Source organism: Drosophila takahashii, chromosome 3R, assembly GCF_030179915.1.
Source record: "Drosophila takahashii strain IR98-3 E-12201 chromosome 3R, DtakHiC1v2, whole genome shotgun sequence".
Taxonomy (NCBI): Eukaryota; Metazoa; Arthropoda; class Insecta; order Diptera; family Drosophilidae; genus Drosophila; species Drosophila takahashii.
In genome coordinates this window covers 34935508-35079686 of record NC_091681.1, presented here as the reverse complement: position 1 = coordinate 35079686, position 144179 = coordinate 34935508, and the positions used below count along the sequence as shown (strand labels likewise).

At 38.9% G+C, this 144179-nt stretch overlaps 11 protein-coding genes across 22 annotated transcripts in view; 5 read left to right on the top strand and 6 right to left on the bottom strand.

Annotated features, from left to right (window-relative positions):
* The window catches only part of Ptx1 (pituitary homeobox homolog Ptx1), a 19260-nt gene extending 4117 nt beyond the window's left edge, over window positions 1–15143 (top strand). Inside the window, exons 2-4 of the mRNA XM_017141004.3 lie at window positions 5302–5445; window positions 6277–6530; window positions 13602–15143. Coding sequence (XP_016996493.1) covers window positions 5302–5445; window positions 6277–6530; window positions 13602–14207 — 1004 coding nt within the window. The 3' untranslated portion in view covers window positions 14208–15143. The remainder of the gene's footprint in view (window positions 1–5301; window positions 5446–6276; window positions 6531–13601) is intronic.
* Window positions 15144–20076: 4933 nt separating this feature from the next.
* LOC108056934 (uncharacterized) lies at window positions 20077–21336 on the bottom strand. Its single transcript, XM_017140976.3, has 2 exons — window positions 20688–21336; window positions 20077–20624 (listed from the first exon to the last, which is right to left on the bottom strand). Exon 1 carries the CDS (start codon window positions 21231–21233, stop codon window positions 20817–20819), a length of 417 nt encoding a protein of 138 aa, XP_016996465.2. The 5' UTR covers window positions 21234–21336; the 3' UTR covers window positions 20077–20624; window positions 20688–20816.
* Window positions 21337–21560: 224 nt separating this feature from the next.
* LOC108056927 (uncharacterized) lies at window positions 21561–22151 on the bottom strand. The gene has a single exon (XM_017140967.3). The coding sequence runs from the start codon at window positions 22149–22151 to the stop codon at window positions 21717–21719; it is 435 nt and encodes a 144-aa protein (XP_016996456.2). The 3' UTR covers window positions 21561–21716.
* Window positions 22152–49639: 27488 nt separating this feature from the next.
* LOC108056933 (uncharacterized) lies at window positions 49640–52677 on the top strand. Its single transcript, XM_017140975.3, has 2 exons — window positions 49640–49785; window positions 50032–52677. The coding sequence occupies exon 2, from the start codon at window positions 50050–50052 to the stop codon at window positions 52516–52518; it is 2469 nt and encodes an 822-aa protein (XP_016996464.2). The 5' UTR covers window positions 49640–49785; window positions 50032–50049; the 3' UTR covers window positions 52519–52677.
* A 2291-nt stretch (window positions 52678–54968) lies between these two features.
* On the bottom strand, window positions 54969–55898 carry Ctr1C (Copper transporter 1C). The gene has a single exon (XM_017140977.3). It carries the CDS (start codon window positions 55810–55812, stop codon window positions 54970–54972), a length of 843 nt encoding a protein of 280 aa, XP_016996466.2. The 5' UTR covers window positions 55813–55898; the 3' UTR covers window position 54969.
* Window positions 55899–61047: 5149 nt separating this feature from the next.
* 5-HT7 (5-hydroxytryptamine receptor 7) lies at window positions 61048–133607 on the bottom strand. Of its 7 annotated transcripts, none has more exons than XM_017140998.3 (4): window positions 132929–133607; window positions 116701–116737; window positions 77605–77683; window positions 61048–64691 (listed from the first exon to the last, which is right to left on the bottom strand). In XM_017140998.3, exon 4 carries the CDS (start codon window positions 64428–64430, stop codon window positions 62820–62822), a length of 1611 nt encoding a protein of 536 aa, XP_016996487.2. In that variant the 5' UTR covers window positions 64431–64691; window positions 77605–77683; window positions 116701–116737; window positions 132929–133607; the 3' UTR covers window positions 61048–62819. The 7 variants fall into 7 exon arrangements, 6 of the variants coding, with proteins under 6 accessions (XP_016996487.2, XP_016996485.2, XP_070073167.1 ...); XM_017140996.3 differs by having other exon boundaries at window positions 77609–77683; XM_070217066.1 differs by lacking the exon at window positions 116701–116737.
* On the top strand, window positions 85712–88520 carry LOC138913471 (uncharacterized). 4 transcript variants are annotated; one of them, XM_070217288.1, is made up of 7 exons: window positions 85715–85877; window positions 85937–86061; window positions 86375–86425; window positions 86499–86708; window positions 86985–87320; window positions 87396–87552; window positions 87756–88520. In XM_070217288.1, exons 1-7 carry the CDS (start codon window positions 85823–85825, stop codon window positions 88247–88249), a joined length of 1428 nt encoding a protein of 475 aa, XP_070073389.1. In that variant the 5' UTR covers window positions 85715–85822; the 3' UTR covers window positions 88250–88520. The 4 variants fall into 4 exon arrangements, 2 of the variants coding, with proteins under 2 accessions (XP_070073389.1, XP_070073390.1); XR_011419237.1 differs by lacking the exon at window positions 85937–86061 and having other exon boundaries at window positions 85712–85877; XM_070217289.1 differs by lacking the exon at window positions 86499–86708.
* Window positions 100991–101589, bottom strand: LOC108056949 (coiled-coil-helix-coiled-coil-helix domain-containing protein 10, mitochondrial). Its single transcript, XM_017141002.3, has one exon. It carries the CDS (start codon window positions 101483–101485, stop codon window positions 101141–101143), a length of 345 nt encoding a protein of 114 aa, XP_016996491.2. The 5' UTR covers window positions 101486–101589; the 3' UTR covers window positions 100991–101140.
* Window positions 103390–104088, bottom strand: LOC108056948 (coiled-coil-helix-coiled-coil-helix domain-containing protein 10, mitochondrial). Its single transcript, XM_017141001.3, has one exon. It carries the CDS (start codon window positions 103972–103974, stop codon window positions 103465–103467), a length of 510 nt encoding a protein of 169 aa, XP_016996490.2. The 5' UTR covers window positions 103975–104088; the 3' UTR covers window positions 103390–103464.
* Window positions 133608–135446: 1839 nt separating the features above from the next.
* On the top strand, window positions 135447–136945 carry LOC108056929 (uncharacterized). 2 transcript variants are annotated; one of them, XM_070216240.1, is made up of 4 exons: window positions 135447–135532; window positions 136355–136504; window positions 136567–136734; window positions 136790–136945. In XM_070216240.1, the coding sequence occupies exons 1-4, from the start codon at window positions 135527–135529 to the stop codon at window positions 136943–136945; spliced, it is 480 nt and encodes a 159-aa protein (XP_070072341.1). In that variant the 5' UTR covers window positions 135447–135526. The 2 variants fall into 2 exon arrangements, 1 of the variants encoding a protein (XP_070072341.1); XR_011418919.1 differs by lacking the exons at window positions 135447–135532; window positions 136790–136945 and having other exon boundaries at window positions 136400–136510; window positions 136567–136704.
* Window positions 136946–138200: 1255 nt separating this feature from the next.
* On the top strand, window positions 138201–139998 carry LOC123003316 (uncharacterized). 2 transcript variants are annotated; one of them, XM_070217735.1, is made up of 6 exons: window positions 138201–138309; window positions 138751–138906; window positions 138965–139132; window positions 139187–139327; window positions 139401–139821; window positions 139893–139998. In XM_070217735.1, the coding sequence occupies exons 2-5, from the start codon at window positions 138793–138795 to the stop codon at window positions 139425–139427; spliced, it is 450 nt and encodes a 149-aa protein (XP_070073836.1). In that variant the 5' UTR covers window positions 138201–138309; window positions 138751–138792; the 3' UTR covers window positions 139428–139821; window positions 139893–139998. The 2 variants fall into 2 exon arrangements, with proteins under 2 accessions (XP_070073836.1, XP_070073835.1); XM_070217734.1 differs by having other exon boundaries at window positions 138243–138309; window positions 138767–138906.
* Window positions 139999–144179: the final 4181 nt, after the last annotated feature.

The following is a 144179-nucleotide window of genomic DNA, read 5'->3' as shown; positions in this document are numbered from 1 at the left end:
TTTACGCTCTTGTTTAAATAATGGCCACGCAACGTGATTCTGTTCCTGCCGTCGGGAGGATTTTCATCAGACTCCAGGAACTGCAGTCGCTGCAATCGGATTTTCAATTATTGGCCAATTTAATGGTCAGCACACAAACAGAAATACAAACAGCGGGAGAAACACCCACAACCCATTCTTTTATAGATATTTATTTATGTGGATTTTTATACGTACGACCAGAGGTAATAATTTTTTACGATTGCACTTTTTTATGGGCCCTGTTCCAGCTTTTAGTTTCGACTCGACACTTTCGTTTTATTTTTGGTAGATCATTTTATGGCTTCGGTGCGTGTTTTTATTTCGCTGGCGGTGCTCAAAGGATTTCAAGTTCACGTTTTACACTAATTTCGAACGATTTTTATTGTCAAAACTGAGATGTAACTCTTTAATAGCTGGGGATTGTCTTCTGAATTATGTTGTCAGCAGCTGGTAGAATAGAACTGAACCGACCTTGTCCCTTCGACTTTTTAGTGTGCATTTCATATTTCACCATCGCGGCAATTAGGGAATTATCTCGACTATATCAACATATATCCACTGGCATCGTCTATTTGCCCATGGTAAACCAAACACAGAACCCGAAACGAAACCGAAACTGAAACCAAATCAGAGCAGTTTACATTCCTTTTTTGGTTGCTCGGCAAATAATAGTTTTTGGTTTCTATTCCCAGTTCTTTTTTGTTTCCATTTTTTATGGCCAGCTAGTCCTTAGCTTGTTTGCCCAGTGATACGATGAGATGTGGGACTATTTGCCCATGACAATGTTTGTGGCTGATGCCGTTGATAAAATTATGAAATTACCAGGGTCTCACTTCGCTTTGAGTTCGCTTTCTGGTGAAATCGTGTTGTTATCTGTTGTGTCTACACGAATGCCTAAATGTGTATGCCCATCTTCTCGCTAAGTGTTAATGGCACGTGCAGCTAGCCAAAAAAAAATACAGAAAGAAACACAACAGAACCACATAAACAAAAACCCCAGACGAAGAAATCCAGGGGATACACAGCGCTTTTTTTTTAATGGGGAGGGGTCCTCCAGGACTCGGGCTACTTTAAATTCCGCACCAACGCCCGTATTTGTCAGGCCTGGTCTTTATGAATATAAATACCTTTTATCGATTTTCCGCTCGGCTCTCTGTGGTTTTCGCCTCTTAAAGCCTTAAAGGATATCACAGCCACGTCCTGCGGTGGGTGAGCAGTGCATTGCCCGCAAATCTCTGCGAAATTGCTCACATATGTCATTGGGTGCTGGCAAGAACAGGGATCACACTCGCATTGGCAAAATGCAAGCAACCCGAGTTCCAACTTAAATTGCACTTGCTGACCGGTCAGGAAAATTATCATTGGCACAGTGGTTAAAAGTATTAAATAAATCATACATATATATTTAATTTGAATTTGATTTTGTAAAAGTATAAATGGAATGTTGTTGTCCTTATAAATACCTATCGAAATGTAAAATAAATTTTTAATTCATTAATAAGTTATGAGAAAATAATGAAATTTAAGCAGTGTCAAACTTTTTCTGCAGTAGGTTGATCTTCAGTGTAAAATAGGCCTTCCTTTATTAGATAGATTAACGTTTTAACTTCTTTGATTAATTTATTTATCAAAATATTTACCAAAATATTTAAAATTAAAAAAAAACTACAAAAGTTCTAAAAAAATTTTTATTGAATTTATTTCTCTCCTGGATTTTAAATGTTTTGCGCCACTGTAGGAGACTGTAACTACCGCAGAAGTTGCCATTTATCAATCCATCTGCACAGCTCTATCTTTTCGCTTTCGTCCTCGCTGGCACTGATTTCGTTTATATAAATTATAATGTCATTATGGCAACCAGCCACAGAATCCACAACCCTCAATCACCATCCCCAATCCTCACCGCTCCTCTCTCTCTTTTTTCCCCATTTTCCATGGAAGCAATTACCTCGTTGCAGAAGTTCTTCGTTCGTTGGGAGAGGAAAACTTGATTCTCTGTCCGCTTTTCCGCCTCTTTTCTCATTATCCGGGCATCGTGCAATTTCGTAAAAATGTCGCATTAGAGATTATCTGAGGAAACAAACTTGTCCGGCGGACAGGACTCCTTTGGCCTGGCTGGGTCCTTTGGCCAGCTTTTTGTTGGCTGACCCAATGGCAGGAAAGGAATTCGAGCTGACAGTCGGGCAAATTACTGGCCAAAGTCATTGCAGTGGAAAACTACAAGGGGAAAATCTAGTCTGGTCGGAAAAACACAACGCCCTTTTTTCGGGGGTCCTTCTCCCCTTTTTGTCTTATCTGCAGTCTGAACTAATGAGTCCGGGTTTTTGGCCAGGACTCTCTGGTCAGCCATTTGGCCAAGGGCTGCTCTTTATTCTCAGGACATGTCAATGTGATTTCCCTGATTTTTATGCGACTTTCCTTTTGGACAGTCAAGTGTATGGAGCTCATTATGGAGCCATAACATATGGTCAGAGGCCATTGTCTCGACCGCAAAGGATTAGTCCTGCGAGACATAAAAATTAACTTGCATGGGACGTTGCCTAATTTTCATGACTTTTCCGAATTAAGCTAATTTGCCACTAGGGGTTGCTTATGCGATTTTTATTTTGCGGCATATGGCCGGCAATTTCCACGGACATCAACACCTCAACGGCAGCAAATGTGGCATGAAATTGGAAAAATATATCATTTCATTTGCGGTGTGCGGAGTGTTTAACCCTTTGGTGGCCCAGCCAGTGGTTTAGTCTTGAATGAGACTAGAATACATTTCCAAATCCAATCTCAATTCCAATCCCAGAACACAGAACCCGAAAACCAATCCCCTTTCAACTGTCACATTAATCGTTTGTTTTTGGCCACCAACTAAACGTTGCTTAGCTTGACATTTTCCCTCCCTTTTTCCAAGGGGCCTGTCCTTTTGTTTTCGCTCGTCCTTTTTCCTTTCTCCTCTTTGTTTCTGTTTGTTTTGGTCTGGTGAGGTTTTCCTCCTGTGACAGTCTGTGCGTCTCCTGCCCCGGGATAATTTATTGCTCCGGCTGCCGTGTCGTGTGTCAAAAGTTTTTATGTGGAAATCTGTCTATGAATGAAACGTATGTGTGCAGGATGCTTAAATTTTGGAGGCGAGCAGAAAAAAAATAAGCAGAAAAATCCGAATCATTTTCGAATCATTTGTGCAGTTTCACTCGGGCAACCCTCGCTGCCCGCTTGATTAATTGTGAACGCCCCTCGGGGAGTGTTTGCCTTTGACTTTTGTTTGGGATCATCGCAATCACAATAGTCGCCAAGTCAAATAGATTTACCATTGCTCATTTGTTTGCACAGCGGCTAAATGGATGAATGGCTAAATGCCACTGCAAAATGGCTGGCTGGGAAATTGGAAAATCCGAAAATCGTAGAATCAGAAAATAGAAAATCAGAAAAGCGAAAGTGACACAAAACTCTTGCTTGACATGTGCAAAACGCTCTCGACACGAAACGCCCACCTCTATTGACACTTGCCACTCATCCAAACTCGATACCCACTCGAAAACCTTGACAACATTGTAAAACTCGGGCGACAACTGGCCGACAAATGTCACCGCCAGCTGACAGACGACGGCGATTTTTCCGAACGACCTGTCAGGCGGCGGGAAAACAAAACACCAGGAAAATCTGAAAATGAGAATCAAACTCAAATTAGTCGCTGGCCAAAATGTGATGTGCTCAGGAAATATTTACACAAATAAAAATCGCCTTGCTACGTGATTTTCGCTGCGTTTTTTCAAATTCTCCGTATTTATTTTTTCCCAAGTTTTGTGTTTTTAGAGCGTGTCGTTGGGAAAATATTTTTACGATACGAAGAATGGGCGGTGGACGACCCATTTAGCTCAGGTCGGAAATCGGATTTTGGGAATGCGAATGGGAGCATATCTATTGAGATTCATCCAGCTGTGTCTTCGAAATCAAAGGTTGCAATGAGGCATTCACTAAAAAATGAAAGTGGAATTGGTGCGAGAAGTGCCGTCTCATGTAGCAAACTGGGGGGATGATATAATAGATAGTTGGTATTAACAAATTAACATCTCAAAAAATATATTCTATTTTGTCCTAAATTCCAAAGAATAAATTTATCTGATTATTATAAAATTCAACTATTTAATAAATCGTGACAAATAATATCCATTAAAAATTAATTTCTCCGCTTAACTCTGCCACCTTGTTTATTTTTTCTTCCATCACCCAACACGCTCATAATAAGGCAATGAAATTTTAATTACCCCAAAACGCACTCATTAGAGGCCATAAAAATACTTTTCACGGAGAAATTTCGAATTTTCAACGGCATGTGAGGCTGTTGTCGTCGGCATAAATTATGCAACTGGCAATAAACTAATTGAGCCATGGGCCACTTCCGCGGGGGGATGGCATTTGTGACTCCTAGGGGTACCCAAACCCCAAAGTAGCAGGCTAATTGTTTCAAATGTCGCCGCGGGTGTTTCGTTCACTTTAAAAACCACATTAAAATGACAGCATGTGAGAAGGCCATAAATTATTTGGTGGTATGCAAAGGAAGTGGCCGAGAAGATTTAGTGGGAAGTTGGAAAGTCGGGACCCAGGGACCTCGGGACCATATGGGTGCACACCTTCTTAGGAAAACCCCCAGAAATCAATTGCCACGGCCATAAATCTGTGACGAAATGGGGAAATCTTGTCAATCGCTGAGTAATTAATATCAAAATAGGCGTGACTAACTACGGCAATTATTATGTGGCCGAGGCAGCAAATTACTTGACTCATTTGGCGCCGGTAGATTTATGGGGCCGAGGAACTCCGGGCGATTCCCTCGATTAACTTTTCCCCTTGGCAACTGCACTTTCAGCACGAACTGAAGTTTTTATAATCCCGCCCCTGGAAACAATTAAGTTGGCCTCCTCCAGGAGCAATCCGCTTTTTAATCGGGCTAACCAAGAGCCATTTCAGCCTGCGGTGTCATAAATCCTTTTATGAGCTCTTTTACGGGCTCCTTTTTTCTCGTCTAGAAAATGGGAGAAAGAAGTACATGAAGTTTTTCAATGGCTTGAGGTTTTTTCACAGGGCTTACAATTTTTATCCTAACTTTTTCAATCTTTAAATAAATATATTAGTGAGTAAGGAAGATAAGTGGAGTTTTTAATATTTTTAAATATTTTCAAAGAGCATATAATTTAGCCATAAATATTTTTGGGCCTTTCACAATCCCCCAGTTAAAACATAAATTTTTTTGTAATTTTTCTCTTGCCTGCGCTGGCTTGTTCTTTTCAGTTTGGGCCGAAACCGGCGATTTCCGTGATAGTCATAGCTCCATGACCGCCGTAGCAAATAGTTTGGATAGCACCCACTTGAACAACTTTCAGACGTCATCATCGACATCCACGTTAACGAACCGGAGTCGGGATCGCAAAGATGGTGAGTCCGCAACCGTAACCCCTTGTTTTAGAACCCAGAACCCCAAACAGCCCACCCGAAATACGAAACTATTCCCAGACCGTATCCGTTATCTCCGGGGGCCCCATCGATAAGGAACATAATTTATAATAATTTCGGAAAGCGTGGCCAACGATTCCACCTTTGTCGGCGAAATTTACTCGACCGGGCCTAGTTAGTTTTCGATTAGACTGCCTTTGATTTGCGACCTCACGACGACAGAAAAACCAAAAAAAAAAACAAAACAGAAACTCAGAATGGAGCCGAACGAAAATGATATTTCACAGGGGCAGTAATTTAGTTTATTTGATTAAGTTTTCGGCAGTTTCGATTTCGATTTGGTCTCGCTTTCTGGGCCCTACAAAAAAACACAAAAAGCACGCCGCATGATCGATGACATTCGGGAACATACATTAACTGGTTATAAATCTGTTTGTCGGCGGTTGTTCTTTTGAAGTTTCCTAAGGGGGTGGTGGGTGGTTGGGCGGTGGGGTGTTTGCTGGCGACGCCTGAAGGTTGCATGGCAATTAGTAACGGTGCTCCGGTGACGCCAGAAATCAGAAGCCGCTCAGGAGACCTTTCCCTATCAAACTGAACTGCCAACCGGTAACCTAAGCAAACCCAGACAGACGGTAAAGCAGCTTAGCAACTGCAACTGCTGGACAAAAACATTAGACAACTGATACTTACTTTCTTTATCTTTATTCAAATGTGGTAATAAAATAAAACACATTTTTTATAGGAAATATAGATACATTTAAAATTATGTTTAGATAGACAATAATATTTTTAAATAAATATTTTTCCCCACAGGCAATCGCAGTGTAAACGAGACCACGATCAAAACCGAGAACATATCAAGCTCGGGTCACGATGAGCCGATGACTACCAGTGGCGAGGAGCCGAAGAACGACAAGAAGAACAAAAGACAGAGGCGCCAGAGGACGCACTTCACGTCGCAGCAGCTCCAGGAACTGGAGCACACCTTCAGCCGGAACAGATATCCGGACATGTCCACCCGCGAGGAGATCGCCATGTGGACCAATCTTACAGAGGCTCGCGTCAGGGTGAGTTCAGATCTTAAAATTTTCCGTTCTAAATATCTTGATATCCAAATAGCTAAGGCAAAAGTTCCATAATCAAATAAAAAGTTCTTGAATAAGAAAGTAGGAAATTTAAAATTGATAGGTCATTTAAAAAAAGGGGTTTTTTAATTATTTTTCTTCTTTTTAAAGATTTTTTTTTTTGAAAGGTTATTTTAATTAATAACACATTCTGGTTCATTTTGAATATTTTGATATATTAAAATTTGTATTAAAAATAAAATTACACTCTTAAATCTTCAAGTAAAATGATCAAATCGTTAGTTCTGCGTTGGGAAAACTTCTCCTCCTCCGCGGACTTTTCACCAACATTACCGCTGATGCTCGAATTAATTGCCAACCAAGCCGCAAACGGCAAACAAACGACGGCAGTCCCGGCATTCCGGCCACATTATGCTACCATTATAGTCCGTTAGCCAGGACCCCAATTATATTACGGACCGCAGGAGTCGCGACCGCAATGCAGCCGCACAGACTCGTAAATATGTCGCCTCGTTTGGCGTTGGCTTAAACCCAATACGAATACGGCCAATATGGCCAATACTCGTCCCCAAAAAGCCGAGTCGATTTCCCTGCGCCACCGGGGATTTATGGGCGGCCAAAGGGGGGCGTGGCGGGTTGGGAAATGGGGGGCCGAGGGTGTTGCCATAAATTGACGCAGCTAAAACTGCAGTTGGCAGCGTTTGCAGCATTTGCTGTTTGTAAACCGCGGGCTTATCGAACGGCCGACCTCAACTGAACTGCAGCGGAGTGTTTGCTCAATATCCGTTCTATTGACACGGTCCCATAGCATTTGTCCATGTCCGAGATACAATAGTGCACGATGGTATTTGGTTAGCAAGGTATATTGTGTTCCATTTAATGGATGCCCTAATATGGTTTTCTGAATATAATAATCTTTTGATTAATACTTGAAAGGGATAAATAACACATACGGCTCGAAGGGCCTTTTTGTTTATACAATTCAATGTATAAAATTAAATTCTTTTATTAATTATACGAAGTGATTTTCCATGATTTCTTGCTTTTAATATTTCTAAAAAATACTAGTAATACCTTAAAGAAAACCAACATATCAAAAATCCGACTTCTTTGATCGACAGTGCGTAATGTGGAAGGAAAACTAACAACAGGGGCCTGGAGTTGTTCAAGATATCTTGGCCACACAACAGTTGTAATTGTTTGTAAACACGATAGTTAGTTGGGCAAACAATTGGAGTTGTGGCGCCAGCGCGGCAAATATACTCTCCTGATATCGAAGATATCATACGAGCCTATATCTACATTTCTATTTCCCATTTTCCACTTCCATTTCCATTCGCCGTCAGCGGAGGGAAAGACAATCAGCAGACAGGCCGAAGGAGATATGATAGACAAATGATCGATGATCGGCGATGATTGCTGATGGTCGATGATGATCGGGTTTGTGATCATTGTCATTGGACGTATGGCGACATCAGCGTGGCATTAATTGTACAGTTAGAAGTGGTTGCTGGTTATCATCTAAGTTCAATTAGCCGGGAGAAAAGAAGAGAACATCTGCGAGAAAGGGCAAATATTTCATGGTTTTCCTATGCAAATTTCAACGGACCCCGCATATGCCAAGAAAATTCCCTTTTGCACTTGACAATATTTATAAAGAAATTAGCTGCGGCCCAAAGTGACAGGGGGAAACGGCCTTTTCTTTTATGCCGGGAATGATGTCAATCTAAACATGTGTTCCTCGCATAAAGCAGCTAAATGCATAAAATATTGATACAGTTTGTTTTATGGTCCATTATATGATGATGACAAAACGGTTGCCTCAGTTTGCTTACTTCCCCATCCGACTTTTCCACCCTCTGAAAATGCAAAACAATGCCCAGACTATTTGTCATCGCCATCCGAGGGTTGTTTAATGAATAAGAAAACCGCACACGAATTAATGATGATCGCGATCATGCCTTTGCGAGTTTCTAAGGGGTGTTTCTCTCCGTTTGTTTCACATTTGACTTTGACTTCTCGGGATGCCCATTGTAATAGCGGAGGCAATAAAATTTATCAAATATACAAAAGGATTAGAATGCAACTCCGTATACCGGGTATACCGGGATGGGCCTTATAAATCTGGCCGGGGCTTTAAACTGTCAAAAAAGAGCAGCCCCGTTGGAAAAGAAGGGAAGGGAGAACTTCTGCTTCTGTTTCTATATCTTCGGGCCCTGATAGCTACTAATCCGGGGATTTACATGCGCCGGCAATTATGGCAATATGTTCGTCTGTTTCTCTGTCTGTCCCATTGTCCCCGTTCTTTCTCCTTCTCTTTCACTTTTTAATGTGTCAAATAGAACTCACTTTTTAATTCAATTACCAGCCAAAGACTGGCAAAAACAAGGCCCATAAAGGCATTCGATTGCGAGTCCGAAGGGGGTTGTATCGAGCTATCGAGTGTTTTTTCGCTGTGAGCTGCTTTTTATGGTCAGGTGTCGCCAATGGCCCGGAAATGGGAACAACATTTGCCAATCGCTGAAAGTGTATAAAAAAGCCATTGAAAGTGGCCACAAAGGAGCCACAATATGCTACGATGATTGCAGTTTGAATGGTTCAATGTGCTGGATAAAAAAGGTAGGGGAGTTCTGAAAAATAAAGGGGGAAATAAAAATATTTTGATTTTTATATAAACAATAAAAAAGGGATTCATGTATTTTACAGTTTTTAAAACATTGTAAATAAGGAAATCTCTAAATAAATATTTTAGTTTAAATATGAACATCTAAATCTAAGGATAAGCAGTTAAGGTTTTAAAATCAGGATAAATAGAAGAAAATCTAATAAATATTGGGTCTTAAAAATTAAAATTTTTATCTTAATAATTACTAGGAAATTCAGTAATGAGACTGCTTAAAATATAGTAACTCTTTACAATAAAATACCAAACCATCATAACCTTTTGACTTTATCTATCTCCGTAGTAGCCATGATTAGGCTACTTTTTTGTTCACATATGTTCGTATATATCCGCAGCTGTAGTCGGACATCGGAGCAATTAATGATATGGTGATACTCTGACTGGAGTATAGTAATATCAAATAAAAACACCTCTTAACGAGGTAAAAAACTAGTGACGACCGCACCTTCAACATACAAAAGTTCTGATATCAACATTTGTGACGAAAAATTATTACACTCGTCATTAAATAGACTTTCTAATATTTTCTCATTCGGCCCGCCCTAGCAAACTATTCCAACCTTTTTCCCTTCACAGGCATTTTCTATTGCAGCGTGCCGAATGAGAAAATATTAGAAAGTCTATTTAATGACGAGTGTAATAATTTTTCGTCACAAATGTTGATATCAGAACTTTTGTATGTTGAAGGTGCGGTCGTCACTAGTTTTTTACCTCGTTAAGAGGTGTTTTTATTTGATATCAGAAGTTTTTGTTTGTTTACTTTTGCTCTCATAGGAGCTAATATATACATTTAAATTTAAATTGGTCAATCATAATTTTTAAACTATTGTATTTTAACAAATTGAGTTAAAAAGGCGTTGAAGTATTTCAAAATACCTTTTAAACGAGGTATAGCACATGTCTGTACCTTTAGTAGTGTAGAACTTACAAACTAACGAAATTTAGCTATTTTTAGCTCTTTCCCGCTAAAGTAGCGGCTTTTTCCAAAAGTCGTAGAACAAAAGATTCCTATATGGAACTCTTAAGTGCAAATTTACAGATTCCATGACCCTAAAATACAGTTCGGATACCCTCCCACAAAATTCAATACTCAGGGAGCGTTAATTGTTCGAGCTGGCAAAAGTGGCTATTTTCGTATAAAAATAACTTTTAAACGTGACTTTTTACAGTAATGTGTTATATACCAAAATTTAAGGAATCTCAAGGGCTATACAGTTTAAGGTTTTAAAGAAAATCGTTAGAGCCGTTTTTGAGAAAAATAAAAAAAAGCTAAAAAAAAAGTTTTAAAAAATTGTCTTTTGTTCATATTTTTTTAACTATTACATTTACACAAATTGCATATAGAAGGCGTTTATAGCATTTCAAAATACCTTTCAAACGAGATGCAGCACAAGTCTGTAGCTTTAGTAGTATAGAAGTTACGGCTTTCCGAATTTTAGCTATTTATAGCTGTTTTCCCGCTAAACTAGCGAGTTTTTCCAAAAGTGGTAGAACAAAAGTTTTTTATATCGATGTGATGAACGTCATATCAAATTTTCAGAACTTAAAAAACATGTTTTGGACAAGTGGACAAGTGGACAAGTGGACAAGTGGACAAGTGGACAAGTGGACAAGTGGACAAGTGGACAAACAGAATTAAATTTTCATTTTGGGAAGAAGAAGAAAATCTTATTTTGGCTATAACTTTTGAACGGAGCGTCGGATTTTGACAAATGACCCCTCATTCGACGGGTATTTTCAAAAGGAATACAAGTAAATCATTGCGAGGGGGCATTTATCCCCACCGGCCCCAACAGCTCCAAATTTCTAAATTTTTACTTTTTCACTTTCACCGCTCTCTCTCCCAATCCAATTGATTTTCTTAAAGTCTTGGTATGCAATCCTTTAAGTTTTTGCAATACCTTTCGATTGGTGTATTACTCATTACGATCTGACTATCACAGCAGATTTTCATTTCTTCGTGTATATATAGTAGTCGCCTTCGCACACTCTCCTGGTGCGCTTCGTCACTACATGGACTGCCGTCCATAGTGATCGCCTTCGCACACTCTCCTGGTGCGCTTCGTCACTACATGGACTGCCGTCCATAGTGATATGTATCTGTGTAGTCGGAACAGACAGTTAAGCACACAAATGGACAGCGCTGCGTGGAGTAGTTCACGTATCGATGTTATCTGCTGATTTTCACTTGGCCCACGGCTATCTATATAGAGAAGAACCCCGGAAATGGGAACCCATTTCACATTTCAAACATTCGGCAAATAAAAAACGTATTTAGCTGCAATTTGCGGCCATCAATCATGAGAGCCGGCATATAAAAAAAATGAGGGCCTAACTTCTGCCACATGGCCACTTTTGGCCACTCATATTCTCCTTTCTATTTTTTTGTGTCCACAATTTACCTGATGAAGCGTTGCAGGAGTCGCCCATCGAGTGTCATTGATGCTTTCATCAAAACCAATTAGGATTTTCCACACAGAGAGTCTCTGTGCCACGTTGAGTGGAAAATTGCGCTGTTTTTTGCACTCTCTCATATTTCACTTTTGCGCAGAGTTTTCGCCTTTCCCTGCATTCTATTTTTTTTCCTGCAGGCACATCAATTTGCCATCAGCATTTTCCATTTTTCCGTCTCCCTGGGTTTTCTGTTTTTTGTATTTTTTGCAGCTTTGGCCACTTGCTAAATGATACGTGAAAATGACAGCTGACGAGATCGATGACGTTAGTTTTGCATCCTTGATGATGCAGGAGATCCTTGAGCTCCTGATTCTGCTGACGACGGTGATGATGATGATGATGGGGCTGAGCGATATACCTTGACAAATTGACACATTGCGAAGGCAGGGGATTTGATTCGGAGGTCCTGGGAAACTCTTACTTTCGCTCTTACTACTTTCTACTTTCCTGCTTTCGTTTTCCCTGGTTGCTTTCAATTAACTGCCGCAACTAATTAGATTACGGCAATTGCCGCACTAAATTCGATTTGCTGGCACGCGGCCATAGTTTTTCACTTGTTAATGTCTCAATTTGAGTTTTCCCAGGCGAAAACCAACACTTTTTGCATAGATCAACGCGTGTCGCAATTTAGTCACGGCAGTTAGGGGTTTGGGGAATTTACAGGACGAAGGATATGCAGGGTGCAGACCTGCATTGGCCATAAATCTGCAACCCCGCTAACTGGAAACGCGTTGATTTAGGGACAATGTGGCAATGCGGCAACAAGCCATGAAATTCGAATTTGCAGCTTTAATTGCATCTCTAACTGTGTGAACATTTCTAGATAGACCTACCAGATACATTTGTGTCTTAAAGCAGAAGAGAACTCCGAGAGCAAGAAACTCATCAAAATGCTGGGAACGTCTGCGCAGCTCTTTGTCATTTGTATCTGTATCTCGGGGCAAGAGTATCTTTCGTTCCTTCGGTCCCCAGCAAAAAAAACAACATCCGTATCTGTGCAAACTTCAGCCATAAATTACAAAGTTGCCATTTTGTTTTTATCTTCTTTTCTGTGCACTTTCTGTGTGCAAAATAATTTTGATTTATTTTTTGCGCCCTCGCAACTTTTTGCCCCGTCTCCCCCAGACTTTTTCGGTGGTGGCAAGCCGAGTTTATTTATATAAAGCTCTCCATTAAAAAAGGCTGCCACAGCCACGACGGGCTGGCTGGGAGTATTTATGTATATATTTGTATATTTATAATTACTGCACATGCGTATTGTAAAGGGGAGCGCTTTTTGGGGAAGTTTTGCCTTTGCCGTCGCTTTTGCCTTTGCTTTTGCCAGCGCAGATACATAAATTTTCAAGTAATAAATTATAAAAGAAAATGGCCGACTGTGCAGCTTAAAAACTGCGAATAAGTCGCGATGTGAACAAAGAATTTAAGTTCTAAATTTGGGATTTTCGTTGTCGAAACTCTGATTAAAATATATATTTTACCTTTAAATTATTTTCCTATTACACCTAAAAAACAAATAAATATTTTATATTGAGCACATTAAATGGTTTTTGAAAAACAAATTTACAGTATATTTCTTTTGCAAAATTATTAAACGTTTAGTAATTTTAGTCTAGTATACTAAAAATCAAAAAAATGTTTAAGAATTTTCGATATAACTTTTAAGTATAGTGGATGCTAGGAAATGAACTATTTTCTTAAAAATTCAGGCAATATATAAAGAATTTCAGTTGAAAAAAATTAGAAGTCAAAGTAAGGAACTAGATTTTTAGAATTGATGGTAGAAACTTTCTTATATGATAATTTCGCCCTTAAAATATATCTTTTATGCTTTTGGATATCCTATTATTGTATTTGATAAAAAAAATCCAATTTAATTCCTTTTAAACTAATTAATGTCTATATTTCCTCATCCCCAGGTGTGGTTCAAGAACCGCCGGGCCAAGTGGCGCAAGCGGGAGCGCAATGCGATGAACGCGGCTGTGGCGGCCGCGGACTTCAAGTCGGGATTCGGCACCCAGTTCATGCAGCCCTTCGCGGATGACTCGCTGTACAGCTCGTATCCGTACAACAACTGGACCAAGGTGCCCTCGCCGCTGGGCACCAAGCCCTTCCCGTGGCCGGTGAACCCACTGGGCTCCATGGTGGCGGCGGGCAATCATCACCAGAACTCGGTGAACTGCTTCAACACGGGCGCGAGTGGAGTGGCGGTGAGCATGAACAATGCCTCGATGCTGCCGGGATCGATGGGCTCCTCGCTGAGCAACTCGAGCAACGTGGGGGCGGTGGGCGCCCCCTGTCCGTACACTACCCCCGCCAATCCGTACATGTACCGCTCCGCCGCCGAGCCCTGCATGAGTAGCTCGATGAGCTCGAGCATCGCCACCCTGCGGCTGAAGGCCAAGCAGCATGCCTCCGCGGGATTCGGCAGCCCCTACTCCGCCCCCTCGCCAGTTTCCCGCTCCAACTCCGCCGGGCTGTCCGCCTGCCAGTACACCGGCGTGGGGGTGACGGACGTCGTCTGAGAAAACGCCCTGGGTGCGCTGCTCAACCAGCACCAGCACCACTTGCAGCACTTCTCGCAGGGATCGGGGGTGCATCCGAACGGCATGCAGCAGCACTCCTCCGCCGGCGGCAACTACTCCGACCTGGGATTGGGGGCCAATCACCATGCCGACGATCACAGCCACAGTTTGGAGGGCAGCAACAAGTCCCCCCTGGAGGCGCCCCTGGCCAACAGCAGCAGCAACAACAACAACAACGACAACGATGACGAGGACATCATCGATTGAAGATATCATATGATATGATATGAAGAAGAGAAATCAAACTAAGCGGCAGCGTTAGCCCTAAGCATTCATAAATAATTTTAGATGTTTGCCTAAACTAAAGATAAATATTATAAAAAACGAAGAAAGCCCTATCCAAAGATACAATTTTTTGAAGAACAATAATTAAATTTACTCCCTTTCGTTTGCATTGAGATTAAATGCCAGTTCGCCCCCCAAAAAAATTCAGAAATTAAGTGTTTTTGTAAATAAAAGCAAATATCTAGTTTATAAGAAAAGGCAAAACACCCTAAACTAATCAAGCCAAAAATAGCCAGCCCAAAGAACATATAGTCGCTCCTAGTTCCACTTTCAGTTCCCCCATCGTATATATCGTATATATATAAACCAGAAACGTATCAAGATTGTAAAACAGCCAAGGCGAAAAAATAAAGAAAACTAAAGCTAAACTATATATCAGAAGTAGCCGTTTTTAAGGAGTTGTCTAGTCGTATAGAGATCCGCATATGGCATATACCCAGTACTGTCTGTATATGTACCATGTATATCCCCACTAAAGAGCCCCGTATAAATATAAATAAAAACTATTTAATAATTGTACACTTAATATTACTAGTTATAGAAATTGAATCAAAAGAACAATAAAAAGTATGGAAAAAAACCGCACGCACATGTTATATGGAATAATGAATTACGAGGGCAAATTGCGGTCAACCGCTGGGATAACGAATGGCTTTTTTCCGGGGAAAGCGGGGAAGGGGAAATGGAAAAATTAAAAAATCAAATTGTAATTTACAGCCAGCCAATTCCGGGGGAAAGGGAACTTAATTTAAAGCAGCTTTTCCTCCCCCAAAAAAGCAGCGGGCAAGTGCTTAATTCCAAGGTGGACCTATGGACCTGGGAAACCAGAACCATCCATCAATTTATTCATTACAGGGAAATTATGTCGCATTTATATGCACCCCGCCAAGTGACAAAACCCCCCGGAAAATCACCGCACAATAAAAATAATAATAAAAGGACATCCGCGTCGAGGGGGTTGATTTCCTCTCCTTTGGGTTTCATCAAATTTGAATTTCATATGCTGGGACCTTGATTGAAGTCGGCTAATAAAGTGCCCAAAAGGGAGAGGGAAATCCGGAAGGGGGCAAATGGGATTTCCCGCTGCGCTAAGCATCCATTTAGGGGGTGCCGAAGTCAAAGGGGGGGCTAAACTGCGACCCGGCGACCATTTGATTTATTTTATTCTCCTTTGCCCGCTGTTAATGTTTTAATAAGATTGATTTTATTGCCGCCTCCGAGCGCCGAACGCCGTGTGGGTGGATTTGGCCCTGCTGGGGCGTCAAAGGGTTAATAAGTTGCGCTCCAGCTGTTTTTAGCAACTCTATTATTGTCTCCATTTCGGAATGGCTTTGAGTTTCGTTCGAAATTGGAAGTTGTTATTGCGAATTTAAGAGTTTCGGGTTTCGGGGAGTTTTCGCGCAGATAGGACGACTATCTGAATTCATTGCTCCGGCACATACACACTCGCGTAATTAACTTTTCGGCGTAATTAATGCCGAGCCTAATTATTGTTAATCAAGCTCAGGCCGTCAACCAGGCAGAGCAGCCCAAACAGGCCGCATAATGGATGAGCCGCAATTAAAATCAACTTCCTATATATATGGGTTGTGCGGGGGAAGCACAGCGATGATAGCAGTCACACAGAAAAAAAAAATAGTTAATTAAAATATATAAAAAAAAATACCTTAAAAGTTTAATTCTTAATAAATATTTTCCCAACAATTTAAATGCTATCTAATATATAGTTGAAATAACTTTGTATCATACTTTTACAAAGTCATTATACTTTGTTTTTAACCTATTCCTTTTATCAAATATAGAATTTTTCTGATTACTTGTATCAATACAAATTTGTTATAGAGTTTTTTCTTCATAGAGCTCACTTATTTTTCCTTCCCTTCTCAAGACCCCTTTTGCGATTCTCGTACTTCTGCTAAAGAAGCGCCATCTTGAAACTGTCTTAAGACACGACGCATGCTGTCAGCCATTATTTGCCTATCCCACCCCGTTGGATCCCGTACCTCTTATAAGTCCTCCCCCATTTGAAGCTCCCCCACCATTCCATATAGAGACAATCAGAGAACCAGTTCTTCTCTTGTTTCACTTCAGAACAAAACCCCCGACTCTTGGCTGATTCCCCATCATTTACTTTGTCAGTATGCGGCAGCTTCATCATTATTATTGCCGCTGGCCCGCTTCTTTGTTTGCAACATACAAACTCATCATCATCATCATCTTCGTTTCGTCGTAATCATCATGGTCTCCATCTTGGCTGCTGTATTTTTCCCTTAGGTACTTGTCTTTCTTAACTCATTGCGTTGGCAATAAATCTTCGACGCTCTTATCTGCCAGGCACACAGTTTGGGTTCGCTTGGATTTACCCCGGCCAATTCCCCAGTTATCCCCATTAACTGACTTTCACTTGGGCCATATGTCAGCTGTTTTTTTCTGTCGCCTTGAAGGATCTCTTTGTATCTATGGCACCTGCTTAGGGAAAGGGTTTTTAATTTACATTTAATTTCTAGAGCTTCGGCAGTAAAAGCAGCTTTAGGCCTCATTAAAATCGGGACTGAAATATTAACTCAGGAAAGCTAAATAATTGACAGAATTTCTCTGTCTCAATAAACAAGCCCCCAAAACGAAGATAATGTTGCAGAAATTTCCCAGCTGCTGGTCGAGACCCCCATTTATAACCGAAAGCAAAATGATGGCCATAAAACTCGTCTCATATTTCGACTGGCCTTTATTTATTCATTTCAAATTTACTTGTTGGCCATTTTATGATGCCAAATTTTGACCTAAAAATCATAAAAATTGTAATCAAAATGTTTTGCCCAGTTTATGGCCGACGAGAATGGAGGTCAGGCGATGGCAGAAGGAATTCTAATAACGTCTAAACGCGGGTCCGAAGAAACTGTAGGTTGGGGGTGGGCTCAACGCTTATGGCTTTTTAATGGTGCCGTGTGTCGGTTTTGTGGCAAATAAAATGGCGCACATTAAAAGCGGGCCAAAAGGAGCAGCCACAGCCACTCCACCAATTGCATCCCGGCCTCTGAACCCCGAACCCCGAACCCCAAGTCGCATATTGGGGTCATGCATGGCGGCCCTGGGTAAATAAAAAATACATAAAAATATTTTACGAGCCTCGAGTCCGGGAATAGAAGGAATAGATGTGCCGAGGAGCCCAAGGAGCTGAAAATTATAGGATAGTCCCCCGGAACAGAAGAACAGAAGCGAACATCGCAGCGAGATTGCAATAAAAATGGCGGCAAATAAAATTGACAATATTGTCATGCGCGCGATTTGATTTTGATGCCAGTGTGTGGGAGCTCCCGCAATCCTTAAACTTGGCAACAAAATGAGTCAATTTTAATTAACTTAAAAGGCATAAATATAACAGAAAAAGAGCAGGAGGAAATTGAAAAATATTAAATGAATGAAGACCAATTATTATAATTTACCATGATATTATATAGTTTTTCTTAAGTTCATAGATCTTTGATCATAAAAACCAAAGCAATAACTATCACACGATCTATAAATACTCGCTAATAAACGCCTCTTTGGTTTCCTAAAACCCTGTAGTTATTTCCCTCTTAATATACTTTGTCGCGAATCTTTACTTTTGTTTTATCTGCGATACTAACTTTTTATAGAGCCATCTTTGGTGTTGATAAAATGCGTAAATGCCGGCGGCAAAACGCTAAAAGGTTTGCCCTTTATCAGTTGTACCCATTCCCCTTTTACTCCAAAAAAAAACCCCACCCATCCTACATGTAACTTCAAGAGTGTGGAGCCAATGATTATTCCGGGTTTTGTCATTTCAATTCGCATTATCCTTTGCACTTATTTTACTACTTTGTGCGCTACTGCTTCTGTTTTTACCCCGTCCTATTCTCTTTTTCCCAACTGTAACTGTAATTGTGGGATGGTGTGGGTGGGGTGGCAGGGAAGAGGGTGTGTTTGTGTAATGGCGGGTTGCGGGTGTCCTTCCACCTCCCACCACCCCCCTTCTCCCTGTCGAGTAACTCGTATTGTCATTGTGCAAATAAAATATGTCACGAATCGCCCACTCCCTTCGAACGTTGCTTTTTGGGTCCACCCCAAACCGAATAAACCGAAACACGCCCCCTGCTATCTGTGTGTGTGTGTACCTAACCTTTTGTGCCCATTGTAGTCCTTTGTGCAGGACTCCCAGGACTCAACTCGTACAATGAGGGAAAATGTTTTGGTTGCTTACGAGCATCAAGAAATGAGAATCGCTTTTATATAAACTTGGCTGAATGAGGATGGGCGGTTGATGTGGTTAAAAGGAGTCAGTTGCCTTTGATTTAGCTTAGTGCAGAGAGAAAAAATATTAGAAAATATTATAAAATTCAAAACGTATACAAATATTTCTTAAAGAGAGAATTTTTAAATTTTTATATTTTTAAGTAATCTTAAAATATTTTGGATTCCATTATAACATAAATGGTTCACCCCTTATATTCTGTATGTATGCTACCTAAATCTAAAAGATCAACTTTAATTGCTCCTGCATTTTATGGCAGCCAAGCCCTTGCCCTTACTTTTCCCCCTTCCCCTTCCCAAAATTCATTCAAACGCTTTTCACTTGACAAGCCAGGGAAATAAACAAACTACATAGGAAAGCCAATGCCAAAGCCAAATCCAAATCCATGATTTCAGCTGCCAAATCCTTTTCAAAGCTGCAGCCAGGTGAAAAATAACGAAATATTGTATTTTTCATACATTTTTATCAAATATAAATACAGAGTCAGTCGAAAGTGTGCGGGGGGTTGTATCTGTATATGTATATTTGTATCTGTATGCTCCCATATGTGAACGGCGAACCACCAACTACACAAGTTTATAAAAGACACTCGGTCGTCTGCCCTCCCGTTTTGTGTCTTTGTGTTGAGTGCTTTTTGGCTAAATGCGAAATCGATTGGAAAACAATTTCCAATTTTTAAAGAATTATCGCCGCCATATTCGCGCATGCTGTACTAAATCACACATAAGCAACCTCTAAATCTGCTACCCGGGACCTGAAACCTGAAGCCCCCCCATCGCACACATGGCAACCTTTTCGCAAAGCTTTTCCTTTTTGGCTCGTTTATTTCCTTTTTATTTTCCCTTTTCCCAGCCAACAGCTAACAGCCACCAGCTCCCAGCAATATTTTCCATTTCATTTTCTGCGCGGTTGGCAGCGCGTTTAGCTTTGGCTGCATGCCTGACTGACTTTCAGTTATACTAAAAGTATATACATTTATATCTGAACAGCAGGGGTTAGGGAATAAAGTCAGAAATATATATAAATATTTTGGAAATAAATATTTTTATTTTGCAATAAATAATAAATAAATATGTGCAGTTGTTCAAGTTGTTCATATCATTTTGATATTAATTAAGATTATGTTTTTCTTATTTTAGAATAATTTTTAAAAAAATACTATATTTGACATTTTAAAGCAGTTTTTTTTATAGCTTTTTATGAAATGATATAATATCAAGTTAATAAGTTTGAATCATAAATTTGGCATTAATCTAATAGAAATGACCCCATTTCATATACAATTTTTTTTCTGTATAGTTACGAGTTCGAGTTATTTAATATTAAAGTTTATGGAATTTTTGTTTTGTTTTTAATTTAAAAAATTATAATCAAATATATATTTTCCCAAGCCATATTCACATGATTTTTCCTAGTTTACCATTCGCTGCTCTTTTAGTGAACTTGAGTGTACCCTTATGGGTGTTATCTCCACCGCAATAGCAACTGAATTCCAAGGGAAAGGAGTCGGGGGTTCAATGGTGGTTGGGGTTTTGGGTTCGAGAGGACTGCCAACGCAACCCGCAGCCATTTAGTTTTATGTGCCCCTTCGGTTGGGTTATTGCACCTTTGACTCGGCTCCGTCGCCATCTAAATTCCGGCATCACCTTCGACTAGAGAGGTGTCACCCCGGAGGGCATATATCCACATCCACATGCTCAGCCACATCCACAAAGCATTTCGCTTGCGGAGCCATTTATTATTATTTGCTTTCGGCAAATGCGAGCATCCCAAAAGCGAACCTCGGCCGCAAGTATTTCCTAATCAGGTTTTAACTACTAATAGGATTTCCGAGGTGGCGAATCGTAATTTACATGGCTTACATGGCCCGGGCAAAACCCAAAGAATTGAATTGGAATCCAGAGCAAAGCTGCCGCTAATGTATTGCAGATTATGGCCAAATCCCTCGGGCACTTCCCGTACTTATCCCCACACACACGTGCTGATTCCCCTTAGCACTGAGTGGATCCGATGGAGACGCCACTCAGGTCCCTGAAGCGCCTGAACCGCTCGACCCTCCGCTGCCGAAAGTAGCGCCTCAGCTCGAAGCCCACGTTGCACACCACCAGGCCCATCATGATGGCGGTGATGATCGCGGCAAAGATGAGCAGGAACCAGTGGAAGTAGCAGCTCATGGTCACCGGCTTCCGGAGCCAGGCGGTCCAGGACGACGTGCACTGCTCCTGGACGCATCTGCCCCGCAGGTTCCTCACGCATCCCTTGGCACAGCATCCGTTCGGGGAGAAACTGCCACAGGCGGTGAGTTCAGTGAAGGGATTGGAGCAGTTCGCTGCCTCGTACTCCCCCGATATCCCCAGGACGAAGTGGACCAAGAGGCCGAGGCCCAGGGTCATCAGGTGGACCAACATTTCGCACTCCTGCTCACAAACCGAAAGGCATGTTCTAAACTCTACACAATTTTGAAAATAATCACGAAATTTAAGGGTTGGGACAGAGCTTACTGTTTTAAGAAAAATATCCGAAAATGATATTTTAAGAAAAGGATCGGCAAATATTTTATATTCCATTATGAAATTATTGGTGTAAAATCACTTTTTTCTTGTTCATGTAGTATATTCTTTGTTAATATTTTTTAAATATAGTGTCTTAATTAAATATAATTTCAAAGACACAAAAATACCGATAAACATATGATTAATCTTTGCAAAATTAATTTGCTCCTTTCATAGCTTCCATATAATTAAGTGTTTATAGTTTTTAATGGTTTCTTTCTAAAAAAAATTCTTGAATAAATATATTTCATGTTATTTTGGTAGAACATTAAACCATTATTTCTTTTAACTTTCTACCATTATTTCTCATAGAAAAACAATGATTTTTCACCTTTTTCTTCACTCCTTTTCGCTGTTTCGGGCCTCCAGAAATGCCCTAGCCTTTTCGGCCCTTTCCTCCGCCTCGATGGCCTCCTGTTCCTGCTCCTGCGGATCCTTGGGCGGAATATACTCCGGCGGATTCTGCTCCCGGGGATTCGGGATGAAGGGAGCATGTGGCCAGACGGATGGCTTCGCCTGCAGCAACCAAAGTTCGTCGAGTTGTTTTTGCAGATACTGAACTGCCTTCTGGTGACGATTGGCCATGAAGTAGGCGCATCCCAGCCAAACAAAAGTCAGGACTACAACGCTGGACAGGATCAGCACTTTGGTGGAAATGGGTTCCAGTGTGCTGCCCAAGGAACTAGGGGAGTTTTGGAACCTTTGTGCCTGAGCTGGCAGAACTGCTCCAAACAGCAAAACGAGTACTAACTTCAAAACGAACTGGTACTCCATTTCACGGAATTTGTTCAACTAAAGCGGTTTTATCGAGCGAGCTGACTTTATAGAGGCCACTTATCGCTCCAAAGTAAAGGGTATTTCCCAGAATTATTCCCTTGGCTCACAAACAAACACAAGTCACCAATTAAGAACCCTGGAGAGTCTAAAAAAAAACTTAACAATAATTAATTTATTAATATAAAATATAAGTTTTACTCTCAAAGAAGAATTGTGATTTCTCTAAAATTAAATATTAAAAAAAATTTAATAACTGAAAGTTATTGAATTTCTTTATATATATACCTACTGTATTGCATTTCGCTATTCTTTATTTTCTAATAAAATATTGTTATATATATTTATTAAATCTACCAATAATTTTTCAGTTCAATTTCTGAAATATTTTCAATTTACCATCTCTGCGTTATTATTACATTCAGTTGATTATTGAATTCCAAAGGGCTTAATAATTGTGCCTGCATTCCCCAGGAGGTGGGGCCATACCATCTGAGTCTTGATTAGAAGTGCCACATCAGCTCGCAATTCACTCGAACTCGAGCTCAAAGCGACCGTAAACCAAATCGGCATAACAAAGTGATTCTAATGTAATTCGTGATTTTGCATAATTATAAAGTTAATAATTAAAATTGTTGCGTGCACAAAACCGAAATGAAAACATTAAAATTTAATGATGATTTCGGTCTGTGCAGGTGTGCTGGTTATTCGGCATTTACAGGGTGGATTTTGGGGGGTCATATACTTCATATATCGCCAAATAACTAATGCGTAAATATTAGCAAAAGCCACCCAAATTCCGCCCCTCGATTTCCCCCATAAATTTGAGGCACATATGCAGTGCGTTTGTAATAAGCAATCAATTATTATTATTGAATTTCGGGCATGGTCAGGTGCAAAAAGGTAGGAGGGGCAGTGGGCGGTGGGCGTGGCAGCTGGTCAACGCCACTAATGCGTCTAATGAGAATTTAAGCACACTTCAACCCTCTCGGTCCGATTTGAACCCCAGCCCCCCTGGAATTTCGGAATTTTGCGTGGATTTGCACAGCACACACATAACCCCAAGTACAGTTGTGCTCGGCCAGAATGCAAATGCAAATACAATTACATTTCGAGCCCATTTGGCGGCATTTCGGTTTTGCTTTTCATATATTTTCCAATTTGTTAGTCGAAAACGGCACAAATCTGTGATTTGTGGTTGGGCTATGGATTTCTGTAGAGTGAGTGGTTAGAATACTATTTTGAGGTAGATTTTGGGGGAATTTATATGACAATACCTATATATTATTTATATTTTTTTTGGAAATGTGTTAATATCTATTATAACCTCTTAGTTCATACAAATAATTTACAAGATCTATACAATTTGATGATATTACTTTATCCAAAAAAAAGATATATAACAAACTTTTTTTTTGCGAACTATAAATTGTGTAAAAACCAATATATATAAAGTAAATTTCAAAAATGTACATCCAAGGATTTCCATACCATTTTTAAATTAAAGTAATCCCATTTCATTACCAATTACAAGTGCATTAATATTATGTGAGCCCATTAAAAATCCCTAACAGGATAGATTTCCTTCTAGCCTCACAATAAGTGGATTCTCGAACTCCCCGCACAAATTTGTGCCCCGCTTAAATGGGGTTCCGTTCATGTGACCCTGCTAAACCGACATCGTTAATGATAATTTAATTATTGCCCGGCATTTCGGGCTTTGCGACTTACGCACTCCTGCGAAACGAGAATCCTGCGGCCTGGCTAATTGCAGCAAATCTGCTTTGGGTCAGTTAGTCGTCCTTATTAACTGATAATTGCAATCACCCGGCTTTCGGCCGCACCAGGTGGGTAGAATGCGATTCATAAAGCGGCCAAATCCGCGAATATCGCCAACCATTTCGAAGATACGACAAACAATGCAAACAGTGACAGTTTCAGTTCAGAAATGCGATTGGAACTTAACTCTTAACTCGCAAATGGATGGGGGCATTGTAATAATAAAACAAAAGTGTCAGGGCCAAAGATATCGCGAGGATATGCGGAATCCATATTGGAAATTGATTTAAATTTTTAATAGGCATCAGGCAGACGCTTTGATAAAAATGCCAGTCGCACAATCGCTGGCTTACCAGTCGCAGGAAGATATATCCAGATCCGGGGATCCCCAGATCCCAACTTCTGACGGCGGGGCTCTAGTTAAATATGGAAACAATATCGAATCGAATCGAACTGAGCTGAAATGCCAACTGAAATCGGCTGAAACTTGCAAGTGAATGCCGAACGCGATATGAATATCTATATGGCTATATGGCATCCAGCATTTATATTTGTTTTCGGAGCTGTCAAATCATATTTTAATCTGTTTTGATTGCTGACTTTTGTGCGAGGGATTTGGCTGCAGCCCGACTGAAATGCTGAAATGCAGCGGAAAATATTGCATTTTATTTTATTTATGCAGAAAAAAGACGGGCGAATTTATATGGAAAGCTCGTGCGAGTTTTTCTCCGCCCTCCGCCGCCCCCTTGATTTTTCCGCATTTTCCGCTCGTGACTCCAGTTGCTCTGCTGTGTGCGTTTTCCATTTGTTTCATTTGATGTGCCAGAGTTAAGCAGTAAAATCCACTTTTTACGAGTTGTCCCCGGATTCTTCCGGCGGCCACTCCCCCGCCCTTTTTTGGGAGCTTTGTGTTACTCATACGAGCGTAAGAAAAGAAAAACCAACGGCACGCATTCGGTCGCTGAAATTTGTCAATAAAATATTGCGGCCTAGAGGTGAGCAAGAAGTCTAAGGATTTTTCCCATCTTTATACAAAAAACAAAGGGAAAATTTAATTTAAAATTAAAACAATGGAAGCATTTTAAATTGAAAAAAAACCTACCAGATGTTTGAGTAAAGATAACATGCAACCAAAAAAATTTTAATTTGGATGATAGACTTTTTCAAAAACTAAATTACCTCCATTTAAAGATTCCTAATAAATTCTTAAGTAATACACATTTATGATATTTAATTCCTTAAATATAAGAAAATTTAACAAAAAGAATTAAGATAAGATAAAAGTTTCTTAAGCATCGGAGGATACATTTTTGGGTGAGTATCCCTTGGATAATATTAACACTGCTAACAACTTTGTATGCAGAAATCGCTGGTAGTGGATATCATCACTAGCAGGTCCTTTTCCTCCCGCCTTCGGACCTTCCCAAAATCCCCCTCCCCCCTTCCGTTTTCCACGCGGCTTTGGCAGTGACTTAAATACACATAACCATAGATGGTGCCACTGGTCCTCGTCCTTTCCTCGTCCTTTTCCCGCTCCTTTTCCTCCGGCTAGATTGTCAACATATTAGCTTCAAATTGCTAAAGTTCTGCGACTTTTGCTGTGTTGCCTCATTTTCTCACGCACGCACTATGCCCCTCTCTTTCTATCAGTATGCTCTGTCTCTTTCTGTTACACCAGTCCCGTCTCTTTCGCTTTCTTGTGTGGGCATCATTGTTTAATGTGGTGTTGCCAACTATTTTAGCCAAAAGCTCACACGGGTTGCGCGGCCGGGTGATTTGCTTGCTTAGCTTAACGTGGCTGGGGATTCTAGTGATTCTAGGGGGGCGGAAGACTGAGGGGCGGGGCTCTCTTCTCCATACTCCCTATATAGACCATCCAACCATCCGGCTGTCCACTGCCCATCTCACATCTCTTTTAGCGTTGAAGCGTTCGGTTGACACTCGTGAAATCTCTTTTCAAATCCCGAAGGTCGTTGCCAGGGATTTTCTCAGATTTTGCTAGATTTAAATGAATTAGTTGCTTTGGCCGGGCTGGCCGATTGATTTTCTGACCTTTTCTGTGGATTTTTCCGGTGTTTTCTTTTTTTGTGGGCAGAATGAGCAGGCCGAATGCAATTTGGCTTAAGAGCAATTGCAGCCATGACTCACCATTAGCTGCAGTTGACCCCTAGAAACCCCATAACTCGCCCCACAGAATGAGTACAAATGGGGTTTCCCCCTGGCAAAATAATATGGATGAGGCCAAATTAGACAGGGGAAAATGGAGAAAAATGTCCACTGCATTCTGCAAGTAATTAAAATATGAGAAAACAGTTTCAGCTGGCCCCATAAAATATTCCGGAGTCAACAAAGGATGTGAAGCCCGAATGCATCTGCATTTTTCCAGGGGATAGAGAGATGGAGATGGAGGAGCTGCTCCTTTTGCCGGGTTGCCTGGCTGGTTGGTCAGGCTGGTGGGCTTAAAAAAGCATCAAATTTCATATTCAAAATGGCACTTTACATGTTCAGCATAATTTATAAATGCACGCAGCGCCGGAAGAGCAGAAACGGAAGAGCAGAAACACCAGAGCCCAGCTACAACAAACATGAAATGTGCTGCGGTGGCAATATTTTTGAAGCAACATTGTCGACACTCCGGAAAAGAGGGCTTCAGGGGGAGGGAAGAGGAAAACGAGGCGGAAAAAGAGGCGAGGCAGTAGCAGGACATCGATGGCAGCATTGCCGTTGTCATTCGTCGCCTTTTATCTGGGTAGAGGGGTACCATGGCTATTGTAACCAGTTTGCACTGATGTGAGTTATTATTTTAGCATTACATTTTTTTTAAATATATATTCACCAATTGTCAATTTTTTTTTACGATTATTTGGATCATTTTTTCAAATATTTCGGGCAAAATACTTTTTGTTTTTGATTGGAAGATCACGGCTATGGTTTTTGATAATTTTTGGCTGCAACTTAGCCAAAAATTTCCCCAAATTAAGAATTCGTACCGTTTTAAATAGCTAAAAATATAAAAAATTGATCCATATCACTTTCCAGCTGATTTAGAAAAAATAATAATTTGACTAATTTTTACATTTTTGATAAGGGGTAACATCACAATTTTTTGCAAAATATTGATAAAAATTAAATTTTCTGGGTTTGAATGCCAATTGATAGTGATTTTTATTCTGAGCTCAACGAGGTACGTCACTCCATATTTGGGCAATTTGTGGCTTTGTTTTGGACCAAATACTTATTTTTTTTTTGGAAAAATAAATATTTTCTGATTTTTTTACGATTTTGTTGTATTTTTTTTTTGTAATAACATATTTATAATTTAGTATAACGTGTATATTTTTGCTAGGTTCTCTATAAGACTATATTTAGGACTATCAAATTTTTACCCAAATAAAAAAGAGATTAAACGTTTAAAGGCACCTTAATTTTTGGGTTAAGGCATTCGGGTTTCGTTTTGATTTCATGACTCGCGGCCAGTTTATCCTGGTGTGGACGTTGCAAACAGCAAACATGCCGCAGTCCTGTTCCTGCCACTCCCACCAGCCTCCCCCTCTCCTTTCCCCTCCCCCCTGCCGTTGAACCCTTTGTCCAAGGTGTGTGATGATTTTAATGGCCTCCGAGGAGCAGGAGTGGCGGGAGGAGCAGGGGGAGCAGGAGTAGAGCGGAGCCAACATGTTGAAAGGATTGCTGCGAGTTACGCCATGACCAGGCCTACACAGTGTCCTGCCAGCCATTCTACCCATGCTCCTGGTTATCCTGGCTTCCCTGGCCACCATGTCCTGCCACAGTTGATTGGCTGTTATTTTGGGTGTTGACGCAGCCGGAGGAGGCAACTGTTGAAATTTGCATATCAAAAACGGCCAGAACGTCCTCTTCTGTGTGTGTGTGTGTGTGTGTGTGTAATGTCCTTTTTGCAGGATCTCTGGCTGTGCGGCAGCAGCAGCGGCTCTATGAATTTATGAACATAATATAAATTTATTTTTGCAAACTTTTCATGTTTTTGTTTGGGCCACCGAAAATCTGCATGCCACGCCCCCACCCTCTTACGCCCACCAGGACAACAAAGGGATTGTTGTGTCAGTTTGCATATATATGTGCAAGGATGCAAGGATGCACACACATCCCGTTTGCATCTGTGTGCTTTCGAGCACGTTCCAAGTTTATTTATGCGTATGCAGAATACTTAATGAAAATTTAAATGTAAAAGTTACTCGTAGATTGCGGGCCCAGGAAAATGGAAAACGGGTAAAATGGTAGGATGTAATCGGTCAAGAGGAGATCTACTGCACCTTGGGGGTAATAGTAAAAATTCACAAAGCCCTGCCAGTTATGAATCTCCATTCGGATGCAGGATGCCGGATTCAGGAATATTTGAAATTAAATTGAAAGGAAACAGTGAGCTGATCCTTTGAGTCCGGCCATTCGAGCTGATTATGCTAATGCCATGCGACCGCATGCCCTGAAAAATCTGAAAAAATCTGGAAAAAATATCTGCACAAATTCCCTTACTCCTTTTAATGGAGCCGAAGGCAGACCATTCGATTTAGATGCAAATTCATCACAAAGCCGGACCCAAGAAAACAATAAAACTGACCAAAGCCGCCGTTAAACTCGGCAGACTCTGTTTAAATTAGATTTTTCCAGCGAGCAGAATAAGTTTGAAAAGTTCCCCCCAAAAACCCAAAAAACAGAGAGCCAAAAAAACATAACTCACAAATCCAATTGCCATAAATAAAAAGCCGGGGCCAAAAAAGTTTCACCAGCAGTAACTCCATCAAATGATGTACAAGTTAACACATTTGCTGTATAAATCTTGTTCAGAAAGTCTAAACGGCGCACGAACAATTCTCGCAAGTCGAGTTATTCAAAAATCGCTTCTAAATTGGCCAACCCATGTATATTGTAGATGGTATAGGGGTGGGGGTATACCCCTTCTATATCTCTTTTCAGCTTGTTTTTCTGTTTGTTGTTTTGGCCATGCAGCTTTCGATTGTGCACATTTATCTTGGGGCAGCTTATGCGAAAAGTTATGAAATATGCGCACGAGCATCGCACAAATTGTCGGGGGGGAAAGTGGGAAAATGGGAAAAAAAGGGAATTTCCCACTGGAAAATCGTGCTGAAATCTCCTCGCTCGTTTGCTTTACGACTGTCCGCGAATGCACTTGACACTGGTCGCAGGATAATCAAGTTTGTTCAGCCTGATTCCTTGATCCAGAATAGTGAGCGCACACATCCATATCCAGAGATTTTCCCTCCTCTAACCTCTTATTCTAAATAAGCCATTTCCCCGGGAAAACTCACCCTCGTTTCGGCTATGCATGCTATGTGTGTGTTAAAATTAAATAAAATAAAATTAAATGTATATAAAATTAGGTTAATGCCTTGGCAGCAGCATCCGCAGAAGGAAAAGCGCCTCTGCCTTTTATTTTATTGCTATGTAGATGAACCAGCGCACAGCAAGGAAGCAGGGGATAAGGGATCCTGCGGCAGGATGGACGTTCACGCACCCCAGCCACATACGTACACTGAGAAAAAGGTAGTCAAATAACTATGTTAATCTTTGAGCAAAAGGTTTAATTGTTACCAAATTAAACCAGCGGAAAATGTATTTAAAATTTAGAAGCTTCCTCTTAACTGTTATATTAAGTTATAAAATTGTGGTAAAATACAGTATAATATAAATACAAATTCTATAAATGTAATATTTAATTCAAAGAATTTCCTTAATATTTTATATTTAATTAATTAATGGCTCCATTTTCCCTTTTATAATATCTTTAATTCTATTTTTAATAAAGCAATTAAAGGGAAAAAAATCAGTATGTTTTGAATCCTCCTTTTAACATTTTTCTGACACTAATACTCTTTTTTTTGTGAGTGCACCCTCTGCAGCGGATTTCCCCTCCCCCCAAATGGCCGCAAAACAGGCGACTTAAACAGGACTTATGGTTATCTTCGCATTTTATGGATATTGCGCCCGGCCCGCTTTCCAATGTATTTCTCTTATTTTTTTTTCCACGGGGTGGCTGCCACGAAATAAATGAAGTTACTCGCAGCCATATGTTTGCTAAATGCTGTATGTAAATGTCGCCGGGGAAAAACACTTTAATTTCGGCAAAGTACAAGGAGCGAGAAACGAAGACAAGGACATTCGGGGCATTAACTTAATGGCGCGAATGGAGGAAAAGCGAAAGTGCCGGGCAAAACGGAGGAAAAGCCTCGGTGAACTTGAGACAAATTAAGGAAAAATCAACTGCAGTCGAGGCGATGGGAAATTATGAACTGCATTGGGGGAAATTCAAATAGAGAAATTCAGAAATTCGAAAACTCAAAAATCCAAAAATAAAACGCGCCTTCTGCTGCAGCGAGTTAAGCCTACTTAAGCCCACGTTGCATGTTGCATGTTGGATGTGCTGCATTCAGCAGTTGCAGCTAAAACATAAAACAGCTCCAGTGGCACGGGACACAGAAAACTCGGATGCCGCTGCACATTTGTCGAGCTGGCTAAGCCCACTTAAGCCCTAAAAAACAGAGCGGACAAAGACGGAGACAGCCGGGAAAGCGGGAAATGTGTAGGGAAAATGGGCAGCAGAACGTTTTTGGACTCTCGCCGTTCGCCGTTCGATTTGACTTATGGGTTCGTTCGCTCCGACGTCCGTTTATTAATAGAAGCGCCCTCGTAATCTGCCCATCATCCAGCCAAGATGCTGATCAAGTGGAGTGGATTTCGCCGGGATGGCAGGTTCCGCCGCAAGATGACAAGAGGGCACTGGAGGAAAAGTTTACATGAGGAGGGGGAAATATGCGTATATGAAGAAAATATTTTAAAAGATTTTTAGGCATTAAACAATAAATATATAAGTGCAACTTGAAATTAGTATTCCTACTTATAAGCCTTTATTTCTTTGAGGCATAATAATAAGATTTCATTAGTTCATTTTGTAATCCATTAAATTTAGTTTTAGTATCGTTTTTAGTATTTAGTATTAATATTTAATTTTCTATAAACCGACAGATTTTTTCCCAGTGAAAACCCTCGAGTTCGATGAAAGTTATGATGATTCCCCTTCCCTCTTTCCCCATAATTGGCTTCAATTTCACGCCCTGCCAGCCCACTGGCCTTCGCTCAATTGTTTCATTTGAAATACGATCGCGGTGCCACAAATAGACGGCGGGAAAATTCGAGTTTCCCCCGCTCTCCTAAGATTCCTTGATTTTTTCAATTTTTGGGTGAAATTGAAGCGTGACGTGGAGCAAATCACGGCACGAGCTGCTTCATTACTTCCCTGAGTTGTTGGGTAATTAGAAGATAGAAGAGCAGGAAGCGATTCGGGGATTAAGGATATTCAAATGGGTTTCTGTTCGCTTCACTCTGTTCTCTTCTATTTTGCTCTGCAGCAGGGATAACAAACAAACAAGAAATTAAATCGTGTCAATATTTTGTGCGTTTTCTAAGCTGGCGACACGCTCCAACGAAATGGAACGTGAGTGGTTCGGTTCTGTCGGAAAATCACGTCGCATGTTTGGAATATCCAAGTTCTGGAGCCCCGAAGTCCTGAAATCCTGAATTCCAGTTAAAGATACTCCCCGAAAGAGTGTAGATATATCTTTAAGCAGGCAGTCGAGTGCCACCATTAAAATGCCATTGTGTGCGCCATTTTGCCGGATGCCGAACAACCCCCCTTTTTGCCAGGGGTGGTGGGTGCTCTGCTGCTCCCCCCTTTAATTATGATTCAGTGCACACAAACTTTTGTTGCGTGCCTCTCCACCGTCGTTGTTGTTGCTTTTGTTGGTCTTGCTTTGTGCTAACTTTTCAATTCCTAATTATAATTAGAGAATCGGTTGTGTTCATAAATATTAAAAAGGGTCCTTTCCTGTCCTGTCCCTTTTGCACTGGCTGCCAGCGACATTGCATGAATAATTAACTCAAGTCGTTTTTAGGGTGGGTTAGGGGAGAGGTAGGGGAGGGGGTAGGGGTTCGGAAGCCCCATTTGCCGACTCCTGCCATGCGCCATTTTGTTTTGCCAAGAGGAATGCCATGTAACAACAGAAGGAGCAACAAAGGAGCTGCCAAATGGAAGGGGAAGTGAAAGGGGACGGGGGTTTGCCATGGAAGGGGTTTGGGAAGGGGTGCAAAAGGGGGAGCCTCGGCGACACGTCATGAATTTATGAATTTTTGCATTTTTAATGTAATTTGTGCGACGCTGCTTTCTTCTTCGACGAGTCACACAAGTTTCCTCTGTTGCTCTCGGTGGGAAAGTGAACCCCAAAAATAAGCAAGAAAAATTGTTCAACTCGAGAACTTTACATATATAAAGACAGTATATTCTTCTGCCCAGTTAGCATTAATAGTCAGGATATTCTCCGTGGTAATTAACACAAGTAGCCCAGATGCAACCCACTGAATTAGCAAGAAATACTTTATACAAATGTGTTGGATCCCATGGCAAGGGAAGTTTACATAACACGCGTCAGCGATCATTACCATGGTGTATTTAAATAATCATTTTTTTCGCAAATAAAGGAGAATAGAATTCATCTCGAAAGCCACCCTGTTTTTATTAACGTTCGCTCCGTCGGAAACTAAAAAAAAAATGTTTTTAAATCGATTGAGCATCGCCTGAAATTGCTGATCAATGCTCAAGTCGACAAATCTTTTCGATTTTATTTCACTGGCCGCCATGGTCTGGTCATGGTCAAGAGGTCTGGCCGATTTTTTGAAATTGGCGGTTTAAATAATGTCGTTATTTATCGAATTCCAGATGTATTTCCGGTTCCTAAAGAGCGTTGCCAGATGGGTGGAAAACATTTAGCAATGTCACAAACCCTTTTTGTAAGTCATTTTAAGAGAGCCATCTATTGGTGTCTACTTTCATGTATATTTTATTTAATTTTACTTTATGGAGGAGGTTCGTGTATCGGATAAAAAATAATATCGAACACCTAATCGAAATTAATATGTAATCGATAATTGGCGGCAAACGACATTTGATCAAATTTATATTTAAATTTATTAACGCACGCTATAAAAAAGTATTAAAATTGGGCGGACCTTTTTGGCAGGACATCGTCAGTAGGCCAGTAGGGTGCCACAGGCCGCCTTGCAACTGCCCAGAAACTTCCAGTTTCCGTTTTTTCTCGAGCAGCATCCTAGAAAAAACATAGTTAGCCTCCAGTTAAATTCGACCTAAAGGACACCTACGTCTCTAAATTTTGTCCATTTTTTGTAAAAAATTAAAATGGCCAAAATAATAGTATTTTAAATCAGCCGGAAAGTGGCAGGGATTGATTCGATATGTTGTTAGATGTTTAAAATGGTACCCATTTTTGATTTGGGCCCATTTTTGGCCACATTACAGCAAAAAAACCATTAGAAAAAATCCCATTTTACCAAAAACCTAGATTCTGATTTTCCAAAAGAGTTAATTAAAGTCTACTTTCTGAAGAACCAGTAAGACCCTTCGATTTTTGCCCTTATTGCTTTTAATTCAATATGTACCTCGGCATTAAGAGACCCGAATCAGATAATCTGTGGCCAAGTGACCAAAATGTCAAATATGCAAAGCCAAACCGATTCATCTTGCAGTTCGATTCGCTCCTTGTGCAGAGTCCTCCGCCATGATACTGGGGACTCTCGATGAGGGAATGGGGATACTCGATTCCCCTCGAATGCTGGAATGCAAAAACACCGAACTTAATGACACACCGAGCGGACGGACCCCATGAGACCCATAAACCAATAACCAGGAGCAACCAGAAAGTTAGCAAACACACAGGTGGCGGGAAAAGGGGGTTGGGTTTTCAGGGGTTCTCATGGGTTTCGTTTTTCGGAATGGGATGCAGTTGGCAAAGTGAAACTAAAGCTACACGATGCAGCTCACGCAGCAGCACACATGACCAGATCAGGGTCATAATCCGCTGGCCAAAAAACCAAAAAACCCAAAAAAGCGACCGAAAAATGAAATGGAGGCAGCACAATCAACTCCGACTGGGGGCCAGCGTTCCGTGAAACTGCCATTGAGTGGGGCGGCTGCCAATTCGGATTCGCATTCGAGTCCTCGTCCACGACAGGTGTATAGTTTTGCTGCTCCCCGGCTTTGGGATCTGGATGCCCTCCTCCTTTTGCCACGACCACAAATCGTACGCTAAAACCCATTTTGGCTTGACTCAATGCCTTCGGGAGGGGAGGGGGCGTGGCCAGGGCGGAAGGGTATCTGTGGTATCTGCGGTCAGGGGCAGGGCTACAAATTAGATTTCAACGCAGCTTACAGTCTCCTCAGCTCCCTTTTTAGACTACGACTAGGTACTAGGAGTATTAGGGGGTATATTCAATTAGGACAGATTTATGAGGCACCAAGTGGGTTACTTTTGGGATAGAGTTTTTACTAATTTATAAAGATTTATAGATGGATTTAGAAAAATATTTAAGCAATCAGCTGCTTTAAATCATTGATATTTGAATTTTTTTTAAAGATGTCTAAAAGTATGCAGTGAAAAAAGCTTGGACTTAAGGAACGAATCCATTGGATACTGCTGATATTAGATTTGTTGGTAAAATTCGATGGAATTAGATAAATGTATTAGCGATCAGTTGCATTTGCAATTTTAAATCTCTATTACAGGTGTATTAGGACTTTTAGGTTAAAAAAAATAATTGCATACTTTTGGCACCTTTATTGGTGAATTAACCTTTACTTTATTTACCCTACCTAATTTAAATCAATAAAAAATTAAACTGTAAAATTATTAATTCAATATTTTCGTCGCTATTAAGGGGTATATTCCGGTGGGATACCCAAATTCCCTGTCCTTCGTATCGTATTGGGCCACTCAAAAGGAGGAGGCAAGGCAAAGACAGGAGTGCCCAAAAGTCCAAAGTGACACTGGCAGCGCAGCGCAGTTGAAACGTTTTAAAAGCATCTTCATCATAAATCCGTAAAATGAAAAACGATGCATGCCGTTCACATACCCGTACACATATAGATATTCCCCAAGTGGAGTGTGGCTATGGCCCCATGTAAATTCTACAGCTATGTGGGGTACAAATTTAGTTACACATTTTGCTTGTTTGTTTTCTGCCACTCCTTGTGGCAGCGGCAAAGTGATATTGTCCCCTGGTGGCTTAACTTGTCATGTGGCCAAGGAAAAGGAAGTAGCAGGCAGGACCTTTTTGCATTCGGGCCAGCTCACAACTAGCAACTCTGCTGTACCAGTTACAAGTCGAAGGAGCCAAAGGACCCCACATAGCAGGCCGCATTTTATGAATTATTCAAAATGATCATAATAAATTGCTGCAGCCTTTTACGGCAGCTGGGAAAAAATGGAAGAAGGGTTGAGGATTGGGGTGCAAAGTGGCCACCCTTATCGGCTGCCATATTTTTTCGTTAGCCTGTGTGCACTTTTGGTTAAAATGTTTTACCGTCTTTCGGCTCAGCCTGCAACACTGTTTGGCCTGGTCAACTTTGGTTACTTTGTGATGCACTCAGGGAGAAACTTGGAACTTTACAGATTAAATACCTGATTTTTAAGAAAAGAGTATTGACAAAAAATTAAAATTAAAAAAAAAACAAAATGTAAATATAAATTTAAAGAAGGCGCATTAAAAATCACAAATGAAAACCATTTCACTTATAAAATTGCCTAAAAGTATGCTGTGAAAAACAGAACTACAACTTTTCTTCGGATTCCTGGTTATAAAAAATATTGTGGCATACCTTTAGACTCCTGAATAAAATATAAACGATTTCAAACCCCAAAGAATTTGTTTTCTTCAAATCTCAAGACATTTATACACCTAAAACTTGCAGTGTAAAAGTTTTCATCTTGAACTGGAGAACTGGAAAAAACTTTGGTGTGCTGCCTGGAAACCATTGCAGTTTGCTTTTGCAACAGAAACTTTGTGTTTCGAAGGGGAAGTTGGGGCAAATCGGACAAGCACCGAAGTATCCAAGGATCCAGGGATCCGAGGAGAAGGTGAACATCTTGGCAGGAAGTCAAACAGATACGCCACCACTTATTTGCGTAGCCTCAGAAGAAGGTGCTTTCAGCTCTCGGCTTTCGGAGAAGTGCCAAATGAATAATGCCAGTGGCCGGCTGAAATCTGCTAAAAGTTTCACTCATTAAGTCCTTGAACAATGGAAGTGCTCTCGAGGAACTTTGCCAACAGAATAAATCAATTTCTTGAGCCCGCCTCAAAACAAACCCTTCATCTCCTTGGCCGTGTTTATTTGCCATTGCCAGCAAACTTTGGCGTTTGGGGAGGCGGAAAATCACCTGAGGAAAGGAAAGGAAAGGTGTACTGCTGGCCGGAATGGCTTAAATGAATATTCAGCTGATGTATGGCATTCTGGGTGGGCGGAGGAACATGCACATTGATTGATTATCGACACCGTTTGCCACTCCGAATCGAGCGTTGAGTGATGCCCTCAGCTTGGCCATCTTGCTTTCAACTTAGTTTCAACCTGGCTAATGCCTTTTCCGGCGATTTGCGATTTGAAGATTTGGCGATGGGAACAGCAACAGGAACTCCTGCGAAACCGAAAACAGCCAAAAGCATTTGTGAGCGGCAATTGCCACGGTTCGGCGAATGCAATCTCGACTCCATCCGCCAGCGGCCTCCTTTCCATCTCCATCTGCTGCTCCAGCTGCCATCTCCTGTTCGGTTTCGGTTTCAGTCTCTGTTTCTCTTTTGCTTTCTGTTGCTGTTACTGCTGCGAGCTTTGGATCACATTCCCCAACTGCCGGGCAAAACGCTTCATCGCGCTACACTCAGAAAAAAGGATCTGCAAAGTCAAGCTTAAATTTAAATTCCATGTTATAAAATCGAAATATAACTAGTTCTACTCATACTTTGAAATCGCCTTAAAATGTTAATATAGGTGTCTAAATGTATGCAACAATATATATAACAATATATAAAAGTGATATGATTTTAAGCCAGCGGTCGGCAGCGTCCTATTAAGTGAGCATAGGAAATTGTTCTGCTCATTCTCTGCCTCTCACGTATACTGTAGAACAGGGGTCTGCACACACACACTGATGAGCTGAATTTACTCACACAAATATAAAACACAATTAATTTGTACGAGTGTACCGACCGCTGTTTTAAACAGAAAGACACATATTTTTATTAAATTTATAAGTATTTTAAAAATTTCGAAATATTTAAAACAAGGTTCAAAAAAATATTGCCGATAAAAAGAAATATTCTTATTAAAGTGTTAAAGTCAATGGTTTCTCTGCTGAAAATTCATTTATTTTTACCTATAGTTTTTTTCCTCAGTGCTGGAATCCCACTTACCTTTTGATGGGAAGGCCACTTGATGGGTTGGTACCGCTTCAATGCGCTGGTCATTTGTCGTGGTCGCCAAACGGAGCTCGTTGGCAACCGGGGGCCAAAAAAGAAGAATGCCGTCGAGCTGTTGCGGTTTTCATCTACCATCCACCATCCACCGGATGGATGTGCTGCTGGCCCCAAAGGCTATTCGCAATTTCAAGCCCGATGCCCCGAGGGCAGGGACTCTTGAAAATCACCACCAATTACTAGGCGAAAACAGCATTAACGGCAGCGCACCACCGGGCGTATGCGCAACGTTGTTTTGCACTACTTGAGGAAAAGTGCCTTGTGGTGGGATTTCAATAGCGGACGGTCGGTTGTCCTGTGGCCATTCAGATGTCCAGATACATGGCAGCGATGCCAGGATGCAGTGAACAGGAAGTCCGGCTTCCTTGGCACGCCTAATTAGAGCCGATTAATGAGCCAGTTGGCGATGGGCATCCATTGTTCCCACACTCCAAACCGCAATTTTCCATTGTGTACACAATTCGACTAATTAGTTGCACACCCAAGGGGAGGGGGTTTTTCCATCCCATCCCCTGAGCACAAAACAAAATTCCCCCATATGAACAAACTGTGTCCTCGCCTGCCTTTGGAATTTGTTACCTTTGTTACCTTTCCCCCTGTGGCGCATTAAAAAATTAGTGTTGTGTTGTGCGTTGGCCTGGTCTTAAGAAATCAGAAAGGATTACATTGCGATTTAAGCCCAAAACCGCCGGCGGCGGCAACAGGTAGCCATTGAAAGCCACAAAGGTCCGGGGTCCTTTTTGTTGCCAAACTAAATTAAAAGCAAATGAAATAACCTTCATCTGGTTAATACAAGCCGCAGACCTTTGTGACCATCCCGCCATTGTGGCCGGGACACAAAGGAAACGAAAGCGAAAGCGGCTCTTTGGGCCCAGGAACTCGATTAATGCAGGCGCCAAAAATTGGCAGCGCCCCCTGGTGGGCGTATATCTTTCCCGTGGTTGGGTAATCCAAAGGGCCACACCCACCGCCCACTGCGTGTGTGATGGCCAGTTGGCCAAATTGAAATTGCCAGCACGTCAAACCGAAATTAGATTATGTCCTGAACTGTCCGGGGCATTGTGAAAACGTAGCTGCTCCTGGAGGAGATAATTTGAGGGGATAATGCAGCTATTCTATCGGAAGGGAAAGACTAGACGATGCAAAAAATAACCAACTCGTTTATTCTAGAGATTTTTTGAGATAAATTACACAGAACATAAATTGTAAACTAAATACAGTTCGATCATTTATAAAGGTGTCTGAAAGAATGCAATAACAACGCTTTAAATAAATCGTAGCATACTTCTGAACACTTCTAAATATTTTTAATACTCTAGTAATTTTTTTTGACATTTTAAATTATTTAAGTTTATAACCCAAATACAGTTGGATAAGTCACTTATCAAGGTGCCTAAAAGTATGCAATGAAAAATAACCTTATAAATTAATCGTAGCCTACTTTTAAGCACCTCTTTATATTATTTCAAAACTCAAGTGATTTCTTTTACATTTTTAACAGATGTTCGAAACTATATATACTCGACATCTTGAGTAAACATTCCCAACTATCAGCATTTAAGAACCCCACAACCTTTTTACCCATTTTGCCCCTATTTCGTTAACCTATTAAATAAATTACGTTATTTTTTTGACAGTGTCCACTTACCTCGTTAGCATTCCACCTCTTCTTTCCCCCTGCAGGTGTCATTAGCATCCCTGATGGATGCATTATTCAGCAAACTCTATTAACATTTACGAACACTCGATGGCAGGCGCTTCTCTGCTTCGCTCGGTAAATGTTTAACGAAGTTTCGCATCGAAAAACTATAAAGCCCAATTAATAACAATTTGGCGAGCAAAGTTTGTCCAATCTGGGGTTCATTCTGCTGCAGCTGCCGTCCGAGGACGATGATGATTATGGGGCCACGTCTTCATCTACGGCAATTTAATGCCCGACATAAAGGTGACCAGGCAGCTGGCTCTACTTCGATTTACCTTTGTGTTTTATTACGCCACTGGGAGCCATACGGCAGAAAGTAAAAGCCATTTAAAAGCCAAAACTTTGCAGGGAAACTCTCGACATGTGGGCGCGTCCTTTGTATCCTTGTGCCGAGCAAAAGTTTCGAGCGCAGGACACACTTCCGCATTTATGGCGAGCTTCAGGCAGCCGGACTTTTGTTTTTACTGGAGACCGAGAGTCCACGATGCATTAACCAGCGAAGTGGAGAGGGGGAGGGGGCTTTAAGGATAGAGGACCATCCTACCCATATCTCATTTCGCATTCCGCGAGTGTCTGTCCTCCGTTTTGCTGTTTGCTCTGCTCACAGTTTTTCCTAGCCCGAAGCATAACTCTGCACTCAAGTGCACTTCGGGGGCTAGAAAACCCCAGCCCCATTTCCCAGTCACGATTTCCCACATTTCAATTACACCAGCCACCACACACCACACCACACCAACTAAATCAATAATCAATACATTATTCCGCGCAATTAAGGCAGCGGGAGTTTGTTGTTTTTGCCGATGCATAATTACACAGTGTGCCATTGAAAAATGCATGAGGCTTAATTGATAAACAAATGCATACATTATCCGAGTGTAACAGTTTTTTTTTGATTTGTCCGACATGATAGAGCAATTAAAGACATTTAATAAATTTTGCATGGTGTGATGTGAATTGATGTTCAAATTGCGCTAATTGAAGGTGATATGCGGTTATGAGTGGGGCAATCATTTACATGAGTCTCGTGCAGGATTCTTTACGCTTGCTAAATCAGGGAATTCGTTATTAATTGAAATTAATTTAATTAATTATATTATGCATGCAGAGGAATCTTGTGAATTTTGACACACAAATTAGCACACATTCAACAGATGATCTGATATAAATAAAATTACATATTAAAATGAAATTGAAAAAGAATTAGCGAATTTATAATAAGGAAATAAGTTGAGTTAATTTAAGTATGCATGCAGGAAAACTCTGCCATTTTGAACATTCGACAGTTTCATCCGACATATAAAAGCAATAATTCGAAAAAACATTGTTAAAGCGACAACAAAGAAAACGAAAAAACATGGAAAATATTTAACGAAATTATTTAATGATTGAAAACCAAGAATTATTTGTCATATATGTTGTATAGTAATTTTAATTAATTTAATTAGGCATATACTTCAATCCATTGAATTTGGTTACATAAATTAGCCATCATGCCAACGAAATCATTTTTAGAACATTTATAAGCCGATATATACTGAAGCTTTTTTGCCATTTATTTTCCAGAATATTTCCCCTAAAATGATTCGGATCCCTGAAGGCTTGAAATTCGATGGGCGGAATCATTAAATCATATCAAATGATGATAGAATTAGTTTGCCATCCACCTAATCCACACGAACTGATCATTTACGGCTCCCCTCATTAGGGAATCGCCATTTCGCAATGCTCGTAATTGAATTTGGCGTGCTTTGAATGTCCGCTGATGGGTCCAATCTAATTATTTTCCCGTACGAGTCGCCCCCGATAACATAATCCCCCTGTTTGCTCTTTCCTTTCCATCCGCCACCCATAAGTTCCCACATCCGCATATTCGACTAATAATGCAAGGGGCTGTGGCACTTTTTAAAATTGACTCAGGGAGGAGTTCGCATCCTTATTCTTTGTTGTTCGATGAGACAAATGCTTTTAGGAGCGGCACAAATTCCGCCCAAGGGCAAAGCGTCCTTTTCTTGGCCCAGCTACTTTCTCCAAAAAAAGAAGAAGGATGGGGCAAAAGTATGTCGCCAGAGGAAAAGTGAAAATGGGCGGCGGATGCGAAAAGGAAAGGAAAAGGGCGTTCGCAAGTTGGCCACTTTCTTGTGACAAGACAGGACATTTCATTGCGGCCAACAATGTTGCCTTTATTGTCCTTACTCCAAACTCAAGACCGGACATTTTGCACAGCTGCGAGCCACAAAAGTTTGCGAAATGCGAAACGAAACATATATTATTGCGGGCGACAAAAGTCTGAAATAACTGGAAATCCATTAAAATAATTCAACTAGCCTGGTCACCTGCCATTTTCCCAGTCGATGTGTGAATACCTCGAAGAAAACACAGCCCCCGACTGGTGACTTGGTGACTTACGTTCTCAGTCCCTGTGGACTCTATGGATTCAATGGATTCTAGGGCATAACAAGGCAAACATCACGTAGACGCAACGTGTGCCAGCAAGGCGTTCAAGTGCAGCCAGTGTTTGGTTTGTGCGAGTGTGTGAGTTGTGTGCGTGTGTGCTATATGGCACTACATATATTTATACAGGGGATCCTAAAACTTGTGCCTGCTGCGTTTTTGGAGGGTGTCACGCCAGCGAACCGGTGACCTTTTTAAAGCAGCGACACCGCCTTCGCCGGCATTTTAGCAAACACTTCCGTTCGCCCATGTCCTTGTGGTGGGTGGTGTGTGGGTGGTCTGGCCTGTACTCGCTGTACTGAATGTCCTGAATGTCCTGGCCCACGCACAGTAGGCGAGGAGCAATGTTTTTCCCTCCGCCTTTGACACGCCCCGAAGGCCTTTAGATGTGCAGATGCGCTGCAAGACACAGTAGCGAAAAATGTGCACTTAGCGAAACAATAGGTATTACTTTAAAATTGAAATGAGAATAGAAAAATAATTAAAAATCGTTGGAACTTAATTCCATTTATTTTTAAAATTAAAATATAATTATAAATTATTTTAGGTTTATTAAATTTGTAATATTTTAATTCCTATAAAATATAAAAAAAAAATTGGTTTAATAAAAACTTTAGCTAGTAATTATTTTCAAATTAAGGAATAATAAAAATTTATTTTATTTTTATTCCATATATTTTTTTCAGTTTTTATACCCTTGCAGAGGGTATTATAATTTTGGTCAGAAGTTTGTAACGCAGTGAAGGAGACGTTTCCGACCCCATAAAGTATATATATTCTTGATCAGGATCAATAGGGGAGTCGATATAGCCATGTCCGTCTGTCCGTCTGTCCGTCTGTCCGTCTGTCCGTCTGTCCGTCTGTCCGTCTGTTTCAATACCGTTTGCGAGCTCAGTTTAAAAGCTAGCGCCTTGAAACTTTCACAGTCGTCCTAAAACATGTGTACGCAGATCAAGTTTGAAAGCCGAAAGCCGAAAACCCGATCGGACGTCTATATCCTATAGCTCCCATAGGAACAATCGGATATAGCTTTCACAAAATGAAGATATTTCGCTCAGTGTAAGAGCTTTTGACATGAATCTTATTCTTTTACGCATACCTTGATCAGGGTAAAAGCGCGTGCCGATCGGACGTCTATATCTGATAGCTCCCATAGGAACAACAGGGTGAAAAATTTTAAATTTTTATTTTTTTCAATTTGGAATATTTTGTTGTTTATTAATTCATGTTGCTATTTTAGTCAAGTTTTCATTAGTCAAATCTGCAAGGGTATTAAAACTTCGGCTTGCCGAAGTTAGCTTCCGTCCTCGTTTCTTATTGCTCTCCTCCGTGATTCCGATACGAACTGGACTGCATTTCTTTTGCCATCCACCGGCGTCACCTATTCCTCGTCAGCTGCTGCCATTTGTAATTCCATTCGCTTTGAGCTGGTCACTCGATTTCTGGGTTCGCCTGAAGTGCCGTTTGTTCATCTGGGAGTTGGTATCCAAATGGAACTCTGCAATAAGTGAGTGACAAGCGGACCGAGGCCCTAAGCCAGTCAGGTTGTCCATGTCCTGCAGACGCTTCACTTCGCCTCACATCGCATCGATTGGCAACTGGAATTCCCCCTGAAACTTCCCATTCTCTTACAAAGTAGTATCTTTTCCCAGTTAAGTTGTTTTCTGCTGTCCCATCTGGAATTTGCATGTCTGTTCGTTGACATTCTGCCGTTCTGCAGCTGCTGCGGCTTCTTTGTCAGCTTCTTATTTATGCATTTGTATCTTTGTCTCTCTAGTTTTGTATATCTCCGTAGCCATTGTCTGGTTTGCGGTTTTGTGGCGGGGCGGCAAAAAATAAAAGGGATGGCGATGGTAAGGGATCTGCGGTTCAAATCCCCGGATTGCCAGCTCATTACAATGAAGTGCAACCACAGGAGCGGAATTTGAAATGCCGAAAAAAACAATTGCAAACGGAGCACATTAAGTGCAGTTCACGCTGTGCCGGCTAATGAGCTAAAGTACTTCCACCCACTTTTCCACAGGCGTTTATCTAACTTTCCACATTTTCGCATTTATAATGCTAATTCAGCAAGTTGATTACATGCCAGCCGGGCGTCCGTCGACCGGTGTCCAGGATGCCGGATTATAAAATACAACATTGTGTGCTGCGGAAATGGAACAAAAAGCACGAAAAGCACAGACCTCAGATAGTTAGGATCCCCATCCCTATCCCCATGGAAAACACTTTGCTTTAATGTGCATTTTGGTGGCAATTATGAGCGCATCAGCAGACCGACGGGGAGCACTTTTCGGCCAATCTTCTGCTGCTCCGCCATTACAAGTCTGCCACTTGTAATTTGCATGGTGGACGAGCACATTCTGCGTCCAAATGACCCACGCTGGCTTTTATTTATGCTTTCTAGTTTTCAGTGCACTTCTCACAACTCTCACTGTTGCCGAATAAAGTGCCCGCGGGTTCTGGGATGTTCTGAAAATAGTCCATATTTTATTTAGAGTCCAAGGGGGCTCCAGAAATAGACTTTTGAAATATATCTTTAGATTATCCATACGATTTCATGGTTTAAACCATGCTTAAAATTTAACAAACGCACGATAAAACGGCCTTAAATCTATGATCAATATTTTACGATTTCACCATCGGACAAAATGAAAGAAATTCTATTTCAAATTCTATTTTTAAATGTAAGAAAATAATAATGCTTTTTTGCACTATAATGAACTGTTTATACAGTTAAATTAAATGCAACATAATTTTGATCTTAATATTTATTCTACTAATTAGAGCTAGCTAAACTGTATTTAGAAACAATTGCTATTGAGTGCAAGCTTAAAGGAGTATTTAATAGCCTGCCAGTTGCATTGTTTTAACAAATTTGTATACATATTAATTTAATTCATGAGGTCATTCAAGCTTGCAAGACCAGTTGTGTGGCCAAAGATAATGCTCAATAATTAAACTGGTGAATCAGATTACAGGAACTCAGTGCAACCAGCCCATGGCCCATTATGAGATCCAGGATTGCCCACATGGGTTTGGGTTTGTGGGTCTGTTGTGTGGATCTCCGCCTCCACCTCCCCCTAGTTTGTTTGCATTTCAAATTTGGCGTGCTGCATAATTTACAATTTGAATCCATCAGCGAAAGCCCAGCAACATGGCTGCATACATATTTAGACATCGCCTAGTATTTTCGTTGGCCAAAACCAACTGCCAACTGATATGCCAGCTGAAAGCAACTTCTGCACAGTGAGAGAGCGGTCATTAAAATATGTATTTATTAATTTTTAAAAACATGTTAATATGCATAATAATTAATATTAATTCAGTAATATTTACATTTTAAAATGAGTTTTACTAAAGGTGTCTAAAAGTATGCAGTAAAAATATTTTTTTTTAGTTTAAAATGAGTTACGTATTTTCAAAATTTTGTTGCATACTTGTTGCCTAAATCTCGTATTTATATATCTGTTTCATCTAGTTTATCTTTTTTCAGTGCATTCACTTTACTCCCACTTCGACTGCTGCATTTTTCATGTTTAATTTCAGTTAGTGCCGCCTCCCTGCCAGCGGAAAACTGGAAACCTTTTGGCGCCCATCCAGCTCCAGTATGTGTGTGTGTGTTTTTAGGTGTTTTTGTTTGGCAATTGTTTGGAGTGTGTGTTTGGCAACACTAACCGCCACACACACGGCGCTCTATTTGCCATGGTCGTGTCAGCTTGACGCTCCTGTCAATTGGCCCCGAAAACTGTGCTCTATTCCCGGCTCTTTTCCCATTTCGTATGCCGTTGGTGATGCTCGTTGGCAACTGCAACTGGCTAAAACAGACAGAGGTATATGTAGACAAAGGTAACTCCTCTAATTGGCCTCTAGCTCTTTTCCTGGTCCAATATCTCCCCTTCCTTGGAGCTCCTAATGAGTAGCAAACATTTAACATATCATAAAAGTTTCGGGCTGTTAAAGAGTTTTCGAAACTTTTTAAGCCACTCGCTTATGAATATTATTCTCTGCAGGTTCTCCCTGCGGACCAGACACATGCCAAAAAAATAAATCCCACAGCCCCCGAAGACAAAAAACTAAAACTGAAGTCCCGGCTCAAGTGGCGTTTGCCAGCCCAAAAGCCTCCCCACGCCCTCAGACAATATAAATAAGCAAGCATGAGTTGCCTTTAAGTGAAATTCAATAACGCATAAAATTCCAGGGCACAAAGACCTCCATGCCAGTACACACATGTGTTCATATATTCAAGTATTCAAGTATTCGTGGGAAAGTGGGTGGTTTTTGGGTGATAGTTCGCTCAGGCTCTCCATAATAATGCAGGGGAATTTTGCATATTACAAATCATTGTTTGGCTCAAGTGCAAGCACTGAAAAAAATATTGAGAAAATGTTTCCTGCCATTTAAACAAGATTCTCTATAAAAATAAATTAATTTTTATAGGTTAATTAAATTAAACCCTAAGGAATTTATCCTTGAACCATCCACTTATTTTTAAAGCGATTTGTTTTTTAATTTATAGGCTGTTCTCTAAGATTTTTTCCTGTGCACTTACTGGCTTTACAAGTTGGCTACAAAATTGTTGAGTAAGCGCATTGGAAGCCTTATAAATTTTTGAGTACCAAGGACTGACATTGCTAACTCGGTTATGAATTCGCATTTACTTTTGCATTAAATCCTGGCCAAATATGCAAAACACATTTTGCCAGCTGGAAAATTAAAGGCGGGAAAGCGAAAGGAAAAGTGGAAACTTCACCCTCGATAAGTCAACAAGTCTTCGACGTCGCTGTCGCTGTTTTTTGCCTAAGACAAATTAAATTTATAAACAAATGGCGCACAGCAAACAGAAGTTGTTCTGGCGAAAAAGTTAAGCATCGTGCATTTGCGAAAGCCGCGGGGTTTTTGTTTCTTTTTTTGGTGAAACAACCACAGGATCTAAGGGACGAACTCGAACAGGAGCAACAAGCAAATGCCAGTTATTATTCTTGCCGCTTTTTTTCATGTATTTGGGGTTTTTTTCGCATTAACCAGAAACTGTTGTAGAGGGGGCACAAGAAGCACCGCCTTTAAAAATGTTTCACTTAAGCATGGAAGAGCTGCTCTCGAGCCCCAATAAAAACAAAATGTGTACACGAAAAACAAACATAAAGTTAGGAGCTCGTTAAATTACGCCAAGGGGTAAAAATATGCGAACATGCTTTCACTTTTACAGCTGTGTGTATCTGAATAATGTCAGTTGTCAAGAGAGATATATCTCCGGAACCTCTTCCCTCTGCGTTTCCAATATCCTTCCTAGTTCCGCCCACTCAGCCGAAAGATAGGTTAAGTGCGCCGCCAGCTATTCCCAAACATATATTTTATAATCCCGGCTGAAGTCGGCCCATCGCACGTGATGCCATAAAGTCAGTCGAACGCAGGAGCGACTTAGCATAAGCCTGACTTGCGGCATTTCCCAGTTTCCCATTTTCCCAGCTTCCAGTTCCGAGTCGGTGAAAATCCCCGCCACCTTTGGCTTTCTATATCTTGGGTCTATATATGTATGTAAAGGGTCTGCCGAGTTGCCGATTCAGTGGAGCGCAAATTTTTAAGAAAAGCGCAGAAGGCGCGAAAATCTGATTTGAGAACGGACCAAGCCGCCAAACCTAAAGCCAAAATAAGAAATATATGACTTGGATGTGCGGAAAATAAAGGAAAAAATGTTGACCTTTAACCTTTTAAATTGAGATTTAAAAATTCTTTAAATATATTTTCATTCACATTCAAATGTTATTGCTCTTTAAGTTTGGAATATTTTTCTTCACATTTATTATTTATTGTTGCTGCAAAGCTTGTTTAAATATTACTTTAATCGCATAAATCTTAAAAGCTAATCAAAAGGCAAAAAATGCAGAGCGGTAAATAAAATTCACACAGCAACCAATCAATTTAACTTTATAAATTTATGTTCACTTAAAGCTGCTTTTAAAAAAAACCGGAATTGCTAGCAATATAGCAACTCATAATGATTGATTGGATGCCCAAGTTCGGCAAGGCCAACTACATTCTATAAATAAGCGAAACGGACGGAAAAGAAGCGATTGCAACTGGAACATTCGTATTAATCGCTTTCCCCGCAAAAGAAAGTTTATCAATTCCGCCAGAGACGGGCGAAAAAAAAATGCTCATGCCAAGCGCGATATTAAAAAGTGCCCCAATTCATTTATGTGTACATATTTTTTTTTTATTATTTCGGGTACGACATCAATAACCGATGAGCTGCCATAAATCCAGGGGCATTCATTTTATGCGGGTCCTGTGGTAACACACGGTAACTATAACGATTTCAGCAACCCCAGCCCCCAATAACCCATAACCCACACAACCTGGTCACGCAATCAGCCAGGACTGCGAAAAAGAAGGAGGCGAATGTTGTCACTTTAACCACTTTAATTTCCTTGATATATGCCCGATGCGATAAGTTCCACCTGACAATGCGAGCATATCTATTATTAAGATCTGGCATCTGGAAAGCCGTTCGCAATGAGCAGAAACACATGCCGATGGCCGCAAAAAGGAGAACAGATTCTAAGCCTAAGTTGGGGTCATTAACATAAACAACTCTGCAGGCGCTGGATGCCCAAAAAGCACACAAGTTTTATACACTGATACAAAAATTATAGGAAATGGGGTTTGTTTTTAAAATCTCTTTAAAATGTTATACAAATTTAAAAAAAATTATATTGTTTTGTTTGAACTTCAAATATGTTTTTCTCACTTTAACCCACAAGAACTTCTTGTTTTTTTTTCCTCTTTCTTTTTAGATATCTAAAAGTCGCCATCTTGCTTTTTGCTCTCTTTTTTTCTATTTTTAAAAGTCGCCATCATGCTTTTTTCTCTTTTTTTGATTTTTCAAATTTTTAATTGCAAGTTCACATTAATAGTACAAATCAAAGGTTTAAGATCTACATAGGCACTTAAATCTGCGAATATAAAATTTACCACATTATTATACCCGTTACTCGTAGAGTAAAAGGGTATACTAGATTCGTGCAAAAGTATGTAACAGCTAGAAGGAAGCGTTTCCGACCCCATAAAGTATATATATTCTTGATCAGGGTCACTAGCCGAGTCGATCTAGCCATGTCCGTCTGTCCGTCTGTCCGTCTGTCCGTCTGTCTGTCTGTATGAACGCTGAGATCTCAGAAACTACAAAAGCTAGAAGGTTGAGATTTCCCACACATATTCTTTGGCTTCCTACGCAGCGCAAGTTTATTTTAGCCGAGCGCCACGCCCCCTCTAACGCCCACAATCGCCCACTAACGATTTTAAAATGGGTCCTGCGCCCACATCTTTAAAGATTTCCGAAAAGTATAAATGCAATTTTGTTGTGTATATTTATACCTATCGAAATGTAGAAGACATTTTTCAAATCGGACCATTCATTAAAAAGTTATACGCTTTATAAATTGTCAACATATATCTATCTCCCTCGCACTCCCTTTAGCTGAGTTACGATTATTAGTCGGGACACCAACCCGACACAGCGTTCGCACTCCCTGTAGCTGAGTGACGGGTATTAGATAGTCGGGACACGAACCCGACTATAGCGTTCTCTCTTGTTTTTTTATCTGTGTAGCCACCAAAAAAAGAGCCCTGCCAGCAGAACCTCTCAAAAACAAAGAACCCGTGTCTGAAAAGATGCATAAATCATGGGGCGACCTGCCTGGAACCGAAATAGAAACCGAAAAACGAAAAACAGGGGATCACGATGTCAGCAAATGGCAAAACTGTCATTTTCTAAAGAATTTAATTGACAGTGCAAAGTCATAAATTATATGGCAGAGGCACACGAATATCAAAGATGGGGCGAACAGGAAGCGTATCCTGCGGCATTAGGGCTAATTGTGGGGATGCCCCATGTTACTTGGCAAAACAAAGAAAGAAGGGAAGGTCCTGCGGATCCTGAGGAAACACGTGTGTGTCCGGGCGTGCGTGAAAGCAAAAACATTCCTATTTGGTTTGCTAATAAATTAATGATATACTCGTCGGGGCGCCGCCTCCGAAAATCTCGGCAAGAATAGAAGAGCGGACGATTCTGTGACAAACACTTTGGCGACACTCGCACGCGAGGCAATTTATAGCCCAGAAGGACATTAACGGAGGCACCAGCAGCCGTGTGACGAATCCAGGATGTGTTATGTGTGCTTTCCAGGACGAGGCGTCACAGGGACTGGCCCAAATAAAATACCGGAGCCCAATCATTTATCTTTCGGCCATTGTGGAAGTGCTTAGCCAACACGGGCAGATGTAAACACTTCACTGGATCAAAGGACTCAGTTGACGAAAGCCTGGAAAACAATATTGGTAAGTCTTTAATGTGGGACAAAAAGGACAGCAATTATATAAATATTTATAGTTTTTTTGTATTTACTATACACAAATTATTATTTTATAAATGGAATTTTACTATTTACTTGACAAATTAAATATATTAGTTAAACTTATTTTGACAGAGATTTTTTAAATCCTCCTATGACTATATTTCACACATTACACTTTGACAGGGCTGTCAAAATTAAATATTAAATTAATTATTTCCCATTTTGATAGCACAAAATTGAAGCTGCGATGGAAAATCACAAAGTTGGCATAACTAAGCGCACTTGGAGCAGCATTCTTGAAAACTTGACCCCAATTAAAGGATACAAGGTGACCCAGAGGGGAATCAGTTGGTACCGTGGACTCTCCCAATCCCAGATGGCGGCGGCCAGTCGATTGTCGGATATTCTGAGGGATAATATGGACAAGAAGACGGTTTCGGAGGTGGCCAAGGTGATGGTGCACTTGGGCTTGCATCCCACGCCGCCTTGGAAAACCATTCATCAGGTGATCCAACTGAGTCGAGGAAATGATCTGGCCTTCCTGTGGTTCCTCATGGAAATGTGCTACAAGTCGCCGAATCACGGACAGACTTACAGTGCTAACGAGCAGATTATCATGTCGACCATCTTCCGTTTGGATTTGTTTCCCACTCTCAGGGAATTGGATCGCTGGCTTCCATTGCCACATTCCTCTCAAAGAGATAGAGATAAAGCTGAGGTTTTGAGACAAAGAAGTCAGAGGACAAAGAAAGAAAGGGAGCAGGAACGACAGAGGGAGTTGGCCAAAAAAAGAAAGATATCAGCCCCCCTATCACCTTACTTTCAGGAACCCAATATTCCAGGAAGATTCCGTCAGGAACGCAAATTTCTCTCCGATTATCCCGAAACTCCAGCGTGTCTTTTAGAAATTGATGAGGAACCTATGGAAACCTATCTCTGGTCCCGCTGGTTTGGCAGTTATACCCTAAACGAAGCCCATCGAGTGGGAAAATCCATTATATTCCAGGAAATTAACAGTATTTTCGAGTCCTTCAAGGCGGCCTCGTTGCCACCGCAGGATGTGGAGTCCCTGTGTGCCCATCATCAGTACATTCGGGAGATGGAAAGATCCCTGAAGGTCCAACTGGAAATGCTGAAGCAGCGAAAGCGAGAAGAGCTCATAATGGTTAGAAATAGAGCCGAGGAAAGGCGGCGAAAGCGGTTGATTCAGGAGCTGGAAGAAATGAGTGCCTGCTACTTGAAGCGATTTCAGGACATGGCAGCCAGGGCCAGATTGTCCTCCACCAGGAAGCAACTCTTTGGGGGAAGTTCTATGAAGTCCCCTGATTGCCTAGAATCTAAAACCAAATGCGATGCTTTCGAGGAGGAGAGATGCCAAGCCTTCGAGGGGGATATTCCACCGGAAAGACCTGTTATAAAAAGAAGAAGTAGTAGAAGTAGCAGATCTAGTAGTAGAAAAAGGTTACCCAGTGGAGCAGAGTCCAAAACCATAACTAAGACTAGATCACGATCTAAAAGTAGGTCCCGATCAAGTTCCAGAAATAGAAACAAGAGAAAATTCAAGAGTAAGCGAACTTCTGAGAAAAAGTTTGAAATAATCGAGGAAAAACGGGAAACCCTTCATCGCAATAGTGAATTTGCAGATATTAATGTCAAGATTTTAAAAGGAGAAACACCCATTCTAGCAGGTTGTCTCGACTTTAAACCAGAACCATTAAACTGCGCCAAGTGTCATATGTACAATCCAGAAAAGGGTTTACCTATAGAGAGAACCCTACAACAGCGACCCAGTAGCCTCATGCAGTTTCTCCAACTTTGCTCCAATGAAGAGGATGAGAAGGAGGTTTCGGAACTCATTTCTCCTCCTCTTCAAGAACCCAAGCTCTTAGAACTGGGACTTCCAGGATCCAGTCGCTTCAAGTTCAACTATCGTGAGTTGTTTGGCTCGCTGCACAGGACTCATTTGGACGACGAAAGGATGCGTCTGAAGGAGGCCTTTGTGCGGGCTATCGACGATGATGTTCAGTACCTGAGTGCGGCTTTGGATGGCGAGGAAGAGGGTTCCCTGGATGCAATGGTGGATCGGGCAGCCAAGCGGGTTTTTTCTGAGGATGTGAAGACCTTTCACAGGGAACTGGAGAGGCTACAGCGAAAAAGAGCCGAGGAAATGAGAAGAGAAAAGCACAAAGATCGCTTAAGTTTTGGTCAGGAGTTCTACGATCCCGAGAATATCCCCCTTATGAAGGAGATGCTTCGTTTGGGTCTTGAGAAAGTGGCCCAGGATAAGAGATATGTTCTGCCCACCCTGCCAGATGTTCACTCCGTGCCCTATCTCATCGAATGGATACGTCTGCGTTATGGTAAACGTTACTCGCACAAGGAAAAAGAAAGGATTTTTAACAAGGATAAGGTGGTAATGGACCAAATCACTTGGGTGATGCGAAGCAGTCTGGTGAACATACCCTCTCTACCATGCGGAAACCGACTCAACGACCTGGCCAAATTGAGGGAAGTGGCCAAAAGGCACAGGGAGCAGCACACCAATAGATTCCTGGAAGCCATCATGGAGGTGGAAAGGGTCTTCTACGCGGCCATGAAACCACAGCTCTGCAATTTGGCCACCGAGTCCACCTTTCTGGCCTATTTGCCAGCCCATTTCCACGACCTGGGCTTTACTGTTAATAATGAAAACGGAGAATTGGACGTTTTCCATTAATTGGGCACTTGGCGTATAACTTTTCTTGGAAATAATAAAAGTTTCTGTAATGCAGATGGGTAATTACTTGTCCCACTCAATTCATCGCATTTAATTGCGATAGCGCTTAGTTTGGATTTGTTATTCGTGAAACAATTTGAAAACCAATAACTGACAATCATTAAAAAAAACTGAAATGACAATTATACATTTTTCTAAATGATTGGATTTTTTGAGGGATTTTCTTGTATGTTTTAAAGTTTAAATTTAAAAATCATAGGATAAAACGTTTAAATTGAATAGAAAACTATGAATTAATTATAAAACATTTACCTGGGTATTCAATATTTATTTTTATCAATGAATACTTTTTTTACAATTATAATTATGTTTGTCATAAATATGAAATGTTTCTCAACTCCTTTGGCCACTTCAGATGGCTTTAAGTAACCTAACCCATTCAACGAATATTCCACACATCGCCATGGTTTATGTGTGCCATTTTGTACCTGCACAGCTCACTTTGTACCAGTGCTGCCATTTTGTCCGTTTTCCGGACAGATCTGTCCTTTTTTTAACGGCTTTATCCGGAAAAAATTTCAAACATCCCCTATCCGGAAATCTATCCTTTTTTCAAAAAAAGGTTTTGAGTATTATTTTTGCTAGCCGAAAGTGTATAAACCTGTTTTTATTTGCTAAAATGCCTTTTTAACCATCATTCTTACAGTTCGGCACTTAAAAAATAATTCTTTTTACAAATTATCAAAGAGACGTAAAGCAGTCGATGGATTTTCTTTATAGTACGATTTTTTCTGTAGCAAAAAAAAGAGGAAAGCACTTTTAAAATTTCTTAATTTTTACTCTCTGCTTTTTTGTCAGAAAAAAAATTCAGATTTGAACGACTCTTTTTCGGATTTGACGCAGATATTTAATAGATAGATATTTTTATTATTACGAATATAGTTACTTGAAATGCATTAATTATTATAATAATTTTAGATTATTACGTATACGCACAAAAATTTACCATGGTAAAATGATCAAACAAAGAAGGTTGTGAGTCGGGCGCAGTAGATCATTACATAATTAAATTTTATTTAAAATCCATTTATATTAAGTAAATATATAACCCATTGGTAAAACCAGAAAAATGTAGGCACATTTACTTTTGTCCTTTTTTGTTGTCCTTTTCTTAAAGTTTTTGTCCTTTTTTTCCCTGTTTTTTGTGGCTTATCTGTCCTGTTTTTCAAGCTGAGTGATGGCAGCACTGCTTTGTACACCTGTTATGCATCGACGCATTTCCGGTTCCGCCGATGGGCATGCATTTGGCCAAGTCGCTTTCCCTTGAGGGACTTGCAAATGGGCTGTTTCGAAAGGCACATGCCCGTAAAGGTAAACCTGCACGCTTGTGGGTGAATTATTAAAGCCGCCTTCTGGGCTTCTGTGTTTCTGGGACTTCTGCCTTCTGACCAACCGACGAAGGACTTCCACGGCCTTCTTCCTGCGAATCTCTCTGTGTGCGACGAGGCGAATTGCGTTATCCGCTCGGAAAACGGCGTAAAGTCAGCTTATTAAAATATTAATTGAAAGTGGAAGCGCCGATAACTGACCGACAACAATGGCGGCAGCCCGTCCATTTCCATGCCATTTCCATCTCAATTCGGTCTGGGTTTTTCCATTTTCCATGTGCCGAAATGTAAACACGGCGCTGCTTTATCGCCCTAATAATTATGGCGTAATGAAAGCGCCAGACACGGCCAAATAAACGGTGGCATCCTTAGTATCCTTGGTATCCTCGGCTCACCTGGGCCTGCTCATCCTCATCCTCCAGGCGAAAACCAAAACACACGGGGATGTGGGCCATCTCGTAAATGCGGGCCAACCATAAAGCTGCAGATACAAAAATATCCGAATAACGCGTTAAAATGTATGAAATTTACTTTAGCAACTGGGCAATACGCTGAGATACCAAAAGATGTGGGCCGACATTTCTGGAAAAATTATGGGGGTCTTTTATTTATTTTCTAAGAAAAACTAAATTAGTATGGATTTTATGTAATTTTTGTAACTATTATAAATTAGTTACTTGAAAATTATTGCGAATTTGTATTTTATTTATTTAATATTTAATTTATTATTTAATTTTTAATTTCAAACCACTCCTATGCCAAATTTGGCATACCCCATTTACCCATCACCTTTTACCCTATCCCCCTAGATTGCGCATACGACCAGTTAGCCATAGGCACAAGCACACCCACACACGCACAAATGCCCCTTAATTTCGCCAGCAGAAGATGCTGCATTCATTGTTTTACGAGCCATAAACATTAACAATTAGGCCGGGTACCCGAGCCGTTATGATTTTTACAGCCTGCTTTAATTAGAAAAATACATTAGCAGTGGTCCTAGACAGCTCGTCTCGTTTCGTCTTGGTCCTGGGTCCTTTTTTTCGGTTTTCTTTCGGCTCGTTCAGTTGCAGTGCTCCTGGATGTTGGTTTTGAAGGCGCAGAATATGTAGTAACCAACGCCGGCGCCCAGCAAAACAGCTATGCAGAGCCACACGTTGAAGGTCATGAAGACGAGCATGAGGAGGAAGGATATGAAGACCTGCAGGACGTGCAGGAAGGTCTGCAGGAGGTGCAGCCAGGAGCAGAATGCCTTCACCCTGGACCCCCGACTTCCTGCGGAAATATTGGGATTTTCCTGAATGTGATGATGGGTCGGCGGCGTCAGGATATGCGAGGAATGGCCCGGCGGAGAACCATGTCCTGTGTGCTGCAGCGGCGGCATCGATGGCGATCTGGGACGATAGGCGTAGATCTGGGTTCCAGTCTGCTGAGGATTCCTCGGCGGATATGTCGGCTGGTTGTAGTTGTAGTTGGCCTCTCTGTACCGCCTGGGCGGATTATAATTATCTCTGCCGCCCTCCAATCTTCTCCTGTTCCTGGCAAAAAGCCACTCCCTAAAGAATTTGAGAGCTTCGTAGAGCACGGCTATCAGGAAAATCAGCAGACAGGATAAGGTCAGGGCCATGGCGGACTCAGTGCGCCAGAACTTGAAGAGAATGGTCTCCGAATCGCCGGTGTGGAAGAACATCGACATGGTCATGTCGTGACCTCCACCTCCTCCATGATCCCCGTGATCTCCGTGCTTCGTGTGATCGCCTCCATGATCTCCATGATGTGACATCCCAGGCGAATGATGTCCTTCATGCGGAGAACTTGGGGGCGCAGGATCCGGGGATCCCTGGTGGGAACCGCGATGGTGGTGATGGAGGTTACCCTCTGGAGCATCAGCTCCATGGTGATCCATGGTCAAACATCGATTAAAATTAATGTGAATTTTTGAATTGTGTAAACTCGATCGACAATTAAGTGACAGCTTTCACAAGGATCTTTTATTTAATTATTCTTTTTTGACATTTTATTTAGTTATCGTTTTCTAACATGTTATAAAAAATTGATCAAATGCTTATTGGTAAGTTACAAAAAATATTTTTATTAAATTAATAACAAAGAGGAATGCTAAATGCAAAAATAAAAAAAATTTACTTTTAATATTATTTTACTGCTACCCCATAAAGTTTGCGAATATCTAGTCACGAAAAAATTATTATAAAGCAGTTAAAGGTCGTTTAAAAAGACAATTGATGGAGTTTTGGTTAAAAATCTAAGAGAAAATTTTGCTTAACTACCTTCTCTCTTTTCAAAAAATATACGTATATTTTCAACGCCGATTTTCGACCGCAGCCCAATGGCAATTCGGTTGTATCATTAACATAAATGACAGGCGGGCAGAACATGCCACGTGCCACAAAATCAATGCAGTTTCCGTTCAGTTTTCGTTGTTTTTTGTTGCTGTGCTGCCCGGGACAAGCGAGCAAATTTGCTGGCACTAATGGAAACCATTTTTCAACCGCCGCACGGATGAGACGAGCTGCACCCAAAATCCTCCCAAAATCCTCCATTCCTCCATGGCCCAACCATGCATATTAATAAAGATTTAAGCGTCAGCAGCCAGCGAAATTAAGATCGTACACTGTAACTACGGCCTGAGTACTTTCGAATTGCTCACGAGTCGGCCATTAGGCGGTGTAACACCGAATATTAATCATACGCCGCGTTAATTTATGGGGGCTAGTCGCTGATTGCCGAAAACGGGATTTTTCAGCCAGACGTGATGCAATTTTTTTCGGGGAGTGTATGGGGGGTTCAGGGAATTTCCCTTCAGGATTTTCCTTTTTCCTGCTAAAATGAAGCCACTAGCTGTCGCTGGGAAAACGCCTCGCTGACCGCCCCATTAATGCGGCTCCTTTGTGCAGGAGCACATTAATCATTGCGAATGCTGCAGCAGCCATCGCAGCATGGCTCTAGAGGAAATTCCTTTCCTTTCTTTTTTTTTGGGCTCCATTTCTTTTCCTTTCTTTTCTTTGCTGTTTTGTTTTTTGGCCCACAAAAAACAAAGAAAAGTGAGCAACAAAGTGAGCCGTGCATTAAATGCTTTGCTTTTCTATGGCTGCTCGAGCACTTCCGTTTTGGTCCGAAATCACAGACCTTAATTGTCGAGTTGAAGGAAAGGCGAGAGTTCTAAAACTAGAATGGTGAGGAAGTTAAATACCCATCAGGCGAGTAGTAATAAAAAATATATCCAATATAAATTGAGTAATTAGGTTAATTACCAGCCCTAAAACTTAAAAAAATAACATACAGTAAAATTATAAATTTAAATGGAATTTATCTAACATCTTACAAGCACCTATAAAAAATTATAGAATATTATAATGTTTGTGATAAATTAACATACAAATTTTCAATATCAAGTATACTTTATTTAAAATTCTAATTACTTATTTAAATATATATTTTCCTAATATTTTAGTTTCCCTTTCGTGGACATGAGAACATAAAATCGAATCAGGAAAAACCCCTCACGTTATCCAGTTTAGAAGAAGGCCTGTCAGCTACCCTTTACTTAAGCTGCAGTGTCCATTGTTTGCAGTTCTTGGCTCCTCGGAAATGTAATTCCTTTTGATGCCCGACACGGCTTAAAGCTCCTTGAGGTCCTCTGGTTTTTCTGGCTCCTCTGGCTTGCCTTGCTCCATTCTTTATCAATTGTCTTGTAGAGCAAAGCGTTAATCATGCGGCATTTAACGAGACTAAAGCCGACTGCTCCCACGAGACTGCTGGCCGAGATTTCAATGGTCAAAGTTTTGTCGCCCATTCCTTGTGCCTTCGAAAAAGCGAAGGCCATGAATTCCGAGAAGGAATGAAAAATGTACGCCGAATGTGTGTGGAGTGCCAACCCAAAGCCGAGAGAAAAGCGAAGGGCAGCCTTGCGTGTAATCGCGCTGCTAAGTCCATTTAATCAACTTAATTTTGTACAAATTCTCAGACATTCGGGCTCACTTTTCCCCGTGCTTTCCCTCTTTTTCGGGGGTGAAAGTGACGCAAGCGCCACGCAGGACGACGTTTAATAAAGCATTTTCCACAATTATAACAATGCGGATGGGAGGAAAAGGGAATTGGAATGGAAATAGGGAGCAGATCCCAGATTCCTATCGCAGCCACGTTGAAATGGAGTTGTTAGCGCTCGAAATAATTTACATAATTTGTTTTGAATACACTTTGACAAAGCCAAAGGTGTGCGTGTTGCATACTTTCGGGCTGCCCTCGGCTTACCCGGCGGATACGCAATATTTGGCTCAACAAAGCTGGCGAAGGCAAGTTTTTAATGAAGCAGCCGAGCAGCAGCCAACACGTGTTTTTCAGATTATTGTCACAAAAGTACGAAAAGTAAATAACATTTGATTACACTTTATATTTTTGCCGCCGCTGCCCCTCGGAGCCATTTAATACCCACAGAAAATATTAAATTCCCATTTCGGGGAGAGATGCTGCTTTGATATTTATTAAATTTAACAGCGGAGAAGCCCAAAGTCATTTGCTGAAACCGGAGTCCATTTCTTTTTTTTTTTGGGGACGAAATACATTTGGAAATTTGTCGTATTACCTTGCAGCACATTTGACATTTGGCTGCCATCGATTTTCGATTGCGTTATCGAAACAAATCTAGCCACTTTGGCGGCCTTTTTACTAGCATCCCGAAAAAACGAGAGTGCCACTCACAGGAAATTGAGCTCAATTGGGGTTTTTCGTTACGTGACGCTGCCTTTTGGCTAGGCTTTCTTTTTATTGTTTCCCAGGATCTCTCGCAGAGAAAAGGGTCCTGCTGTCTGTTGATTTATGTGGCGAGTGCTTGTTAACACTTTACCGTTACGAGCCCGACAACTGCAGGCATTTTCATAAGCGATTCTTTCTAAAAGGAAAAAAACAGAGAAAGTTCTCAAGGACTTTTAGAGATGTTTCATAAACGTCGCATTAGTGTCACGTAACTGCTAATAGAAAAAAAAAAAGAGGTCGTAAAACTGCAGACTTTACTGCTGGCAATACGATAAAATTTACGCTCCTTTGGCTGCAGCAGAAATTTCACTGCACTCGTCAGCTAGTTTTTCATTTCGGCATTTTTTTGCGTGCCGAACGCAGCTATTTGAATACCGAAATCCGCTTAACAGAAAGGCAAAGCGCACGGAGAACACATATCCCCTATTCCACATCCGAGGCGGAAGGCGTGGCCTTGTGCTCGGCGAGAGTCCTTTTTTTCGGGCTGCCTCATAAAGTGGCATCCTAGCATGTAGTCGGTAGTCGGTGGTGCCGAGAAGCGGGCGTAAAATCATCATTTATCAGCAGCCAGCCAGGAGCTCCAAGTGCACCGAGAAATGTCGGAGAAGTAATGTGATTTTTACGAGAAATTTTTAGGGTCCTTACTTCTCTCCAACGGAATTCGTTTTCGTCACCTAAAAATTGTGATATCAATTAAAAACCCACTATATAGACATTTATTTTTACACTCAACAACAATTTGATATGAAACGATGATCGAATTCACATTATGTGGTATCAGTTTTGACTTGAAATGGTCGAAATTTTTACCTCTCGCTCCCACCCACGTAATTTAAGTTGTCACATTGCTTCTTTCTCTTTTCTTCGAAGTCAGAGAATCTCCGAGAGACTCTTTTAGATTATAATATTCTATATCTATATTTTCTAGAATTATAGAGATTTGAAATATTCTAGTAAAAACATTAGTTTATTTTCCGCACCTGACACTTTTTTCTTTCTGTGTATTCCCAGGAAACATACCAAAACTCTGTCAAATTTGTGTGATACTTTTTGCGAGTGTGAAGCGGGTGAGATTCTGCTGCTGGCGCCGTCAGATCCGCCTCACTTTGTCATTGTCAAACCCTTTTTCGAGCTTCTGTTTCCTGGAATCTCGGCTGCTTAGGATCCTTAGGACCCAGCCTGCCTTGTTTATGCCTCGCAGAAAGTGCAAAAAGTACATAAAGTGGGACTGAGGAATGTGCAGATATTTGCATACAGCATAGCACATTTCGAGGGCTTCCGCCGCAGATGTTTGTTAGTTTGTTAGTGTTTGCCTTTTGGTAGGAAAGCCATGTTGGCGTCGCTTTCGCTTTCTCCCTCCCTTTCTCTCTCGCCGCTCTCACCCCTTTATGCTTTTCGCTTTTCACTTCCGTTTCCGTTTCTGTGCATTTTGCACGTTTGGCCAACTTGTCATTCGCAATGAGCTGAATGTTGAATGCAGTCGATGGGCGACCGGCTTGCAGCTGCTCCTCTGTTTTTTGGCCCGCCAGTCAGTTAAATTGCGCATTGAGTTGACATTCAGCTACACAAACTGCCAGCAGCTGCTGCGATTCGCATTTGTTGGATTTGAATTCAGTTCTGATTTTACCCGCTTTTTGTATGAGCTGCAGAAAGTTAAACCTGTCGCCGTTCACAGCATTTATTTGTACAGCTAAAAAAATATACTATACCAAGGAGCCCATTTTATCTGGAATAAAAGGAAAAATCTCTGGTAATTTTAACTCGCTTGTCAAGGGTGTCTAAAAGTGTCTTGTAATATAGTTCACTTGGTTAAATGTCACTTGCAAAGGTGACTAGGAGTAAGCCAGCGTTAAACAGCAAGCAATCTACTTATCTACCACCACATTACTGATTATTTTTTTGTGTTGGTAAATCAGTTTCTGGGTTTTGGTAAAAATAAAATTTATTTTGTAGGTTTTTTAGCTAGATGTTTGGCAAAAATTTTCCCAAACCAAAAATTCTTACCGCTTTGAACAGCATACAATAAAACAAATAGATCCCCTTCACTTTCCATCTGATTTAAAAGAAATAATATTTTGTCAAATTTTTACAATTTTTATTTTTTGCAAAAATTTGACAGAAACTAAATTTTTAGGTTTAAATGCCAATCGGTTGGAAATTTTATTACGAGTTTAACAAGGTATAATACTTTATATTTGGATAAATATTTCAATTGTTTTGGTAAAAAAACAATTTTTTTTTAAAGAAAAAAATTTTTATAATTAGAATTGTTAGTTGTTTTTTACCGTTATTTTAAGATATATTATTTAATACTTTACCATTACCATAGATTTCCCATCCCCCATAACATTAATAAAAACTTCAAGATCAAGAAATTACATTGATACGGTTTGCCTTTTATTTGATGCCTTAATTTCCGCATGTTTTTTTTTGTTGGGAAAACAGTTTTCAAATGCAGTTCTGCAGTTTTGTAAGCTTCACTCTGAAAGTGTTTTTAGTTTTTATTTGTTTGTTATTCTCAATTACTTTGCTTGTTTTTTGTTTTTAATTATAATATTTGATGTTTGTTTTTGTAATGAACTTTAGTTCGGTTTGCGTATAATTAGCTGCGCTTAGTTTTGTCATGCTCGTTTGCCCTTGTTTGTTTTTCATTTTCATTCCTTCAACGATTTTCCATTTTCCAATTTCAATTTCACTTTAATTTCATGGGTGTGTGTGTGGGTGGGGGGTGGTGGTGGGTGTGTATGCGTGTGGGTTATGTAAATAGTTTGATAGTTTATCTCATCATGTTACGAATAGCTCAGTTTTAATCGTTTTTTGTCGGTTGGTTTTGCTTGTTTTTGTTTGTTTTGTTGCTTTGTTTTGCGAATATCATAATGCACTTCTCGCAGTGCTACATACATATACAATAAAAACATGCACACTTAGTTGACTATATCTATATGTATAGGTATGTGTGTATTACGTTTTGATGCAGCTTTTCGATTTTCTCGATCTAAACATAAAAGTAATGCTTAATGTTTGGTATCACAGAGAGGCGTGACTTTTCATACAAAATACAACGAAAGACTAATGCAGAAAGTTACAAAATACAATTTAGTTCATCTCACTTGAGCGTAGTGTATACATAGGCTACTTTTCTATATATTTTTTAAATATATATTTATTTTATAGACAGAGCCGCCGATGGCTGGGTATTTACAGTGGATAGCTTCTTGCACAAAACATAATAAATATATCTAGGTTAATCAGTAGTTTGTAAATTTAATTTTTGGCTCAGTTTGAGTATCGCAAATTAACTAACTACGCTGGCAAATTTTAGATTGGGGATTTCAAGGGTTTTTCTAGGAGCTTTTTCGGGGGAGGTATCAATAGATTCGATAACGATTGTGTCTCTTATCCGGTGCTGATTGTTTTCGAAACATAAAAGGAACCGTAGAAACCTGTCACAGTTACAACCGTGTGTGTGTGTGTGTAGGTGTGTTTGTTTGGTATTGCTTAGTTCTACATTTAAAATTACAACAACAAGTTACATTTAGAGGAGTCGTCTACAATTCGCACTTGAAATATACCTACGTATAATGCGAATTTTCAGGGGGCGGTGCACATATACAGAGATACGCACTACTAACACTACTACATACAAATATCCATGTGTGTGTGGGTACTGGGGTGGCCGTTGAAAGGTGGAAAGTAATCTTTGGACAGTTTTCGGAATATATTTCTTTTGTTCTATAAACTCAAAATGGAAAACCATTCAATAAGAAAATATTAAATTATTTTTAAAAGTTTTTTTTCAAGGTTCTTAATTTTTTTTAATATTTTTTAGAGCTCTGAAATAAATTATTTTAACAACTAAGTATGTTTTTTATTTTAATAGATTTTTTTCAGGAATTATTTTATGGATCTCTTTACAAAACCCCAAGAATAATCTTCGTCAAACAGTCCAAAAACTAATTTTCCGCCTAGCACTTTACATTTTCTATTATATTTAGATCTTTAGTTCTCACCCCAGTGGGTGTACTTAAGTGAGTGTGTGTCGAGAGCAGAGGAGTCGCCTTCTTCCGGAAACCTAGAGAAGATCTTTCGTCAGCTCATCAGCTAATCCCTTATCCTGGCTGGATTCCATCTAGAAATCCCCTAGAGAAAGCTCTCCCTGGCCCCGTGCCGCTCATCGCCCAGCATCACCCGCTGCGACGGAGGCTCGCCGTACTGATCCTGGTAGTAGTTCTCCCGCATCATGGTGTTCAGACTGGAGCAGCGGAAGTACAGGATCTCCTGGAAGGGCTTCCTAAAGTCCCGGTTCAGGGTGGCGTAGATGATGGGGTTCAGCAGGGAGTTGGCATAGCCCAGCCAGAGAAACAGGGACGAAAGCGAGGCCGGCACATGCATCGTTTCGAAGGGACGAATGAGCGCGAGGATGAAGAAGGGCAGCCAGCAGACGGTGAAGGCGGACATGATGATGCCCAGAGTGGTGGAGGCCTTCTTCTCCTTGGCCAGCTGAAAGCGCAGCTTCTTGTGGTGCGGCGATCCTAGCAATCCAGTGGAGCCACTCACTCCCCCTCCGCTGCCATGTCCTGCGAGGGCTCCTCCCCCGCTGCTCAAGCCCCCGCAGGTGGAGTAGGTCAGCGAGGTGTTGCCCACACTGCTGTGCCGCTGCTGGCCATTGCCCGAACCCAGTTCCGTGTGGCCAAGAGTGCCAGGAGCCTGCGGGGCCACCGGCGATCCTGTGCCGTTCAGCGCCTGTTGCAGATGCGTCTGCGCCCGCTTCTCCTCCAGCACAATCCTCCTCGCCGCCCTGAAGATCTGGTAGTACACGAAGAGCATCACGGAGAGCGGTATGTAAAAGGAGCCCAGCGTGGCATAAATCTGATATGCAAAGTTCTGGCACACCGTGCAGATGGGCTGGCCCTCCTCGTCCTCGTGCTCGTTGCCCAAAATCAGCAGCGGCGGCAGTGAGATGCAGGCGGCGGCCAGCCAGACGATGCCCACGCACAGCATCATTCGCCTGGGAGTCCTTTTTACACCATACTCCAAAGGCTTCGTGATGGCCAGGTAGCGATCTACGGAGATGGCACACAGATTGAGGATCGAGGCAGTGCAGCAGAGCACATCGAAGGACACCCAGATGTCGCAGAGCAGCGGCCCAAAGTTCCACTTCTCGAGGACCTCATATAGCAAGGCCATGGGCATCACTAGCAAAGCTACACAGAGATCAGAGAGAGCTAGGGACACCAGGAGATAGTTGCAAGGCCTCCTCAGCTTCCTGACCATGCAGACGGCTATGCAGACCAGGACATTGCCCACCACGGTGCCGAGGATGACGATCAGCAGGACGATGCTCACGAAAATAGATGTTAGGGGTGGTAATACGAACTCCCCGGCGGCGAATTCTTCTATAAGCAGAGGCGTATCAGAAAGGGGCACCAAGGTGGTGTTGCTGTCCCCTAGATTACTGCTCGTGATTCCCTGGTATGAGACTATGGCAATGGGACTGCTGTTCATCGGGGAGAAGGATCCCGAGGCCGAGGCGGAGGCTATGGCCCCCAGGAAGGCGCTGCTGCTGTTAAAGTCCTGCGAAGACGACTCCGTTTCATTTTCCACCAGCTGAGGAGCCGCATAGGCTATCCAGCTGCTCAGGAAGAGCACGAACAAAGTCAGCGTGGCGGTGGAGATCAGTTTGTGGTGGTTTCTCTGGTTTCTGTGGCTTCTGCGCCGCCAATCCCCTACAGACACGGCAGACTCAGCCATCGGCAGTCTTTTTCGGCGGGCTTACGCGGCGTATGAGCAATAAACCCCAGCTGACCTGATGCCTCTCGGCATCGGCTTCATCGCCGCTCTAGCTCCCATCATTAATCATAATTTCAATAAATGTAAAGCCCTCTTATTAGTTTCGCCTTGATTAGTAATTTATGTGGGGGCGTATGCCTAATAAAAGCGCTGTTCATTGACTTTTATGCCGGCTATCTTGCTTCATAAATCTCGGTAGTCGCTGTGTGATTGTCGCCTGGTCTGCAAAGAAGAAAAATGAGGAAAAAATTCATTACTCAGTCTGTGTTTATAAAGTGCAAATGGCAGTGTCTTAAAGTCTCGGATTTAAATTCGCATGAATTTCAAGGCTCCTGCGGCCATCTTTCATCCCACGCTTTTCCTACACTTTTCGCATTTTTCCCAACGACCTCAACACACGCACATGTCGCCCTAATGATGGTCACAGTTGTTACAATTTCCACAGAAAATTTTTAAACAATGAAACAATGCGGGGGAAAATAAAAGAGAAACCGCGTTTTCATGGGCCGGCGGCCATTGGCAGATGGTTTGTGTACCCGCTAAGAATTTTCCCAATTTTCCCCCGTTTTCCCAGCCAAGCGGTGAATCATCACCGTCCTTTTGTATTAATTTTCATACTTCTTTTGATTATTGAATTGTTGGCTCGCTGCCTCAACCAAACCGCAGGCCACTCCCCCATTTTCCCACTTTCCCATTTTCCCGCCCAATAGCACTTGACGCTCTTCGAAATGCGAAACAAATAAACAAAGGGCAGCTAAAAGGCGGTGGCGCCTCCGCCATTGTTGCGGCCATTTTCGTTGGCAGCTTCCGTTTGGCATTTTTATTTATTTCCTTTCGCTTTTCCCCGTTTTCCCCCGCTTTTCCATTCTTTGTGGTCAGTAGGCAGTAGTCATAGGGAAAGTGGACGAAGAACCGCGCACAGAAATACAATTTATACATTTCTCCCTAATTGAATTCCATTGCGAGGCCTTCTCCGAGGTGTCGTCGAACCCCTCGAACCAGTGCTGCCATTTTGTCCTTTTTCCGGACAGATCTGTCCTTTTTTTAACGGCTTTATCCGGAAAAAATTTCAAACATCCCCTATCCGGAAATCTATCCTTTTTTCAAAAAAAGGTTTTGAGTATTATTTTTGCTAGCCGAAAGTGTATAAACCTGTTTTTATTTGCTAAAATGCCTTTTTAACCATCATTCTTACAGTTCGGCACTTAAAAAATAATTCTTTTTACAAATTATCAAAGAGACGTAAAGCAGTCGATGGATTTTCTTTATAGTACGATTTTTTCTGTAGCAAAAAAAAGAGGAAAGCACTTTTAAAATTTCTTAATTTTTACTCTCTGCTTTTTTGTCAGAAAAAAAATTCAGATTTGAACGACTCTTTTTCGGATTTGACGCAGATATTTAATTTTTTTGTATTACGAATATAGTTACTTGAAATGCATTAATTATTATAATAATTTTAGATTATTACGTATACGCACAAAAATTTACCATGGTAAAATGATCAAACAAAGAAGGTTGTGAGTCGGGCGCAGTAGATCATTACATAATTAAATTTTATTTAAAATCCATTTATATTAAGTAAATATATAACCCATTGGTAAAACCAGAAAAATGTAGGCACATTTACTTTTGTCCTTTTTTTTTGTCCTTTTCTTAAATTTTTTGTCCTTTTTTTCCCTGTTTTTTGTGGCTTATCTGTCCTGTTTTTCAAGCTGAGTGATGGCAGCACTGCCTCGAACAATTGAGAAGCTTCAGAGGTCTCTTTAAAAACGCCATGTGTCTAACTGCACGACTTATTTATTTTATTGAAGGCGGCCAAGTGGCAATTGAGCCACGAAAATCAGGGAAATCGGTGTTGGGGGAGGGGAAAAAGGCGTCTAGACGGCCAGACGATGCCACACCTGTGCCATCTGTTCCAGGTGTGAGCCCTGTCGACACTCAAAAATCGAGTAAAACTTGAAACAACGGGAGGGCAAAAGCATTAAGCTTGAGAGCCCAGCCTCATTATAAAACTATTCCCCAAGGTTAGAACTTAGAAACTGGAACTGAATTTCAAGTAGTGGGGTCTTTAAAGAGGAATCATCTACATAGGTATCCAGAATTTCTGAATAAAATTTTTTAAAACATTTTGCTTAAACCTGCTAAACAAATGAGTATTTACTTTAAATCAATTTTAACTGTGCCTGAAAAAGTCTAATAAATGTTATGTTAAATGAATGTTAAAATATAATGTATCCCAATTTTATTTTAATATTTTACTTTAAATAATAGTTTTAAGTATTTTTACCGACTATAAATCAATCAAATAAAAACACCTCTTAACGAGGTAAAAAACTAGTGACGATCGCACCTTCAACATACAAAAGTTCTGATATCAACATTTGTGACGAAAAATTATTACACTCGTCATTAAATAGACTTTCTAATATTTTTTATTCGTCTTAAGTGCAAATTTACTGATTCCATGACCCTAAAATACAGTTCGGATACCCTCCCACAAAATTCAATACTCAGGGAGCGTTAATTGTTCGAGCTGGCAACAGTGGCTATTTTCGTATAAAAATAACTTTTAAACGTGACTTTTTACAGTAATGTGTTATATACCAAAATTTAAGGAATCTCAAGGTCTACACAGTTTAAGGAGAGCCGTTTTTGAGAAATATAAAAAAAGCTAAAAAAAAAAGGTTTAAAAAATTGTCTTGTGTTCATATTTTTTTAACTATTACATTTACACAAATTGCATATAGAAGGCGTTTATAGCATTTCAAAATACCTTACAAACGAGATGCAGCACAAGTCTGTAGCTTTAGTAGTATAGAAGTTACGGCTTTCCAAATTTTAGCTATTTATAGCTGTTTTCCCGCTAAACTAGCGAGTTTTTCCAAAAGTGGTAGAAGAAAAGTTTTTTATATCGATGTGATGAACGTCATATCAAATTTTCAAAACTTAAAAAATCATTTGATTTTATTTCAAATCATTTGAATTGATTTGATTTGATTTGAATCATGATTTGATTGATTTGATTTGATTTGAATCATGATTTGAAATCAAATGAATCATGATTTGAAATCAAATGATTTGAAATCAAATCAAATCAATGATTCAATGATTTCAAATCATGATTCAAATCAAATCAATTCAATGATTTCAAATCATGATTCAAATCAAATCGAATTTGATTTTATTTCAAATCATTTGAATTGATTTGATTTGATTTGAATCATGATTTGAAATCAAATGAATCATGATTTGAAATCAAATGATTTGAAATCAAATCAATGATTCAATGATTTCAAATCATAATTCAAATCAAATTTGATTTCAAATCATGATTCAAATTAATTTCAAATTTCATATCATGATTCAAATAAAATCAAATTCAAATCATGATTCAAATCAATTGAATTTGATTTGAATTGATTTGATCTCAAATCATTTGATTTATTTGAATCATGATTCAAATCATTTGATTTTATTTCAAATCATTTGATTTGAATCATGATTTGAAATCAAATGAATCAATCAAATCATGATTCATTTGATTTCAAATCATGATTCAAATAAAATCAAATTCGAATCATGATTCAAATCAATTGAATTTGATTTGAATTGATTTGATTTCAAATCATTTGATTGATTCATTTGATTTCAAATCATGATTCATGATTTTGAATCATGATTTGAAATCATTGAATCATGAATCAAATCAATTCAAATGATTTGAAATAAAATCAAATGATTTGAATCATGATTCAAATTTGATTTTAAATCATGATTCAAATTTGATTTCAAATCATGATTCAAATCAATTGAATTGATTTGATTTGAATTGATTTGATTTCAAATCATTTTTGATTTGAATCATGATTCAAATCATGAAAATGAATCATTTGATTTCAAATCATGATTCAAATCAAATTCAAATGATTTGAAATAAAATCAAATGAATCATGATTCAAATCAATCAAATGATTTGAAATCAAATCAATTCAAATCAAATCAATTCAATTGATTTGAATCATGATTTGAAATCAAATTTGAATCATGATTCAAATCATTTGATTTTATTTCAAATCATTTGAATTGATTTGATTCATGATTCAATGATTTCAAATCATGATTCAAATCAAATCATAATTCAAATCATTTGATTGATTTGAATCATGATTCAAATCATTTGATTGATTTGAATCATGATTCAAATCATTTGATTTTATTTCAAATCATTTGAATTGATTTGATTTGATTTGAATCATGATTTGAAATCAAATGAATCATGATTTGAAATCAAATGATTTGAAATCAAATCAATGATTCAATGATTTCAAATCATAAATCAAATCAAATCAAATTTGATTTCAAATCATGATTCAAATTTGATTTCAAATCATGATTCAAATCAATTGAATTGATTTAATTTGAATTGATTTGATTTCAAATCATTTGATTGATTTGAATCATGATCAATGATTCAATGATTTCAAATCATGATTCAAATCAAATCAATTCAATGATTTCAAATCATTATTCAAATCAAATTCAAATAATTTCAAATCATTTGATTGATTTGAATCATGATTCAAATCATTTTATTTTATTTCAAATCATTTGAATTTGATTTGAATCATGATTTGAATTTGATTTTATTTGAATCATGATTTGAATCATGATTTGAATTTGATTTTATTTGAATCATGATTTGAAATCAAATGAATCATGATTTGATTGATTCATTTTATTTCAAATCATTTGAATTTGATTTGAATCATGATTTGAAATCATTGAATTGATTTGATTTGAATCATGATTTGAAATCATTGAATCATTGATTTGATTTGAATTGATTTGATTTCAAATCATTTGATTTCAAATCATGATTCATTTGATTTCAAATCATGATTCAAATCAAATCAATTCAAATGATGACGCACGCTGCAATAGAAAATGCCTGTGAAGGGAAAAAGGCTGGAATAGTTTGCTAGGGCGGGCCGAATGAGAAAATATTAGAAAGTCTATTTAATGAAGAGTGTAATAATTTTTCGTCACAAATGTTGATATCAGAACTTTTGTATGTTGAAGGTGCGATCGTCACTAGTTTTTTACCTCGTTAAGAGGTGTTTTTATTTGATATCAGAAGTTTTTGTTTGCTTACATTTGCTTTCATAGGAGCTAATATATACATTTAAATTAAAATTGGTCAATCATAATTTGTAAGCCATTGTATTTAAACAAATTAAGTTAAAAAGGCGTTTAAGTATTTCAAAATACCTTTTAAACGAGGTATAGCACATGTCGGTACCTTTAGTAGTGTAGAACTTACAAACTAACGAAATTTAGCTATTTTTAGCTTTTTCCCGCTAAAGTAGCGGCTTTTTCCAAAAGTCGTAGAACAAAAGATTCCTATATGGAACTCTTAAGTGCAAATTTACTGATTCCATGACCCTAAAATACAGTTCGGATACCCTCACACAAAATTCAATACCCAGGAAGCTTTAGTTGTTCGAGCTGGCAAAAGTGGCTATTTTCGTATAAAAATAACTTTTAAACGTGACTTTTTACAGTAATGTGTTATATACCAAAATTTAAGGAATCTCAAGGGCTATACAGTTTAAAGTTTTCAAGAAAATCGTTAGAGCCGTTTTTGAGAAAAATAAAAAAAAGCTAAAAAAAAAAATTTAAAAAAAAATTGTCTTTTGTTCATATCTTTTTAATTATTACATTTACACAAATTGCATATAGAAGGCGTTTATAGCTTTTAAAAATACCTTTCAAACAAGATGCAGCACAAGTCTGTAGCTTTAGTAGTATAGAAGTTACGGTTTTCCGAATTTTAGCTATTTATAGCTGTTTTCCCGCTAAACTAGCGAGTTTTTCCAAAAGTGGTAGAACAAAAGTTTTTTATATCGATGGGATGAACGTCATATTAAATTTTCAAAACTTAAGAAACATGTTTTGGACAAACTGACAAACTGACAAACTGACAAACTGACAAACTGACAAACAGAATTAAATTTTCATTTTGGGAAGAAGAAGGAAATCTTATTTTGGCTATAACTTTTGAACGGAGCGTCGGATTTTGACAAATGACCCCTCATTCGACGGGTATTTTCAAAAGGAATACAACTAAAACATTGCGAGGGGGAATTTATCCCCACCGGCCCCAACAGCTCCAAATTTCGAAATTTTCATTTTTTCACTTTCACCGCTCTCTCTCCCAAGCCAATTGATTTTCTTAAAGTCTTGGTATGCAATCCTTTAAGTTATTGCAATACATTTCGATTGGTGTATTACTCATTACGATCGGACTATCACAGCAGATTTTAAATTTTGCGGCTATATAATAGTAGTCGCCTTCGCACACTCTCCTGGTGCGCTTCGTCACTACATGGACTGCCGTCCATAGTGATAGTATCTTTTCTATGTCCGCTTAAAATTACCCCGTTCATTTCAAACCATTGGGAATAGTTGACAATTTTTCAGGCCCAAATATTCCAAATGGCACTAAATTCTAAACAAATCGAACAACAAAGGGGTATGAACACGAAAATTGGCCAACCAACCGGTTGGGGGGTATAATAATAAATGGCGCAAAATGCGAAAACATTGCAATGTGTGCGATTCAATTTTTGGAAAATTCATTCTCTGGTGGGAAATTGTCTGGCAATTGGAATTTGGAAACGCGCACGAGTTCATTCCGTGATTACGAATGGGTGCCTGTTTGTGCGAATGCACTCGAATTTATTTGTTTCTGGCGGCTGGCTGCGCTCGAGCGACTTTCGGTGTTAATTATGCTAATCAAGGGGACAAGATGGCCCCAATTATTTGGTCAGCAAACAGTGAGAGCCGAAATCCGTAAGCCGCTTTAAGCCGGAGCTGCTGCGACTCCTGTCCGGATGGATTCTCCTGGCAACGGGACATAAATAATGTAATTTAATTATGAATCGTTCGGGGGCGCGATGGTGGGCGATTTGGCTTAGGGAGACCTCTTTCTCATTTCTGGCCTTATTTGTATTATTGCCAAAGCCGACAGGGGCGTAAATATTCATAGGTTTTAATATTTATGTCCTTCGTCCTGCATGGGCAACTTTCTCTGCCTTTTCGTCCCTCATATTTGGCAATCCAGCCCCGAAACTTTTCAAATATTTGGCAGTTTCTCTGGCTTCTGCGGCAGCGTCTTGAGGTTGGCCGCAGTCGCTCGACTTTGCTGACAGGCCCTCTTCAACCGAAAGCCAGTTGCTAAACAAGTGTAATTTTAGTTGGCCAACTGGCTCCACTTTGTTGGCGAGCAGCAAATAGTTTACTGCGGAGATTTCCATTAAGATTTATGCCAAGCGACCACCCCTTCTGCTTATTAAGTGCTGAACAGGATTTACTATCTCGCCTTTCAGTTAACACAAAATATATTTTATGGCCTCGCTGACGCTTGCAAATCCTTAAGTTTCCACTGTACCCCAAAATATAAGCTCATCCAGGGAGCCAGATAAAAGCTGGATGCGCATAAAGTGCTTTTTAAAATCAGCCAGCGTAAACTTAATTTTTGCAGATATCACTGGCAATTGTTTCAAGCTCGAGTTTTCCCCCACAGCAGCAGCAGCCACTCGAAAAACTCGAAAGGGAATGCGATGCAGTTGATGGTTGCAGTTTATGGTCGGCTGCCCCGCTGCCACGCCCCGCGGAATCCACTGCCCCCGCCTTTTTATGGGACTTGGCTTGGCGCCGGCTCTCTGGCGCATTAAGCTTTTCTTTTCGTTTTTTTTTACCACACACAGACAGCATTTTTAAAGCCAAGCAGAATTGGGGCTGAGCAGCGAAAGTCACGAGCCAAGTGACTCACTGGTAAATTGAGACAGCCGAAAAGTGTAATAAATCCCCCCGAAAAAAAGGGAGAAAAAATGCAGGCGGCAGCCTCTGGAGATTAAAATCTGTTCGGCCCACCAGGCGTATGAGCAACGTTAGCTCACTTACTTAAGTTGAAAAAATTTTGAATTACCTTAAGCTTAAAGACTTTTCTCTACTATTTAAAAACATTCAAGAAATCTCTAGTGAATTTAAAACATTTAAAAAGGGCCTAAAAGTATGCCGTCGATATTTTTGTAGCTAAGATTTTTTATAGCATACTTTTTGGTGTGTTCTTAAATGTTTGCAAATCGTAATTTCTTCATGTCCTTGACTGACTGGTAAATTAAGATAAAATATAAAAAAACCGAGAAAACTGAAAAAGGGAAACCTCAGGAGATTGAAATCTGTGCAGCCTACCGCGGCAAATGCGTGAGGTTGCGTATACGCCGTGTTCGCCCACTCATTTCATATGCTTCGCCAGCGCTTTTCAATTACAAAGTCATAAAATTTGATTTCTCAAGCCGAAGCTTCTCCGCATTCAATTTTTGGCCCCGTCCCCGCTTATTTATGGCACACTCGCATGTGTTATCCTTGCAGCATTTTTGCCATTTGCCAAGTGCCCGATGTAATTTCAACCTGACACATCACACGAGGGACACGTCGTCTCGAGAGCTCACGAAATTGCTGTAAATGGATGCGAGTTAAAAAGCCAGCAATTTTAAATTGCCGCTGTCGACATTGGCGCCCCTTTTCGGGGCTCTTCGGTTGGGTTTGGGAAAAGGGGAAAAAAAACGGGCTTTCGAGGGCTGAATTCTTGCGCACTTGATGTTTATGTGTCAAGCTGCTTTTGGTTTACATTGCCTTACACTTTTTCTGCTCGGCGTTGGCATGGTTGTAAATAATGAATGCGTTGATTTCGAATCATATATTTATGCCAGCGCGCTTACACCGAGCAACAAAATGCGGGAAGCAATCAGGTTGGAGAAGCTGTAATCTAATTTGACTTTTAATACAAAAATAAAATAGAAGAAATGAAAAACATTTTTCAGATTTTTGTTGCTATAAAAATAATCTTTATGGCTAATCTCGACAAATAGTAAAAAGTGCAATAAAGTGCAATTGTAAAATCAACAAATTTTATTAGAAAACTTGTGAAACTATAAACAAACACAACAATTATTTTAAAAAACATTAAAATATTTTACTATTGAAAATAAAGTAGAAATCACTTATTAAGGTGTCTAAAATTATGCAGTATTATTTTAAAAACATTTCCTTTGTGCAGACATTTGAATCCTTTATTTTCCCTAAATGAAAAGTTAAATTGTGTTTCCCCAGGCATCTGTAGAGCAGTCTGTGAATTTCAGACGAACAAAATTCAATGTCATGTGGGGCAATCCTTTTAAATGGAATATCAAATATCGTGCACGGGCTATCCTTTCGTTCCACACTCCTCCCAAAGTCAAGGTCAGACCGACAGAGCATCATAAAAGTGAGTGGAAAGTGGAAAATGTGAGCGGATCATTGTTTGCCATTAATTTTGTTCGAGAGTGTTGAACAACAGTTCGTGTAAATGTAAAATGCCTGGCATATGTAGGCATTTCGGGCTGAGGATGTTTGTTTATTTGTGTGCATAATAAAATTTGTTCACAAAACATGTGTAGAAGCGGCGAAAAAGAGAGAGAAAACAAAAACATTTGCTTATCTTTAGGACTTGGCATCCGTCTCGGTCTGACATTTTCACTGGTGTTTCATTTTTGATAATGTTTTTGCATTTAAAGTTTACGTGGGCGTATGAGTGATATGATTTGCATATAAGGAAGCGGCATACTCCGTGTGTGCGATGTAATAAAGCATTGAATTTTACATAAATTGCGGGTACGGCCTGTCTTCTTTTCCGTTTCCTGTTGGAAAACATTACAAAATACGCTTTGCTTTCCCCATTTTCCATTCTCCACATTTACATATTTTCGGAGCTGCGCCTTATAGTCTTTTGTTATTTTCATTTGATTATTTATGGTCTAAAGACCCATATGAGGACCCGAAAAAGAAAGAACATCGATGATTCCCCGCCAAAGGAATTTATGTTCCCTACATAAATGGCCGCTTTGTCAAGTCAACATTTGTTGTTGCCATTTTATAGCTCATTCTGTTGTTGTCGGTTGTTTTTTTCGCACAATTTATTGGTTTTAAAATTATTTCTCTGGCGCGCTGTGACATCATCATAAAAAAAATGCCATTTCGCATTTATTTACGGAAATATTTTCAGTTAAAGTGTCGCCTTTGTCCTTGTTCATTGTCCATTGTCCTGCCGCCCCTTTTCTGGGCGTAACTATGCAGCTGCTAATTGTTGGCAAATTTCCAACTTGTTGGCCTTCTTGTCGAAAAACACGTACTAGTCTGGGGTTTCAATCAATGTAATGGCTCACCACCAGGCCAATTGCAGTTGCAGTTGCAATCGATTTGATTTCTCGCTCGGCTCACAGAAGAACCCATTTAATCCCAGTTTCAGATACAAAGCAAAGGACATCTGATGCTGATGCTTTAATCTAATGCAATCTAATCCGGTTTGGGGGGAAAATGCAGCAGAAGGCAGCTGCATCGCAACAAAGTGCATCTAGCATCCACTGGCACCAACAATTTTCCACTCAATATACTTGTGCTGACTTTTATGAGAATGCCAATGCCGGACAAACGTGGGCTGCCTTGGCTCATGATCCCTAGCAACTCAGTAACCCAGCATCACAGCATCCCTGCAAGTGAGTCATAAAATCTTTTTATATGGCTGCCGGGATAACTTTGTCTCTTAGCCGCCACTAATTGAATTGTTTTCCAAGGGCCGAGAGTGCTCTGCAGAATGCATTTACTGCTTTGCAATAATGCCAAAATTAAATTCCTCGTAGGGCTAAGTATATGCAGTAAACGTAAAATAAAAATCTATGGAACATGAATGGCAAAGATCTGAAAAGTTATCACTATGGACGGCAGTCCATGTAGTGACGAAGCGCACCAGGAGAGTGTGCGAAGGCGACTACTATATATACACGAAGAAATGAAAATCTGCTGTGATAGTCCGATCGTAATGAGTAATACACCAATCGAAAGGTATTTCAAAAACTTAAAGGATTGCATACCAAGACTTTAAGAAAATCAATTGGCTTGGGAGAGAGAGCGGTGAAAGTGAAAAAGTGCAAATTTCGAAATTTGGAGCTGTTGGGGCCGGTGGGGATAAATGCCCCCTCGCAATGTTTTAGTTGTATTCCTTTTGAAAATACCCGTCGAATGAGGTGTCATTTGTCAAAATCCGACGCTCCGTTCAAAAGTTATAGCCAAAATAAGATTTTCTTCTTCTTCCCAAAATGAAAATATAATTCTGTTTGTCAGTTTGTCCACTTGTCCAAAATATGTTTTTTAAGTTCTGAAAATTTGATATGACGTTCATCACATCGATATAAAAAACTTTTGTTCTCCCACTTTTGAAAAACCCGCTAGTTTAGCGGGAAAACAGCTATAAATAGCTAAAATTCGGAAAGCCGTAACTTCTATATTACTAAAGCTACAGATCTGTGCTCCATCTCGTTTGAAAGGTATTTTTAAATGCTATAAACGCCTTTTATATGCAATTTGTGTAAATGTAATAGTTAAAAAGATATGAACAAAAGAAAATTTGTTTAAACTTTTTTTTTAGCTTTTTTTTAATTTTCTCAAAAACGGCTCTAACGATTTTCTTTACAACCTTAAATTGTATAGCCCTTGAGATTCCTTAAATTTTGGTATATATCAAGTTTATGTAAAAAATCGCGTTTAAAAGTTATTCAGAAACGAAAATAGCCACTTTTGCCAGCTCAGAACAACTAACGCTCCCTGAGTATTGAATTTTGTGGGAGGGTATCCGAACTGTATTTTAGGGTCATGGAATCAGTAAATTTGCACTTAAGAGTTCCATATAGGAATCTTTTGTTCTACGACTTTTGGAAAAAGCCGCTACTTTAGCGAGAAAAAGCTAAAAATAGCTAAATTTCGTTAGTTTGTAAGTTCTACACTACTAAAGGTACAGACATGTGCTATACCTCGTTTAAAAGGTATTTTGAAATACTTCAACGCCTTTTTAACTTAATTTGTTAAAATACAATAGTTTAAAAATTATGATTGACCAATTTAAATTTAAATGTATATATTAGCTCCTATGAGAGCAAATGTAAACAAACAAAAACTTCTGATATCAAATAAAAACACCTCTTAACGAGGTAAAAAACTAGTGACGACCGCACCAACATACAAAAGTTCTGATATCAACATTTGTGACGAAAAATTATTACACTCGTCATTAAATAGACTTTCTAATCTTTTCTCATTCGTCACGCTGCAATAGAAAATGCCTGTAAAGGGAAAAAGGCTGGAATAGTTTGCTAGGGCGGGCCGAATGAGAAAAGATTAGAAAGTCTATTTAATGACGAGTGTAATAATTTTTCGTCACAAATGTTGATATCAGAACTTTTGTATGTTGGTGCGGTCGTCACTAGTTTTTTACCTCGTTAAGAGGTGTTTTTATTTGATAAGAATTTAGGGGAACAAAATGCAAATTTATCTATAAAAAATATGAAAATGTAAATAAAATAAATATCATTATGGACGGCAGTCCATGTAGTGACGAAGCGCACCAGGAGAGTGTGCGAAGGCGACTACTATATATACACGAAGAAATGAAAATCTGCTGTGATAGTCCGATCGTAATGAGTAATACACCAATCGAAAGGTATTTCAAAAACTTAAAGGATTGCATACCAAGACTTTAAGAAAATCAATTGGCTTGGGAGAGAGAGCGGTGAAAGTGAAAAAGTGCAAATTTCGAAATTTGGAGCTGTTGGGGCCGGTGGGGATAAATGCCCCCTCGCAATGTTTTAGTTGTATTTATTACACTCGTCATTAAATAGACTTTCTAATCTTTTCTCATTCGTCACGCTGCAATAGAAAATGCCTGTAAAGGGAAAAAGGCTGGAATAGTTTGCTAGGGCGGGCCGAATGAGAAAAGATTAGAAAGTCTATTTAATGACGAGTGTAATAATTTTTCGTCACAAATGTTGATATCAGAACTTTTGTATGTTGGTGCGGTCGTCACTAGTTTTTTACCTCGTTAAGAGGTGTTTTTATTTGATAAAATATCAAAAGAATTCCTTTATATTATTATTTAATTTAATATTCTTCAGATATAATATGCATAAATAATTGTAATTTTTTTCTTATTCCTTTCCTTAGACATTTCTATCTATACGCTTATGTTGGCTGAAAGACTCACCTACCTGCTATCTCTTTCGCCGCCTCTCTGTCCGTCTCTTTCTTCGGCTTAGCGCTCAGCGGACGCCTTTAACGCGTTTCTGCAATGAATGAGATAAGTGATGAGGTGTGTGTAAGTAATTAAAGAACCTTAACGCATAATGGGAGTTAAGCGTGTGTATTAAGAGCTGGTGTTGGTGTTGCCACCTTAGTTGGTGTGTGTGTGTATGTGTCAGGTGCTCCATCAAATCGCGAGACATAAGAGAGTTTCGCCATAGAATTTCCCACGACAGCCCCACCACCACCGCATCTCAGCCTTTAACCACGCGAGATTTTGTTTTTATGTAAATATAATAAGCCCCTGCGTCTGCCGGCGACGGCATCAATCATACGCCATGTTGTGCTGCGTTGAACGGTGGCTAAACAGGCGGAAACGCTAAAACGAGCGCTACTCACTCACACAAACGCAGGGAAAACCCAGGGAAAACTCATGCCAAACCCACGCCAATTGCAAAATTGAAAATTTATCGTCTAGAACACACGCACACTAAACCACAACATGAACAGCGGGCGCTAACAAGAAATTGTCAGCAACAAATTTAGCCGGCAACAGCAACAGTAACTGCACAGCAGCAACACATCGCCGCACAGCAGCAACATCAACGACAGCGGCAACAGCAACATCAACCTGCCATTCCATGAACCTTCAACTAAGTTGAGCTGTTGCATGCGCTTCATCAACGTCATGCTTAGCCGCATTCGAGACATTGTAGGCATTGCATTTGCAACTGAGTGCAACAGAGCAACAGAGCAGAGCAGATATTGCTGGCAGGAAAAGGGAAAAAGGGTAAGGGTGATGGAAATAGAAAGGGGTGAATGGGCGGTGGAGTGCACACCCCATAAAAATTCCAAACATGCAGCCACTGGGAACCTCAATCACTCCATTCGCAGTGACTTTGTTTGCTCTATTCTGCATTTAGATGAACACACACAAAAAACAAAGTATAAATCATGAATCCATACCAATAAGTTATAATAACTTCGGATTAAGTAAAGCAAACAAAGGGCATCTATAATATAATATTTTAAATAATAGGCATGTTTCGAAATAAAGTCTGAAAAATATAATTTATTTAATTTATTTTCATAGAATATTTATTCTGTTCTATTAATTCTATTTAAAAAAATTAAAAGTTACTGCACATTCTATTTTTCAAAATAATTAATTTAATCCGATTCGGTGCTCTTATAATTCTCCATCGGGTCATTTAAAATGTGAAAAATAAGGATTTAAAATATTTATTTGGAAACTCTGTTATCAAATATTAAAATAGTCAAATATTAGCTTATATTATCTTGTGCCTGAATTTAAATATTAATATTTAAATATTAAATAAAACTAATATTGCCAGGTTTTCCCTCAGTGCAGCTCTGCGGTGGCTCAGTTGAATGACAAATTTATTTGGCCAGAACTCCAGGACAAGCACGATTCCCGAATGACTTTTATGAGATCTGACTATTCAGCAAGGGAATTGGCTTACGTTCTGCGATGTGATGTGCTTTGTGGCCCTTGTACGTAGTGCATTCAGAACAAGTTAGATGGCTAATTTATGAATGCAGCTGCATTTAAAATCCAATTACCTACGCCGAGGCACCCAAGGTAACAAGAAAATATAAATTACAAACCATAATAGAAGAGATTCCAAGGGCGCACAAAAACGAATCCCACAATGCATTTGCATGCGACGTTAAGTGTGAATGCGAAAAAACAAAAGCGGAGCTAGGAAAAACCTAGGAAAACCCATGGAAAAGAAAAGCGAGACAGCCAGAGAGAGAGAGCGACATGTGTGTGTGTTTTTCTGACACTGGATAAAGATAATCAACTTCCGTCATCAGGCGAAATGCGGCATGGCGGCAACAGCTCGACAGTTTTTAATTCAGTTTACGCTCCGTGTGCTGCGTTATGGAAGTGTTGGCCGTGCACTGAGAGAAATGGGGTTAAGTAAAGAGTAAACTTAGTTTGTAGAAAAACGGAGTTACTTCACAAAAATGTCGATGGTTAAAGAAAATAAAAATATATTGTAGCATACTTGTAGACACCTTTATAGAAAAAATTCAACGTTCCAAAAAAAAATTGTTTTTTTCCTTTACATTTAAATATTGATAAATTTATATTATTATTCTCTTTTACAAAAAACTGATTGAAAATATTTAAAGCTGACCTGTTTATTGATCTTAATTCTGGAAAATAAATTTGCTTTCAAATCCTTTGTTTTTCTTTCAGTGTTCGTGCGGGAAAGCGCATTATTTGCACTCAGCTGGAAATGACTCGCTTTGCGGTTCTTGCACTTACACTTGCCATTCTGTCGTGCACTCACATGCGCTATTTGCCGAGCTTCTGCCAAGATTTTTAATTAAGTTAATGAAGTGCATCGTGTGGTTTTTGGCCACATTTAGGAGCATTGCCAAGCAGTCGCATTTCCCGCGCTTATCCAGTCACAGTCTCCCGTTTTAATAAGAACATTAGGGCAAATCCGCCGCACTCAACACATTGCATTTACTTACCCCGACGGCCACATGGAAAAGCAATAAAGGATTCTCGTCTACACTGCAAGGATAAAAGTGCGCAGATCTTCCGCCGAACTGAGAGGGGGGCTTGAAAAATGAAGCTCAGTTCCGAAACTTCCGGTTGCTGGCGAAAGTAAACATTACATATTTATGACGCTGCACAAAAAATGCAATCAAAAACGTGAGAAAAGTTTCTATTGCATATTTATGTGCGCACTGAGCGGAAAGCGCATCAAAGGAGAAAAAAAGCTACGAAAATATGGCACAGAAATTCTGAGCTGGCTTTGTAATGCTCTTACTGGGCATTAAAACAAGCTGATTATATTTCCAGCTAACTTTTTATATTTCTCCGCGAGATTTCATGAGAAATATGTTTTTCCACAGAAATGATACATGAACAAATATATTGTAGACATTATTTCTAGAATATTTACTTGTTAAAGTGGTTTAAATTTACAGGTAATCTGTCATATCAAACCGCTAATTTAAGAAACAAAGGTTTGAAATTTAAATTCGCATAAAAATCATAATTATTAACAATTAGTCAACAGACTTCTTTTAATTAACATAAATGATTATTTTTTTAAAAGTGTCAGAAAACATATTTTTTATTGCCATTCACTTTTAATGCACTTTTTTTATTAACCTGTCATTTTCACCACCATAAACCGCACTTTTAATATTTTTCAATGAACGGGGGATGCTACAAAAAATGGCTGTCAGTTCAATGGCAACACATAATTACCAACCCCTTAATAAAGCTTAGTTTCCCTTTCAAATGCAGGGCACAATAGACTCGAGCTCACTGCGAAATGTAATGAATATAAAAGTGTTGCCGGCAATGAAGGTCGGTTGGTGGGGGTTTTCGGGAGGTACAGAGCTTTGAAAAGCGCTGCACCAAAATGGTTTTCAATTTAGTTAATTTATGGCGCGCATTGTTGGCTCTGGAATATCGCACTGGCACACAATGGGCATATTTATAGCCGTTTTATTTTCCCATTTCAATGCAATTACCCAAGCCGCCTGCCAACCGAAATATATGCTTATAAATGGTGTGTTTTTGAATGTATCGAGCGGGGGACAGCTTGCCATGAAATGGCAAAATAAAAGTGCTGAGCCAAGAATATATATCTCACTGTCCATTGTGCCAGCGGACCAGCACCAGCTGTCCAAAAAGCAGCACTTATCCAATTTGAGGAGCCACAATGCCCAAGGATCCCTAGCACAGGCGGACCGTAAATTCCGGACCCGCCAGGTTGGAGGACATTAGAACACATGTCGGTGTGTTCCGCTCCTCCAGCTTTTGAAGCTCCTCCAGCGCCTGTTAAGTGCAAAGTTTTAACGCTGGTTAGCAGCTGCTAATTAGCATAAAGTTGGCTCAACTTTCGCGCCACTCTGGCACACATTCACTGGGAAAAAAGGCGTTTGAAAATCTGCTAAAAAACAGCCTGGTTCGACCTAGTTTCACATAAACTTTTTACTGGGATGGAAGCCTTAAACAAAGGGCATAGGGGAACAAGCCTGGGAAAACTGCCCCAGGCGATATTGCAAAATTTTAGATGAGGATTGGTAGATAGGAACCTAATCGATAAGAATTCCAATTTTCAAATATTTTGATCCGCTGGTTTACGAGTAATCTGCCGCAACTAAAGAACATATCACTTGATGTATCTTCCCTTCGGTGGTTTTTGAGAAAACTTTTTTGATGCCAATAATTTTTGTGTTAACCTTCAAGAATGTCAGCCAATCCTTGTATTTTTACCATTCTTATAAGCTACCAAAAATCGCGATTCAAATTTTTAAAAAATTGGTTCAAGACTTTCCAAGTCTGACAACACCGCCAGTTTTTTACAGTTTGTGTGTCCTATAACCATCTACTTCATATAAAATATTCATAATTTTTCGAGTGGTGCAACAGTGTTAAACAAACAAAAAACTGAAGAATTTATTTCTGGAAGGGTAGGAATGGAGTCAATAAAAAATATTTGGCTTGTAAATAGTTAGTTCTTAGACCAGAATTATTATCAAAGAGTAAAGTATTTAATATTATGGGTGAAAAGTGGTCCGAATTATAAAATGTTTGGCATGTATTTGCTTGTAATTGATTTAATAGGACCCAGTCCCAGTCTAGTCCCCACAGCTTCGAATTTAATATCCTCCCTAGACAGAGATTTCATAAGAAATCCTTTGAGCATGGATGACCAACAAATACTTTATTTATGTGATTCTAAAGAATTCGCGGTCCAAAGAGGATTATTTAATATGCGAGATTTCGGCACCGTTGTTATTGCGCGAATTTGTTAACAATTTGTTATCGTGCTCCGCATATTAAAGCTTTCAAATTACTATCTTGCTTTTTAGAATAACGATGGTACCGAAAGGATCGCAAATTAAATAATCCTCTTTGGACCGCGAATTCTTTAGAATCACATAAATAAAGTATTTGTTGGTCATCCATGCTCAAAGGATTTCTTATGAAATCTCTGTCTAGGGAGGATATTAAATTCGAAGCTGTGGGGACTAGACTGGGACTGGGTCCCTATTAAATCAATTACAAGCAAATACATACCAAACATTTTATAATTCGGACCACTTTTCACCCATAATATTAAATACTTTACTCTTTGATAATAATTCTGGTCTTAGAACTAACTATTTACAAGCCAAATATATTTTATTGACTCCATTCCTACCCTTCTAGAAATAAATTCTTCAGTTTTTTGTTTGTTTAACACTGTTGCACCACTCGAAAAATTATGAATATTTTATATGAAGTAGATGGTTATAGGACACACAAACTGTAAAAAACTGGCGGTGTTGTCAGACTTGGAAAGTCTTGAACCAATTTTTTGAAAATTTGAATCGCGATTTTTGGTAGCTTATAAGAATGGTAAAAATCCAAAGATTGGCTGACATTCTTGAAGGTTAACACAAAAATTATTGGCATCAAAAAAGTTTTCTCAAGAACCACCGAAGGGAAGATACATCAAGTGATATGTTCTTTAGTTGCGGCAGATTACTCGTAAACCAGCGGATCAAAATATTTGAAAATTGGAATTCTTATCGATTAGGTTCCTATCTACCAATCCTCATCTAAAATTTTGCAATATCGCCTGGGGCAGTTTTCCCAGGCTTGTTCCCCTATGCCCTTTATCAAATAAAATCTACAGAAATAACTAGGAATAAAAATCAACTATTAACGTGTCTAAAAGTATGAAAGTTTTTGGTATCTACTTTTATATATTTTCCAAATTAATTTTAAGAACCAGAGTATTTTTTTTGTTTGTCAGTCTTAAATTCATCAAAGTCTAATAATTTTAACAGAAATAACTGGGAGTTCAAATCAACTATAAAAGTGTCTAAAAAAATGCAATAAAATTATAATATAATTCATTATAAAAAACGTTCGTTTTTTGTTGCCTACTTTTAGACACCTCCAAAAGTTTTTTTAAAACCCAAGTGAATTGTTGTTTGTCACTCTTAATTTCATATTTCAAGAAGTGCATTTATCTTTAATTTCAAATTTCATCCAGTGTAGCATCAGACAAGAGCGGGTCCATTCATTCCGCTTTTTGACAGCGTCACTTGCCTTAGTCCGCGTGACGCTGCAGCATCTCACTGGGAACCTCCGGCTCATCCTTCTCATCCCGCACATCCTGCTCCTCCTCCTCCCGCAGGTCCTTTCCCCACTCCGGGCCATTCCTCATTTCTCCTCGGATGGCGCCGGCTTTTGCTGTCGTCTTTTGTTTAGCTTGAAGCACGTCTCGCTCATCTCTTTGATAAATATTAGTTTAATTCTTTTTCAGTGGAGGAAACTTCAAGGCTGCCGCTTCAGCCTCTTTAGTGGCTCGTTTTCTTATTTTATACAATTATTCGGTTTCCTTTTCCACACTTTATTGGCTGGGCGCAGCATTTTGTGTCCTTTGTTTGGCATTTCATTTCGCCCGCCTGGCAAAGTGAAAAATGTAAATATTTTCCTTTGATTGAAATCCGAGAATCGAAAATGGCAAATGGTTGGAAGAAACTGTTGGTAACTCGATCAGCTAATAAATGATGCGAAGCTGCCAGTAACAATGGCCCTTTTTCTCTTTGTTAATGTTGAAGAAATAAATTGGAATGACATTTCAATTTTAAATTAGTAAATTTACTAGTAAAGTTACTCATTTCTTTTAGTGTATAGCCAACATTTTTTCTTCTCTCCCTTTTCTTTAACAAATTGATTCTTTTCCAAGAATATCGTTTTATATAGCAGTCGGATTTTCCTTTTTCCAGCATATATCCAAAGGAAAGTCGCCGAAAAAGTGGTGCCAAATTAATTCGTTGCCGAGTGGCTGAAATCCGACCAAATCTCTTGGCTCTAATAGACGGCCTGCAATTTGGCCCATTCAGGAAGAAGCTGCTTCTGCTCTCCATTCAACGGCTTCGCAATCAATGGCAGCTGTTTTTTTGCCAAAAAACTGGGAAAATTGGCAAGTGACACAACCTCGATGCATTTCGGTTTCCCGTTCGCATTCATTGAGGGGAAAACGCTGTGTCTGCGATTCATTCATGAGATACTTATACACTCAAAATAAATTTAACCCTAAATTTTAGAAAATCGCCCTAAAAATTTCTTTTTTCTAAATACAAGAAAGTTATTTCTAAATCTAAGGAAATTTTTCTTAAGTCAAGAAAGTTTTCCTTAAATCCAGGAAGTTTTTCTAAAATGTAGAAAATGGTTACCATGAACTAAGATCACCCTAAAATCTAGGAAAAATACCCTTAAAATTAGAAATTATTTTCTGAAAAATAGAAAGGCAAACAAAAGAATGAAAATAATTTGACAACACCTTTTCTAAAATTGAATACCCTAACCCTAAAATGATTCCTACCCTAAAATATAGAAAAATTTCTTTCAAGAATAGAAAATGTTTCTAAAAAATATAACCGATTTCTAAAAAATAGAAATACTTTCTAATTTATAGGAACACGTGTTAATTTTTAATATTAACGTGACGTGTTGCGTGAGTTAATTAGATTTTACCACAATTATATTGGAAATTGTATTCTGTTATTATTGTATTATTATTATATATAGGTATATGTACTATGTACATACGTATGTACATACAAAACTAATTAAGCTAAATTCATTGAAATGGTACAATATTACAATATTATAAAATTGTTGTGTGTAAACAAGTCATCGGGTCTTTTGCAGACACTGGCGCAATATTGCGCTGTATGTATTTGTGTCATTGCATGTATTTATGTGTGAGTGTGCATAAAACTTCGAAACGCTAGGGGCGGGGGTATCTTATCGTATCGTATCGATAGGACCCACGATACTTTGCCCAATTCGACAATATTTTAATTTAGGTATAAGAATATAACGTTTAATGATTACAGATGAATGGGACTATCAGGTATTTATAAATTTTGCTTACGATATGCTTAATGTTGCATTTATTTCATTGTTATTATTCGCCCGCGATTTATGTGGAAGGCCAAACGTGAGGAAGAAAAATATCGATATTGCTACCCCTAACCTACGATAGCAAGTATCGTTGCGAACGCCGCGTCGACCATCTCTAATACTCATGAAACTTGGCGGCCGCATGTGTTACTTAAAAGTGTTCTATTAAAGTGTTACTAATCAGTAAATCTCAAGTGAATTTTGGCAAAAATAATAAATGGATATTTTGCTGAAAAGTTTAAAAGGAGAAGCGTTTGCTTCTATATTCTCGGGTAAGTATTTAAATTTAACCTAAAATACACACTTAGTGTCTATTAAAAACGCATGCTAGATCTGAAATTTGGCGAAGAAAGCTTAAAATCGTTAAGCTGGGAGCAATTCAGGATGGAAATTTCGAAGGAATTAGTAGGGCAAGCGGTAGTTTTTTTTAATGAGCTGCAAAATTGGAAACGCCATGTGAGTAAATATGTATGCATATGTATGAACCTACATACAGGTACATGTGTGTGAAATGCGGCGAAGTGCAACATGGCGTGATTTAGGGGCTGTCCATATATTACGTAATCATCTAGGGGGGGGGGGGGGGGCCCACCAAATGATTACTCTAGTGCAAATTATTTTTTTTTTGTATGAAGAATTGTATACATGGGGGGGGGGGTCAAAAGTCGCCGAAATTGTGATTACGTAATATATGGACAGCCCCTTACTATAAAAAGTCTCAGTTTTTCTATTTGGCTTATAATAAATTATTACATTTTGTTTAAAACAGAATAATTACCTCTCCGATCAGGGCAAAGCACCCGGCATTAATGGCAGTGAGGTAAATTTGACTTGTTGATTACTTGACTATTTTGCCATTTGAGTAATTATAATATTATATGTATATATAACAGATTGATTTAGCAACTATTTTGGCAAACAGTAATCAAGCTGCAGCAGTAATAAATTACTTCAAAGAAACTGGTCGACTAACCAACGAATTTAGGAAGGTATTAAGTGGAATTATTGCTGAACATTTTGTTTACAACAATATTCAGACCAATCAAATTGTGTTAAATCAAATCGCTGATGAAATTCAAGAGCTTTTCGAATCTGAAATTAAGGTATTTCAAGTATTTATTTAAATACATAAATTCATTTTTAACCACTATACTATTATAACAATTATAATAATAATTATACCTTTATAATACTCTAACTTTTTTAACAAAATCGCCATAAATCAAGTTTGAGTTTTATTTTTGATCACAAGAAATATAAAACTCAAAGAATAACAGTTACTTTAAAATAAACTAATTTTAACTAACTTTTAAAATAATAGTCATAACAGTTACTGTCTCTTTACTTAAAACCATAATTAATTTTAAATTTTTTGATAGGAAACATATTTTATTAAAAATTTCGGCAAGAAACCAGGAGGCCTTTTATACAGTAAGATCTACAACCTTAAAGCGAAGGCAAAGAAACAGTCTGCTGTTCAATTAAGCGGAACTTCAAACGACGAAAACACTTGCCCGAATCCAACTGATCTTAACGACGATAAGGTCATTACCTGTAAACAGTGGCTTATGTTCAATATAGAACCACGAAGAGAAGTTGATGAAAAGTGGGATCTTACATTTGAGTGGCGTCAAAGTTTTCTGTCGACGACTGCTACACTTAGCGCAATTCTTGAAGAATTTCCTATTCTTAAGCAGGCATTCGGACACGAGTTGGTAATTTTAAAATATATATTTTAAATGATTTAACTGTAATGACCTTATTTTAAACTAAAATTTTATTATTTTCAGATTGTCGCTGACTACCAAAAAATACATTCTAAGGACAGTGACACATTTGTTGCAAAATGGCAAGAATTTAAAAGTGTGGCTCTTTCACTATTTTTGTCGAAAATTAAAGAAGTCCAGAGTATAAATTTACTCAAAACATTCTCGAATCAGAGCGAAGGTAAGAAAACCAAAAACTAATTTCACTGTATTATAAAAATAACTACTTCTTTACCTCGACTTACCTTAACACTGTATTTTGTATTTTATTGTAAATTTTCTATGTATAGAAAAAATACACAAACAAAATTTAGCTTAATATTTAAAAAAAAAATCATATATATGTGTGTTTTATATTATCACTAAATTACATTTTGTTCACAGATACCAAGGACGCCGTACTCCTTCACGTCATTCACTCCGTCCTCATCCCAACTAAGAGGGGAAAACGCGGATCTTCAGGGAATTTGAAGTTAAAGTATACCATTCAGGACTCACGGGACCACTTTATCATCTTTAAAAGCAGCGTTGGAGAACTTCAATCACACCTTAAAGTTTTGACAGATGAGAATTATAAAATTAAGCAACCCTTGCAGCCCATAATTTGCTGCATTGGTTCAAGTCTATACAATTTTGAAAAATATTTCGTATACATATCCGGAATATTTTACGAATTGCCTAATATATTAAAAAGTGTAGAGATTTGCTTCAAAATATTTATTGTGCTCAATCTAAAATACCCAGATCCGTGCTGTCTCGTTTGGACATTTATTCAACAGCATTTCTTTGATTTGAATTTAAAATCTGACTTAAAAAACAGAATTCTTTCTGAGCTATTGAATGACTTAAAAAACACCTCCATCAGTAATTTAAGTTAAGATCTTCTTTTGTGAAAATGATTTCATGTAAAATTTGTTACTTACGCTTTGACACAGTTGATCTGTTTTTGTCGCATACAAAGGAAAATCACACTTTAGTTCCTATTCTAAGTTTACCTTGCTGCTATTCAAATTGTTTTCAAAGCTTTTCCAGCTTCAAAAGTTTTTCTGCACACATTAAAAAAGAAGCCCTTAAATGCATTTCCCATGTAGAAAATCAGGTTGAAACTCCTTTTGAATTTTCTGAGAACGACGCGTTTAATAATTTAAGTAGTGCAACATGTAGTGTAAGCGAATATATCTCAAAAGAAGCGTGTCCAAAACAGCTAACTACAGACCTATGTGACAATATTACTTTGGAAAATAATTCTCTTAATTTGTCTTTGGAAATAGCATCAGACCTAAAACTTTCTCGAAACACCACATTTAAAATCCAAAATGATATACAGAACCACATCACATTGCCCATGAAAAAAAAACTTAAACAGATTAGTGAAAAATTGAAAAAATCAGGCAATTTTGAAGTGGATAAAGAGCTGAACACACTTATAGATTTTTGTAATGATCCCTTTAAAAAAATAAGTAACGAATATAATTTAATAAAAGGTCTTAAGCATATAGATTTATATAAAGATCCAAGGATAATTTTAATTGACGACACAATTGCACCAGTAAGGAAGCAAAACGAAATTGTTCTAGCTTCAAAAAAATCAAAAGGAGCCATCTTTCCATTAGATTTTCAGTTACGCAAGTTTTTTGAGCTACCTAACGTACTCTTCAGTTTTCTAGAAACATTAAAACTATTAGAAGAGCAAAAAACTATTTCTAACTTTGTAAATGGAAGCCTTTGGAGAAATATTAAACTTGCTGAGAATGAAGTTGATAAAACTATAATACCCTATTTTCTCTATGTAGATGATTTTGAAGTGAATAATCCGCTCGGTCCCCATTGTGCTCCTCTAATGGGAGTTTATTTGTCATTTCCCACAGCACCCATAGAGTACAATTACATTTTTACCGCTGCATTATTTAAATCAGCTGACATCAAAATGTTAGGGAATTCGAAATGCCTTTTTCACCTGGTTCAGTCCTTAAAAGAATTGGAAAATGTTGGTGTTCTCGTTAAGGTTAACGGTAGTGTACAAAGAATCCATTTAGTTTTATCTTTAATATTAGGAGACAATTTAGGATTGAACAGCCTTCTAGGTTTTGTAACCTCATTTTCGGCAACTGTATATTGTCGATTTTGCAAAGTGAAGAAAGTTGACTGTTTCCACTTGTTCGAGCCCCCACCACCTGAAAGTCTCAGAAATGAAAACAATTATAGGAATGATTTGGCCCTTTTAGATCCCATAACAACTGGTATAAAATCAGATTGTGTTTTTAATGAACTAAAACATTTCTCTGTAGTGAATAACTTTTCAGTCGACATCCTTCATGATGTGTTTGAGGGTGTTCTCAAATATGACTTATGTCATATTATCCTTCATTACATAAAGCAAGGCAATTTTGACCTAGAATTGTTAAATATACGAAAGACTCATTTTCCCTACGGAGCTTCAGAAATAGGAAACATCTTCCCTGCATTGCAAATGAGTCATTTAACAAAATTCAACATTAAAGCAACTGCTAGAGAACTTCTTTCTTTTGCCACTTTCTTTGCTTTAATGATAGGAGATTGTATTAGCCCCGATGACGCAGTATGGGAATTCGTGAAAAATTTAATGAAACTTTTAGATTTGATAACATTAAGTGAATATAGCCCAAAAAATTTAAGAGCGCTAAAAGATGTTATAATTTTTCACAATAAGCAATACACTCTTCTATTTCATGATACACTGAAGCCGAAACATCACTTCCTCAATCACTATCAAAGAATTGTTATGGAATCTGGCCCGTTGAAATATTTGTGGACATTTCCTTTTGAGGCAAAGCACAAAACTCTAAAGTCTTATGCTAAAAACATTTCGTCTAGAAAAAATATTGTTACCTCCATAGCAATTAAAATGTCCATTAAATTCTCTCATTTCGTAAAAAGTTTTAAAGCTGAGGAAATTCAGTTCAGCAAAACTAAATGCTCGGCCCAAAATTCGTTGTTTTGTAATAAAATACAAGAGGTTATTGAAAATGTAGAGACGGTTACTTGTTTTGGACACATAAAATTACGCAACATCTTGTACAAAAAAGGATATGTGTTATATTCCTATATACCAGATGAAATGTTCAAGGCTTATGAAATTCAAGAAATATTTAAAAGCAGTGCAGACAATATAATACATTTTTTAAGTCTCGAAGTCGAGTGCGAGTACTCTCCTCATCTTGGCAGCTTTAAAAAGGTTAAATATAAAGAGTTTAAAGTGATTCCCTTAAGTGTGTGCAAATTTCCTCCAATTGAGTACCATTTTATTAATAATATATTTTACTTAAAACCAAAATGTTACTTTTGAAATGTATATCAACTAAGTAAAACATTTGATTAATAATATTCTTTACTTAAAACCAAAATGTATACAAACTATGTAAAAGATTTTATTAATAATATTCTTTACTTAAAACCCAAATGTGACTTATAAAATGTATACCAACAGAGTAAAACAAAAACATTTATAAATGAGTTATGAAGCTGTAAATATGTGTATATAGTTATTATATTTTTCAATAAAATATAAATGTGAAAAAAAAATATTTTAGAAATAAATTTCTAAAATTTAGAAAAATGTGTAATTAATTTTAGAAATATTTTTCTATATTTTGAAATGAATTTTATTTATTTTAGGGATGGTTGCCCTAGATTTTAGAAAACTATTTCTAAAATCGTGGAAGAAGCCATTTTATATAGAAATATTTTTCTATATTTAAGAAATACTTTCCTATATTTTAGAAATGTTTTCCTATATTTTAGAAATATTTTCCTATATTTTAGAAAGTGGTTTCTAGTTTTTATGGCTTCTAGCCCTAGATTTTAGAAATATTTCGACAATATTTTTAGAAAATCCTTACCCTAAAATTTAGGGCGAGCTTGTCTTGAAGACAAAAATAGGGCGATTTCCTTGACTTTAGGGTTAATTTTATTTTGAGTGTACGCACACAGAGATGCTTTCACCGATTTTCCCGCTTTCCCTCTGTGACAAGCCGTCTGACATTTGCCAGATTTCCGAAGGCCAACAGACACGTTTCTGGCATACGATATCACCGCTCCCCTTTCCTTTGAGCGGAATTATGATTTGATGACAGAGCGCTGTGACGTTTAAATTGAATTTTCGATTTTTAGCATGTTTATTTCACATCTGACTTTGTCCAAACTTTTCTGCCAGGCAAGACGCTCTAAATTTAGCCCAAAAGGCGAGCAAACAAAAAGAAAACAGCAGCCACAGACGAGAGATTTCCGCTGACAGTGATGTATGTATATATCTTTGATGGCAGGGCGAGGGGGAAAATTTCCAGGGGGCACCGACGACAGGTGCAATTGTCGCTGCTGGGTCGAGCAATTTGTCGGAAAAGTTCATCGCTTGTCAGCGGCCGCAAACTTTTCCCACTTGTCACGATGACCCTTCTGCTAAATTTGCGTGGAAGCGGTGGAAAAACTACATGTTTATGCTCATTATCATTTAAAAAAGTGAACTAAAAAATACAAGTTTATTTAAAATTCATAAAAAAAGTTAGACTATGATTGCAGTAGAATGAGATGTTACTAAACTTGTATCCTTAAAATATAAATACAATTTATATAAATGAAAAAACATAAATTTACACAGCATAATTCAATATTAGTTTTTTAAGGGGGGAGATACATATAGAACTGCAAATTTGTTTTTCGTGATTTTTTTTAACCAATATGGGTATCTGCTGGAATTTCGCAACTTGGCATGTTGATTACATAGTTCTTATATAATTTAAACCAATTTTAATTTTTTTTTTATCTTTTAAAATGCGGCCGTGGGAATTTTTTTGTCAAGCCTTTCTTTAAAAAAGTAGGCCAGCTGCGGATCGTCCATAGGTCGCTGTGTAGATCCGATTTTATGAAAATTTATTTTGTTAAGAAAAAATTTAGAAACTGTCTGAACCTAACTTACATAGAATATATTTCAAAAACTCTGGTTGGGGCACTCTTTCAAAGTCAAAAATCATTTTTTTCATATTTTTCTTGTTGTTTTTGCTTTACAAAAAATACTTCAACGTACAAATTTTTACATAAAGTAGGTTCAGACAGTGGGCAATTTTATTACAAACATTTCTGTAAAAGCAGCATGTTGATCGAAGCTTTCCTTCTTGAGATACACGATCCGCAGCTGAGGAAAACAATATATCTACTGCACAAGGAAGATGAGTGCCGTCATCCTGGTATAAGTTCCAAAATAGTTGAATTTTCTACTTCTTAAAGAGTTATACTACCAATTTAAATAATTGAATTGAATTTATCCTGAAAACGTCATGTTGTTGCAATAACTGCAATTAAATTTAAATTTACCTTTTTTATGTATTTTTAAAAAGTGTTTACTGCTAATGGGTTTTTCCACCGCACTTTCCGCGAAGCCTCGTTTAATTGAGGAGCCCCAAAAAGCAACATTGACTCGCCCAAGGCAGTTTACCATAAAAATGCAAGCAGCAGCCGCAGAAGCAACAGTTGCCACCCCAAGGAGTCCTTCTCGTCCTCCTTTCCCCCCGAAAAACAGAGGCAAACAGACACTTGTTGCGGCAGCCGGGGAGTTTAAGGAAGCGACAGCAGGGAGAAAGGGGTGCAGAAGGACTGCTGCAACTGCTCCAAGCATCCGGAGTCCAAGGATAACCCAATGAGGAGCCCAAGGCCCTTGTTGGCAAATAGACGGTAGTCGGTAGTCAGTAGTCGGTATTCGGTAGATGAAGGAAGGAAGAAATATACAATTTAAACGTTTCCAAAATGATTCCGATGACCAGCAGAGCTGCAATCTCATTTGCCCCCTGCTGATTGAAGCGGAAAATTGCAGAAAATATTTTCAAAATAATTTAACATGGCTGCAATCTGAAAAGTGTATTTTGATTATGTTAATTACCACAAAATTGGTATTCACTCGGCCAAGAGAAAACTTTTCACTTTTTTCACCTGCGATTCGGCCTGAAGAAGTGGAAACTTTTTTGGGAATATGCAACTTCGGTAAAGTTGGGAGCTACCAGTAGTTAAATCTGCGAACATTACACAGTCAACTAAATTTAAATTAAATTCAATTTCGGGTTTCAAATAAAAAATTTTACGAAATTGAAATTATATAGAAAACCTTTGTAAAGAGAATATAAACATTACAAGTAAAAAGAATTCCTTTCATAACACATTTATATTAAGTTATCAGTTCTTTAAGTTCATATTATGAACTGAATAAGTAGAAATAATCCGTAAAATATAATTGTCTAACTAACAGTAAGCCTTTTCTTAAGTTATTCCAAAGCTAGTTTAGAGCTTGATTTACTAGGTCACTTTTTTCACAGTGCACCGAAACTTTTAACGGTATAAAAATAGCTTTTTTACTGCTTTATGCAAACTTGTCACCAACTGAACTCTTTGCACCGCACCAAAACTCCTTGCTCCTTCCAAAGACAACAACAAGTGGCTCCTGGCTTGGCAGGGGAATTTAATTAAAAAGTTTTTATGCGTTCCACCAGAGAAACAACAACAAGAACAAGAGCAACAAAAGTGCGGGTTTGTCAACGGTGGGCAACAACAAAAGCTTTATCTCATCGTAGACTTTTGCGCCTATTTTCTGAGAGGTTTTCCCCGAGTTTTCCGCTCGCCCCAAAAAATGTCCTTGTTCGTCGCATAGTTGCAGCCGAGAAAAAAAAAAACTTTGTTGCTTTTTTAGTGGCATGTAAATTTGTAAATTCATATTTATGCGCGGGCCGAGCTGAAATAGTTTTGCCCAAAGAAGCTGAAATGATGCAGCAATTTGCGGAAAGTTATGCGCTGTCACTTCCAGAGGCAAAATGGTTTGGGGGCGAAAGAGAAATTGTTGCACATTTGAAGCACAAAAATTCTATGAAGGCCTCATCAAATGTTAAGCATTCGCCCCGTTGGAATTTCGGTTTAAAATTCATAGAAGAAAATAATATATGCGAAATTATGCCTAATCTTGATGGAATAGTTAATTCTTTTTAGCTTTCACGTGAATGTAACATTATTTTAAATGTATGGCATAAATTTAATTTAATTCAATTATTTAAATACTTTTCATTAATTGGCATGGCATATTTTTTAGCATTTATTTAATCTACATAAATACTGTTGCAATTGAAAAACTTGTGCAAAATCAAATTACGCACGTTAGAGTTCAGTTTACCTTTATGTAAATTATTTCCATATCCCATCAAACGAATTATGATTTATGCGAACAGCAGGAAATTAAAATTGAATTGACTGCACTTAACTTGCAGTGGGTTAAAAAAACGTAGGCTTAAATTTGCATAATTCACAGCTGTTACTTTTGACAATGGCAATTTAAAAATCAAGAAAAAACTACTCAAATAGCAAATAAAGCCATGGTTTCTTTTTGCTTATCCTGACCACAATCCAATTGAGTTACTGCCATTTCGCATTCAAGGGCCAATTAGCTGAGGTTGCCAGGAAAAGTCCTTGAGGATCCCTGGCCGGAATTGTCTTGGCCAGTAGATTCCTCGAAAGCCGGCTTACTTCGCTGGAAAGTGCATTTGCGGTTGAGTTTTTCCACTAATTTTCGCTGAAGAAAAGCCAGCAATTTCCCCTTTTCGGACGCGCTCGACTGGACGGAAAGGAAAGGAAGTGGCCGCTAATTGAGGCGCTCGTCCTTCGTCCTTGTAGACAAGTTGCAAACATTGTATCCGTCCGACAGTCGTTCAAACCCCAATGAAACTGTCTGTTCAATCCAATGGCATTACCACAAATTATGTCACGTATTAGCGCAGCGAAAAACTTTAGCCAAGGAGCGCAGAGAACTTTTATCGCATAATTGAACTGTGCGTCGGTTAAGTTTTGGTTTCGCTTTCCCATCAGTGGAGTAAAAGTTTTTAATGTCAACATATAAACACCCGTTGTGCACTTTCCCCAGGACATTGCCGCAGGATTAGGACGATGGACGATGGACTGTAGAAGGACTATGGAAGGATATGGAGACATATCCATGCATGCGCCGGCGAATCGCCAATCAACATCATCGTCAACGACGGCGACTATAACCGCAGCCATCACAAATGCCATTAGAGAGGCAAGTGGGTTTTCCACCCACTTACAACCCACCGAGCACGCCCTCCCCCCCTTCCAACACCAAGCAGACGACAACAACCACAACGAGAAGGTCCTGGTGGCATTAGTAACCACCAACAAAAGCCCTCTCGGAAAAATCCAGAACGGCAGCTCAACTAACGCATCGTAAATTGAGATTTCTATTTATTGTCGGCGACCACAGAACACAAAAAGAAAAAAAAATATTATAAATGTGTTTAAATATAAAAAAACAAATATTTTAAAGAAATGTGGTTAGCTATAGAGTTTTGTTTTATAAGAGTTAGTATTAAGTTTTCCAATTTTCATTACTAATAAATAAGCTTGCTTCTTGATTCTAAGAACATGAAAATATGAGATTAATTTTGATGAGAAAAATCATAAATTTTTTTTAATAATATTAAATATTCTACGTTTAATTTTGTTTTCTCTGCATGAGTAACAGCCCATCAAGTGTACGCCATATATACTTGCGAGTCGAGTTCAGTTGGGTTTGGTTTAGTTTTATGCAGTCCAGTCACCCACATACAATTCTACTTCCCCTTTTCCCCCCCAAATGTCACCAAGTTGACGCGGTCTGCCGACTTTATAAAGTCGCTTAAGCATTTTTAATGGACTTTTAAGTTTGCTTTTATTGTTTCATTCGCATTGCTTTTATGGTGCCTCACTTCATAGTCGTGGATACACTTGTATGCTGTGGGATTACTAAAATATCTCTAAAATAAAAGTGAGTGAGCTTAAAGATCAATTTTAACATGAATACGAAGAGTAAACTAGATGCATTTATTTATGATGGAAATTTTCCTCAGTACAATTTAAACTGATATTTATGTCAATAATGAACAAAGAACAATTCCAAAAAGTAGTTATATTGTAGAGCCAAAGCTAAATGTTATGGATTATATGTCAGAGAGTTCAACAGAAATTAAACAGAACGTTTTATATAATGAACAAATTGTTTATTTCTAGGGAACTGGGAACTTAGCATTTAATTGGAAAACAAATTACTTCTACTTTACAAGTCAACCCGTAATTAATATTTTCAAAATTCGAAGTTAAATACCTGAACTAATTTTCCAGCTATATTGCAAACTGAATGGTTAATATTCCTCTTCTCCAAATCGATTTTCATTAACTTAAGTTATTTATATACCTTTTCCATGCTAATATTGAATTTCCAGCAAGTGATTTCCCCCCACTGGGCGTACTCAGCTAAACTGTGATCAAGTTAATATGTATTTGCATTGCAATCAGCCAAATTTCCTTAATCAGAAGTAAATAAACTTTGTTGAGAAAATGGCCAAAGCCCTTATGCCATTTTGCTTGGGGCGCTGAGAGCAGGGTAAATACAATTAACAATAGTTGTGCGATTGTTTCGCTCCCGAAATTTCTCCTCCATTCTATTAATACATATTTGATCTACTTATTTCAATCAATGTTCTGTCAACTACTTTTCGGGGGTATCAAATCCCCAACCCCTCCTCCCAATCATCCGGGCTTGCTAAACAAACTGTCAATCATAGGGAAAATCCCCCGAGGGAAATGTCCTGAAAGCGCTGGCTTTATTATGGAAATTAAATTGATATTTAAGTGACACATTGCGGCGGCGACGGGGTGAGCAAGATAAATTTCGGGTGACGGCAAATTGCTGGCCCATACACGCCCATTGTTAAGATGAAATTAAATTTTTATGGGCTTAAACTGGGATCAGTTGTTGTTACTTTACCCCCGAAATCCTCAAAAACCCCAGAAATGTGTGTGTGTTTTGGTCAGCTTATGGTTTTTGCGCCCTGGCATTTTGGTATTTTGACCTTTCGGCTCCAAGGTTTAATTAATATGCAAATGGACAAGCGGCAGGCAAAGGAGTTGAGTTGGCTGGAAGGTCTGGTCAGCAATTTAAATTTAGTTCTCCCATCTTTAATGAACTCCGAAACCGAGTTGTGTTTCTGAAATATTTATTGGACCGCAACTTGGTCCACATGCTGTTGGAATTACCAACTTTCCGGGGCCTTGGGCCTTTATGGGGGTCGCCCTGCATATTCATAGGGGTTTTTGGCCGCCATTTGCAATTCGAATGCCGTGCGCTTCCGGTTTTCGGAAATGCATTTCCGCTTCCGCCTGCCGTCTGCACTCAGCTCCTGCCAGCCGTCCACAGCCACAGTTTGCTGCACATCAATTTGATATTTGACAGAATCAGAAGTGCTCACAAACTAATGCACTTACTGGCCATTCAACCAATTTGGTTACACGATTCTGCTATATTTTTTGATGCAATTTATTGCACTGCACGCCCCGCTGGCCGACCACTTGTGAAATTGATTTGATTTTTATTAGCATTTTATGCGATTTGCCCAAGTGTCCATGGAGCGAGTGAGTTTGCCGGGGGAATTAAATTAAACACGTTCAGGTCGGTCGGCCAGCAGAAAGTGTTTGGTGTGCCCACTTTCGTACACATATACACACTTTTTGTGCGGCCAGGTGAACCAGGTGGACCAGCCATTTCTCATTGTTTGCCCGCAGCCGGCTTTCCTCGCTTTTCCTTTCTCCTGTGGCCACGCCCCCATGCACACACAAACACACACGCAGCAAACCATCAAATGCACTGGAAGAAAGAAATCTTACTAAGGGATAATCTTATAAAACAGAAATATAATGAGAAGTTTAAGGAAATATTCAATTTACATTATATATTAAAACAAAATAAAGACAAATTAATAATTAATAATAATAATTAAAATTGAGAAAATAATTAAATCCTTGTTTGGATATTTCCTAGAGAAATAGTGAAGGATATTATAATAATGCAAAAGTATAATTACCACTTTATTGCAATTAATGTACAATTATATCGGCAAAAAAATGTAGTAAATTAAAATCTAACTTCAGTAGAATAAAATAAAATGAATATTTTAAACTAATGTTCTTTAAATAAATGAAGAATTAATGTTACATTTCTTTCGCTGCTTTCAGCACAATAAAGAGTTAAAACACGGCTGACTCGCAGTCGAATGCGTGTTTGCCATATCGAATTTCACACTTTTCCGCTCGCCCACTTGCTCCCATATCTCATTCCCAGCCCTCCCCCAAAAACAGTGTTTCCTTGGGCGGGTAAAGTGGGAAAGCGGGAAAAGGAACAATGGGAAAACAGGAAAATTCAGCGGGCAACAAAAAGAGGCAATCAATGAAGCGCTTTTTGCTGCTGCACTCGTCACCTGCCAATGCGACTGCAACTGCAAATCCATTTGCATCTGCCTCGGAATGTGTGTATTGGATTTTCGCTGCATCGCCCTTAATGTGTTTCCCCACTTTTTGCCTACCATACATCATATTTCACATCAGATACGGTTGATGTTGCCTTTTCGCTAATGACTGCAGCGGAATGATATCGCTGCCAATTTTGCGATTGACAGGCTACACTAATTTGGGATCCCTAGAATGACCAGGGAAAATAGAAATAGCCTTTTCCTGTATTTTTAGTATTTATAACATATAATATAGATTAATATAAGATCTTAATAGATTTCTAATAAAGCAAATTAGAACAAAATTTTTATATTACTATTATAACTAGGAAACAAATCCGTTAGCATGTTTTATGGCTCACTCTTGTTTTTCCCACTCGAAAAGCTGCATAAATGATAACTTCATGAGCGCCACCCCCGTCAATTAAATGGTAACTCGAAGCCAGCGCCAATGGCAACCGAAATGGGAGCACTAGTTTTCAATTCAAAGCCTTTTAATTGGACGTAATTATGGCTTGACCTGACTGCCATGTCAGATCCAAAAGAGAGAGCTGCATTCGACCCCAGTTCACTAGCATCCAAAACTAACACATCCCCATTCAGTTTCCGCTGACCGCAATGGGAGGTCCTGGCTGCCAGGACCAGCTCTTTGGCCTGGATGTGTCAGATCAGCAGGGGATGTCGGGATGGAAACGAACCCCTCTTTAAGAGCGTGTGAGCCTGCCAAGTTTTGAGCACATAATAAATATTTATTAGACCCGCTGCTGCTGGCCAAAAATTTAATTTGTTTTCATTAAGCCAGACAAAGCGCTTAAGACGGCTGCAAATATACAGTTAAGCTTCCTCAAGAGCATTTCGGTTTTTACTCGTAAAAATTAAAAGGCAATTGCTTTAAAGCCTTAATGACTTTAGAAAATATCATGGTAGAAAACGAACATTTAAAAGCTAGGCTTTTAACTAGCTTGTCTGAGTTTAGACAAAATATTACTGACGTATTTATTAAATTGTTGATTTTGTCATTTCATGAAATAAATTGGGTCAGGAATAAAAATTATTTTATCTTTTATTAAATCGTATAAAATAAAGCTTTTAAGCAGCTTAAGTTTTCTGTCTATCTTACTTGACTTTTGATAAAATCTATTATTATATTATTTATTATTAAAATTAATTTTTTACATTTTCTTGTGCTTTACTCGTAAAAATGTTCTTTAAACCTAATTAAAAATCAACAGAAGGGTTATTTAATTATTAACATAACAGGAATTTATTATGTGGTTCAGGATAGCAAGGTTTGACTGTCTTAATATCCAACTCCCCCAAAAAGAGTTTGGTGCTGGAAAAATATGCTTGAAATTAAAAAGGGTATTCTCTCTGGGGTCCTCAATGTCAACGTCGTCGCCTTGACGTGGCCAAAAACATTTCGCTGGCTTAATTGTGCGCAAGCCAAGCAGATAAAAAGCGAAATGAAAAAGTTTGGGTCCCACCGATTGACTGAGAAAAAAATAAGAATATGGAAAAACGCGAGACAAAAGCGCTCAAAGCGAGGAGAAAAGCGCGTTCAACGCTGAAATCGGTGGGTGGTTTTCCCAGTTTTTCCAGCTTTTTCGGGCGGTTGCGATGGCGAAGTAACATAACAAAACAAAATTAAAGTAAATATGCGCCCGGATCCACAGACAAAGTAGAAAAGCAAACAATGCCGGGAGATCCTGACAGGGGTCGAAAGGAGAGACAAGGATGTCAGTAAACAAAATCACAATTAACTGAGAATGACGAAAAATAACAGAGCCAAAGGAGCAGCGAGCATGTGACAATGGAGCCGCTTTAAAGTGGTAAAAAATGAAAGGGGTTCGCCCAAGGACGAAGGACCTGTCATAAAGCGTTTTAATTGCGCACCCACATCGCCTGAGTTTGATTGGATGTGCCGAAGTCTATTCAAATTGGAGCCAAGGACAAAATGGAATATTTAATGATTGAAAAAGGGTCTTTGGATTTAATACGAACGCAGATTATGGTGACAATGACATGGGCCACAAGCCCTATTAAGTTTGTTGTAAGGTCCTCATTATCCTTGTTGTAGGTAATCCGCATATAATTAAATTTGATTGCTTTTCAAATTTGATTGCTCTGGAAAATTGGTACTTTATCGGTAGGTTACAAAAAATAAAATATTTGTAATATTTTTTGGCCTATTCAAAAGTTGTATTAAAATTATTCCACATATTGTTAAATATAATTTCCTGTATAAGAAAAATCCCTATTGAATCGGAAGACGACATAAAATATTTAACACAATTTATTTTAAAGAAATATTTAGAGTAAAATCAACATATTAATAATTTTGAAAACTACAATTTATTTAACATTTGAAATAATTTAGAAATTTGAAAAACTCAAATATTTAAATCACCAAAAGTGGATTCTTCATTTCTAAATATTATAATGGCGATGGCAACGTCGCACCGCATCGTTGAACTCCTTGCACACGTTGAGATCGTCATTTTCCTCGGTGCATTTGAGGAACTGCTTCATCTCCTTGGCGCAAGGACCTTCCTCCACGAGATCGCTGTGATGCGGCTGCTGGCCACGCCCCCTAAACAATCCGGTTATCCCAGCTCCAATGGCATGACCCACGGCTGATCCTGCTGCCACGCCCGCCGCATGGGCGGCCACGTCCTTAAAGATCATCTCCGAACTCCGGGTGGTGGGCAGCACCACTGGCAAATGACTGATGGTACTCGGCTTGGCCGAAGCGCTTCTCTGTCTGCGTGGCATCTTTTCCTCCTTTTTTTTCTAGGCTTTAAATTATGTATTTCGAGCTCCGCAAAAATTCAGACTTGCTACCAAAGGGAAAGTAGAATTTCGAATGACACATGTGGTAGGATTTAGCCTTCAATGCTCACAATCCCCAGGCCTTCTCGGGGGTATCACTTTTTTCCAGCTTTGTCAGCTAATTTATATTGCATTGCCCGCCAGCTAATTGCCAAGTGCATGCCACAGCGCCACCTGGCGGGGAACGAAACGCAAAAAAAATATTTCTAATTTGTTTTCCCTTTTTCACTTTTTGCGTTTGCTTTTCCCATTTCCCGCACTAATTACGAGCACATAATGAATTTGTCGGCAAACGCGAAAGGTATGAAAGCAAAACAAATACACAACTCCAGCTGGCTTCCCTTTGAAAATTCCCCAAGGAAGGGGGTTAATCTGGTTGGGGGCCATGTAGCCTTTAAAGTACACTATACAAAAAAAGGTAAGCTTAAAACAGAATAAATACCAAAATATTTAAAAGTAAACCCAAAAAAAAATGTGCTCTTATTAACTAGCTAATATTATAAAAATAAATATCTAAATATTTTAAAATAACCTATATACATTGCTAATTTTTTCTTTCAATATTTTTTAAATGATGTACACTTTCCACTAAGTTTTTGCACCCTTCCATACCCTTTGAGTTTAGTATGCAAAAGCACTTGACGAACAACCCCGAAAACCATTAACAAAAAGGAACTTAAATTGTTCGCTAGCAAGTGAAACCGCATAGGAAATTACTTTCCCCAAAAGAGTATTTCAGAAAGCAAGTGCAGGTATTTCCACGCCAGTCGACAAAGTCAATCCGCTTTCCTTTTTAGAGAGTGCAGCCGGAAATGCTTTAATTGGCTGGGAACATGCTAAAGTTCGGTTGACTATTTCTGGCGTTTTTCGAAGGGGCTGGGGGGCAAAAAGCAGTGAAAACACAGCGGCAATTAGCCAAACTGCCAAAAGTTTGGGCCTAATTCGAATTAGGCAGTGTGCCCCATATGCAGAATTTTGGCAGCGAGTTCATCGTGGCAAACGGAATATTTCATTAAATTATTGGCAACCGCAGAACAGAAAACCCTGCTGCAAATGCCGCTTGATTGATGCTGTATTTTATGTTGGAAAGTGCGAAATTCCCCTTCCATTGCGCCCCCTTCTCTTTGAGGCCGTGTTAATCAGCAGTATAGAATTTCCACTCACTCTGTCATGAATATTCAAGCAAATTATATTTGCTCGCTCTGAAAATGTGAATAAATGTGACAGCAGCTGAGGCCACTTTTCAACTGAAAAAGAAGAGTCTACGCAATGCTAATTTCATTTTGTTTATTGTTTTGGCTACAACTTAATTGGCCCAACCCCCGATGAGAAGCGATTCGATTTGGTCCCGGCAAATGTTTATAAATCAATCAACATCAATAATGTTTCAACAGGCAAGATGGATGGCCTGTGGCACTGGGATGAGTTTTTTGGGGAGGGGATCTGAGTTCTTGTTGATGGCTGCCCGCATAACGCCAATTAATTTGCTTCTCTGAAGTGCTGGAGAAAAAGAGATTTTGAGGGAAAGGACTCAATTTGTAAACCGCACACACAAAATAAAAAAACACGTCCCGTTCAAATCGATATTCGCATGGTAAATAGCATAGCGATTTTACGGTGCAATATCGATTTCTCTCTTTTGAAGATTCTCTGACTTCGAGCTTAAATTAGAAACTCTCTTAATTTTAATTAGAGCGAAATAGCGCCTTAAGCTTCAAAGAAACAAATATTCGAAATTCGAACTGACCTGTTTGCTTACATTTCGAGCATATCAAGTCGAATCTGATACCACACGATGAAAAATCAATCTTCGTTTCATATAAATTTTTTTAGGTGAGTGAAATCAATTTGTAAACCGTAGATTTTATTTTGAAGTATTTAATGCGGAAATCGCATCTCTTAGCTTTCTCCTGTATTGAAACTCAAACATTGTAGCGCCTTCGGCACTGCTGCATTGCCTCGTTGAACTCCTTGCAGATCGAGAGATCACTGCCGTTCTCCTCGGTGCACTTGAGGAACTGCCTCAGTTCGAAGGCACAGGGACCATCCTCCACCAGCTGGGGATTGTGGTGGGATGAAGATGAAGCTGCAGGTGCAGCTGCTGCTCCCTCCTGCTGAGGCTGCTCCTTGGCCTTTCCTTGGAACATCCCAGTGAGTCCTGCGCCCACAGCGTGTCCCACAGCTGATCCTGCGGCCACTCCAGCCGCCGTGGTGGCCATGTCCTTGAATCGCTCCTTGGTACTGGAGCCCTTGGCCTCTGCCGCATGAGCTGCTGAGGGAGCAGGAGCTGGAGAGGATTCCTTCTGCACCGCCGGCAAATCCTTGCTGCTCCCGCGAGTCGCAGGCTTCGGGGCAAAGACATGGCTGCTCCTGTTATTCTGGCGACGCATCGATCCATTGGATCTGGAACTTTCGGAGCGTTGACGCGGCATGTCCTTTAAAGTCGCAGGAATTCGCGGAGGGAAAAATAAATCGAAAAGCTGACTTGCTTTCGCCTAGAAAGCTGAATTTAGAATGAAAACTTTTGACCTTTCTGGAGTCAACCCGCCCGGCCAACTGGCATTTCATGTTTTCCCCAAAGGATTTCTCTCTCACTTGAACTCTGCCCGCTAATTATACCCGTTACTCGTAGAGTAAAAGGGTATATTGTATTCGTGCAAAAGTATGTAACAGGTAGAAGGAAGCGTTTCCGACCCCATAAAGTATATATATTCTTGATCAGGATCACTAGCCGAGTCGATCTAGCCATGTCCGTCTGTCCGTCTGTCCGTCTGTCTGTCTGTCTGTCTGTCTGTCTGTCTGTCTGTCCGTCTGTCCGTATGAACGCTGAGATCTCGGAAACTATAGAAGCTAGAAGATTGGCATTTTGCATGCAGATTCTAGGAATTCCTACGCAGCGCAAGTTTGTTTCAAAATGGTGCCACGCCCCCTCTAACGCCCACCATCGCTTATATACGATTTTAAAAATTTTAATATTTTGGAAAAGTAAAAATGCAGTTTTATTGTGTTTATCAATACCTATCGAAATGTAGAAGAAATTTTTCAAATCGGACCATTCGTTAAAAAGTTATGCGTGATCAACGTTTTCTATCTCTATCTCCATCTCCCTCGCACTCCCTTTACCTGAGTAACGGGTATCTGATAGTCGGGGCATCCGACTATAACGTTCCCTCTTGTTTTCATTACACAGGAGCCAATGGGGCTAATTGCATTGTGCACGCCATCGAGTGACATATTACATTATCTCTGCTCTGTTCTGTGCTTTGGAAATTATGCGAATTTTTATTCTAGGGGGAGAAGGATACCAAGAGACTGTCTGCGAAGCAAAAGTGATTATTCACAGACTAAAAAGTTTATTAAGAATGATTATTATATTAAACCTTCAATCTTTAAACTCTTAATAACAAATTGGATGTTTATTAGTCAGAAAAGGAAATTTATCTAAATATAATTTGAATAACACTAGTTTACAGCCGAAATGCTCCCCAGCAATTGATGGCAAATTCTGTTAGTGTTGGACCCCTAGATTACGAAAATAGCATTAATTTTTTTTTCGATGGCACAGTTTTTTTTTAAAGATTTTTTAAAGTTCGAAATGTTAAATTTCGGACTTTTTTCGAATTTCTTCTTATATCTCGGCAGATATCCACCCGATTGGGCCAGTTTTAGTTTTATTTTAAAGTCAATAGATCAGAGCTTAACTTTGCCATACAGATCAATATGATTGGATAAGTAATGGCAGCGTAGAAACTTGACAAAGATGAAAAATATGTTTTTTGGTCGACTGTAAGTCGGCTGTATATATCGTAAAAACTCGAAATAAATCCGTTGAAAAATCAGAATGGTTGCAAACTTAAAGTTAACATCCTACCATATAAAACAAGCTGGATATGGCCCAAATCCATGGAAAACTGGATTTATGGTGGATTTTTAAAGATCGGATTTTTTCCACTTTTTTCGTTTGACAGAGTCCAAATTTAAGATTTATCATAGGCGGCGACATGTAAACAAAAATGAGTGGTGACGGCAGCCGGGTCAAAAAATAGCTAAATTTTAAAAGCTAGAAATTTATAAAATAAATTTAAGTTCTGAAAATTCCTTTAAAATATAAATTTGCTTGCGTTATGACTGTGAGTATTTTTAATGTAGTACTATCCATTTGGATAATTTATTCTTATGAAAAAGTAACCTTAATTTCAAAAATTAAATTCACTTTAATAATTTTCTAGCTTTTAAATATCTGATTTAGCTATTTAGTGACCCGGCTGCCAACACCAATTATTTTTGTTTACATGTCGCCACCTATGATAAATCTTAAATTTGGACTCTGTCAACCGAAAAAAATGGAAAAATCCGAACTTTAAAAATCCACCATAAATCCAGTTTTCCATCGATTTGGGCTATATCCGGCTTGTTTTATTCGGTAGGATGTAAAATTTAAGTTTTTAACCATTCTGATTTTTCAACGGATTTATTTCGAGTTTTTACGATATATACAGCCGACTTACAGTCGACCAAAAAACACATTTTTCATCTTTGTCAAGCTTCTGCGCTGCCATTACTCATCCAATCGTATTGATCTGTATGGCAAAGTTAAGCTCTGATCTATTGACTTTAAAATAAAACTAAAACTGGCCCAATCGGGTGGATATCTGCCGAGATATAAGAAGAAATTCGAAAAAAGTCCGAAATTTAACATTTCGAACTTTAAAAAATCTTTAAAAAAAAACTGTGCCATCGAAAAAAAAATTAATGCTATTTTCGTGATCTAGGGGTCCAACACTAACAGAATTTGCCATCAATTGCTGGGGAGCACACCAAGAATATTATTTTGTAAACTAGTGTAATTATAATACAAATTCTTAAATGAGGCTTTAATAATAATAACATCAACGATTAAAAATATTCTAATTATATTTTTAAATAGCCGAAACGAAAATTTATTATATTCGTTTTTAATAATTTTTTTGGAAAAATAATAATCTATTTACTTAAGTAAAAATGTTAGAAATTTAATAATTTTTAATACTAGAATTGTTTGCGTCATATAATGAGTAGTATAAATTCCTAGGCATTCCCTCATACTCATCTAAATTCCTCCACACCCAATTGAAGTGCTGAATGAGATCCCCTGGTTGATTGCAAATATCTTGCCATAGGCCCCTTGGACGGGCGTTTCATTACTTTTGACAGGCACTTTCCCCCTTTTCCCCTTTCCCCGGCAGCTGCATCTGCATTTCGGTTTCGGCGCAAACTTATTGCACACTTGCGGATCGAGATGAAATGTGTGGATATGCGGGAGATATGCGGATTTCATTTGCATTTGCATTCACGATGCTTCTGTGGGCTGTTTGCCATATATTCTATTTGAATTTGCAGTTTGCTGTTTGCCGATCTGCGACGGCCCAAACTAGCACGCTTTCAATTCGGAACTGCACTCGAGTGTCTGTGAGTTTGCATAGTTGTGCTGATTGCACTTCGTGTAAATTAGTCGTCGACGGCCGCAGTGCGTATGATTAATATGAGGGAATTGAAGTGGGTGGTGGGGGAAAAGCAGCTAATTTCTGGCACTCATTTGCATTTCTGGCGTCGCTCAAAAACTAATTCACGGCTCGCAAGTGGCTCTCAAGTGCTTCCCATTACAAGCACCTCCGATATCCGACGTTATGCACTTTATACTCTCAACTTTGCCTCAATTACTTGGGCCATTTTGCTCACCGAAACACCAAAACTGTCTGGCCGTTTGAAAAACACAATTAAAGTCCACCCAACTCGACCATTCATAACTGCATAGAGGAGGTGGAATCTAGAATCGAGAATGGCGAATGGCCAACATTTCAAATGCGGTAAATTACAGTTAACGATTTTGTAGCACAGCAATTTGCTTTATCTCCAGATGTCTATCTACGGTTTGTAAATGTATTTCCACGTAGCTGCCCCCGAACACCGTTGGTTTTGCATGTCAGCCGACGGGTTCTATCCATACAACAGTAGGTACTATAGTATAGTACTATGCCAAGCTATACCACAGGGCCACCTTCCCTGGTCATTGGACAGAACTAAAGCCGGACCCATTGTGGCTAGCAGTTTGCACTGCAAAAAATAATTAAAAAGCGAAAAAAAATGAAAACAAAATGAAGAACAAGTTGTGTTAAAATAAAATCACTATGAAAATATTGGGAATTCAAATTTTTAAGTTTATTAATATCAATTTGACTATTTTTTACCATTAAACAATGTAAAATTGGTATTGGTTATATAGTTTTTATTCTCTATTTTTATTTCCACTTTTTATTGAATACTGTTATACTGATTATTCAAATAAATTAACACTTTTCTCCTGTGAAATATATATTCCTTGGGAAATTTAATTATTTTTATTTACGAAAAATTATACATTTCACTTGAATAATTTTTCCTCTATTATTTTCTCACAGTGTGTGTGTGTTTGCGGTTAACAAATGTAGGAACACCGCCATAAAGGTGTTGAAATAACTGCTGCACCGTTGAACTCGGCTCCTTTGTTTGCCTTTCGTTGGCGGCGCTTCTTGGGCTCGATTGTTACGGCGTTTTATGGTTATTGTGTCGGGGGCGCAATGCAAATTGCCGCCACATAATTATGTCGCAGTAGAAAATGGGAATATATATACACTAAGTACTGGTATATATGCGGAATAAACCAGAGCTGGACTTGCGACTTTGGGGGCTTCGGGCTTCAAAGTTTCGCAATTGAACGGAAAGTTGAGGTTTTTACACACCTGGACAAGTCCAACTTTTCCATGTCTAATTAGCAAGCGACAGTAACAGTTCCAGCAAACTAATTTATATAAAAAACTCGCTCTGGCCTGGCAATCAAATAATAGAAATGAGAACTTTTAATTTGCCAACGCCCTGACAGCTCACGCAATGGAAAAACGGAAAGCTCCGGGGAAAAACCGACGAGTGGAAAACAAAAACTAAAGTTGCTCAGACTTTTACCTCAGTTAAATCAGTTACTAATTGCATTGTCCTCGGAGCGGCGATAAGAAAGCAATTTCAATTTACCAACGCAGTGGTAATCGATTGCGGTTTAGAATTTGAAGTGGGTACTTTCCAAACTCTGTAGAAAAGAGGGTTTATCGTTTTAAGCTGGTAAAGGTTTTATATTTCGTTCAGTGAAAAAATTATACGAAATCTAGGATATCTATTAAGACAATTTATTCTCATACCTCTTTAATTTTTCTATTCAATATTTTAATACAAAATCATATCAACAGCTCGCTCATAATATTTAACATTTTTAAAAATAAAATAAAATTTTATATTTTCAAAAAATAAATAAAATAAATTTTTGGATAAATTGAAGACAAATCTATGGTATTTCCTAGCACTTCCCCGTTGAGTTGTGAATAGTGTGCAGTATCTTGATTTTCCTCCTTCGCAAAGGGTGCTTTTTCCGAGAACTACTCCATTTTGCTTTCATCAAGTGTCAGGCTGCAGTTCCTGCTCCTTGACTAATGATCGCGTGCCAATGGAAAGGCAATCTGCCATTACAATAGTGCAACTTCACGCACGTATTTCCTGAGGGACAGGCAAACAAATGAATTTAGATTTCAGAGGGCTGGCCCTCTTTTCCTTTTTTCCCCGTAAATGGGCGGAGGTCAACATTTTGCAGCCATTTTTTAAGCTTAACGAAAAGGGGACTCTTGATTATACTATACATTCCACTTGCTTATTAGCTGGCAGCCCCAAAAATTAAGCTGGAAATTAATGATTGCACTTTCGAGTGCGAGAAGACGAGGGCCTCATTGTGTGGGCTTCGCAACTTGATAATGTGCATATTAAAATTTTCGCGGCTCTTTCTGCTGAGTTTCCCACTTTTCCGCTTTATGAAGTAAGAGAGAGAAAAGTTTCGCTGCTTAAGCAGCCGCAAAAAGAAGTTTTTAATGAAAATAAATCATGCGCACACTTGACTGCTTCTGCCTTCAAAGGACTCAGGACTCGCAGGACTTATCGCCAGGGAATAAGCCAAGTTGGGACCCCTGAATGCGAATCTACCACGCAAGGCGACTCCAAAAATTTATGGACTTGCTCCAGTTGACATTCGATATAAATCAGGTCGCTGCAATTAGGGAGTGAGCTAAATTGTGCCGAATCACGAGACAACTATCGCTGCAGAGACCCAAATGGAATGCCACTGACCACAGGTGTTTATTTAATTAATTTACATAAATCACCTGGCTTCAAAGCGCACACACACAGATGCCATTTGCCCTTGCATTTAATAGGTAATTAATTTTAAATCAGCTTATTGACCCAACTACATGGATGGGGCCTAAAAACTGTTTACACTAATTAAATGACAGAGCTGCAGAGCAAATAAATATAGTTAAGCCCATATTTATGTTGCGGTGCGCATACGTGGCGTATGCGCAATGTTGACTATGAACCCGGATTATTGGCATAAAGTAAGCCAGGCAGATAATTATGCAAATGTTCCAGAAATTTCGCAACCAATCACCTTCAAGAGCTGCTGGAATTTTCACCCAGAGCCAAAAGCCCTAACTAATTGCGAAATGTCGGCTGCAAATTCCTCACTCGATTGTCTGCAGAATTTGGTAGAAAACAAATTGCGACGAGGCAAATAAATAATGCATGGTTAAAAGCAAACGAAGGGGGACGACATGCAAATAATGGCGGGCTCTTTCTACCTGGCAAATCACTTTGAGTTATTGTATTTAGCCTTCAACATTTTTCCCTCCCTTCCCTTTCCCACCCTTCCCAAAGTAAAATAAATATTTTAAACCTGCAAAAGGTGTCCAACAGCCACGCACTTTGGGCGATGATTGATATGGCTTTTTCCGAGGGAAGCGGGGGGAAACGGGGAAAAGCGGGGCACAATTCCCCTTTCCAAACATCGAAAGACCGAACACGTCGAGTGTCAAAGTTTTTGTGCGCGCTTAGCGCATTTGATGAATTGTTAAAAGAAAATCGCGCGTATGTGTAAACATTTTGGTCTAGAAATTCGTGAGGGGCTGGAATCGTATATATATATATCAATATATATGTGAAAAATCAACTGTAGTACCAGCTATAAGAAAAAAAAAATGAAGGAGACTGGCAAAGCTTTTTGAAGCCGCCGACGAGTAAATGGCGGAAGCCCAAACAGCTGCTGATGATGATGGCGGTTGCTGTCGGTAAACAGAAAAGAAATGAGTGAAAATATCGAGGGTCGAGAATTAGTGGCTGGTTAATACCCTTCGTCGCAGAGCCCTTGAAAGCGAAGATAAAATAAGTCAATGGGCATACAAATGTTTAAGAGGTAAACGGAAATGAACTAAAGTTAACCACAAACCACAAAATTTGAATATTAAATTCAAATATTCCATTGATTTGTGAGGGCTTGATTAAGCAATTTTCTGTACTCCGTTATTATAGAGGCAACCCTTTAAATATTTAAATAACCAATTGCTTGCACGCGATTTGTAAAAAGTTCCTTTAATAGGTTTAATAATTCAGTATTTTAGCAGCTTAGGTAAACTATAATTAAACAGAAGTTAACTGATATAAATTGAACTTGTTAAAGTATATATATGGGACTTAAGTTAAAATTCATTTAGAAAAAATATTTTATTCAAGTCCGAATATAAAATAAACTAATTACAAATTTGTAAGTATAAAACATATCTAATTAAGTAAGCAGGTATTTAATTAGCACATTTGTTTGACTTTGACAAAATTAGAAAATAAAATAGGTAAAAGCAAGTGAATCATTCTTAAACTTCAAGCGAAATTTACCTGGGAAAATCTCGACGTAATTTTCAGAATGATTCATTCCGGACATTTCTATGCTAATGCAGCTAAAATTAGCAGGAAATGTTTATTTATCCAATGCTAGTCATGGTATTATTTCCGGAAAAGTAAGGGTATGCCCAGGCAGATACGGGGGAGAAAACTTTTTGCAGGCTCTTCACTTTTAATCTGTCTTAGACCGACTAATACACACACGAACTTGAGCAAATATATGCATATGTGAGCTGTCATTCCCCCGAAGAGGAAGAATCCCCAGGAAGGGGATTCTTGGTATTTACTTGGATTCTGCGTGGGCACCTAATCCTTGTCAGAGAAGCCACATTTGGTTGGGCGGTTGGTTGGTTGGTTGGGGAAATGGAAATGGAACGACACTATACACATCAAATCATCAATCACATGCTTTGGTGATTCATTGATAAGCTTTTCCTCCCCAGGAGGTCCTCGTGGCAATCATGTTAATAATGCCACAAGATGTCGGCCAGCCATTAGCCTTCGCCATTAGGCCGTACATTTTCCCTTTCTTTTTTTGCAATTAATTTAAAGAGCTTTAAAGGAAAACATCGCAAACAACAATAAAAACTCCCGAAAACGAAGCCGAAATGAAAACCAGAGAATTGGGCATTCTTGTTTATTTTGATTTTGGAAAATCAATTTTGAATTTGTTGTTTATTTTTGATGTGGTTATCCGGCCAGCAGCCATTGGTGTGTAAACAAATCGTACGCTTTTTTCGCGCAGATGCCACAAACAGACAGGCTCTCTGTTTTTTGTGTGCCGTGCTGGCTGAAATAAATATATAAATAAAAACTATATAAAAGGCAAATATTCATGTGGAAAATATAGCTATTGAAAAAGCCGTGCCTGCGCCATTAGTGTCACAAGTGTAATTGTTTTTTAATCGCATTGATAGCGACGCGCCAGCCGTAAATTCCACACACGAAATTATTTCGAGTGTGTGCTAAAACCACTTGAAAAACGCCAAGAGCTTTGAAAGTGACCCAAAAAAACAAAAAACCCGCCGAGAGTGCTCATGTGCAAGTGGGTGTGCGTTAATGCTCATAAACAAACAAAGAAAAAGGAAAGTGGAGAAAGTGTGGGAAGTGGAAGGGCGAGTGGTTGGGAGGGTGTCGAGGGGGCGGAAGTGAAAAGCATTCGACTTAAGCTGTCTACTCACACATACAAATAAAAAACTAAAATGCTGCACACCAAAATGGCGATAAAAAATTTACATAATGGCTAAAGGAAAACATGAAAGCGAAATAGTGGCAAACGTGCAAATGAGAGGAGCACATAAGTGACTGGCAAATGGCAAGTGACACTTGAAAAATGGGAAAGCGGAAAGGAGTAATGATGAAAACGGAGTGACCCATGTGAAGCTACGGTGTTAAGGGGTCAAGGAAGCCTTAGAAATGGTTAAAGGGTACCAGAAAACTCATTATTAAATATTAAAAAATTATTTATTTAACTATTTAACTAGGGCTATTGCATACTTCTAGACACCTTTTAGATTTCGAAGATTACAGTGTTGAGCTTAAAGTTATCTATTAAGGATAATAGTATAAAAGGATAAGCAAATAAATCGCTCATTTTTACACCTCTATATATCCCTACAAGAAACTTTTTCCAAAATTCCCTAATTAAAAAACAAATAAAATTAGATAGTTTCTTCTAGACTAGAGATTTCTTGAAGAGAATTTATGGCCAGTGCCCCGCTTGTACCAAGGAAATCCGTTTGTAATCGAAGTCGCCTCTAATGGCTCCACTTTGCACTGTTCTACTGTTCTGCTAATGGTGCCTCCACTTAGTTCCCTTGGCTTTTGTGCTCAAGACAAGGACTATTGCAAAATGCATTATATCAGTTTTGCCCGGGGCTGCTGCGCCCGGCTTATATATCCTGCCGTATCCTGTCCATATATATATGGAGAGCACTGTAGACCAGCACCCACATATAGACCAGGTCCCGGGGCTGGATTTTAATAAGCAAAAAGGACGAAGACGACGACTACGACTACCATCAGTGTAAAACGTGCCACAAGCACCACAATGTAAGATTTGATAAAAAGCCATAAAAAGCAGAGAGCTGGCTAAACTTAAGGCCAAGACTATAAAATAATAATGAAGTCAATTTCAATGATGTTGCTGTGGCCAAAACAACAAAGCTCAACTCGATCCCAACCCCGTGACCCTGGGAAGCGTTTTCGTTATATTGTTATTATTGCTGCTTTCGACAGCAAAGGGCGAAACTGTAAGGGCAAAAAAATAAGACCAAACAAACAAAACAAAAGCCTCACGTCACTTCATTTCCTGCAGCGATTTTCGTGTCTTGCCTTTGACGTTCCCTTGAAATTTTCCTCTTTTATGGCAATTAGCTTATGATTTTCATTGTTATTGCCGATACAAGCCAGCTGCCCATGCATAGTGCTCTCTGTTTTTTTAATGGTAAATGGTACCCACACGTATGTAATTTATGTGGACAAAAAGTAAATAACTTTGTCATTAAATGGGTAATGGACTAGCTGGTAAAAAAGGGGAGAAACGTCGGGGAAAAGTTCGCTACTGAAAGTATTGCCTAAGCTGTCGTTTTCCCAAGATTGCTTTTTCCATTTTACATTTTCAAGCGAATTCAGCAAACTTTTGGCGGGGCCCACTTAAAACTTGACCACTTAAAAGTTGCCCAGAATGCATAATACCGTCTAAAAACCTCCAGCCACCTGGTGTCTCCCGAGTATTTCTCTGGCATTTCTCCGGGGACAACGACCTGCTGCCCCATTAACAACTGCCTTGTAACGTTCAATTACAATAGCTAATTCGCAGCTAATCCGGGTAGCATGTTTCCGCTCTAATTGGTCAGTGTGTTTTTGCAGGGAAAATGGAAATGGAAATCAGTAAAGGTGAAAATGCTGCTCTTTTCGCACACCTTTTTTTTTGGGGTGGGGGAAAAGGCCAAATCAAAACACACTCCTTGAGTGCGTAAGCGTGTTAGTGTCAAGCGGCTTATCTATTATCATTTCGTTGAATTTTGAATGGGCAGGGCGAGAGCAAAGTAAACCTTTGTCTGTCGCTCGTCTGGGGCTTCATTACGCTTGATTTCTTGTGCCCCCCGAACAAGGACACACACATCCTCCCGTTCGAGGCAAAATAGCTCTTTGTGCGTCCTTCGTTGGGAAGGAGCCACTCTTCGGCTTCATCGTCCTGGCGTTATAATGCCTTTGGTTCTGACCGAAGTCGTATGACTGCTGCACTGGGGGGAAAAATCCTGAAGAGCACAAATATGTGGTTTTACAGATACAAATAAACTCTTAGTTATAAGTGAGTAAGAAATCGTAACATTTTGAATTCGATAATATTTTATTTAGTTTTGTAGGAAAAACACCTATTAAATATCAAGAATTAGAAAAGTAACAAAATTTTTAAAAAATAAAAATCTTTGGAGATATAAAATCACATAGAAGGTGTCTAAAAGTATGCAATACAATTTATTTCTTTCATTTTATACGGGAATTTCAGACAGGAACCGATTAATACACCCAAAGGGATAACTTTTTAAAAGGTTTTTAGCCATTAAAGATTTCTTTGACACATCCAATGATGTATTATTTACAGAACTCTTAACAGAAATTCCAATTAAACATCCATATAATTTTTACTAGTGCAGATACCCAAACAATGGGTCGTAAGAAGGCGTTCTCTCGTCACTTGTTCGACCTGTAAGTGCAAGGACGGACAGTCGAGCAGCGTGCCGACGACAGGATGTGGTCACAGGATGGTCACAGGATGCGAGCAGTGTGCCCAAGGACTTGGAGCTGCAGTCGAGTGACCAACCCAATGACTGACACCACTGTAAACAGCCGGGGGGCTGCGAAATAGGGTCGGGTTGGGTCCTAGGTAAACACACACAGTGCCGGCCACATAATGAACTGGCTGTTAAAAGGGGGTGGAGAAGGAGGTGGGGGTGGCACACCTGTGCTGTCCTTTTCCCATTTCACTCCCCACCTGTTGACTGAAAGTCCTTCGCCGGCCCGTAACACAAAAGCGAGCAACACTTTTTGCACATTTACCAAGTTTATGCAATTTACACAAGCCCGTCAACAGTCACACGTCTCGTTGGGTTCCCTTTTCCCCGCTTTTCCTGTTTCCCCGCTTTTCCTGTTTTCCCATTTTAGACCCCTTTAAGCCATTTAAATGCCCTACTTCCCTGGCCATTCTGCTGCCTTTATGCACACACTGTGCTGACCACAAGCGTTTCGGTCTGAATAATTGACCAACAGACAAAAGCAGCAAAAAAAAGAAGAGAAATGGCAAAAATATATACAAAAAATGGTAAAAAACAGCGGGACCACAGCAAAGCGAAGCGAAGGACATGGACTGCAAAAAAGCAACAAATGAATAAACAAAATTTATGAAGCGCAACCACAGAGTTAAGCGTCCTCCAGTTCGTGATTTAAAGTTGGCCAGCCAACGGGGAGAAATCCCTTCGTATATCACTGTTGGGCATAACCAAAAGCATATGTATTTATGTGCCATCTAGACTCATCAAATTTGTCCAGCAAGGTGTAACAGGAATGTGGTCAGCACACTCGCACAACGGTTTAAACCTTAATTAAATATTTCGCTCGAATTCGGTTTCCTTTGACTAATAGTCTTCTGCCATTTATTTTCAAATATTTTCGCTGGGTGTAAGGTTAAAACTTGTACTAAATAAATTGGAATCTAATAGAGAAAAAAACAAATACAAAAGAATAACAAGGAATATTTTATAAATACTAATTTTACTAGAATTTCACCAAATAAATTGAATTTGGCCAACAATAAAATGTATTTCCCACAAAATAAATAAGTTGAAGCGCTTCTGCTTCTCACTCACCCAAAGAGCAACTGAAATCATCGAATTTGTCCATCAAGGTGTACAAATATCGCAGGTAAACATATTTCTATCTCATATTCGGACAGTTGATAACAAAAGGACTTTCGGCCAGGCACGTAACTAATTTATTTATGTATTTCTTAGTCGCCGCATTCACACAAAGGACCCTCGAACTGCCACTTTTTCCATGTCCTGCAGCTACAGGCACATTAGCCGCAACGGATGTTGGCCTTTTCATGCTCAGTTGGGCACAAAGGAGCGGGTTTTCTTCTTTTTTCTCGCTTTTTGCCCTTCGCAGGGAAAGAAATGTTTTTTGGGCAAACAAGTGGGCAGTCCGAGTGACCGAAATGTCAATAAATTCATATGAAGTTATCTCGGCCAGACAGCTTAATGCGTATTTTTATGGCCTAATCTAGAGTCAAATTTTTCTGGCGCTTCGCTCGAGTGGAATCGTTATCCCAGTCCGAATCCCAAATGGCTCCATAGTCAAATTCACGGACTCACCTCGTTCGAAAACGTTCAAAATGTTCATTCGTTCAATCTGCAAGGAGAGGGAGAGAAAAATGGGGTTCAATCATTGGATTATTAGAAAGTGGCAAACATCACCCCGGAGTATCTATGGCAACTATTCCGTATCCCATGTTCCATTTCCCACATATGCTGACTGCTGCTGTCGGCCATTTGATGAACCCAATAAAGCCAAACACGAAGTGCCACTCAGGCCCAAAGTGACAGCCGAAATGTTGAATAAAATTGAAGGGTTTCCAGCCTGGAGCCTTTTTTGAAGAAGTATCTTATATGGAATCTGGGCGAACTGGGATGGTACTGCACAGAAAAAAAATTCAACATGAAATGGGGTAATTTTTACCTTTATTTCATATGATGATTCAAACATATCAATATACCAAATGTAGTATTTTTTAAAACAATAATGCAAAATACGGTAAACATTATCTTAATTCATATCAAACTGATATGAATAACTTGATCATTTACGATTTAATAGATTTATCAATCTGATCTTTTCCCAATTTTTTTTCTGTGTGGGGCCATTTTAGAAGAAGTATCTTATATTGAATCTGGGTGAACCGGGATGGTACAGTACATAAAAAAGATTAACGCCGGGCCAGGAAAAAAGTGGGTCAGAGTTCTCGTGTTTGACATGGTTCGGTATTCGGGATAGGGGATATGTGTTTGCCTAGTCACCTGACTCTGCAATGTTTATTTGAAGCAAACTCTGCCTCCTCCAATATATCTGGTTCTACAATTGCATTGCATTTCGGCTCTTGCATTATTTATAGAATTTCGTGCTTTATTTTTTATGCCCTGGCATACGTGATTTTGCATAAAATCCCCCTCCAATCCTCATCCCCACTCCACTTTTGGCTTAGCTTTCCTGTTTCTTTCCTGTATTTCGTTTCCCGTGTTCTTTTTTTCCTGCGGATTTGCATTCGCCGCCGTGCACATGGAAATCGCTGGGGCTTCGGGATCCGGAGTCCTTTTATTATTTATGCCCCGGCTGCCACAGCAGACAAAAATTGCTTGAATAAATGTACTGAAAACGAAAGGCGATAATAAATAAATGGGAGCCCAATAAAGATTGAGCGATACTTTAGGAGCATCGCAATTAAAGGGCCAACTTTAACCCATTAAATGCTTATGCGTATTATCTTTAAACGCCTTGGCTACGGATATTTTTGAATGCGGTGCAGGGACAAAGAAAAATGTAGTTACCATGATGAAAAAATCTAAATAAATTACAACTTTTAATGTCAGCTCCGATAAAAACATTTGTCTTAAAGGCTTTGTGAGCCTTCAAAATATGATATCAGCATTTTTCTGACAGCTAGAACTTTTTTTTCTATTCTCGTTTATCTTTGTTTAAATAATTCACTCTATATAAAGACTTTATCTTTGTCCTAACAATCAATGAATGAACTTGGTGGAAAGTTTTCCCCGAACTCCCCATCAATATTAATAACCTTTCTTTTTCTTATCGATAGCCAAGTTGAATTGACCTATTAGGCGTTCTAGGGTTAATGTATTCCTCGTTTGCAAGTTATTTCAGATCACTTTTTCGACCCTTCCAGATGCCTTAAATTAGGACACAAATCAGATTCGCACATCAGCGGGGGTTAAGCAGGTTATCCAAGTGTTGTGCCAACATTTGCAGGTGTTGACCGGGCCAAATTGAATAACATACGGGGGAGCCTAAACGCTCGGGACAGACCAGACCCCCTGAACATAGAGAGGGGTTAAGGTGGGCGTGTCGGGGGCTGTCTTCTGTGTTTATCAGCGCATAAATACTAAAGCAAATGTACTGTTAACTCGTATTTCCCGTACACAAAGTGTGAATGGAAGCAGGTGAAGCAAGAGAACCGCAGAACCCAGAACCCAACTTAAAGACAAGATAGTAAACTAAGGAGGAAACCTCATTGCTAAAGCATTACGTAACCTAAAACGCGACCCAAGTTAAGGTACAAAACGGAGCTACGTTGGCTAACTGGAAAACTGTGTAAATAAACAGTATTAAATTTTCCGCTTGACGGCTAATAGAACGGCGGACGGACACGCAGGGCCCCAGTTCCAGTTGTTGCCGCAGAGTATCGATTCCCCCGCCGGAGTACTCGATGCCCCGAGGGGATGGCGATGGGACTGCCAGATGATATAGCTGAACTCTACTCCTAACTAAATTTACAACAACTTAAGCCATAAAAATTGAAACGATAGCCGTAAAAATAAGGCTACATTGGAGGACTGCACAGGGAAAAAATGTTGGGGGACTTTACTTAAAAATGGGTTTTCTCCAAAACTAGTTTTATAATTTTCTCATTATATAATCTTTTAAATTTATTAACATTATTTTTAGACTTTTTTAAAACTTTTCTTTTTAATTATTTTTAAGTAATTTATTTTTGACTGTGTAGCTCCTGTTCTTCCTCCCCTCCTGCACTTTCTATATATTTCCCTACTCTCATCTTGCTATCTGCTACCCAGCAGGCAGGCCATAAGGTGGGCGTCCTTGGGGGGGCTGGTGCTTCTTTTTTTAAGGGGCGTGGCAACTGCTGATGCTGCGTCTTGGTTGGGCGCCACTTAACGCCACTGACAGCAGGTCTCGTTCCCATTTCCCCATTTTCCTTGCCCGTGCTAAAGTTCATTGGGGGCCAACAACAGTTTTCTTTTCCTTTCGCTTTCCCATGTTGTTTTCCTTAAGAAGAGCGCACGGCATTTTCGTAACTTTCGTGGCACGAAGCAGACGAAAAACTTTTCCTCTATGGTGGCTATGAGGTCGAGTTGCCAGATGAGGCGGCATTTCTCCGTACTCCCAAGCTCTTAAAACTCTTCTTTTTTTGCAAGTGACGTGTGAAGGTGTTCGCTGCTATATGTGTGGATCCGTCCTAATTTGCACCAGATGCAAAGGAAAACACGATGCAGAAAACTCTAGAAACTAAAGGCATCTTTAAAGATAGGGGGATAATTTATATAGGAAATTTAGATGAGAGGGAGAATTAACCTGTAATTTTAGGTCTCATCTATATTTTGAGTACTGAAGAAATATAAAATTATATGCACATTAAATTAGGTTTATATGATCGTTATTTAATATCAGAAATTGAAATAATCTCAAATACTATTTTAAGCACAGTTCACTGTGGCACATAAATTTAAATCAAGCCCAGTAATTCCCCCCACCCCCTGTATATGTATATGTAAAAGTATCTTGTACTAAATTACCGTTGAATAAAAAAAAAAAAAAAAAAAAAAAAGGGAAATGCTTTTCACCCCCTGCCCACACACACACACACGCCACACCCACTCACACAGCCGCACTTGAACAGGCAGCTCTTCAGACACGCATATGCAAGGACTTAGTTTTAACCCGGGGCTATCAAATCTTGTAGCTGACATTTATGCGAGTCTAAGTTCTATTAACGTACTCCCACCGAAACTCTCTCCACTGCACAAGTGTGTGTGCATGTTTCCTTTGCCATTCAACGTCTGCAGGAGTGTGTGTGAGTGGGTGAGTGTGTGCGTGTTGACATTGATTGCGTGCGTGTTGCTGACAGTTGTCCGTACAAGCTTAATGGCTGTGCGATTTTAATTGAATAATATGCAAGCCCCTGAGCCGAACCTCAATCCTCAATGCTCTACACTCCATCCTCATGGAATCCCCATGGGTTTTCCACCCCCTCGTCCCCCACCAAGATAAACAAAGACGATCCCGAGTTGGAGTCATCGGGGGTCCTGTGCATATGACATGGGCCATGTTTACTTGGACTCTGACTCGGTTTGGCCCCCACTTCCTTCGGTTTTCTTGGCCTTTACTAGCCTTGTCCCTGCTGGCCAAGATTTAGTAGCGCCATAATTGTCAATGGGCCATTAGTACGATGTCCTGGATGTCCTCGTCCTCCTGCCCCCTGCGGTTTTGTCAATCACTCAGCCGTAAGCCTCAGAGATGGCAGCGTGATAGAAATTAATATTATTACTCTGGTGCACTTGGAATAAATACTGGATTTATGTGCTGGATTGTATGCGAAGGGAACCAATAAAAATTACTAGGGCTTGATATCATTTATAAAGCTGCTTAAAAGTATGCAACAATACATTTGTACATTTTCCATGGAAATTCCCAAATATAAATTAATTTTAATAATTATAATTGCATACATTTAGACACATTAAAATATAATTACTAAACAGTTGTGAAATATGGCTCTATGTAAGCAGTAAGTTTTTTTTGATGAGGTACAATTAAAATTACTAGGGTTTTGTATGCAAGTATGCAATAATATAGTTGTATATTTTCCATAGAAATTCCCAAATATAAATTAAGTTTATTAATCATCATTGCATACTTTAAGACACCTTAAAAAATTATTATCGAACGTATGAATGTTAGCCGTAAGTTTTCTCAATTTCTCCCTATGTAGAGTCATAACTAGAATCACAACTTTTGCTTTGGTCACGCACTCATCATTGATTCGTCGATGATTATGAAGTTGGCCTGTCCGGACAGACTGTTTCACATATTTTTATTGACATCGGAGGCAAACAAAGCGGAAGTCATCTCCATCTCCATCCCCAATCCTCCATCATCCATCCTCCATCCCCCATCCCGATTTCGATTCCGATTCCATTATTACTCGAACTTTGCGGATGCGTGCGGGAATTATGCTCGCATGAAAAATCGATGAATTATTGTATTTAATGTATACATGGCGAGCCATCTCGGTCTTCCTCCCCGTATTATTATGAATTACTGCCGGACCAGCGACTTTGATCTGACAGGTCATGCGTTAAAGTTGACTTTGGATGCCTGAAACAGGACACAGGCATTCCAATTAAAGCTCGTCCGCCTCCCGGGGCAAATATTTGTGATGTTTGTGTTGCGGTAGCCATAAATTAAATTAGAATTCAATTAAACGTTTGCGGCAATCACGAATATCGAAGACAATTAGTCGAAGGCTCGTCTTAATGTCGCAAATTAAAGGCGGGTGACCCCGATCACAGGCCAAGAAATTAATTCGTCGCAAAGTCCTTGGCACACACAAAAGACAGATGCAGTTTATGATGCGACTCCTCACGTTCGAAGGCATGAGCCAGCAGAAATGTCATTCGGATGGCAGCTCAAAATATGCAAAAATAAAATAAGAAAATCCAGGACGAGGGGCGACCGACAACGTGAACATGTAGAAAGAAATTGAAAACGGAAGGAAGCACAAAACGAAGAAAACAGGAGCAAAAAACAAACAAGCGCATGACATGCAAAACAGGCAAACAAGCAACGAGGCCCGAGGGGAAAACTTGGGGTGATGGGAGGCGGCTGGGCGGAAAATGTTCGGTGGGTTGGGGTCACCACCCAGCAGGGAACAACTGAAAATGCGCTGATAAGCGAGGCGTGCTTACCGGAAGCAGCAGCAGTATACGGAGAAAAATGTCACCGAAATTGGGGAGTTTTCAGGGGAGTTTTATGTATCTTCAAATGGACCAAAGTAACAAGTTATTTGTTGAATGAAATTAGTATTTTTTGACATCTGGAAATTTCAAATAAATTTCGTGAGCCAAAAAAAATAGCGATTTGTAATACTAAACAAATTGCCATTAAAAAAAAAGGTTCAAAATTTTTACATTTATCGCTTTCAAAAAAAAAGTTTTGCATTTATTAATTTTAAATATTATAAATATATTTTTGCAGACAAGGGGAGCACAAAACACCAACTATGAAACTTTATACGATTTAAAAAAAAAATTAAAATTATTTTATTTAAAGGCAATATTTTTTATTTATACAATAAATTAAAAATAAAGTAAATAAAACATCGTTGCTAAGTTCTTTTAATGAGTTTCCCGCTGTGCATCTGAGAAATATAAGTAAAAAAGAATCAGAAGTAAGAAAAAAGTAACAGTGAGGGAGAAAAGATACCTAGATAGACAGTCGCCAAAATGGGGGACTGACTAAAAAAATTGAGTAAAGTGCCCACCGTCGGGGCTCCTAGCATCATACCCTCTCCCTTCTCAAAAAACGAAACGAAAAGTAGACAAGGACACCCCGAATGGAGACTACTTTCCGTCTGCTTAGCATAACTTAAACTTTTGAAATATTATCCCGGGATTTGTCCAAACCAAAAAGAACCTTACATGGACATATCAATGAAGCGATTTATCACGAATTTTCAGAAAAGAAAAAGGGGATAATAAATGTATTTCTCTAGTGCGATTTAAGAAGCTTTAAATGTTGTTTATTTGTAAGACTAAAAAATAAAAAAAGAACCTGTAAAGTTGCAAAAAATCAAAGAAATACTGAAACGAAAAAGTAAAACTAATTTAAAGTCTTACCGATCGAACTTAATGTTCGCCAATCCATTTCCCTGTGATACATTTATCCCCCAAAGCATTGAGACTTGAATTGAGGCCAGGGAAGCCCAATTTGCCAGGTAATTTCATTGTGTGCCAACGTTCCATTCAAACAGCCCCGCAGAGCAATTAGACCCAGATTTTGTATAGAGCATTGCGAATAAAGCGCACGTAAAACTGCGCGAGTTCCTAAATAGCAGAAGGGCATTCGTTGGCAGGACTTTTTGGGGAGATGGGTTGATGGGCGAACTTAAGGGGGTGGCTACTGGGCTAGTGCACAATGAGAGGCTCGGAACAAGGACAGCAGCCGCAAGCCAAATGTCTTCGCAAGTGCGAGTGCAACAGACCTCGTTGGAGCACCAAGTCTTTTGGCCAGGTGTCCTCCCCATGTTGCCCGTTTTCAGGTTTTAGGCCCCGCCTGGCACGCGCCAATTGATGCGTTGAATGCTCATAACGAGCTGTGAGGGACAGTGAAAAAATTGAAGGTGTCTTAAAGTATGCAATACAAAATTAAAGATAAATTGCTGCATATTTTTAGTATATAATATAATTTTTTTAATTATAATTTATAATTTTTTTAAAAACCCATAATATATTTCATAATACGAAATAATAATTAAATTCAATTTATAATTTTTCTGGCACAGTGGAAAAATAAGAGGTGTCTAAAAGTATGCAATGAAAAAGTAAATGTCAATTACTGCATACTTTCAGACAACTTTAATAAGTTATTTAAAAACCTAAACGATTTCTGTACGAGTATAAAACGAAGTAATGATCAAGCAAAGCTCTCAATGAATAACTATTTACACTTAAATTCAATTTATAATTTTTCTGAGTGCATCCGGTGAATGGTGCTCCTCAGGGCAGTGGGCATGTTGCGCGGGTGTCGCTGAAACAATGCTGAAAATCAATAAAAACCATTAAAATGCAGCCAAGGCTGACGGCAACCAAGGAATGCGAAGTTCAAGCAGCAAGGTTGGTAGGAGAAAGGGGGATCCATACTTTCTGGTTGCGTGATTGGAGTTACCCATGGAGTTTTGCCCCCTCTAAAAATAGAATCCAATGGCATAATTGGCGACGCTGCGGTTTGCCTGCCAAATCGATGCCAAAAAGCTGAGAACAAGGTCGTGGCGTTAAAAAATGGCTGGTTGGCTGGTTGAAAATTCAGGACGAAAAATACATTAAATTTATGGCATGGAACTTGTCGAGCTGCATGAATTATGTGCGAGGAAACCTGACGACGCACACGAATGCAAATCGGAAACTAAATTCGCCGGGAGATTTATGTGACACACATACTGAAGCCGCAAAAATAACCGACGAGTCGAGTTGTGTTGAAAATGCTCCACTGAAAAATTACAAACATTTCAAAATTTAAATTGCAATAAATGAAAAGTTTTACCACTTCCGAAAGGCAAACGGGACTGAAGTGAAAAACTTATCAAACTCACTTCCTGTGTGGAAAATTTAAATATATATTTTGCGAAAGAGTGCAAATTTGTGTTTGCATATTCAGAGCCCAGGCACTCCGACCATTTTCACTGACCACAAAATGCATTCGATTAATAAATAAAGCCAATTTGCATACCCAAAAGCTGGGATATTTACCGACATACATGCAAAAGTCGCCCGTATCCGTATCTCTAAGCCATGGAGCCCATCAATCATGCAGAATGTTTTGGCCATTTCACATGCATCAGCCACACCCGGATATTCACTCTAATATGCATAGACAATTTTCAGATAATGAAAAGGCTAACTTTTATCTCGGCGCTCTCGTCACCCGAAATAGTGGAGATATTTTTATTGAGCCGGCGCTTAAATTAATTGAAGAAATAAATATCGCATATTTGGGCCAAACCGTGCATAAAGATTATGTTCGATTGATAAGGCTGGCGAGCGAAAAACAAATTGAACAGCCGGCTTTTCGACTGCAAGATACCGCAGACAGAAATGTATTTGCCTTTTAGCTCAGTTTAATTTGGAAATTTTCAAATAAATAAGCCCCGGGTATATGAACCCATTGCACAGCTTATTAACCCAACCGAAAATGTCGGTTTTATTTATGTGCTCTCGCTTTTGCCGAAATGCAAGCCAACTTCTGGCTGGAGAAAATTATCTGGGAAAATTGGAAAACGCTGCGCGAATGTAAACAATTTGTTATGGCCAAATAATGGCTACAATATCACAGTTTTATGAGCGCGAATAAATATTTTCGCACTTGGTATTTATGCGATTTAACCATTAAATGATTGAATGGGTTAATGGCTTCCCTGACAGCGAGTGTAAACATTGAACAGGGTCCAAAAGTTTTCCACATCAACGCTGATGGGTAATAGTGCTGGAATAAATCATTCTGCAACTGTCATAAATAGTCAATCGTATACGATATTTATAAATTGTAATTTATTTATTTTTAGCATTGTGTCGTCGACTTTTATCCAACCCGTTGGCAACGCAAACGCGAACTGCTCGCGGTTTTCATTGTTCGCGGATATTCCCCGATATAACGCATACGCCGCGTTGGCTCGCAACCGATAAATAAGTAATTAAAGCGCCTAAATAAATAATTACGCCGACATTAGTGTCGGCAGTGGGCGTTGTTGTCTGCATGCCGAAACCAGCAGCCAATCTGCAATATTATACACATTAACCCTCATCCCAGAAAACGAAAATATTGCATAAAATAACAATTCAGAGAAAAAGATTTCCAGATACCCTGGAATAAATTATCCTTCCTTTTGATTTATAACCAAATTAAAATGAAATGTTTATGTACAATATTTATTGATGAATATAGAAGCAGTTAATATTCATTTAAATCAATTTTCATCTGTTAGCACGAAAATAATTTATGTAAAATTAATGATTGGTTATTTATTAATTTTTAAATATTACGATAAATGGAAAACAAGAATATAATAAAACATTGATACCATAAGTACCGAAATAACCATTCAATGTGGGTGGTCGAACATTACACCCAGCCATATAAACACAATCTATGGGCAAACCAGCATTAAGCACATAAGGAAATTTTGCACTTAAGGCCAAACAAATCACGAAGCCATTAATTTTTATTAACAAAATCTCGAGCGAGCAGTTCCGAAAGTCAAGAGCTAAGCGCCGAGATTTGTCCATCGACAAAAAATACGAACCACATGCAGGTCTTTTGATAGGGAAAAAAGAAGCCAAGTAAAGGCAAAGACTGCGAAACACAAATAGAAAAAGAACTGGGCACGAAAATGTGGGCTTATCAGTAACGTAATTAAGCAGCGATAAAGTACCGCCACGCCCCCGCCGCCCCTTTTCACCCCATTTCGGTTTTCTTTTCTATATTTTTGTTGTTTTTTTGGGAATGATGAGTGGGACGCGCGATAAGCACGGGCCTTCTTTTTTCTCTCTGTTTAGCCTCAATGAGCATAGTTTATATCAATTTAGATTTGAATTTAATTTATTTACACTGGCACATGTGTGAGCGGGGGTGTTTATTTTCGGCTGGATGGTCAGCGGTGATAGAAGCGTTAGTCACCAAGAGATGATGATAAAAAGAGCTGCACTTTTGGGGGAAGTTTTCCAGTAGACATTATTATTTATGATTCTGCCCTAGATGTAATATTGCGTTTAAATATATTCATTGAATTTATTTATTTATTCCCATTTAAATATACCTCTTACTAATTCTTTCTTAAGCACAAATTAATATTTAATTTTAAAAGATTCTGTTTTATGTGAATTAGTAAACTGACAAGTACTTAAAACTTTTGTTTTCTATTATAACTTTGACTGAGAAAGTGATTATGACCCAGTTTCATAATGATAGTCAAGATAGAAAAAGAGAAGAGATAAAAGCTTCATGTTTGCGTACTGACGACAACAATTAACACTTTATTTAAAGTTTTCTTCCGGAAAAGGCATTATTCTTGTTATGAATTTTGCTAGAAGAGAACTCAGCTAGAACTCAATTATTTTTTATTCTTTGATAGAAACCCTATTTTAAATGCAAAAGCCATGCAATGGACAACTGCTGAGCACAGCTCATCTCAGCCCCCGTTATTAATTAACTGAGCCAATTAGTTCGGCGTTGCATTAGCGCGGATTACGCATACGCCCAGTGCGCCAAGCGAAATGGAACCGCGCTTAATCGCATTGTTTTGGGATATCTCGCAGCTGGCACTCGCATTCTCATCACAGATATTGCTATTACTATTGCTGCCATTTCTGATGCCATTTTCCCCGGAAAACAGCTGCAGTTTGACATTTCCCTGGTCTCTCATCTCGATGACTATTATTGTGGGATAACCATTATGGCGAGACCTGCTCTGCATTCTGTGTGCACAAGTGGTCAGAGTTGGCAGAGCAAAGCTTTTAATTGCCTGCAGCGCTTGATTACCTTCTTGTTTACTGGCCCAGAGCTGGCAGTTTGCAGTTTATAATATTATTAAACAATATAAGAGTGGGAGGTAAATATCAGTTGCTAGACAGGGTATATTACACAGCAAGAAATGCAATAAAATTAGCAACTGGTAACTACAGAAAAATGAAATAGAAATTAAAGAAAAGTATTAAAAGAGAAAGAACAGACTTAGTGTTTTAAAATAATATATAAAGGTTTCAAAAAGTATGCAGTAAAAAATTATATCTTCTTTCGACATAAATTATTGCATACTTTTAGACACCCTTTCAAATTATTTCAAAAATAAATTTAACATTTTTTTTATATTTTTAATATTTATTAAAATGTTAATTGAACATTTTTCCCCATGTACCTCAGCTTTGCAGTAATTATTCCCAGCCACAAGGGCTTTTGTATCCGGCTTTCTAATTCGCTGTGCAGCGTCTAATTGCATGCCAAAGTCGATTACAATTCAATTAGCACACGTTGCGAACTCTTTGCAATTGTCGGCTGTCTGTTGTCTGGCTAACACACAATCAGGTAGTACAAGATGTCTACAATTACGTGTTCTGGCGGAACGGAACGAAATCGGCTGGCTTGTATGCAATTAGCCATCAAAAGCGTAGTGGGCAAACACTCGCGGCTGTCTTGCCAGACATTTGGCGGTGATTAATGGGTCCGGGTGGAGGGGCAAGCCCCATCCTGAGTCCCTCTGCCCCAGCATAATGCACCCTCGAGACAGAAGAACAAGGAGCCACTCGAAGGACCTCGAGGGCCTGTGCACTTAACCCAAACATGTTTTCGGTTTTCGGCCCTAATGCCTAATCAAAACATAAACATAAACAATCCGGGCCCCCAGAAAGGTGGTCTGCAATTTAATTAATGAAAAGCCAAAACACTTGAGCATCTCCTTCAGTCGGAGGCCGCTGCCCTGATTTATGCTGAATGACTTCTGTGGCGTCAGTGGGCTGGGGCTTTGGCCACCCACCCGCTCTTCATCCCCATTCAAGTGTGTACAATTTGGCTAATAAAAGATAATGTGTCTGACTTGAAGATGTGACAGCCCCAGGTCGAGTCCTTGAAACGAGCAGTTAACTAACAGCAGGGTCGAAAAAGGTTTAGTTAGGAGTACAAAGTTTCAAGCTAAATAAATAGAGGAAAAAAAAATAAAGTTTTTTAAGGAGAATATTATGTAAATTATTACAAATATTTTTTTTTAAATAAAGAAAAATATTAAACCTTACTAAATTAAAAAAAAAATTGTTTATCATTTTGTTAATTTTAAAAATATGTATCTTTCAAATTTAAGGAAAGTATTATCTAAATTATTAAAAATATTTTTTGTATTTTACTGAAATAGATAAAAATATATTAAATCTGTTAATTAGAAAAAATATCATTAAAAAAAATTAGTTTTCATTAGAAAGATTTCATAATGATTTTTTAAGAAATCAGTTCCCACTTGAGATTCCCATTTTCCACTTGACCGTTTATAATCTTCTTTCACCATCTTGTTGTGGCTTTTTTCTTTATGTGCACACACCCTGACTAGCCAACTTTCGACGACTTGCTAATCTTGGCCGCCACTCACGTGTCCATCTCTAATCAATTTGTATATCCGCCAAAGGTCGCTTTCATGGCTTTAATTACTGGTCATTAATCATAATTGAAAAGAGAGGCGTGCCTTCTTTCTGTTTTGTTTGCAAGGCCAAAGTATTCTGTTTTTGACCGCTGCGTATGCCAATTTTCCGGGAAAAACTTTTGAGAGCAGGAAAATGGCAAGTCTGCCAAAGGCAGCAGCCGCAGATGATGATGATCCAGTTGATTGGAGGCAGTCAGGGCCGCATCAGCTTAAATTCGCAATTATGTCGTTTTAATAAACAGGCAGACCAACGAGCCGTAATTGCCCAGATGCCGCCGAGAATGCGGAACTGCGGAACTTCGTAACCGTAACCAGAAGCTGTAACCGAGACCCCAAAGGAAATTCAGAGCTCATAGCTGGGAAACTCAAGGCGAAGCGATTGAGCCGGCCCATCAATAATGTGCGTGACACAATGATGCCTGAGGCTCTCGGCCCACGCTGCGTATACGCAATGCGGCTGGAGATGGATGGCAGGATCAAATGGTATTTCCCAGCATGTTAAGTGGGTTGTTTACGTCTCGTGTGTGAGTGTGCGTGTGCTTACTGTATCCCTACTAAATATAGTGAAAGGTGCGGGGAAGAAAACTTAATTGCAGGCATTAATTATGCGCAAAAATTAAGATATATTGTGCACTGGAGTTAATGTTTGCTTATTACTACTTACAGACAATGAAGCCTTGCAATTTGAATTAATTTTTTCCTTTTCGCATTCCAGCGGCTTAATTAGTTTTTGCACACGGCCATCATCGATTATGTGTCAATACTGAATTATATAGTCGGTAGTGCGAATTCCCTCGCCAGTCAAAATAAAGTCAGTAATTAATCTTCTTTCAACTGACCGCAGGCTGGGCGAAAACCAAAGTTGATTTTAATGAAATTATTCCCAACTGGCGCACTGACCTGAATCTGCATCCGTATCCCACATTCCTCTTACTTTTCGCTTAAAATCCGAAATCTCAGCTGGCGGCATTTTGAATACATTAATGCATGCGAATTGCACGAAGCTAATTACATTTTTAATTATTTTACGGCTTAAGGCTAACAAATCTATCCACTGGGTTTTAATTTTAACACAAACATCTGCCTGGCATTAAGTAGGTTAAGGGATTTTAATAAAAGCCAATGATTAAGCGCAGATGAGATGGGCAATGTAGTTCGATAAATAGTAAACTAAAGCCAAGGCCTCTTGTATTCCCAAATTACTGAAATTCGCAGTTTGCTTGGATTGATTATAGTTTATGGCAAATTGAAATCGAAATTGTTCTCTCTGTTACAAAGGAGATTCTCCTCAATTATTGTGCCGTATTATTTATTTATGCAATTTTCCGAATGCAAACTGTTGCATCCCCATTGTTGCAGTCCGCTCATCTGGCAAATAAATGCAATTTGATGAATCAAAGGGTCTCTAGCTCTCCAGCTTTCTGCAGAGAAAGCGGGGGAAATTGAGTTCGCATTGTGTGGCAAGGCCCGGGGCATTGTGAAATTGACTTTCAAGTTGAGATTTTGCTTGGGTAAATCTCCGGCATCATAAATCAACAGGGCTAAATTGGGACGGAAGGTGGATAATCAGGAAAAGGCTCTTTTTGCCTTTCCCCACTCTCCATTTTAAATTTGACTTATCACGGACTGCAAATCCTTGAGATTTCTCATTAGCCGTGGCAACTAATTAACATAAGTAATTTGCTTAATGGCAGACGCTCTCTCGAACTTTCAGTGCCAGTAAAAATACCTGGGAGCCAAGCTCGTTTATTAGGCCAAAGAAATAGAACAAACAAGCAGGGAAGCCCAGAGCAAACAGAAAATACCAGAAAAAAAAACAGAAAACACATGCAACACCGAGAAATCCCGGGCTTACATGATGGATTTCCCGATGGCTGGCATGAACTAATATTTTGTAAATAAAAAGCTAGCGCCCCGCTCCGTCTTCGTTTCGCTTTTCGCTTCGCTTTTTTGTTCTTGGGGCGACTGATAGCGTTTCTGGGGGACGGAAATTAAATTTGGCCACGTTAATTGCCTCGATTAGAACTTTTTGGCCATTACGATAAGCGTGGGCAGCAGCCCCGCAGACAATGGGAAAATGACCTCTCTCACTCTCTTTCTATTTACTGGCCAACAAATGATGAGCCGGATCATGCTTAGTGATTAATTATTAATTAATTAAATGCTTATTAACAGTGTCGCCAAGGTGAAACCAGACCAGACCACGTGGCGTATGCGCAATGATTGCTGGCAAAGAGAAAAGAAAAAGCTAAACAATAGTTTACTTTATATTTCCGCCATGCCTGCTGGCATTTTGAGCGCCATTGTTGCGGCTTGTCGCCTTTGATTTGAGCGTTCCGTTTGTTTTCCAGCAGCAGCAGCAGCGGCAACCATGACGTATGAGCAATATTCCGGGACGCAGACAATGCAGCGTGAATGCTGGAAAACTGTCGACCGTATTACGCATACGCCCCATTGTGCTGGCCATTCTTTCATTCGAGGAGAGTCAATTTACAATAGATGAAAGAGCTGAAGCTGAAGCCGGAGAGCTTGAGAAGTCGGAAAAGTGTGTCACTCTGACATCTTTGCCTGAATGCCTTAGGCGAGCGGAAGGGAAAAGGTAAAACACGTGTGGAAAATGCGACCGTGACTCACTTTAAGTGACGGCGGCTGTAATTAGTGTAAGTGCCCGCCCGAATTGTCCCGCCATCTTTTGGCAGCACTCTCGTTTCACTTTTCAGTTTTCATGTTCAAGGATGCGCGCAGCAGTTGTTGCAACTGCTCAGAAATCATTTCAAACAATCGCAAGTGCTGCTCGCAACTGGAGGATACCCAGTTTGTTTGTTGAAAGCGTTTTTATTTACAATTCTAAATGTTTACCAAGTCATTTCACCTTCAATTTGATTTTTGGTAGCTTGTAAATAAAGCTGTGTTGGTTTTTTGTGGGTTTGTTTACTATAAAGTCTTTTTTGGAAATTGATTTGTGATATAAATATAATCAACAAATAATACAAATTATATTTTTTTTCTCCAACATAATTTTTTTAACTTAATATGTAGAACTAGATTAGTTTTATGTTAAGATATAAATTATTAAAATTAATTATTATTTTCTACAAATCAAATAAAATGTAAGTAAATAATGAGAAACCAAAAAATAATAATCCCAAGTTCGATATACCCTTGTGCTGGGCACTCGAATTGTTCTTAAAAACTTGGCCCAAGACCAGTAAGCCAGATCCGCTGGCATGCTGAGTTTTATTTGGTTTCGGGCAATTAAGCCTGTTGTTTTGCAGTTAAGTGTAAATTTATACACAAAAGCCGCACCCGCACGTTGGGTGCACATCTGTGCGGAGGTAATTTGCCGAACTTTGGAGATAAAACTGCTGCTGCATATTCCCCGAGACGGTGGGAAATCGGCAGCATCTGCGGCAAAAGGCACATGCCTTGGAATTTATATACTACGTTACGGGTAGCCCAACTGAATTATCAAATCAAGCGGTTTGTGACTTTGTAATTTGATTAGCTATGCCCCCCGGCTGAAGTGTTTGTGCATATCAGCTTGAGAGCCCTCTCAAAAGGGCGCTAACAATACAACATTTCACTTGGAACCTGGTGCAAATGGACACTATTCATTTCCCCTTGGTCTAGGTCAATCATCTAAACTGCCCCCAAGACTCGCTTGAGCATTTCAATTAATGTTTGCCTGCCATAAATCTATATTTAAATCCCCGACAAACACTGGGCGATAACAAAGATCGTCGGCAGCTGGGTGTTAAGGTGCCAAAAGTAGCGGTTAGGGGTAAACAAATCCAGAGATCCACAAAACCCAGAACAATATTGAACTAGAGACTTACACTGGGTCAACGACTGCCGACACTCTCACTTTTTCTTTGGTCTTCCCTCGAATCAGATCGGCTTTCTTCTCCAAGTCGTTTGCATAAATTGTGTGCGTTTTCCAAAAGTCGTCGAACAGGTGGCAAGTGTCGCACAAATTACTTTAATAATAGCACTGGCTCTTTGTTGGAAAATATCCGAGTAGCCGAGAAAAAACTGCACCAGTTTGTCCAAGATATATTTTAAATATTTTTGTTTCGACTTTTTCGGCCTATTTACTCTCGAGCACTTTTTCCATTCACATATTTATTTTTGTTTTGCACACACTAATAGCATTGAATTTTTCATTGATTTCAAGTAGCACCGAAAAACAGATATTTTTTTAGTGTGGGTATTTTCATTTGAGTAATTCCTGAAAATATATTTCTTCACTTATTTATTTTGATTATTTTTTTCTTTAGGAATTCTGTGCTCTATTTTTTTAGCAAATTTATTTTCACTTGCAGGTATTTATTTATTTTGATTTCTGAATGGTTTTGGAATTATTTGAATATTTGAATTCTGCGGGAGGCTGTCAGGAATCCAGGAGCCGAATCGAATCGCATTGAATCGCGTAGAAACTGCGGAGCCCGACGATTGATTTCAAGACCCGTCCGTCCGCCTTTTCGGTAAAAGTTTAACTGGAAACGCGACCGCCGACCTCCGAGCAGCGATTGCCGAGCGGCCCAGAGAGAGCCTCGTACCTGTGCGGCCTTAACAGTGTATCGGCATATCCGATATACTGTATAAGCACTGTACGATATGGAACAACAGTGCTCTCTCACGCACACAGCTGCGCGCTGTTATCAGTGGGCCATTCTTTATCACTGTGTCAGTGGGTCTCTGCTCTCTCCCTCTCTTTGCAGGGCGGGGAAATTCAGGCAGCGAGAGAGCTCTGTTAGCAGCTAAGAAAATCCAGGGGGAAAGTCTCAGACAGAATATTCAAACGCATGGAAAATCGCATGAGAGAGAGTGCTACCCCAGCAGAACATTTGGAAAACGAAACAACGAGCGGTCGAGGAAAAATCAAGAAAGGCAACTGAATAGCAAATATTTACCATGGCTCGAGTAATGGTCAAATATTTGCCATATCGAACTGGCGGCTTGCATGCTATTTGCTAGAAATTTACATTTATTCACGTGTAATTAACTCAGTTCGTTTAAACACCTGCCGTTGGGATAGTGAGTAATTTTCTAACCCATAATAATTAAATTTAATATAACTAAATATATTAATTAATGAACAAATTTACCACCTAAGTCCAATTAATAGATTTATTCATTCTATTTCTAAGAAAATTTTTTTGAATTATACCTTATTCCAATAAACCATTATATACATATGTAAATGATTTTTTTGAAATAATATTATTTTCCCGGAATCACGAAATAAAATTTAAGATGCTTCTATTTTAATTGAATTGAATTTTTTTTGACAAATACATCGTCTATTTAAATGTAGTTACTGTCTGGGATATTTGCAAATATTAGTAACCTGCCTTGTTTGCAAAATTCCATTTCTGCGAACAATTAACTCTTTGTTTATCTATTGGTTTTAAATAATACAATAACACCAATTTTTGTTTTAAATTTTTTCTTGTAAGAAAGTTTATCTATTTATTGTAATGTATATACTTTTAAATTTTAAATTTGGCGCCCAAGCAGAAATGTTATTATTAAATTCAGCCAGGGGAAGTCTGCACAAACAGAGGCAGAGAAATCCTGTTCAGTTAACAGAGCTGAAATAGCACATCATGGCCAACATTTCTCTGCAAAAGGCCAACAGAATATGAAGATGCACTCCTGCGTATATTTTCCTTATAACCCCGCACATTTAAGCAATGCCAAATTGATTCTGACTGCAACAATATCGGCTATTCAACAAGATGGGTATCGAGAATAATTCCAAAATGTTCCGCTCGAGCAATCATCATCAAGAGAAAACCCGAATATGTTTATGGACAAGATAATAATCAGTAATGAAAACAAAATAAATTAAAGCTTTATAAGCTAACATTAGCTGTCGGGCAGCCAGAGAACATAAATCGAGTCAAGAGCCCCAGGCCAGGCGAAATAAAATGGCAAAAATTATTATTATCTAAACAAAATGTGGGGGGATGTGAGCATCTCATATGCCATCGCTCAAAAGCACTCGGCCACTGAGATTGTTAGAGGGGGTTCGAAAGGGGAGTCAAAAGGGGCTGCAGCAGCCCCCCAGTCTCTTGTTTTTGGGTTATTTCAAATTGAAAAACATGAAAAGAAATATTTCCAATCAATTGGCAAAGAGAAACGAATAAAAATTCACATACAGAACAGACACAAAAAATCGCCTGCACACAGACAAAGACACCGGAGGAGGCAACAAGAAAAATGTTGTTCATTCATTAAATACAAAAATTCATTAAACAGACGAGCGATCAGAAATATTACTGCTGCTGCAGTCCAAACGAAAGTGGCTGACCGGTGTGTAAAAAAAAGGGAAAAATAAAAATAGTTGTTTACTTTCGGAACAGAAGCAACGACAACAACAACACCGGGGTAACAAGCTCTCTCACAGTGCGATAAAATATGTTTTTTTAATGCAGGTTCGTGTTCAATAAAAGTGCCACAAATCCAAATAGAACCCGCTGCAGGAAAATAAAGAAAAAAAGCGTATATATAGATTTTCCTGGCTTCCCAGGTTCGAATATTTTATACCAGCTGGGTGCTGATTCTGCCAATTGATTGGAAAGTTTTCGCAAAATCTATATGCCCTTTTGTACCCCGTTTGCTGAAATGACCATTGAAAAAAGGGAAAGTGAATTAAGCAAAACGAAAGAGAAATGTTCGAACAGGTGCGGTTATTAAAAAGAAATTAAAGTGTAAGTTGGAAGAAAAAATACATGGTCAATATATATTTACACGATGCCCACAATTCAAATATATCTACAATAAATAATTCTTGTCATTTGAAATAAAATTAAAATCTTAAATCTTAAAATTCATTTCCTTACGGATGATGAATAGTTTTTGAATAGTGAGCTATATTTATTTGATTGTCCAATTATGACAATTGGTTTTGCCTTGCTGAGGTATACTTAAATTTTAATAAAAGTCTGAATATTTTTAATGGATATTTGAAATAGTTCAATCAACCCTAAAAATAATATTTACTAAGTACATACACATTCAATTGATCAATTTAGATTGCAACTGTTTGATAATTTTTAATAAACCATAGTCTTGTCTAGTTGAACTTAATATATTTTATGGTCAGTTTTGGAGGGCCATTCAATACTTCAACATGTGTTCAAAGCTAAAAAATATAGTTAAACTGATTGTTATTTTGTGCCTCGTAGCACAAGTAAAGATAAGCACAAAGTCTTTAATGTTTACTTTATTCTAAAATAATTAAAACATTTTTTCAGATTACTTCAAAATTTGAATTTACCAATATCAAATGCAGTAGTCTGGATACACATTTTACAGCATTTGAGTATTGCTACATTAAATCAATAAATCGAACTTATAAATATGTTTCCATTAAAGCGAATTTATTCGAAACTCCTGTGACTAAAGTAAAGGTTTGTTGGTAACAAAAACACTGTAAAGATATTAATTCTCCATTATTTGTCTTTAGGTAAACTTTGCCATGTACAAAAGAGTGAATGGTTACTTGCCGTTTCTCTACAATATAACAGTGGACTCATGTCGTTTCCTGAAAAATACCACTTCCCAACCGATTGCAAAGTTCTTTTATGAACTCATCAAATCTAACTCCAACATAAACCACTCGTGCCCCTACAATGTAGGTTCTTAAATTCTGTAAGCAAATTTATTTTATATTTCTGGTATTATATTAGCATGATGTCATGATCGAAAAGTTATCCGCTGGGTCCATAAATCACCAAATACTAAACGTTTTACCAGTTCCCGAAGGTCGATACTTGATTCAAACTCACTGGTACGCCTACGATATTCTTCGAGCCAGCATTGGGTTTTATGGAACCATTTCTTAAATGGTATTAATAAAAAAGATTCAAAGATTAATATAATAGATTTAACGCTTTTAAAAGTACATCTAATAATTCGAACATTTTTTGTTGTGGGGGGTGAACAAATTTTTTGTTGTAAATTTTTGAATACCAATATTCCTTTCATTTTTCAACCGAGTGGGGGGTGGTATATCACCCATATTACCCCCCGTGGATCGGCGCATGATTTAACCCTTTAACGCTTACGATATTCTTCGAGAAACCTTTAGTTTTTATGGAACTTTTTATTAATCGCCATTTTGATACATTTTTTGTTCAGTGTCAAGAATAATAAAACGCCCTAAAACTTTCGGGCTAGTTTTTATGAAATATTTACTGCCAAACTAAAAATATTTTATTTTTCTGTCAAAATATTTTCTGTATATACATACAAGTTCAGCCAACCCTTAAATAATCTTTAATAAATACATTTACATTTAATTGATCAATTTCGATTGAAAATTTTTGATAGTTCTAAATGGAGTTGAACATATTTATATTTAGAATCAGTGTTGTTTGGCCACACAATATTAAAAGATGTGTTTTAATCTAACTAATCTACTGGTGGTTATTTTGTGTTTTGTACCAGAGGTTAATATTTACTCTTTAGTTTTTATAGGACTATTCTTATATAATTTTAAGTTGTATTACAGAATACTTTAAAATTCGAGTATACAAACATCAAATGTCATTCTTTGGATACAAATTTTACCACATTTGAATACTGCTACATAAAACCCATAAATCGGACATATAAATATATTTCCTTTAAAGCGAAATTATTACAAACACCTGTTACTAAAGTGAAGGTTTGTGAATAATTCTAAAATACTAAATAAATTAAATATTTATTTTATAGTTAAACTTTGCCTGGTATAAACGGGCGAATGGTTACATGCCGTTTCTTTATAACATAACATTGGATTCATGCCGCTTTCTAAAAAATCCCAGTTCTCAACCGACTGCTAAGTTTTTTTACGAACTTTTTAAGTCTCACTCTAACATGAATCATTCATGCCCCTATGACGTAAGTTTATATAGTTGCAAACAAATGTATACTATAAATCTGGTTCTTTCAGCATGATCTCATTATCGATAAGTTATCCACCGGCTTCATGAACCACCAATTAACGAAAGTTCTGCCTGTTCCGGAAGGACAATATCTTATGCAAACTTATTGGTATTGTTACGATATTATTCGAGCAAGCATTGGTTTTTATGTACATATTTCTTAAATGGTATTGCAAACATATTTCGATAATTTTCCATAGACCTGACAGACTTTTTTTCCTGTCGCTTGAAATGTAATTGAAATCTGTTCATGACCTATGTCAAGATGAATAAATTGAGTGAGTATTTATATTGAACCACTGACGGTAGTCAAATATTTAAGAGTCACGAGTAATTAAACGCTTTAAAACTGTTTTAAGCTTTGGCTCAAATTTAGTAGTTTTAAATTATCATGTAAATTGTGCATTTTAAATCATAATGCTATTAAGGTAATAATAAAAAAAAATGTACCACTATTCACAATACCTATGCCAAAAACATGATCAATCAACCCTTGAGTAAACTTTTAAAGTTTAATTGATCAATTTCGATTGAAAATGGTTAGTCTAGTTCAGCTTTAGAATATTTTAATCAGTTTCGGTTGGTCCTTCAATGTTAAAAGATGTGTTCTAAGCTTAATGGTTTAGTTAAGTTAGTGTTTATTTCGTGTTTGGTGCTAGAGGTATTCCACTCTTATAGAAAAAATATTTTAATATTAATTAATTACATTTCTATAAAAGATCACTTCCAAATTAGAGTGGACCAACATAAAATGCTCCTCCATGGATGAAAGTTTTTGCGTAATGGAATATTGCTATATAAAACCGATAAATCGAACTTATAAATATATTTCTATTAAAGCGAAATTATTAAAAACTCCGGTCACTAAAATTAAGGTATGTTGGTTACAAATAAATAGTGAAGAAGGTGATTTGATAAGTATTTCTCTTTTAGCTAAACTTTGCCATGTACAAAAGAGTAAATGGCTACTTGCCGTTTCTTTACAATATAACAGTGGACTCATGTCGCTTTCTGAAAAATACTACTTCCCAACCGATAGCTAAGTTCTTTTATGAACTCTTTAAGTCTCACTCCAACATGAATCACACATGCCCATACGACGTAAGTTTGTTCCACTGCATAAAATATATTATATTCTGAATGCGATATTTTCAGCACGATATCATCATTGACAAGTTATCAACCAGCTATTTAAATTACAAATTGACAGAAGTTTTACCAGTTCCTGAGGGCCAATATTTGGTGCAGACAAATTGGTACGCATACGATATTCTTCGAGTTAGCGTGGGATTCTATGTAAATATTTCTTGAGTTGCTTAACTAATGTTTCCTTTATATAAACTATATTTATATTCTTTGATTATAACAGATCAAAATCGTATTAACATGTGTATGATTATAAAAATTCCAAACAGCAGCCTAAAACATTTCATTGTGAAGAGTAAAATACTGTAAATATGTAGATATATATCTCCCTAGAAACCTTTCCCAATAAAAGTACTGGCGCTGACCTTTACATATCATTGACCCTTTGAAAAGGAGAACGAGAACGGCGAGAAGTCGACTAAGGAATGTTGAAGTGAATTTATTGTTCAGCTAATAGCTGATGACTGCTAGATATTTCGCATTCAGAGTGCCCTAGGAAAAGTGTCGAGTAATTTGTGGAAATGGTCAAGGCGAAATGTGCAAGAAGTGTGGGTTTCTGGCCTTTCGCCGACCGCATTTATCACTTCTGGACTCTTCGATTTATTCTTTTTTTTCCAACAAGCTGATAATGCCACGTCAATCGTGTAAGTTACTGTCGATGGGCTGTCAGTCGGCCTGCCATTCCTTCTTTACCTGTTTTACATTCCCCAACCAGCCCAATTATTATGAAACAATGATTGATCCGATATAGAAAATCAGGAAAAATCAAGGAATCGATGCCGAAACGGAAGCACTGACAGATAGAGACAAAACAAATTCGCAACTCAACTGGAAAAGAATCATAAATAAAATATGCGCGCCAAGCAAACACATCAGCCGGCTCCCAATCGGATCCCAATCGGAATTTCTGGGGTGGCTGAAAGGGGGAGGGCGGTTTGAGGGGAATCCAATTTGATTTATGATAAATACACCATGATTTATGCCCTTTGTCCAGAGCCTAAGCCGCCGATACGCATCAGTTCAGCTGGCGACCGCAAAATCATCGCTTTCGCCGAGCGTTTTTCAATTTTTCATTTCGCTAAAACTCTTTTGGGTTTTCCAGGCGAGATGCTCTGTTGGTACTTGGGGTATATTAGTTGAGGGAAAAGTAGAGGTAACAAAATGTGATCCTACGTTAATTTTAAATAAGAATAAATGTGCAATGGATTTGTCGGCTATGTTAGCTTTCTGTAATATTTAACTTAAAATGATCGCTAGCAGAATAAATGTTTTTAATGACATATATACATATTTTTTTTTTAAATTTAAGAATATAATCTTTTTAATGGGTATCAATAATTCGCACCCACTGATATTTCCCAACTGTGTAACCGAGGACAGTAAATACATTTTTTTTTTGTAAACTAAGAATATAATCTCTTTAATGGGTATCTATTATTCTAACCCTCTAATATTCACCATCTGTGTAACCGAGGACTTTGTATTCAATTCATTGTTGATTCGCTTCAATTCGGTTTATTTTTTCCCTGCATATAAATTGGCTGCGTCATGAGTTTAAAATTTCGTTGCATACTTTTGCGGGTTGGCGTTTTCGTTTGTGTTTGCTGTTTGCGCTGGTATATATTTGCATTCGAGTTTGCGGTTCCCCGTTTGTTTGTTGCTTATTTATTTAGTTGTAAGCGTGTGCGAAACAAACATGAAGGTAAACTTGTTCGACGCCCATTTCGTGTTCGTGAAACGCCCGGATTTTGCCCAAGTTTTTGCCCATATTTTGCGAATGATAAATGTGTGCTGGCAGGCAATATGGCAAATTGTATTGATAATCGCTGCCAGAACTTTTGGCGCCTCTAAATCGCTAATGGTGCTCGAATTTATGCACGTATTTATGGTTTATGGTTGAAAGTCTTCCCTCGAAAACCAATTTGATGTTTGCCAGTCCCACACAGTCTGCAAACTATCGGAGAGTCACGCACTTGGCAAGCCGAAAGAAAAACAGAAACAAAATTCAATTAACTTCGGCCTTTGCTGAGGGATATTTAGGATACAGATTCCACGAGCAGGCTTATAAATAGGTTCTAGCTTAAAAACCCCTAATCCTCTCACCCTTATCACATCCTTAATTTCGGCCTAATTAAATGGACATTTCGACAGCTTGACATGTGTGTAGATTTTTCAGGGGTGTGTTTTAATCCCCCAGTTTAAACCTGAGGGTCGCATTTCGCATCAAACTGACAATGTTAATTGAAACTGTGGAAATATAAAAGCGGGGAAACCTTTGAAAATCCACGAAAAAACAGCGCTGCTAACGCGAAAAGCTGACGGGCAATAAAAGCACACCGTTTGACATTGCGTATACGCAACGTGTAACGCGGGAAAATAAAACTTTATTGCTAATTTATTTGATTAAATTTCACGCCGCCACTGCTGCTGCTGTCAACTCAAATGTATTTTTCGTTTGTTTTGTTTTGTTTCGTGAGATCTTTGACATTTGCTGACAGCGCGGTGTTTTCGGGACCTGAGATTCCCTGCCAATTGATAAGAAAAACACTCGCTCGACTGATTATCAGGCGGGGGAGATCAAAGCAGGTGTGTTTTCGCCTTAAAGTGTAGCGAACTACGTTTCGAGAGCTGGTGTAATTTGTAGCCTACGTTGAGCACGCGCTGGTTCCGGCATGAGTTACCAGTAGAGGGGGTCGGGGATATATTAAACGCTGCTGCTTGCTCTTTACAATAAATCCTTATTAATTCGCGTGCTTAAAGAAGAATCTCCGAGGACTAAACTGGACTATTGACTAGCAAAGGACAGACAAGGACGAACAAGGATGTAGTGCCTTTATGTCAGCGGTTGTTCAAGCTGACTTGCCCTCCCTACCATGATCACCATCGACCAGATATATTTATGGCGATCCCTAAAAGGCGACTACACTTTACACGACAGACAACATTTGACGACGCATGGCTTCCCTATTGACTCTACTCAACTTCAGTGAACATTATAAATTTTATTTTTAAACATAAAATAATCCTATTAATTGACAAAAATTAATTCTAGACAAGTTCATTAGGAACCTAAGAAATGATTAGCAACTAGATTGAAACTAAAAATGCGAATTTAAGGAATAAAAATTAAATTTAGCGATCGCTGAATATTTCAGTGCTCATGTATATGACATCTAGATTTTACATGAAACAATACAAATGTAGAGAGCGGGTATAATGGGTGTAGGTATGTAAAATTATGGCATTATATGTGTGGCTTAAAATTTTATATTATTGAGCAGGGAGTTTTGGTTTGGGCTTTATGGGGAGGAAATTTTTTGGAATTTGGAGTTTCTTTAATTTTTTTTTTTTTTATTACAGCATTTAGTAAGGGGTTAAATTTTAATGTTTGTTGTCTCCTTGGACTTTTGTGTTATTTAAAAAAAAAGGTAGTTGAGATTCATTACAATGGACTCACTTTGTTTTCCCACGATGAAGCGCTTCTCGAAGGGGGCCTGTGAAAGAGAACCTCAACTACTTAAGAGATATTACTCTCACTCGCATTACTCGCAATCTACAGCGGTACGGTACTCTGCCGTTAAGATGTGGGAGAGGGAAGGGAAACGTACATGGGAAGACGGGACTGCTCTGCTCTAATGCATATTTTTTCCTGTTATTGACCTTCTCTCTTCATTCAAACTATACTCTTAAAACTACTTAAACTAAATTTCAGCTTCAATCTGCTTCTAGTGGCGTATAATGACGCGTAAAATTCGTAACTTTAAGTTTAAAATATGATTAGAATTGCTTTCGTATCAAAAATTTCAAAATTTCAAAATTTCATTTCTTTCTGGGGCTTTATTTCCCTACGGCATATGGACTGTATGGCCGGTAAATGGTCCCTAGCCTAAATTTCGTTGGCTACTGGGCTACTCTACAACATATAAACGTTGATGTAGAAAGTAGAATAAATATGTAGATAATATAAATATAAATATCAAATTCTCGGCGCTTTGGTTGCTGCTGAGGGATCTCGGATTCTGCTGCTGCTGCTGGTGCTGATTGATCGGTTGGCCTTTTGCGATTTTGAGATTGCTTCCGGTTGGCCTTTCGTTCTGCAGACGCCTCTTACGCCCAAGCCTGGCTTTTGGCGGACCGGGGTTATGTAATTAGGTGCCACCTAAAAACATTAGGGCGTTCAAACACCACTTTATCAACTTCTCGCACTCAAAAAACTTACCCACTAGGGGTTGGCACTTTAGCACTTGTGTTTTTTTTTTTTGGTTTTTAAGCCACTTGCAACGGCGATTGCCGGGAATTTTGGAAATTATGGATTTCCTTTAATTTGTGTAACTTTGATCTTTGCACTTGCAACTAACTTCTTCTTCGATCCACTGGTAATTTTGGTGTGACTCCAAACGAAATTGACTTCGGGTCGGGACCCTGAGTCCGACCTGTCGCTCAAGCCTACTCACCAATTTGGTGAAGTTTTGGGAGTTCTGGCTCAAGAGACTATATTTTCTACTAAACCATGTAGACCAAACTCTGTTGCCTACTTTTGGGCCGAAAGCAATCTTAGCCAAAAGACAAGCAATCCTACAGTTCCCCCCCACCAAAATCTCACTTGGGGTGAGCTATCGACACAAGGGAGATCCCAGCTTGTCTTATTGTCGCAAGTCTTTCGCGTGGTATTTGCCAATTAACCTTCCCTGGAGGTCCTCAATTTCATAATAGGCCAAACCCAGTTTTTTTCGGATCCTAGACTTTATAAAAACCGGTGCTAGCTTTGAGCTAAAACCCTTTGCGAAGTTGCTTTGCTGGAAGTTCCGGCGAAAGACCTCTTGACCCGGTCTGTAAGACACAATTCGGCTCCGCAAGTTATAAGCCCTTTCATTCCTTTCCCTTTGGGCTTCCATCGAATCCTGAGCCGTACGCCTTATTATGTCTCGCGAGTCATCCTTACTGAACTGTACATTTCTATCCTCTAGCAATCCTAGCTCCCTAATGATTTTATATGATTTTC

Excerpts from the sequence above, each read along its gene's own strand:
- LOC108056934 (XM_017140976.3), bottom strand. The coding sequence starts at position 21,233 with ATGTTGGTCCACCTGATGACCCTGGGCCTCGGCCTCTTGGTCCACTTC.
- LOC108056927 (XM_017140967.3), bottom strand. The coding sequence starts at position 22,151 with ATGGAGTACCAGTTCGTTTTGAAGTTAGTACTCGTTTTGCTGTTTGGA.
- LOC108056933 (XM_017140975.3), top strand. The coding sequence starts at position 50,050 with ATGGAAAATCACAAAGTTGGCATAACTAAGCGCACTTGGAGCAGCATT.
- Ctr1C (XM_017140977.3), bottom strand. The coding sequence starts at position 55,812 with ATGGATCACCATGGAGCTGATGCTCCAGAGGGTAACCTCCATCACCAC.
- 5-HT7 (XM_017140998.3), bottom strand. The coding sequence starts at position 64,430 with ATGGCTGAGTCTGCCGTGTCTGTAGGGGATTGGCGGCGCAGAAGCCAC.
- LOC138913471 (XM_070217288.1), top strand. The coding sequence starts at position 85,823 with ATGGATATTTTGCTGAAAAGTTTAAAAGGAGAAGCGTTTGCTTCTATA. Across the intron at positions 86,426-86,498 it reads CCGGCATTAATGGCAGTGAG|ATTGATTTAGCAACTATTTT; the intron begins GTAAATTTGACT and ends TATATATAACAG. Across the intron at positions 87,553-87,755 it reads ATTCTCGAATCAGAGCGAAG|ATACCAAGGACGCCGTACTC; the intron begins GTAAGAAAACCA and ends TTTTGTTCACAG.
- LOC108056949 (XM_017141002.3), bottom strand. The coding sequence starts at position 101,485 with ATGCCACGCAGACAGAGAAGCGCTTCGGCCAAGCCGAGTACCATCAGT.
- LOC108056948 (XM_017141001.3), bottom strand. The coding sequence starts at position 103,974 with ATGCCGCGTCAACGCTCCGAAAGTTCCAGATCCAATGGATCGATGCGT.
- LOC108056929 (XM_070216240.1), top strand. Across the intron at positions 136,505-136,566 it reads TCGAAACTCCTGTGACTAAA|GTAAACTTTGCCATGTACAA; the intron begins GTAAAGGTTTGT and ends ATTTGTCTTTAG. Across the intron at positions 136,735-136,789 it reads ACCACTCGTGCCCCTACAAT|CATGATGTCATGATCGAAAA; the intron begins GTAGGTTCTTAA and ends GTATTATATTAG.
- LOC123003316 (XM_070217734.1), top strand. The coding sequence starts at position 138,282 with ATGACCTATGTCAAGATGAATAAATTGA. Across the intron at positions 138,907-138,964 it reads CTCCGGTCACTAAAATTAAG|CTAAACTTTGCCATGTACAA; the intron begins GTATGTTGGTTA and ends TTTCTCTTTTAG. Across the intron at positions 139,133-139,186 it reads ATCACACATGCCCATACGAC|CACGATATCATCATTGACAA; the intron begins GTAAGTTTGTTC and ends CGATATTTTCAG.